Source organism: Scyliorhinus torazame, chromosome 21 (assembly GCF_047496885.1).
Source record: "Scyliorhinus torazame isolate Kashiwa2021f chromosome 21, sScyTor2.1, whole genome shotgun sequence".
Classification (NCBI taxonomy): domain Eukaryota; kingdom Metazoa; phylum Chordata; class Chondrichthyes; order Carcharhiniformes; family Scyliorhinidae; genus Scyliorhinus; species Scyliorhinus torazame.
The window spans coordinates 48,302,616-48,446,794 of record NC_092727.1 but is presented as its reverse complement, the minus strand read 5'-3'; the positions used below and the strand labels follow the sequence as shown (position 1 = coordinate 48,446,794).

General features: G+C 48.6%; 1 protein-coding gene across 1 annotated transcript; it reads right to left on the bottom strand.

Annotated features, from left to right (window-relative positions):
- Positions 1-43,377: 43,377 nt before the first annotated feature.
- Positions 43,378-135,184, bottom strand: stt3a (STT3 oligosaccharyltransferase complex catalytic subunit A). Its single transcript, XM_072486765.1, has 18 exons — positions 135,057-135,184; positions 126,127-126,250; positions 117,519-117,579; positions 115,068-115,189; positions 113,697-113,842; positions 107,882-107,972; positions 100,908-101,014; positions 88,044-88,208; positions 86,891-87,071; positions 84,447-84,602; positions 77,027-77,118; positions 72,854-73,009; positions 63,791-63,979; positions 62,053-62,169; positions 58,140-58,242; positions 54,669-54,857; positions 50,451-50,566; positions 43,378-43,674 (listed from the first exon to the last, which is right to left on the bottom strand). The coding sequence occupies exons 2-18, from the start codon at positions 126,212-126,214 to the stop codon at positions 43,636-43,638; spliced, it is 2,118 nt and encodes a 705-aa protein (XP_072342866.1). The 5' UTR covers positions 126,215-126,250; positions 135,057-135,184; the 3' UTR covers positions 43,378-43,635.
- Between the last annotated feature and the right edge of the window lie 8,995 nt (positions 135,185-144,179).

The following is a 144,179-nucleotide window of genomic DNA, read 5'->3' as shown; positions in this document are numbered from 1 at the left end:
CCAGGGCTTCCAGCCTTTCGATACAGGTGCGTCTCCTGGAGCATGACTGTAGCGCCTCATGCGTCTCCGTTTTTACCACCAGGCCCTGTATCTCATGCTCGTTTTCGGCTGCCTTTGCCTTCACTCCACGGAGCCCTATCGCCTGGACCTTTTGTGTTTCCTTCAGCCCATTGATTGCCAATAACATCGGCGCCAGCACCTCCTTCTTTAGTTCCTCCACACACCGTCGGAGAAATTCCTGCTGGTCCGGGCCCCATGTCGCCTGGCCTCCATCCGCCGCCATCTTGCTTCTTCCTTCTCTTCTCTGCCGCTTCTCCAAAGGATCCTTCGCAATCTGGCCACTGCCACTGGTCTTTTCCATACACACCCGGGGGGGCACCTTCCTTCGTCACCCCACACTGGGTTTGGTCTGAAAAAAGTTCCGTTGGGGCTCCCGAAAAGAGCCAAAAGTCCGTTAGAACGGGAGCTGCCGAAACGTGCGGCTTAGCAGTGCATTGCCGCAACCGGAAGTGAGCCTGATACAATTTAAGGTCATTCACAGAACGCATATGACGGGGGCGAGGCTGAGCAGGTTCTTTGGGGTGGAGGACAGATGTGGGAGGTGCTCAGGAAGCCCGGCGAACCATGCCCATATGTACTGGTCGTGCCCGGTACTGGATGGGTTCTGGAGGGGAGTTGCGAGAACAGTATCTAAGGTGGTGAAAGTCCAGGTCAAGCCAAGCTGGGGGCTAGCACTATTTGGAGTGGCGGACGAGCCGGGGAGTGCAGGAGGTGAAAGAGGCCGGCATTCTGGCCTTTGCGTCCCTGGTAGCCCGGCGAAGGATCTTGTTAATGTGGAAAGATGCGAAGCCCCCCAGTGTGGAACCCTGGATAAATGGCATGGCAGGGTTTATCAAGTTGGAGAGGATAAAGTTTGCCTTGAGAGGGTCTGTGCAGGAGTTCTCCAGGTGGTGGCAACCGTTCCTAGACTATCTCGCGGAGCGTTAGATGAAGTTCGGTCGACAGCAGCAGCAACCAGGGGGGGGGGGGGGGGGAGATCTATTTCGGGGGGGGGGGGGGGGGGGGGGGGAGAAGGGGGGGGGGGGAAGGTTTTTTTTTCTGGGGGGCACTTGAGCAAGAAAATACATCAATGATCCGGAAAGTTGATATGTACGGGAGGACTCCAATGTACCAAGTTCTGTATTATATTGATTTGTCATGTTTATGTCTTGCTATGCGAGTTTTCCTTTCCTTTTGTTACGGGGGGGGGTTTGTATGGTTGAAAATTTTGTTGAAAAAAAAAAGAAGATACCAGATCCACTGTTCCAGTAATTCACAGTTTAGATAACGACAGGCAATTGTACCTGAACAGAGCCCTGTTCAATGTAAAGCTGGTGGATAGCAGCAGGCTGTTGCCTGGAGTTCCTCTTTTGGAGGTCAAACAGCGACTCGGGGTAACTTCCAAAGGCTTTGTAATTAAAGAAAATCAAATAGCTCATAGAAGAATCACGACAGCGCAGAAAGAGACCATTTAGATCATCGAGTCTGCACTGACTTTCTGAAAGAGCCCCATGTCCTCACCCTGTCCCAGTAACCCCACCTAACCTTTTTGGACACTAAGGGCAATTTAGCATGGCCAATCCACCGAACTTGCACATCTTTGGACTGTGGGAGGAAACTGGAGCACCCGGAGGAAACCCACGCAGGCACGGGGAGAAAGTGCAATCTCCACACAGTCACCCGAGGCCAGAATTGAGCCCGGGTCCCTGTGAAGCAGCAGTGTTAGCCACTGTATCACCATGCCACCACCACTGTATCACCATGCCACCACCACTGTATCACCATGCCACCACCACTGTATCACCATGCCACCACCACTGTATCACCATGCCACCACCACTGTATCACCATGCCACCACCACTGTATCACCATGCCACCACCACTGTATCACCATGCCACCACCACTGTATCACCATGCCACCACCACTGTATCACCATGCCACCACCACTGTATCACCATGCCACCACCACTGTGCCACCATGCCGCCTCAAGTCTCGGTCATGTGATACTGGTTTCAGGTTGACTACAATGGGATGATTTTAAACAATAAAACAGACAACAAGAACGTCACCTAGAAATACACTTAACTACCTTAATGGCTTTACACCATGGGCGAGATTCTCTGTCCCACCAGCCCCGTCTGTCGGCGCGGCGCGCCCCCGCCGGTAACGGGATTCTCCATTCCTGCAGCCGGCCATTGGTGTTTCCCATTGCGGCCACCCCACGCCATCGGGCGACCTGCGGGCATGTGTACTCTGCCAGCGAAGCGGGGAATCCGGCCGACAGAGAATCCCGCAGGCTATCTTTAAATTTACCCAGTTTCAAATCCCTTTCTTTTCCTACCTTCAGAGCTAAACCTCCCCAAACAACATCCCATAGGTTTTAAAACTATAGGCAAAATCCAGCAAGAGCTATCATACCAGGTCCTTATATCTTTAGGGGTTGATTCCAACTTAGCATCAAACAACTGGCTTTTTAAACAGGTTTTGTTTTCACCAAGCACACTTTGTTGGGAGTTGACAGGATGATGGTTGTGGTTGTTGGAGGTCAATCATCTCAGCTCCAGGACATCACTGTTGGTGTTCCTCAAGGTAGTGTTCCAGGTCCAGCCATCTTCAACTGCTTCATCAATGACCTCCCATCCATCATAAGACATAGGAACAGAATGAGGCCACTCAGCCCATCGAGTCTGCTCTGACTTTCAATCGTGGCTGATATTTTCTCATCCCCATTCTCCTGCCTTCTCTCCATAACCCCTGATCCCCTTATTGATCAAGAACCTATCTATCTCTGTCTTAAAGACACTCAGTGATTTGGCCTCCATAGTCTTCTGCAGCAAAGAGTTCCACAGATTCACCACCCCCTGGCTGAAGAAATTCCTCCTCATCTCTGTTTTAATGAATCGTCCCTTTAAGGTCATAAGGTCAGAAGTGGGGATGTTCACTTCCGGTGGCGGCCATAGAGTGAGTGGTCGCACATTTGGTGGCTCCTGTTCGAGGTGGAATTGTTTGGTCCTTTTCACTCAATATAGGGGGTGTTTGCTTGTGCAAAGTGCTTGTGCAACAGTGAGGGATAGAAATTCTCCCCTGTTTGGGCCTGTTTATGGCTTATCAAATGAGGAGTGTAACGAGCAAGGGGCAGCAATCTGGCCGGGAGGACTTCTGAAATGTGACAGAGGGAAAGGTGGTGAAGAGCTCTGAACACCAAGTTCCAACAGCAGCGGCAAGAGGCCTCGGAGGACCCGGCTAAGGTGGCGGAAAGGTGGTGAAGCAAAGGCTGGAGGCACAGAGCTCCACCCTCTAGAAAGTAGAGGAAGTGGTGGTGGATCATGAGGCCCAGTTGACCTCGTTGGAAGCAGAGATTGTGTGCCGAGCGGAGGGCCTGTGCTTGTGGAATTGCGGGTAAGGGGTGGTGGGGGTAAAGGGGTCGGACGTTGGTGTGGGCCACCATGCTAGCAGGTAGGCTAGTTAACAGGAGTGAAGTGGGGGTTCGATCCGTGAGAGGAGTAGGGTGGGGTGGGTTGGTTTTCTTTTTCTTTGTTTATTTGGGGGGGGGGGTGGAGTGCAGTGGGGGGAGGAAATGCTGACGTGCATGGAGTTGGTGTGGCACAATTGATTAAGGGGAGATTACAGCCAACATCTAGGGGGGGCCCCGAGGGTGGATGAGGCGTAGATCTGGGGGAGCTGGTAAAAGAGAGGCTATGGCTGAATGGAGAATGTGCAAACTCCACACGGAGAGTAATCCAGAGCCAGGATCGAACCTGGAACCTCGGCGCCGTGAGGCAGCAGTGCTAACCACTGCGCCACCGTGTTGCCTAGGGGTGGCAATGTTGATCAATAAGAGGGTGGCTTTTGAGGAAGGGAGTATAGCGACAGACCCTGCGGGTAGATTTGTGATGGTGAATGGGAGGTTGGAGGGGACGCCTGTGGTGCTGGTGTATGTAAATGCTCAAATTGGGACGATGTAGAGGCGGGTTTTGGCAAATTTCCCAGAGCTGGACATGCACCGGCTGATTATGGGGGGAAACTTTAATACTTTGCTGAACCCTAGGTTGGACCAGTCATGTCTCAAGTCCCTGAAGGTGTCGGCCATGGCAAAGGACGCATGGGAGGGGCAGACCTGTGGCGGTTTGAGAGGCTGGTGGCGAAGGAATTTTCATACTTCTGGCACATTCAATCGGTGTACTCCCGGATTCATTTCTTTATCCTGGACAAGGTGCTGTTGGTGGGATGGATGTATCGGAGTATTTGGCGATCATGGTGTCTAACCATGCCCACATTGGGTGGAATTGCGGGCGTCCAACAGCCACAGCGAAGGTTAGATGTGGGGTTATTGGTGAATAAGGAGGTTTGCGTAAAGATAGGGGTGGCTATCCAGAACTATATGGAGCAGAATAAGATGGGGAAGGTCTCTGCCTCCACCTTGTGGGAGACGCTGAAGGCAGTGGTAAGGGCACACAAAGAGAAGGGTGGGGTGGGCTGAGAGGTTGAGGTTGGTGGAGGCAATTCTGACAGTTGACCAGGTACTTGGCGGTGCCTGAGAAGGCGCTGTTTAAGGAGAGACAAGCTCCAGGTGGAGTTTAGACTTCTGTCCATGGGAAAAGCGGTGAGGCAATTGCGCAGGGCCAGAGGGGCAGTATATGAACATGTGGGGAAAGCCAGCAGCATACTTACGCATCAGCTGAGGAGGTGATGCACGATCAATTGCACAGAGATGAGAGTTGAATACAACTGAGGCTTTATACTCTAAGATGTGTGGCCTCCTACAGCAGCCAGCGAAATGACTGCTGCATAGGGAGCACACATATTTATACTCTGCCTACTGGGCGGAGCCAGCAGGCAGGGACTACCCCGTACCTGTAGTACAGGGCCTTACTACACATGTCCTAGTATATACAACAGTGGTGATTACCACAGGAGGCAGGTGGCGGCAAAGGAAATTGGGAGGATGAGAGATGGTGGGGGTATGGTGGTAACAGATGTGAATGGGGTGTTTGAGGTTTTTTACCGGAAATTGTGTAGCTTGGAGACTCCGGTGGGGGATGAGGGTATGAGGCAATTTTTGGATGGGCTGGAGTTCCAGAGGGTGGCGGAGGTGAAGGTGCAGGGATTTGGGGCCCCGATCGGACGAAGGAAGATAATGGATTATGTGGGGTCGATGCAGACAGTGAAGGCCCCGGGTCTGGATGGGTTCCCAGCCGAGTTCTACAAGAGGTCCGCGTTGGAGCTGGGGCCCTTGCTGGTTGAGATGTATAAGGAGCCGGTGGAGAGGGGGACAGCTCCTCCCACGGTGTCTCAGGGCCTCGATATCGCTCATTTTAAAGAAAGACAAGGACCCGGAGAAGTGTGGGCCGTACCGCTCGAATTTTGCTGTTGAATGTTTTTAAAAAAAAATATATATTTTATTCAACTTTTTCGGCCAAACAAAACAGTACAAAGGTTTTTCCCCTTTTTACAACAGCAAAACAATATAAATAACCGTGACCGTATTTTAACAAATAAATAAATAATATATAAACTAAATGGCAACTGCCATAACAAAAATAATAGCTCTCCCAAATAATAAAATCAGCAATTCAATATACATAACCAAGTACAAATATCTTTACAAAAACACCCCTGAGGACCCACCTGAGCCCTCCCTGCCCCCTCCCCCCACCACCCCCCCCCCCCCTGGGTTGCTGCTGTTACCTTCCCATTTCCTTTATCGTTCTGCGAGGTAGTTAATGAACGGTTGCCACCGCCTGGTGAACCCCTGAGCCGAACCCCTTAGTGCAAACTTTATCCGTTCCAGTTTTATAAACCCTGCCATGTCGTTTATCCAGGTCTCCACGCCCGGAGGCTTGGCTTCCTTCCACATAAGCAGTATCCTTCGCCGGGCTACTAGGGACGCAAAGGCCAAAACATCAGCCTCTCTTGCCTCCTGCACTCCCAGCTCTTCTGCAACCCCGAATATAGCCAGCCCCCAGCCTGGCTCGACCCGGACCCCCACCACCTTTGAAAGCACATTCGCCACCTCCACCCAGAATCCCTGCAGTGCCGGGCATGACCAAAACATGTGGGTGTGGTTTGCTGGGCTTCTCGAGCATCTCCCACATCTATCCTCTACCCCAAAAAATTTACTGAGCCTTGCTCCGGTCATATGTGCCCTGTGCAAAACCTTATATTATATCAGGCTAAGCCTGGCGCACGAGGACGAAGAGTTTACCCTACGTAGGGCATCTGCCCACAGCCCCTCTTCAATCTCTTCCCCCAGCTCTTCCTCCGATTTTCCCTTCAGCTCATCCACCATGTTCTCCCCCTCGTCTCTCATTTCCCTGTATATATCTGACACCCTACCATCCCCCACCCAGGTCCCTGAGATCACTCTATCCTGAATCTCCTGCGTCGGGAGCTGCGGGAATTCCATCACCTGTTGCCTCGCAAAAGACCTCAGTTGCATGTATCGAAATTCATTCCCTTGGGGCAACCCATATTTTTCCGTCAGCGCTCCCAGACTCGCAAACGTCCCGTCCAAGAACAGATCCCTCAGTTGCACAATCCCAGCTCTCTGCCATGCTCCAAATCCCCCATCTATTCTCCCCGGGACAAACCTATGGTTATTTCTTATCGGGGACCGCACCGAGGCTCCCGTCATTCCCCTATGCCGTCTCCACTGCCCCCAAATTTTCAGTGTTGCCACCACCACTGGACTTGTGGTGTATTTCTTCGGGGAGAACGGCAGCGGTGCCGTCACCAGTGCTTGTAGGCTGGTTCCTTTGCAGGACGCCATCTCCAATCTCTTCCACGCGGCTCCCTCCCCTTCTCCCATCCACTTACACACCATTGAAATATTGGCGGCCCAATAGTACTCACTTAAGCTCGGTAGTGCCAGTCCCCCCCTCTCCCTGCTACGCTGCAAGAACCCCCTCCTCACTCTCGGGGTCTTCCCAGCCCACACAAAACTCATGACGCTTTTCTCGATCTTCTTGAAAAAAGCCTTCGTGACCATCACCGGGAGGCACTGAAACACAAAAAGGAATCTCGGGAGGACTACCATTTTGACCGCCTGCACCCTCCCCACCAGTGACAGGGGCACCATGTCCCATCTCTTAAAATTCTCCTCCATCTGTTCCACCAATCGTGTTAAATTAAGCCTATGTAAGGTTCCCCAACTCCTGGCTATCTGGATCCCCAAGTACCGGAAATCCCTTGTTACCCTCCTCAGCGGTAAATCCTCTATTCCCCTGCTCTGCTCCCCCGGATGTACCACAACAACTCACTCTTCCCCATGTTCAATTTGTACCCCGAGAATTCCCCAAACTCCCCGAGCGTCTACATTATCTCAGGTGTCCCCTCCACCGGGTCCGCAACATACAGCAATAAATCATCTGCATACAATGATACCCGGTGTTCTTCTCCTCCCCTGAGTACTCCCCTCCACTTCCTGGAGCCCCTCAGTGCTATGGCCAGGGGCTCAATTACCAATGCAAACAGTAACGGAGACAGGGGACACCCCTGCCTCGTCCCTCTATAAAGACGGAAGTAGTCAGACCTCTGCCTGTTCGTGATCACACTTGCCACCGGGGCACTATATAGCAGCTGTACCCATCCAATGAACCCTTCACCAAAACCAAATCTCCTCAACACTTCCCACAGGTAGTCCCACTCCACCCTGTCAAATGCTTTCTCGGCATCCATCGCCACCACTATCTCCGCGTCCCCCTCTGGTGGGGGCATCATCATCACCCCTAGTAGCCTCCGTATGTTCGTGTTCAGCTGTCTCCCCTTAACGAACCCAGTTTGATCCTCATGGACCACCCCCGGGACACAATCCTCTATCCTCGTCGCCATTACCTTGGCCAGGAGCTTAGCATCTACATTCAAAAGGGAAATGGGCCTGTAGGACCCACACTGCAGCGGGTCTTTATCCTTCTTCAAAAGTAACGATATTGTCACCTCCGACATAGTCGGGGGCAACTTCCCCCTTTCCCTGGCCTCATTAAAGGTTCTCGTCAAAAGTGGGGCCAGTAGGTCTATATATTTCCTATAAAATTCCACTGGGAACCCATCCGGTCCCGGGGCCTACCCCGCCTGCATGCTCCCAATCCCCTTTACCACCTCCTCCACATCAATCTGTGCTCCCAGTCCCGCCCTCTCCTGCTCCTCCACCTTCGGGAATTCCAGCTGATCCAGGAAATGCATCATTCCCTCCTTCCCTTCCGGGGGCTGAGCCTTATACAACCTCTCATAGAATGTCTTAAACACCCCATTCACTCTCTCCGCTCCCCGTTCCATCTCTCCCTCCTCATCCCTCACCCCACTTCGCTGTTGAATGTTGATTTGAAGCTGTTGGTGAAGGTACTGGCGATGCAGATAGAGTATTGTGTGCCAGGGGTGATAGGTGAGGAGTAGATGGGCTTTGTGAAGGGGCGGCAGCTGTCGACGAATGTCCAGAGGTTACTGAATGTAATTATGATGCCCTCGGAGGGCCAAGAAGAGCAAGTGGTCATAGTGAAGGATGCGAAGAAAGCTTTCAATCGGGTTGAGTGGGTGTACTGATTCGAGGTGCTGGGGCGGTTTGGGTTTGGGTCAGGGTTTGTGGACTAGGTTTGGCTGTTCTTTAAGGTGCCTCAAGTGAGTGTTCAGACTAGTAAGGTTAGCTTGGAGTATTTTGGGTTACATTCGGGGACGAGACAGGGGTGGCTGCTCTCCTGCTGCTCTTTGCCCCAACGAATGAGCTGCTGGAAATGGTACTTAGGGTCTCAAGGGAGTGGACGGGTATTGAGCTGGAGGGGGGCAGGGGGGGCACTGGAGCACTGAGATTCTCTGGATGCAGATGACCCAAAATCGTATATTTCAGACCCGGTCGGGAGCTTCGACAGGATCATGCGGATTTTGGGGAAGTTTGGCCTCTTTTTGGGGTATAAGCCCAAAATGGAGAAAAGTGAGATATTCCCAATTAATGCCCGGGGACAGGGGAGGAGTTTGGGGGGGGGGTGTTATAACCTGCCTACTTACCATTGGCTGGGGACTAATGACTATCCCACAATCCTGTGGGAGTATGAGCTTCCCCAATGAGGGGGGCGGAGAAACCATTAGTAAACTCCGAGTATAAATAAAGCTGGCCAGTTCAGGAACCAGCAGGAAGGAGTATGTAGCAAGGGAAGTTACTGCTACTGTTATGTATATATGTTATAGTAAATAAATGTTCTTACTTTGTATCCTTTAAACTCGGGCTGGATTCTTCGTGGCCCTCACAAAACTGGCAACGAAGGTTAAAGTGAATAGCTGTCTACACTGCTGAAGCCACCTCCCTGGATTTTTGTTGGATACAGGTTGGAAGTTGTTTTCTATTATACCATGCCTCTGTACGGACGTTTGGATGTTTTTGATGCTGCGCTGGAAAGCTGGAACCAGTACACACAACGGATGTGTTACTATTTCCGGGCAAACAATATCACTGAAAACGAGCGCCAGGTGGTCATATTGCTCACCGCCTGCGGCCCGCATACGTTTGGGGTGATTAGGAGCCTTACGTACCCAGCTGCGCCGGACACCAAAACGTTTGATGAACTTGTGAATATAGTGGGGCAACATTTTAACCCAACCCCGTCCACGATAGTCCAGCGTTACCGGTTTAATACCGCTGAGAGGACCCCTGGAGAATCCCTTGCCGATTTTCTATCCAGGCTGCGCAGGATTGCGGAGTACTGTGACTATGGTGAGACCTTGTCAGAAATGTTACGCGACCGTTTGGTTTGCGGTATTAACAATGCGGCCACCCAGAGAAAGTTGTTAGCGGAGCCAACATTGACTTTTCAACAGGCCATTCAAATAGTATTGTCCCGAGAGAGCGCAGAGCGAGGAGTACAGGAGCTACAGGGAATGGAAGTGCATGCCTTGGGGCGCAACCCCTTCCGTCCGAAAACGTCCCCCCGCACTCCTGCGGTACCCTGGGCGAGGCCAGTGGCCGTCGGACATTCCTCCACGAAGGGAGCCTTCTCCAGAGCCAATGGATGAGGAGCCATGTCCGTGTCTGACTTGTAGGCGCCGACCCCGTCGTGGACGGCGGTCCTGGGGGCGCCGTCGTTCCGACCGAAACTGGGACCAGCCCAGGGGCCGTAACTGGGACCAGCCCAGAGGCCGTACCTTCCATGTGGATGAACCTGCGGCGACTACTCCTGAGGACGTGGAGACGGAGGATGACGGCCTGCAGCTGCATTGTGTGGCAGCTCCCCGTGTGGCCCCCATTAAGGTGACAGTACGGGTCAATGGCCACCCGCTTGAGATGGAGTTGGATACTGGCGCAGCGGTCTCCGTGATCGCCCAGAGGACATTCGACCACATCAAGCAGGGTATACAGACCCTTACATTAACCGACTCACAGGCCAGGTTGGCCACCTACACGGGGGAACCACTGGACATTGCAGGAACTACAATGACCCCTGTTGTCTATGGACGCCAGGAGGGGCGTTTCCCACTTATCGTGGTGCGCGGCCATGGGCCCAGCCTGTTGGGTCGGGACTGGTTGCGCCATTTGCGGTTGCAATGGCAGCACATCCTCCAAACAGTTTCTGAAGGGTTGACTGAGGTGCTAGGACAATATCCAGATGTATTCCAGCCTGGTTTGGGGAAAATAAAAGGGGCCGTAGCCCGTATCCAAGCCGAACCAGGAGCCACGCCGCGCTATTTCTGGGCGCGCCCAGTGCCTTATGCCTTGCTTGAGAAGGTAGAAGGGGAGCTCTCTCGTTTGGAGAGTTTGGGTATTATCAGGCCCGTCCGTTTTGCTGACTGGGCAGCACCAATTGTACCTGTAATGAAGCCAGATGCCACAGTTCGCTTGTGTGGCGACTATAAAGTTACAGTGAATACGGTTTCCCGACTCGACCGATATCCAATGCCTCGCATAGAGGATCTCTACGCGAAACTTGCAGGTGGACTCTCGTTCACAAAATTAGATATGAGTCACGCCTACCTGCAGTTGGAGCTGGACCCTGCCTCCTGACCATATGTAACGATTAATACACACCGGGGCCTGTATGAATATACACGGTTGCCCTTTGGAGTATCCTCTGCCTGCGCAATTTTTCAACGTATTATGGAGGGCATTTTGAGAGGTTTACCACGTGTGGCTGTCTACCTAGATGACGTTTTGATTACAGGGACGTCGGAGCAGGAACATTTGGAAAATCCGGAGGCTGTCCTTAGACGCCTTTCGGAGGCTGGAGTCCGTTTACGTCGCACAAAGTGCGTATTTCAGGCAAAGGAAGTAGTCTACCTAGGTTATCGGGTGGACCACGAAGGTCTGCACCCCGTCGCAGAGAAGGTGCGCGCAATTCAACATGCCCCCGCCCCGACTGACACTTCGTATCTTCGTTCTTTTCACGGTCTCGTAAACTATTACGGGAAGTTCCTCCCCAATCTGGCAACTACGCTGGCCCCTTTGCACCTTCTGCTAAAGAAAAATCACACCTGGGTTTGGGGTCAGCCGCAAGAAACCGCTTTCCGGCGGGTAAAGCAACAATTGTCGTCATCTGGGTTACTAACCCACTATGATCCTGGAAAGCATTTGCTCGTCACGTGATGCATCCCCGTATGGTATTGGGGCCGTCCTGTCCCACAAGATGGAGAATGGGGCCGAACGACCGATAGCTTTCGCCTCCCGCACATTGACTGCAGCGGAGAAAAAGTACGCGCAGATCGAGAAGGAGGGCCTGGCAGTGGTTTTTGCGGTGAAACGCTTCCACCAGTACGTGTACGGCCGCCATTTCACTATCGTGACTGATCATAAGCCCCTGCTGGGACTTTTCAGAGAGGATAAGCCAATACCGCCCATTGCTTCTGCACGGATCCAGCGCTGGGCTTTGTTGCTTGCTGCATACGAGTATTCTCTGGAGCACAAACCAGGTACGCAGATCGCAAATGCCGACGCACTGAGCCGATTGCCTTTATCGACCGGCCCCATGTCGACCCCCACAACCGGTGAGGTGGTTGCAACCCTAAATTTTATGGACACCTTGCCTGTCACGGCATCACAGATCCGTGAGAGGACCCAGACGGAGCCAGTCCAGTCAAAGGATCGGCACATAGTCCTGTATGGTGGGCAGCATAGACAGCTCCCAGGTGAGTTGCGGGCATTTTCCTCCAAGCTGTCAGAATTCAGCGTGGAAGACGGCATCCTCTTGTGGGGGACGCGTGTGATTGTCCCGGAAAAAGGCCAGGAGCTGATACTATCAGACTTGCACAATGGGCATCCAGGCGTGACCAAAATGAAAATGTTGGCCCGGAGTTATGTCTGGTGGCCAGGCCTCGACACCGACATTGAGAAGGTGGCCCAAATCTGCTCCATTTGCCAGGAGCATCAGAAGCTTCCGCCGGCCGCGCCCCTACATCACTGGGAATGGCCAGGGCGGCCTTGGGCACGCTTGCATGCAGATTTCGCAGGCCCTTTTCAAGGATCCATGTTCCTGCTACTAATTGACGCCCAGTCCAAATGGCTAGAGGTGCATAAGATGCAGGGGACAACGTCCTGCGCAACAATTGAAAAGATGCGTTTATTGTTTAGTACGCATGGCCTCCCCGAGGTGCTGGTCACGGATAACGGCACTCCATTCACGAGTGAGGAGTTTGCGAGGTTCACAAAGATGAACGGCATCCGCCATATCCGCACTGCCTCTTACCACCCGGCTTCAAATGGGTTGGCAGAGCGCGCAGTGCAGACATTCAAAAGAGGCGTAAAGAAGCAGTCTTCCGGATCAATGGACACGAGACTGGCTCGCTTTTTGTTTACGTACAGGACCACCCCCCATGCAGTGACTGGGGTAGCTCCCGCAGAACTCCTAATGGGCCAGAGACTTCGCACCCGCCTTAGTATGGTTTTCCCGGACATTGGCGCAAAAGTACGCCGCACACAAGAACGGCAGGGACAGGGATTTTCTCGGCATCGGCCGATTCGGCAGTTTGCGCCCGATGACCCAGTGTTCGTTCGGAATTTTGCTGGTGGTGCCCAATGGGTTCCTGGTGTAATCTTTCGCCAAACGGGCCCTATATCTTACCAGGTGCAAGCCCAGGGTCGTCTCCAGCGAAAACATGTAGACCACGTTCGGTCCAGAAGACCATCCCCTCAAAAGATTCCCCGCCCCCGGAGCTCATTTCAACAGCCGCAGAGACCAGAGACAAGGGAAGGTAGTCCTCACAATCTTCCACTGGTGCCTCACTCGAAGCCTGCGCAGGTCGTTACGGGACCGAATGGAGATAGAGACGCTGACATGACGGAGGCAGCAGACGCTGACTCCGAGATGGAGACACAGGATGCATCAGAGGGGGGATCCTTGGGTCCACGGGCCGTGGATGTACAACCGTTGCACCGTTCATCACGGAAGCGCCGGTCTCCGTCTCGTTACACGCCGCCTGATCCAGCGCTGCGTGCAAATGGTGTCCGGCCTGCGGCCAAACGAGTCCGATGCCCTCCTTCGCCAGGGTCTTCGGTGGATTGGGGGGGACGGATGTTATAACCTGCCTACTTACCATTGGCTGGGGAATAATGACTATCCCACAATCCTGTGGGAGTATGAGCTTCCCCAATGAGGGGGGCGGAGAAACCATTAGTAAACTCCGAGTATAAATAAAGCTGGCCAGTTCAGGAACCAGCAGGAAGGAGTATGTAGCAAGGGAAGTTACTGCTACTGTTATGTAGATATGTTATAGTAAATAAATGTTATTACTTTGTATCCTTAAAACTCGGGCTGGATTCTTCGTGGCCCTTACAAAAGTGGGGCTGCTGCTTTGGCTGGTAGGGGTGAGTTTCCGTTATCTCGGGATACAAGTGGTCCAGCTGCATAAGTTAAATTTGGCGCGGTTGGTGGAGAGAATGAAGACCATAATACATAGGAACAGAATTAGGCCACTTGGCCCATCGAGTCTGCTCCGCCATTCAATCATGGCTGATATTTTTATCATCTCCATTCTCCTGCCTTCTCCCCATAACCCCTGATCCCCTTATTAATCAAGAATCTATCTACCTCTGACTTAAAGACACTCAGTGATTTGGCCTCCACCGCCTTCTGCGGCAAAGAGTTCCACAGATTCACCACCCTCTTGCTGAAGAAATTCCTCCTCATCTCTGTTTTAAAGGATCATCCCTTTACTCTGAGATGGTGTCCTCTGGTTCTAGTTTTTCCTACAAGTGGAAACATCCTCTCCACGTCCACTCTATCCTGGCTTCGCAGTATCTTGTACGTTTCAATAAGATTCCCTCTCATCCTTCTAAACTCCAACAAGTACAGACCCAGAGTCCTCAACTATTCCTCATACGACAAGCTCTTCATTCCAAGGATCATTCTTGTGAACCTCCTCGTGACCCTTTCCAAGGCCAGCACATCCTTCCTTAGATATGGGGCCCAAAACTGCTCACAATACTCCAAATGGGGTCTGACCAGAGCCGTATACAGCCTCAGAAGTACATCCCTGGTCTTGTATTCTGAAGGTAGACTTTAAGAGGTGGGATGTGCTGCCATGGTTTGGCTGGTCGGGTCCAGGCGATAAAATGACGGTGTTGCCAAAGTTTTTGTTTGCATTTCAGAACTTCCTGGTCTTTGTGCCTGAATCGTTTTTGGGAAGGTTAATGGGGTGATTTTGAGGTTTGTGTGGGTGGGTAAGGCTCCGTGAGCTGGAAGGGATCGGCGGGGGGCAGGGGTGGGAGGGGTTAGCGTTGCCGAACTTACAAAACTATTATTGGGCAGCAAACATTGCAATGATTAAGAAAGGAGGAGCGGTCAGTGTGGGGAGGATGGAGGAGGCCTTGTGTAAAGGGACCAGTTTAAGGGCACTATTGCTGGCCCCACTTCCATTCTCACTGGCCAGATACTCCACAAGCCCAGTGGTGGTATCAGCATTGAGGGGGTGGAACCAGTGCCCGCCGCATTTTAGAATGGAAGGCATGTCGCTGTGGGCGCCGATTTGCGACAATCATAGGTTTTCCCCGGCAGGGTTGGATGTGAGGATCTGGGGGCTGGTGGAAGGTGGAAATAGAAAATTTTAGGGATTTGTTTGTTGGAGGGGATTTTGCAGATTGGAGGAACTGGAGGGGACAGATCAGTTGCCAAAGAGGAATGGGTTCACATATCTGCAAGTTAGGGACATTATGAGGAAGGAAGTGGCTCCTTTTCTGGTACTGCCACCCCCGGAGCTTCAGGACAATCTCCTGTCTGAGGAGGAAATAGGCGAGGACAGGGTCTCGGATATATCTGAGGAGCTGTTGAAGAGAGAGAGAGAGCCCGGGTAGAGGAGATTAGGCCTAAGTAGGAGGAAGTGCTGGGACTTTGGAGGCTGGAGTATGGAGTGAGGCTTTGTGGAGAATTAATGAGGCCTTGTCGTGTGCAAGACTAAGTCCCAACCAGTTTAAAATGGTACACAGGGCCCACATGACAGTGTCCAGGATGAGATGGTTCTTTCCGGGGTGGAGGATAGGTGTGGGCGGTGTACGGGGAGGCCGGCGAACCATGTCCATATGTTTTGGGCATGTCCGAGTTGGGGGGGGTCTGGAAAGGATTTGTAGATATGGGGTGGGATCCACCCATTCGGCGGCAGAGTTTCACAATGGCGTGAACAGGTTGCTGGGAGTACCGATTCTGGCCCCTACAGGGGCTGGAGCGGTTCACGCCTCTCCAGCCTCCCGCGCATGCGCAGTGGCGCCGACGCAGGTGTTCAGGGGTTGGCTCGGAAGAAAATAGGCCCGGGGAGCGAGAGGCCGGCCCACCGATCGGTGGGCCACGATCGCGGGCCAGGCCCCATCGGAGGCCCCCCCTCCCCCGGGGTCAGAGCCCCCCTCCCGCCCTGTGGTAAACCACTGTTACTGTATTATATATATTGTTTGATGTCTCTGCTGGCTCCGCCTGTGACTCCTCCCCTCAGGCTCTATATAAAGGTGGCCGACCTCTGGCGCTGCCCCAGTTCAGGATCAGTTGCCAGCAGGTTCTCGTTTAGCTTATTAAAGCCACAGTTTTGTTTCACAACTCGCCTTTGTTATAATTGATGGCACATCAATTTAATAAGCTAAACGATTAAGATGGATGCATCAATCAAGCCTGATCGCCTGGAACTGGACCCCCAAACAGCCGACGCCACTGCGACATTCGAGCACTGGCTAAGCTGCTTCGAAGCTTATCTCGAATCTGCCGCCGACGCCGTCGCCGACATCCACAAGCTTCGAGTCCTCAACGCCCGGGTAAGCCCGCAGGTTTTCCTCCTTATCAGGGACGCTGCCTCGTACACGGAGGCGATAATGCTGCTGAAGGGACAGTATGTAAAGGCAGTAAATGAGGTGTACGCTAGGCATCTCCTTGCCACGAGGCGTCAACGCCCCAGAGAATCGCAGGCCGAATTCCTGCGCGCCTTGTGGGTATTCGGCTGGAACTGTAGTTGTCAGGCGGTATCAGCTGTCCAACACGCGGAGCTGCTGATCAGGGACGCCTATGTCGCTGGCATAAAATCTAACTACACCTACCAGTGCCTGCTAGAAGGGGGGGGTACACTCGACTTCCCAGAGACAGTGCAGCTCTCGAATTCACTGGAAGTGGCCTTCCATAACATGGACGCCTTCATCTGCGACCACGCAGCACCCTCGTGGATGTCGTGGGCGCCGCCATCACCCGCCCGGGTGCGTCGCAAGCCTGTGCCATGCACCAGTCCGCCAACTCCGGAGGCCCGAGATGCTACTTCTGTGGCCAGGGTAAGCACCCCAGACAACGCTGCCCAGCACGGAGCGCGATCTGCAACGGGTGCGGAAAGAAGGGCTACTTCGCCAAAGTCTGCCAGGCCCGATCTGTTCCTAAAGTTTCCAGACCCAGCAGCAGCAGCGCTGCGTGTTGCCTGTCGGGACTGTCCCCATCTACCACGTCATCCGCCACGTGTGACCTGTGAGGGCCGCCATCTTCGATGCCACCCGCCACGTGCGACCCGTGAGGGCCACCATCTTCGATGCCACCCGCCACGTGCGACCCATGGGGCCCCCTATCCACCACGTCATCCGCCACGTGCGACCCGTGGGGGCCGCCATCTTCGATGCCACCCGCCACGTGCGACCCGTGGGGGCCACCATCTTCGATGCCACCCGCCATGTGCGACCCGTGGGGGCCGCCATCTTCGACGCCACCCGCCACGTGCGAGCCGTGGGGGCCACCATCTTCGAATCACCCCGCCGCCTCCCGGAACCCCTGCTCACCCAGTCGTATGCTGGCCTCCGCTACTCTCGACCAGCCAACCCACCTTCCAAAGCTCGCCTCCATCACCCTCGACCAGTCTCGACCTCATCACCTCACTAAATCCATGATGGCCGTCCGGATCAACGGGCACGAGACGACCTGCCTCTTCGACTCCGGGAGCACGGCCAGCTTCATCCACCCAGATACGGTAAGGCGCTGCTCCCTCCCAATTTTACCCGCGACCCAGAAACTCTCCCTGGCTTCCGGATCACATTCCGTGGCGATTTGGGGGTACAGTGTCACAACCCTTTCGGTACAGGGCTTAGAGTACACTAATTTCAAGCTCTACGTCCTCCCTCATCTCTGCGCTGCCCTATTGCTGGATTTTGATTTTCAGTGCCACCTCTGAAGCCTTACCTTGAGGTTCGGTGGACCCCTGCCTCCCTTCACTGTCTGCAGCATTGTGACCTAACCCTAACCCTAACCCTCGCTCCACCCTCGCTCTTCGCTAACCTCACCCCGGACTGTAAGCCCATCGCCACTAGGAGCAGACGATACAGTGCCCAGGACAAGGTCTTTATCAGGTCAGAGGTCCAGCGACTCCTGCGGTAAGGGATCGTAGATGCCAGCACTAGCCCCTGGAGAGCCCAAGTGGTGGTCGTCAAGACTGGGGAGAAGCACCGGATGGTCATCGACTACAGTCAGACGATCAACCAGTACACGCAGCTCGATGCGTACCCCCTCCCCTGCATATCTGACACGGTCAATCAGATTGCGCAGTATCGAGTCTTCTCCACTATTGACTTGAAGTCCGCGTACCACCAGCTCCCTATCCGCCCGGAGCACCGTCAATACACTGCCTTCAAGGCAGATGGCCGCCTCTACCACTTCCTCAGCGTCCCCTTCGGCGTCACCAATGGGATCTCGGTCTTCCAATGGGAGATGGACGGAATGGTTGACCAGTACAGGCTGTGGGCCACGTTCCCGTATCTGGATAATGTCACCATCTGCGGCCATGACCAGCAGGACCATGACGCTAACCTCCAACATTTCCTCCACACCGCCAAGCTCCTTAACCTGACAATAAGGAGAAATGCGTTTTCCGCACAACCAGCCGAGCCATCCTTGGCTACGTCGTGGAAAATGGAGTCCGAGGGCCCGACCCCGACAGCATGCGCCCTCTCCTGGAAATTCCACTCCCTCCACTGCCCCAAGGCCCTGAAGAGGTGCCTGGGGTTATTTTCCTATTATGCCCAGTGGGTCCCCAATTATGTGGACAAGGCCCACCCACTCATTAAATCCACCATTTTTCCCCTGACGGCTGAGGCCCGCCTGGCCTTCAACCACATCAAAACAGATATTGCCGACTTCCGGGTGCGGCGATGACCAGCTGAGTCGCACGTTTCGGCAGCTCCCTGTGAAACGGACTTTTGGGCTCTTGATAGGAGCCCCAACGGCAATTTTAACGGCTGAAAACACCGTGCGGTAAACCAGAAGGGTGTTCCCCCTGGACACGGATGGAAAAAGGAGAGGAAAGTGGCCGGATTGCAGCGGATCCTTTGGAACAACGGCAAGGAAGGCAAGCAGAAACCAAGATGGCGTCGGAAGGTGGCAGTTTCATATGGGGCCCTGAACAACAAGAGTTTTTGAAACGCTGCGTGGAGGAGATAAAAAAGGAAATGAAGAAAGAGTTGTTGGCCCCGATATTACAGGCGATTGAAGGGCTGAAAGAGGAACAAAAGACCCAGGAGCAGGAGCTTCGGGTCGTGAAGGCGAAAGCAGCAGAGAATGAAAACGACATACAGGGCCTGGTGGTGAAGTCGGAGATACAGGAGGCACACCAGAAACGATCTGTGGAGAGGTTGGAGGCACTGGAAAATAACGCAAGGAGGAACAACTTGAGGATTCTTGGCCTTCCTGAAGGTGTGGAGGGGGCGGACGTCGGGGCATATGTGAGCACGATGCTGCACTCGTTAATGGGAGTGGAGGCCCCGACGGGTCCGTTGGAGGTGGAGGGAGCATACCGAGTTATGGTGCGAGGACCGAGAGCAGGAGAAGCTCCCAGAGCCATAGTGGTGAGATTTCTCCGTTTTAAGGATAGAGAAATGGTCCTTAGATGGGCGAAGAAAACTCGGTGTAGTAAATGGGAGAACGCGGTGATCCGCGTCTATCAAGATTGGAGTGCGGAGGTGGCGAGAAGGAGGGCGAGCTTTAATCGGGCCAAAGCGGTACTTCACAAAAAAAAGATAAAGTTTGGAATGCTGCAACCGGCAAGACTGTGGGTCACATATCAAGGGAGGCACCACTACTTTGAGACGGCGGATGAAGCGTGGACTTTTATTGTAGAAGAAAAATTGGAATGATTGGACTACGAAAATGAACGTTTGGACAAAGTGGTGGGACGAGTGGGGGGGGGGGGGGCGAAGAGGGATTGTATGATTAATCCTGCGGTATGGTAACTTTTCTTTCTCCCACAGGTGGTGATGGGGGGAGGTGGGGAGGGAGAGGAGATGGGGCGTTGGCCATGGGAGGCGGGGCCGAGGGAGAGGCGCGGGCTTGGTTCCCGCGCTATGATAATTATGGCGGGAATAGAGAAGCAGGAAGGAGGGGGCGCCGCAGGGGGCGAGCCGTGATCACGGGGGGAAGCCGAGGTCAGCCAGAGTTTGCTGACTTCTGGGAGCAACATGGGGGGAGTAATTACGCTAGCGGGGGGTCTAGCGGGGGGGGGGAGGGGGGAATTACTGGGTTGCTGCTGCTGGGGAAAGGGGGGAGTGGGTGCGGGAAAGGATGGGCGGGGGGGCACCGTCTGGGAGAAATACAGCCGCGTGGGAACTGGGCGAGAAGCTGGAAAAAGATGATGGCTAACCGGCAAGGGGGGGGGGGGGGGGTGGGAAGCCCCCCAACTCGGCTGATCACGTGGAACGTGAGGGGGCTTAACGGGCCGATAAAGAGGGCACGAGTACTCGCACGCCTTAAGAAACTTAAAGCAGATGTGGTCATGTTACAGGAAACGCACCTGAAACTGATAGATCAGGTTAGGTTGCGCAAAGGATGGGTAGGGCAGGTGTTCCATTCGGGGCTGGATGCGAAAAACAGGGGGGTGGCTATATTAGTGGGGAAGCGGGTAATGTTCGAGGCAAAGACTATAGTGGCGGATAACGGGGGCAGATACGTGATGGTGAGTGGCAAATTACAGGGAGAGATGGTGGTGTTGGTAAACGTGTATGCCCCGAATTGGGACGATGCCAATTTTATGAGGCGAATGCTAGGACGCATCCCAGACCTAGAGACCGGAAAGCTGATAATGGGGGGAGACTTTAACACGGTGTTGGAACCAAGGCTGGATAGGTCGAAGTCCAGGACTGGTAGGAGGCCGGCAGCAGCCAAGGTGCTTAAGGATTTTATGGAGCAGATGGGAGGGGTGGACCCGTGGAGATTCAGTAGACCTAGGAGTAAGGAGTTCTCGTTTTTCTCCTATGTCCATAAAGTCTATTCACGCATAGACTTTTTTGTGTTGGGTAGGGCATTGATCCCGAGGGTGAGGGGAACGGAATATACGGCTATAGCCATTTCGGATCATGCCCCACACTGGGTAGACTTGGAGATAGGGGAGGAAACAAGAGGGCGTCCACCCTGGAGAATGGATATGGGACTAATGGCGGATGAGGGGGTGTGCTTAAGGGTGAGGGGATGCATTGAAAAGTACTTGGAACTCAATGACAATGGGGAGGTTCAGGTGGGAGTGGTCTGGGAGGCGTTGAAGGCGGTGGTTAGGGGGGAGCTGATATCAATAAGGACACATAAAGGGAAGCAGGAGAGTAAGGAACGGGAGCGGTTGTTGCAAGAACTTTTGAGGGTGGACAGACAGTATGCGGAAGCACCGGAGGAGGGACTGTATAGGGAAAGGCAAAGGCTGCATGTGGAATTTGACTTGCTGACCACAGGCACTGCAGAGGCACAATGGAGGAAGGCGCAGGGTGTACAGTATGAATATGGAGAGAAGGCGAGCAGATTGCTGGCACACCAATTGAGGAAAAGGGGAGCAGCGAGGGAAATAGGGGGGGTGAGAGACGAAGATGGAGAGACGGAGCGGGGAGCGGAGAGAGTGAATGAAGTGTTTAAGACATTTTATAAAAAATTGTATGAAGCTCAACCCCCGGATGGGAGGGAGAGAATGATGGAGTTTTTGGATCGGCTGGAAATTCCCAAGGTGGAAGAGCAGGAAAGGATGGGATTGGGAGCACAGATCACGGTAGAAGAAGTGGTGAAAGGAATTAGGAACATGCAGACGGGAAAGGCCCCGGGACCGGACGGATTCCCAGTTGAATTTTACAGAAAATATTTGGACTTGCTCGCCCCGCTACTGACGAGGACCTTCAACGAGGCAAAGGAAAGGGGACAACTGCCCCCGACTATGTCAGAAGCAACGATATCGCTTCTTTTAAAGAAGGAAAAGGATCCGCTACAATGCGGGTCCTACAGACCAATCTCCCTCCTCAATGTAGATGCCAAGATCTTGGCCAAGGTAATGGCAATGAGAATAGAGGAATGTGTCCCGGGGGTGGTTCATGAGGACCAAACTGGGTTTGTGAAGGGGAGACAACTGAACACGAACATACGGAGGTTGTTAGGGGTAATGATGATGGCCCCACCAGAGGGTGAAACGGAGATAGTAGTGGCGATGGATGCCGAGAAAGCATTTGATAGAGTGGAGTGGGATTATCTGTGGGAGGTGTTGAGGAGATTTGGGTTCGGAGAGGGGTATGTTAGATGGGTGCAGCTGTTGTATAGGGCCCCAGTGGCGAGTGTGGTCACGAATGGACGGGGATCGGCATATTTTCGGCTCCATAGAGGGACAAGGCAGGGATGTCCTCTGTCCCCATTACTGTTTGCACTGGCGATTGAGCCCCTGGCGATAGCGCTGAGAGGTTCCAAGGGATAGAGGGGAATACTTAGGGGAGGAGAAGAACACCGGGTATCTTTATATGCGGATGATCTGCTACTATATGTGGCGGATCCAGCGGAGGGGATGCCAGAAATAATGCGGATACTTGGGGAGTTTGGGGATTTTTCAGGGTATAAATTGAACATGGGAAAGAGTGAGCTGTTTGTGGTGCATCCAGGGGAGCAGAGTAGAGAAATAGAAGACCTACCGTTGAGGAAGGTAACAAGAGACTTTCGTTACCTGGGGATCCAGATAGCTAAGAATTGGGGCACATTGCACAGGCTAAATTTGACGCGGTTGGTGGAACAGATGGAGGAAGATTTCAAGAGATGGGACATGGTAGCATTGTCAATGGCCGGGAGGGTGCAGGCAGTTAAGATGTTGGTCCTCCCGAGATTCCTTTTTGTGTTTCAGTGTCTCCCGGTGGTGATCACGAAGGCTTTTTTCAAAAGGATAGAAAAGAGTATTATGGGTTTTGTTTGGGCCGGGAAGACTCCGAGAGTGAGGAAGGGATTCTTACAGCGTAGTAGGGATAGGGGGGGGCTGGCACTACCGAGCCTAAGTGAGTATTATTGGGCCGCTAATATTTCAATGGTGAGTAAGTGGATGGGAGAGGAGGAAGGAGCGGCGTGGAAGAGATTAGAGAGGGCGTCCTGTAGGGGGACCAGCCTGCAGGCTATGGTGACAGCCCCATTGCCGTTCTCACCAAGGAACTATACCACGAGTCCGGTGGTGGTAGCTACACTGAAGATTTGGGGACAGTGGAGACGACATAGGGGAAAGACCGGAGCACTGGGGGGGTCCCCGATAAGAAACAACCATAGGTTTGCCCCGGGGGGAATGGATGGGGGATATGGAATGTGGCAAAGAGCAGGTATAACGCAATTGAAAGATCTATTTGTGGATGGGAAGTTTGCGAGTCTGGGAGCGCTGACCGAGAAATATGGGTTGCCCCAAGGGAATGCATTCAGGTACATGCAATTGAGGGCTTTTGCGAGGCAGCAGGTGAGGGAATTCCCGCAGCTCCCGACACAAGAGGTGCAGGACAGAGTCATCTCAAAGAAATGGGTGGGGGACGGTAAGGTGTCGGATATATATAGGGAAATGAGAGACGAAGGGGAGACTATGATGGACGAACTAAAAGGGAAATGGGAAGAAGAGCTAGGGGAGGAGATTGAGGAGGGGATGTGGGCAGATGCCCTAAACAGGGTAAACTCGTCGTCCTCGTGCGCCAGGCTAAGCCTGATTCAGTTTAAGGTATTACACAGGGCACATATGACTGGAACACGGCTCAGTAAATTTTTTGGGGTGGAGGATAGGTGTGCGAGGTGCTCGAGAAGCCCAGCGAATCATACCCATATGTTTTGGTCATGCCCGGCACTACAGGGGTTTTGGATGGGGGTGACAAAGGTGCTTTCGAAAGTAGTAGGAGTCCGGGTCGAACCAAGCTGGGGGTTGGCTATATTTGGGGTTGCACAAGAGCCGGGAGTGCAGGAGGCGAAAGAGGCCGATGTTTTGGCCTTTGCGTCCCTAGTAGCCCGGCGCAGAATATTGCTAATGTGGAAAGAAGCCAAGCCCCCGGGGGTGGAGACCTGGATAAATGATATGGCGGGGTTCATAAAGTTAGAGCGGATTAAGTTCGTCCTAAGGGGGTCGGCTCAAGGGTTTACTAGGCGGTGGCAACCGTTCGTCGAATATCTTGCGGAAAGATAGATAGGGGAGAACAAAGAAGGCAGCAGCAGCAGCCCAGGACTTGGGGGGTGGGGGGTGGGGGGTGTGGCCTGAGACAAGGCAGTTGCCAATTAGGGCTAGTTTTTATTTTTTGTTATTTAATATTTATTTATTTGTTGTTGTTTTCTTTTGTTCTTGTTTAAATAAAAAAGGTCATTATTATCTGTATTGTTACAATGTTGTGTAAAGGATGCACAATGTACTGTGTTGGTTGACCAAAAATTTTCAATAAAATATTATTTAAAAAAAAACAGATATTGCCAAAGCCACGATGCACGCAGTAGACGAGTCCATCCCGTTCCAGGTGGAGAGCGATGCGTCTGACTTTGCTCTGGCCGCTACCCTCAACCAGGTGGGCAGGCCCGTGGCTTTCTTCTCCCGTACCCTCCAGGCCTCCGAAATTCGACACTCCTCCGTCGAAAAGGAAACCCAGGCCATTGTGGAAGCTGTGCGTCATTGGAGGCATTACCTGGTCGGCAGGTGATTCACTCTCCTCACTGACCAATGGTCAGTTGCCTTCATGTTTAACAACACACAGCGGGGCAAGATCAAGAATGAAAATATCCTGAGGTGGAGGATCGAATTCTCCACCTATAATTATGATATCTTGTATTGACCTGGGAAGCTCAATGAGCCCCCAGATACCCTATCCCGCGGTTCATGTGCCAGTGCACAAGTAGACGGACTTCGGGCCCTCCACAATGATCTCTTTCACCTGGGGGGTCACCCGTTTTTTTCATTTTATCAAGGCCCGCAACCCGCCTTACTCCATCGAGGAGGTCAGGACCATGACTAGGGACTGCCAGGTCTGCGCGGAGTGAAAACCGCACTTCTATCGGCCGGATAGAGCACACCTGGTAAAGACTTCCCGCCCCGTTGAACACCTCAGCATCGATTTCAAAGGGTCCATCCCCTCCTCTGACCGTAATGTGTACTTTCTGAACATTATTGATGAGTACTCACGTTTCCCTTTCGCCATACCATGCCCTGACATGACCTCGGCCACAGTCATCAAGGCCCTGCACGGCCTCTTCACCTTGTTCGGTTTCCCCACTTACATCCATAGCGATCGGGGTTCCTCCTTCATGAGTGATGAGCTGCGTCAGTTCCTGCTTAGCAAGGGCATCGCCTCAATCAGGACTACCAGCTACAACCCCAGGGAAACGGACAGGTGGAGAGGGAGAACACGACGGCCTGGAAGGCCGTCCTTCTTGCCCTATGGTCTAGATGTCTCCCGTTGGCAGGAGGTCCTTCCCGATGCGCTCCATTCCAACCGGTCGCTCCTGTGTACCGCCACCAATGCGACACCTCATGAGAGAATGTTTGTCTTATAAGACCATAAGACCATAAGACATAGGAGTGGAAGTAAGGCCATTCGGCCCATCGAGTCCATTGAATGGCCCCACCATTCAATCATGGCTGATTTCAACTCCATTTACCCGCTCTCTCTCCATAGCCCTTAATTCCTCGAGAAATCAAGAATTTATCAACTTCTGTCTTTAAGACACTCAACGTCCCGGCCTCCACCGCCCTCTGTGGCAATGAATTCCACAGACCCACCACTCTCTGGCTGAAGAAATTTCTCCTCATCTCTGTTCTAAAGTGACTCCCTTTCATTCTAAGGCTGTGCCCCCGGGTCCTAGTCTCCCCTGCTAATGGAAACAAGTTCCCTACATCCACCCTATCTAAGCCATTCATTATCTTGTAAGTTTCTATTAGATCTCCCCTCAACCTCCTAAACTCAAGTCTGGTCTTCCCCAGGAAGTCCACCTCAGGGGTCTCGCTCCCAACCTGGCTGACGGTTCTAGGACCCGTCCTCCTCCAGAAGCGTGCGAGGAGTCACAAGTTGGATCTCCTGGTCGAACGGGACCTTCTCCTCCATGCTAACCCCCAATATGTCTACGTGGCACACCATGACGTGCGGGAGGACACAGTCTCCCTTCGGGACTTGGCACCCGCAAGTTCCCCAGCGACCATCATCACTACCCCTGACTCTACACTGTCTCCCTCCATTGCTACTCACGACTCTACACCGTCTCCCTCCGTTGCTACTTATCCGGAAGACGACACGCTCCTGGATACGCAGGCCTCAACACTTCATCCGACACCAGTGTCCTCACCACAGCCGGAACTGACGCGATCACAACGGAAGGTCAAAGCCCCCGACAGACTCCATCTCTAATTCAACCCGTCCACTTCACCCCCGCCGGACTCTTTTTTAACAGGGGGTGAATGTGGTGAACCCACTGTATTATATTGTACATACTGTTCTTACTTATTGTACTTACTGTTCTTACTGTTTGTTACATGTCTGGGTTTGTCCCTGCTGGCTCCTCCCCTCGGGCTCAAGTAAAAAGGTCGCTAACCTCCAGCCCTGCCCTCATTCTGGGACCGGCTGCCAGCGGGTGTCTTTTGCTGATTAAAGCCACAGTTTACTCTTCCGACTCGTCTGTCGTCATTGATGGTTCATCAGGTTAAAAGTTTAAAATGGGGGGGGTGGGGGGGACAGGTGCCGGTGTGGCAGTGGGTAGAGCGGGTGGGGGGGGAGAGTTTTGGGGGTTGTGTAAGGATGTTGTAGCTGTTTGTTCTTGCTGGGTTGGTTTTTGTATTTTCTTCTTCGTTATGTATTTATTTGAAAATGCCTCCAATAAAATATTTTTCGAAAAATAAGTGGGGATGTTTGGAGATGACTCCACAATGTTCCTTGCCATTCGCGTCTCCTCAGACAAGCAGTCCATGTCCAAATGCAGCAAGTCCTGGACAATATTCAAGCCCGAGGTAACCACTGGTTTACAGTTTTGCTGGGCTTATCCACATATCGAAACACAAGGACTGGGATTCTCCATTGCAGGCCATCCTTGCTACCCGTGAGCAAGGACGGAGAATTTGGCGCTCAGCCAAATCTCCCTTTCAGTGCAGCGGGACCGGAGACAAATGGCTCGATTCTGCCCCACTCTGCCTGCCGCAAGGACGCCACGGGCGAGCCGCGGAAAATGGAGAACTCCATTGACCTCGGGTGGGATTCTCCGCTTGCCGGGCGGACGCGGCCGGAGAATGCCGCGCAAAAAATCCCCCCTGAGTTCTACCAACTCAGCCAACCTGCCTACTACAGTTTCCGTTTTTAAATAGTTTGTTCTTTTAAACAAGCAACCAACAGAACACATTCCCATTTCCCAGATTTCCTTGTTTTTCATTTTATCACAATTTCCTAACAATGGTTACTGCACAAGAAGGAGACCATTCATTCCGATTCTAGTTTTGTGTAGGAGCTGAACCCAAAATCTTCTGTACTACATGACCCCCACCATCCTTTTTTTCAATCAGGCATACGACGGTGGACTAGTGGTAATGTTGTTAGGCTAGTAATCCAGAGGCCCAGGCTAATGTCTTCGGGACAAGGGTTCAAATCCCACCACTGCAACTTGTGAATTTGAAATCAATCAATTGGAAAAGCTAGTCTCAGTAATGGTGTTGATTGTTGTAAAAACCCATCTTGTGCGCTAATGCCCCTTTAGGGAAGGAAATCTGTTGTCCTGGTCTGGCCTCCAACAATGTGGTTGACTCTCAACTGTCCCCTGAAATGGTGTCATTTGGTTCAAGGGCAACTCGGGATGTGCCTTGGCAGTGATGCCCAAAACGCATGAGAAAATAAGTAACAAAAAGACTACTCTGAGCAGTGCTGCATTATCAGTGGTGCTGTTGTTCAGATGAAATGTTAAGCTTGTACAATTGGAAGGTAATGTTTTCTGGTCACCATCCAAAGTTCTCCTGATGTCTCATCCACAAACACCACCGGAAATGGATCGTACCTTTTCTGCTTGCGAGATCTTGCTCTGTGCCATGAATTGAGCGCAAAGGGGTTCAGGATATCCCAAGGATGTGAATGGCACTATACGAACGCAAATTCTAGCTGACAACTCATTGAAGGACTGCTCAAGATCCACAAGAAACAAGTGAAAATTAATATAAAATTATATTTTATTTTAATTACCTTAAAGAAGAATAAGTCTTGGGTGGCATGGTGACGCAGTGGTTCGCAGTGCTGCCTCACGGCGCTGAGGACCCGGGTTCGACCCCGCCCCGGGTCACTGTCTGTGTGGAGTTTGCACATTCTCCCCGTGCCTGCGTGGGTCTCACCCAAAGATGTGCAGGGTGGGTCGATTGGCCAGACTAAATTGCCCCTTGATTGGAAAAAAAGAATTGTGTACTCTAAATTTATTTTAAAAAAGAAGGATAGGGCAGCATGGTTAGCACTGCTGGCTCATGGTGGCGAGGTCCCAGGCTCGATCCCGGCTCTGGGTCACTATCCATGTGGAGTTTGCACATTCTCCCTGTGTTTGCGTGGGTTCCGCCCCCACAACCCAAAGATGTGCAGGCTAGGTGGATTGGCCACGCTAAATTGCCCTTTGGAAAAAAACAATTGACTACGGAGGAGCTGTTGTCAAGTGACACTTAAACCTGAAACACGCCTTCAGTGTTTCCCTCCCTAACCCCTCCTCTAACCAAATAAAAAAAACGCGGTAAAGATCAAGAGGAAGGCTCGAGGGCAGGTAGAAGTAGAACGAAGTTGAACCGTGACGTCACAGCCTGCAGGTAAGGGATTGGCTGGTGACTGGTAAGTAGTTTTTCTTTTATTTTCCCTCAGGTGTTATCGTGCGGGGCGCAGAGGTTGCTGAGAAGGGGAGTAAATTTTTTTAAAATCTTACTGTAGTTTCCAGCTGAATCCGGTCAGAGTGAAGACAGAGTGACTGCTGGGTAAGTAGTAAAGATTTAAATTGTTTGCGCAGGACAATAATAGCTGATTGCTGTTTTTGTGTGGGGCGCAGTGGTTGCTGGTTAAGTGTTTTATTTTTACCTGTATTTAAGTTGGGCAGTTTCTAAACCCTAGACACTACACTTGTAGTGTTTCCCCCACCCTTCCACCTCCTTTAACCTAAGGGGTAGAGTGAATAACAGGTAAGCGCTTTCTTTTTTTTATCTAGAGGGGATGGCAGGGAAGGTAGTGCAATGTTCCTCCTGCAGAATGTTTGAGGTGAGGGACGCCGTCATTGTCCCTGCTGATCTCATCTGTGGGAAGTGCACCCATCTCCAGCTCCTCAGAAACCGCGTTAGGGAACTGGAGCTGGAGCTGGATGAACTTCGGATTATTCGGGAGGCAGAGGTGGTCATAGATAGAAGCTTCAGGGATGTAGTTACTCCGAAGAATAAAGATAGATGGGGGACGGTGAGAGGGGTTGGGAGGAAGCAGTCAGTACAGGGATCCCCTGTGGTCGTTCCCCTTAGTAACAAGTATACTGCTTTGGATACAGATGCGGGGGGGAATTACCATGGGTAAGCCATGGGGTACAGGTCTCTGGCACAGAGTCTGTCCCTGTTGCTCAGGAGGGAAGGGGGGAGAGGAGTAGAGCATTAGTCATTGGAGACTCCATAGTTAGGGGGATAGATAGGAGATTCTGTGGGAATGAGAGAGACTCGCGGTTGGTGTGTTGCCTCCCAGGTGCCAGGGTCCGTGATGTCTCGGATCGTGTTTTCGGGATTCTTAAGGGGGAGGGGGAGCAGCCCCAAGTCGTGGTCCACATAGGTACCAACGACATAGGTAGGAAAAGGGATAGGGATGTAAGGCAGGAATTCAGGGAGCTAGGGTGGAAACTTAGATCTAGGACAAACAGAGTCATTATCTCTGGGTTGTTACCCGTGCCACGTGATAGCGAGGCGAGGAATAGGGAGAGAGAGGAGTTGAACACGTTGCTACAGGGGTGGTGCAGGAGGGAGGGTTTCAGATTTCTGGATAATTGGGGCTCATTCTGGGGTCGGTGGGACCTCTACAAATGGGATGGTCTACACCTGGACCAGAGGGGTACCAATATCCTGGGGGGGAAATTTGCTAATGCTCTTCGGAAGGGTTTAAATGAGTTCAGCAGGGGCATGGGAACCTGAATTGTAGCTACAGTATACAGGATGTTGAGAGTAGTGAGGTCATGAGTAAGGTTTCAAAGTTGCAGGAGTGTACCGGCAGGCAGGAAGGTGGTTTAAAGTGTGTCTTCTTCAATGCCAGGAGCATCCGGAATATGGTGGGTGAACTTGCGGCATGGTTTGGTACCTGGGACTTCGATGTTGTGGCCATTTCGGAGACATGGATAGAGCAGGGACAGGAATGGTTGTTGCAGGTGCTGGGGTTTAGATATTTCAGTAAGCTCAGGGAAGGTGGTAAAAGAGGGGGAGGGGTGTCATTGTTAGTCAAGGACAGTATTACGGTGGCAGAAAGGACGTTTGATGAGGACTCACTACTGAGGTAGAATGGGCTGAGCTTAGAAACAGGAAAGGAGAGGTCACCCTGTTAGGGGTTTTCTATAAGCCTCCGAAAAGTTCTAGAGATGTAGAGGAAAGGATTGCAAAGATGATTCTGGATAGGAGCGAAAGCAACAGGGTAGTCGTTATGGGGGATTTTAATTTTCCAAATATTGACTGGAAACGCTAGTTCGAGTACTTTAGATGGGTCTGTTTTTGTCCAATGTGTGCAGGAGGGTTTCCTGACACAGTATGTAGATAGGCCAATGAGAGGCGAGGCCACATTGGATTTGGTACTGGGTAATGAACCAGGACAGGTGTTAGATTTGGAGGTAGGTGAGCACTTTGGTGATAGTGACCACAATTCGATTACGTTTACTTTAGTGATGGAAAGGGATAGGTATATACCGCAGGGCAAGAGTTATATCTGGGGGAAAGGCAATTATGATGCGATGAGGCAAGAATTAGGATGCATCGGATGGAGAGGAAAACTGCAGGGGATGGGCACAATGGAAATGTGGAGCTTGTTCAAGGAACAGCTACTGCGTGTCCTTGACAAGTATGTACCTGTCAGGCAGGGAGCACGTGGTCGAGCAAGGGAACTGTGGTTTACTAAGGCAGTCGAAACACTTGTCAAGAGGAAGAAGGAGGCTTATGTAAAGATGAGACATGAAGGTTCAGTTTGGGCGCTCGAGAGTTACAAGTTAGCTAGGAAGGACCTAAAGAGAGAACTAAGAAGAGCCAGGAGGGGACATGAGAAGTCTTTGGCAGGTAGGATCAAGGATAACCCTAAAGCTTTCTATAGATATGTCAGGAATAAGAGAATGACTAGGGTAAGAGTAGGGCCAGTCAAGGACAGTAGTGGGAAGTTGTGCGTGGAGTCCGAGGAGATAGGAGAGGTGCTAAATGAATATTCTTCGTCAGTATTCACACAGGAAAAAGACAATGTTGTCGAGGAGAATACTGAGATTCAGGCTACTAGACTAGAAGGGCTGGAGGTTCATAAGGAGGAGGTGTTAGCAATTCTGGAAAGTGTGAAAATAGATAAGTCTCCTGGGCCGGATGGGATTTATCCTAGGATTCTCTGGGAAGCTAGGGAGGAGATTGCTGAGCCTTTGGCTTTGATCTTTAAGTCATCTTTGTCTGCAGGAATAGTGCCAGAAGACTGGAGGATAGCAATATTGTCCCTTTGTTCAAGAAGGGGAGTAGAGACAACCCCGGTAACTATAGACCAGTGAGCTTTACTTCTGTTGTGGGCAAAGTCTTGGAAAGGTTTATAAGAGATAGGGTGTATTATCATCTGGAAAGGAATAATTTGATTAGAGATAGTCAACACGGTTTTGTGAAGGGTAGGTCGTGCCTCACAAACCTTATTGAGTTCTTTGAGAAGGTGACCAAACAGGTGGATGAGGGTAAAGCAGTTGATGTGGTGTATATAGATTTCAGTAAAGCATTTGATAAGGTTCCCCACTGCAGAAAATACGGAGGCATGGGATTCGGGGTGATTTAGCAGTTTGGATCAGAAATTGGCTAGCTGGAAGAAGACAAAGGGTGGTGGTTGATGGGAAATGTTCAGACTGGAGTCCAGTTACTAATGGTGTACCACAAGGATCTGTTTTGGGGCCACTGCTGTTTGTCATTTTTATAAATGACCTGGAGGAGAGCGTAGAAGGATGGGTGAGTAAATTTGCAGATGACACTAAAGTCGGTGGAGTTGTGGACGGTGCGGAAGGATGTTACAAGTTACAGAGGGACATAGATAAGATGCAGTGCTGGGCTGAGAGGTGGCAAATGGAGTTTAATGCAGAAAAGTGTGAAGTGATTCATTTTGGAAGGAATAACAGGAAGACAGAGTGCTGGGCTAATGGTAAGATTCTTGGTAGTGTGGATGAGCAGAGAGATCTTGGTGTCCATGTACATAGATCCCTGAAAGTTGTCACCCAGGTTGAGAGGGTTGTTAAGAAGGCGTACGGTGTGTTAGCTTTTCTTGGTAGAGGGATTAAGTTTCGGAGCCATGAGGTCATGTTGCAGCTGTACAAAACTCTGGTGTGGTCGCATTTGGAGTATTGCGTGCAATTCTGGTCGCCGCATTATAGGAAGGATGTGGAAGCATTGGAAAGGGTGCAGAGGAGATTTACCAGAATGTTGCCTGGTATGGAGGGAAGATCTTATGAGGGAAGGCTCGGGGACTTGAGGCTGTTTTCGTTAGAGAGAAGAAGGTTAAGAGGTGACTTAATTGAGGCATACAAGATGATCAGAGGATTAGATAGGGTGGACAGTGAGAGCCTTTTTCCTCGGATGGTGATGTCCAGCACGAGGGGACATAGCTTTAAATTGAGGGGAGATAGATATAGGACAGATGTCAGAGGTAGGTTCTTTACACAGAGAGTAGTAAGGGTGTGGAATGCCCTGCCCGCAACAGTAGTGGACTCGCCAACACTAAGGGCATTCAAATGGTCATTGGATAGACATATGGACGATAAGGGAATAGTGCAGATGGGCTTTAGAGTGGTTTCACAGGTCGGCGCAACATTGAGGGCCGAAGGGCCTGTACTGCGCTGTAATGTTTTATGTTCAATGTACTTTAAATTTATTTTTAAAAAGGATTAGGTCACATTACAGTCACCGTTAAATGGTAACTTTTTAAAACAAGTTTGAAGCAGCATTTCTTCGAACAGCATAAAAGTGGTTTTTTGACAAAGGCAGCATTTAAGTTGCATAAAATGTTCGTAACTTGACCCTGCAGATGCATCCTGCCAGTTTCCTGTAGCATTCAGTTCTGACTTCATTTTGTCGTGGCTGTGCCAAGATTCTGATGACGCAGCCAGCGAGAGAGAGAGAGAGCTGGAAGCACGGCAGAGGAGGATTGTGGGGCATAGTTGAAGTGAGTTCATTGCCTGACTTCACCAGGGTGAAGGGAGTTCATTCCCTCAGTCGAACCCGGCACAGCACCGCTGAGCGCTTCTGTCACTCGCAGCAGGGGAGGTCGAGCGAGTTCAAGAGGAAGTGCTGCATTCTGGGGAACGGGTTCCTTGAGTGCAACCACTTGTCAGAAGGGGGTGAAGTGAGTTCATCTCGTTTTACTGAGATGCTGTTCGCTGAGCCAGGCCAGAGAAAGCCAAGCAGAGCTGGTGAAATTGGCAGGGAACCGGCAACGGAATTTGACACTACGCACAGCCCCCGACTGCAAAACAATTTTGAGAGTGTTACACAAAATACGTCAGCAAACGTTGCCTGAACATTTCATTTACATTTTTACACTAAGATCAACTGATCTTTAATCTTCTTAATAGATACTTCACAATCTGAGTGGCTGATTGATCCTTTCCCTGAGTGAGCCCAGCATTGGTGAACTTTACCCAGTGACAGAAACCTTACTACAGTGGATTTACCGCCACGTCTCAACAACGAAAACTTGCATTTATTTAATGCCTTTAACATAATAAAATATTCCAGGATGCTTCACCGGGACATTGTGAAAGTTTGACAAGTCACAGAAGGAGATATTTAGACAGGTGGCGGGGTTGATTTTAGCACGGTAGCACTGTGGTTAGCACCGTCGCTTCACTACTCCAGGGACCCAGGTTTAATTCACGGCTTGAGTCACTGTCTATGCGGAGTCTGCACGTTCTCCCCGTGACTGCGTAGGTTTCCTCCGGGTGCTCCAGTTTCCTCCCACAAGTCCCGAAAGACGTGCTGTTAGGTGAATTGAACGTTCTGAATTCTCCCTCAGTGTAGCCGAACAGGCGCCGGAATGTGTCGACTAGGGGATTTTCACAGTAACTTCATTGCAGTGTTAATGTAAGCCCACTTGTGACACTAGTAAAGATTATTATTAAAAGGGGAGAGATGCAGAGAGGCTGTAGAGGGAATTGCGGAGCATAGGGCGTGGTTTAAGACAATAGTGGAGCGACTAAAGTTAGGCATGCTCATAATAATAATTATCTTTATTGTCACAAGTGTAGTGTTGTAGCGGGCACGTGTTTCCATCTGGTTGTCGGTGGGGTTTACTCTGCATTTGGTCAATCCTGTATCTGACAGAGCGCTGTAGTGGGATCTTTCACTTCTATCTGACACAATCCTGTCAAAGATAAAACTTTTCCAATGGTAATACCGACATACGTAACTTATTCACATCATGGGCGGCACTGTGGTGCAGTGCTTAGCACTGCTGCCTCACGGCGCTGAGGACCCGGGTTTGATCCCAGCCCCGGGTCACTGTCCGTGTGGAGTTTGCACATTCTCTCCGTGTCTGTGTGGGTCTCATTCCCACAGCTCAAAAGATGTGCAGGGTAGGTGAATTGGCCACGCTAAATTGCCCCTTAATTGGAAAAAAATTGAATTGGGTACTTTTTAATTTAAAAAACTGTTCCACCTCCTTAGGTCCTGCACAAGAAAAACATGAGGAGCCAAGATCGTAAACGGCACATCTCCTCACTTACAAGAAAAATGGACACAGGAGTGGCATAACAGTGATTGGCTTTTCCTTGCTGCTGCTTACCATCCATTTAAAATGAGTTAATTCCCTCGCTCCACCCCCTGACACTCTCACACTATCCGGAGGGTCACTGAGTTTATGAGGATCCACACTGCATTCTGGGATGAGTTCGGCTGGTTCACCTAGTGCAGCTGACAGCAGGGGAGAAAGTGAATTGAGTTCATGCTCCATCTGACACACAAGTCATGGATATTAGAATGTGGGCTGTGAATGAGAGGCAGGAACAAGAATCCCCCTGACTTCCTCGTAATGACAAAAACAGTTTATGGCTGAGCGCTGTAGGCTCTTAGGTTCGGAGTACGACACCGTAACTGATATTTAAAGCAGAGAGTTGTTAAAGAATGTTGAACATACCACAAACACAAAGCGGATCTTATTCTGATTAGTACTCTCCACTAATAGGCATGTTTGTATTTTCTCAAGATAATAAATGATCAAAATAGTCATTTTGAACCTCTCGTTAAATCTTGTCTGGTGACTGTATATGGGTCACTTGATTCCGGATTGACAGCTGAGAATTACCCAGCAAGGCTTTTCTATAAATTAATTCTAAAGGAGTGAGTGCTGCTGGAAAGACGATCATTTATGAGCTGTCTGCAATGGATAAAATAGTGGTTCGCCTTGTGCTTACTGAGTGGATAAACATCAAAGCACCAACCACACAAAAAACACTTGGGTTCATTTATTATGGATTTGATAGCGGTATTACACAGTTGGAGGACTTGAACACACATTGGAATTGGGAACTTTGTGGGAACAAACCAGAGGCTAAGTCTGAATCACACGATACATTACATCATTTCCCCTTTAGCGATGTAGACAGAAAGCATAACCGTAATCACTGAAAGGTGTATCACATCATCAGATCACTTAAAGGTGTACCACAACAATGGTGAGCCGTCCTCTTGAACTGCTGTTTGTGGTGAAGGTAGGCCCACAAAGTGGTTAGGCAGACAGGCCATCCCAGATAGATACTTTCTACACGCCAAGAGTCTCATCCCATCCGCACGCTGCCCTCGAGGTGACCGTGGTGGGCAAGAAACGGTTGTCCACCTCCTCATGGAATATGCCTTTGCAAAGAAGGTGTGGAGAGAGATGAGATAGTTTTTGTCGAGATTTGTCCCGAGCTGCTCCATGATGCAGGACTCTGTGCTCAATGGTCTATTCCCGGGGGGGGGGGGGGGGGACACACACCAAGACAAACACCTGGAGGATCATCAACTCAGTGAAATACACTCTTTGGTCTGCCTGAAGCCTGTTGGTCTTCCAGCACAAAGAGTCATCCCTGATTGAGTGTTGCAGATGGGCACATTCCAAAGCCCAGGTCTACGAGGGATCCAATCACTGCCACGCAAAAATGCCAGTTTGACACCTTGGCAGTGCCAGACTGGTACCCTGGCAGTGCTCCCGTCAGCTGGCAGTGCCACCTTGGTGTGCCAGGTTGGCACCTTGTGGCACTGCCAGGGTGCCAGTGTCAGGGTGTTCAGATGACACTAGCAGTGCCAGGGTACACCTTGCCCAAGGGCATGCACCTGTTGGCCTTTGATCCACTGGGTGCTGTTTCGTCTGGTCCCCGTTTGTGGAGACCTGCACAGAACGGCGCTCTCCCAAGGTCTCCAAGGCGAAGGGGATGGATCCCAATCAGGGAACTGTATGTTAAAGTGAGACTAGCTGTCTCGTTCTAATATGCAGATGTGCCAAAAAGTGACCACCCACAATGGGCGGGCTTCACATCGCAATGTCTCGCAAACTCGCATTAGATCATGTGAGGCGTGGCGAGCTGGGTAGATCCCAAGAGCGGGTCTCCTGTCACTTACCAACCACGTTGCACCACGGCATGCTACTTTTTGGGCACAGTGTGGCCAATAGATTGCGCCCTTTATGTCTGCTAAAGCTGAGATTAAGGCGTTAAGAGCTAGGCAGGCTGTGATGTCACTCATGTGAGGGTCTGGTTTTTAGTTTCATTTTCAGCCCTGCCCTGTGGCTGTTGTTTTCAGTTTCATTTTGAGAGTTCTGCTCTGGGTTCTGAGGAAATGAGGTGTGTTTCTGAGTCTGACTTCTGAAAGATTCTCTCCCAAGGACTTTGTGAATAAATCTGTAAGCCACTGAGTGTTAACTTTATTAATAATTGCCATTGACCTGTGTGTGTGAATTTTGCTTTAATGAAAGTTTAGAAGTAGATAGGAAAGCTAAAGGACCTTTATTTTTTTTAGAACTGCTTAACTGTTAATTGAAAAGCCATTTTTCTTGGATGTTAATGGGATGAATCCTGTGTTTCTTTTTTAAATTTAGAGTACCCAATTATTTTTTTTCCAATTAAGGGGCAATTTAGCGTGGCCAATCCACCTAACCTGCACATCTTTGGGTTGTGGGGGTGAAACCCACGGAGACACGGGGAGAACGTGCAAACTCCACACCGACAGTGACCCAGAGCCGGCATTTGAACCCGGGTCCTCAGCGCCGTAGTCCCAATGCTATAACCACTGCGCCACGTGCTGCCTCCCCGGATGAATCCCGTGTTAATAATAAAGTCTGTTTTAATATAAAACATCCCTATTTGTCAGTGGGATCACGCCTGGAGCGAAGTATCATTTCCTCATAGTTTACAAATTGAAAAATTGTTGGGGTCTCGTCTGGTTTCCTCATATAAATTGGGGTCTGGTCCAGGTACCGTCGCAAGTTCACACTGTACATAATGTGATTACAGTACACAAGTGATGGAGGAAGTGGACGATTCGTCTAGTGGATGAAGTGAGTTCTTTGCTCTGAATGGTGAAAGGCTGAGAATGGTTATTGTTCCGACGACTCTGGTAGGGGTAGCTATGATGTTAGCACTTTTGTCTCTGATTCAGAAGGTGTGGGTTCAAGTCCCTCTCCAGGAACCTGAGCATAAAATCCAGGATGACAGTCTGGTGCAGTGTCGTGGGAGTGTAGCATGATTTTAAAAAAATATGTTTCTAAAAAAATTCACAATAATTATTACAAACCAGAAAAGAATAAAAAAGAAAAAGAATAAAAAACGCCACAATCAAATATAAAGGGGAAACACACAACCCATAATTAACTTAAATATTAAACCTAACCTAAAGCCACTAACAACTGGTGGTGACCGACTCCTTAAAAAAGGAAATAAATAGTTGCCATCTTAGATAGAACCTCTCTGCCGACCCCCTGATGGTGAATTTGACCTTCTCCAAATACAGAAATGACATCAAGTCGCCCAACCAAGGAGAGGCACTGGGCAGAGTGAGAGACCTCCAACCAAGCAATAGTCTTCAGGCTATCAGCGAAGCAAAGGCGACAACATCCGCATCTACACCAGACTGAGTCACCGGCAAATCCAACACCCCAAATATGGCCACCAGTGGACACGGGTCCAAATCCACTTGGGAGTATCTCCAACATAGTGTGAAAGAATGAAGCCCAGAAACCTACGAGCTTGGGGCAGGACCAGAACATATGCATGTGGGTAGCTGAGCCAAGAGAACAGTGATCACCCCTATTCTCAACCTTTGGGAAAAACCCACTCATCCTTGCTGTGGTAAAGTGCATCCTGTACAGGACCTTAAACGGAATCAGGCTCAGCTGGGCACATGATGAAGTGGAGTTAACCCTGTGAAGGGACTCACTCCAGGCCCCACAGTAAGAATGGGGCCAATTCACTTTTCCATTCTGCCCTCACACCTCTTAGCAGAGCGGAATCCGATGAAATTTAAAAATACCAAAACCGGCTGCAGGAGGGCAGCTGGAATTTATCAGCGAATGCCCAAGAACTGGCAAACATCCCATCAATAAACAAGTCCCCGAGCCGATCCAGGCCCTTCACGTCCCAAGATTCAAATGTTGGGTCCAATCCAGATGGTAGGAAAAGGTGATTGTTGCAAATAGGGGCTAGTGAAGAAAGGGAAAGAGCTTAAAATGCTGTCAAAACTGTTTCCAAATCCTAACCCCCCTCGTCTTCATGTCCAGACCCGAATGGAACACCTGCCCCACCCATCCTTTCCCCTATTTGGTCATTATCATATACTGTTTGTATGACCTTGCTGTGGGCAATTTTGCTCTTGTATTTCCTATGTTGCAACAGTGATGACACTTCAAAAACATTTCTGATAAGAGACACGCAGTCAAAGCTTATTGTCTTGCATTCATCAGGACAAATGCAATAATGCCAAATTTCAAAGTATGGTGGTGTGCCCCTTGTAGGGATTGGAATTATCAGGTCACATGACCCATCAGGCCAATGGGGGGGGTTGCTTGACAGTTGGAGTCCGCTGTAGCCACCTAAGTTGGCCAACTCCCGATTTAAAATGGCGAACGGCAAAGGCTGAAGGGAAATTCAGCCAACAGTCAGAAACCAGCAGGTGCAGGTTTGCTGTGTATTAAAACTCTGCAAAAGCCCAGACAGCATCGATACCAGCGACCATCAGCATAATAATGTAGCAGCTATCTACATACTAATGCGCAATCCCGGGGTGCAATTGAAACATTTGGGATAAACAAAGCAAAGCCAGACTCCCCGGCGCCAGCAGGAGCCAACACAAGAGAGGTTAACGGACACCTCAAGACCGCCCATCGATCAGGGAACCGCTCCAGTATTGGAGAAATCGAACCAAACAATTGGAACAATGTTCAATCACATAGAACTAGATACAGGGTCCGCCCCGAAAGGCAGGAAGCCCCTGGGGACTATAAAGTTATGCCCCCAAGTTCAACTCGCTCTCTTTTTCCTGCCCGGGTCACCCAGCAACACGAACCAACCTTGACCGTGACCGGTGCAGTGACCGCCGAAAGACCGTAAGTCTTAATTCAACGCTCGCTACGAGATAGGCGCTCCTAGCTACCAATCCGTACCAACTTCGAATCCCGCAGACTCAGAACCCGAACGAAAGGCCATTTGTTCCCCTGACCTGGTGGGCCAGTCCTAAGTTGAGTTATGGGTCTGTTAGTTGTAGAAGTAGCTTCGACGTAGAATTTGTGCATGAGTAGCGATTACAGTGTATAATAAATGTGCTTTGATTCGAATCTTACTAATCGGTGTATTGTGTTATTGATCATTACTTGGACTTGAACCTCGTGGCGGTATCATAAAGATGCCTGGTGACTCGAGAGCAAAGGTAATAAAACAGAGCAATTGAACCAACCGAAAAGTTAGCAACACCGCGAGACGTTGAGTTAACAAACTTTCTTATCTTGGTCCTATGTATCCAGTTGGTTGTTACCAAATAAACCTCTTGTTAATTTACCTGCCATGTTGGTTAAGAATCACAGACAACCAGTTTAAGATTAACAATGGAACTCACAATGGGGCCCACTTTAAACTTGCTGAAAGCTACATTCATATACAGGAACCTGCCCTCTGCAAGCAAAAGGAATATGCCCAGACATTAAATAAACCCAAGCTGATAGGTGAGTTAGTTACAAAATTGTAACAATGCCACTGGACTAGTCCTCCCGTTTGAGAATTTTGACTAATTAAAAAAAAATCTGTAAATAAATCAGTAAAGTGACAAATTAGCTACTGGATTACTGTAAAGATTGGTCAGTGAGAATGCTATTGGCAGACAAATTGTTGGAAATATGCCCCTCTTTGCTTTTTCTCCCAACTTCATTAATGTATATTAGAAATCTGGGTCAGGGGTTTCACCCCCACAACCCAAAGATGTGCAGTGTAGGTGGATTGGCCACGCTAAATTGTCCCTTAATGGGAAAAATGCATTGGGTACTCTAAATTTATTTTAGAAAGAGAAAAGAAATCTGGGCCAGAATATTCTGTTCCAGAGTTTAGGTTCAGTGGGTGAGGGAATGGGAGTGATTTCTTCTGTAGTTGTAGGACAGCTGGCCATGCACGATCTTGTGTCTATTTGGCGGTACAGAGCAATTAGACACAAACACACCATGCCCCAGCCTGGTTACTGGCAGAGACTGCCTCTTCTTTTGTTCGTAGATTCTTTTTCTTCTTTGTCTCAAGTGCAGCTGAAATGTTCCTGCATGGTGGCTGCTTGAACGACCAGGTGTCTTCCATCCCAACCCTGCTGCTCCTCCAATCATGGACTCGGTCTCTGGAAGAGCAGCAAAAAATGGGAAAGCCAAGGAAGAGGGAAAGAAATGAGAGAACATGCAGCAGTGACCAAAGCAGACGGCAAGGGCTTGAAAGGTGGGGGGGGGGGGGAAGAGAGAGAGAAAGCGAGAAGACAGGTGGAAAAGTGAGGGAGGGGTGGGTGGGAAAGAGAGTGGGCCGGGGGCAAGGGAGAGATGGGCAGAGAGAGGGTAAAAGGGAGCGAGGTGGGGAAAGAGGGGGAAAAAGAGAGGGTGCAAGAGGAGAAAAGAGAGATGAAAAGAGGGGGGGGGGGGGGAGAGGGGAAGACATGCGGAGTCTGCACATTCTCCCAGTGTCTTGTGTGGGTTTCCTCCGGGTGCTCCACTTTCTTCCCACAAGTCCCAGAAGACATGCTTGTTAGGTGAATTGGACATTCTGAATTCTCCCTCAGTGTACCTGAAGAGGCGCCGGAATGTGGCAACGAGGGGATTTTCACAGTAACTTCATTGCAGTGTTAATGTAAGCCTACTTGCGACACTAATAAAGATAATTTATTATTAAGAGAGAGGGGTGAAAGAGGGGAGGGAAGAGAAGGGGGAATGAGAGGTGGGAAGTAGAGCGGGAGATAGGGGACAGAGGAGAGGGGAGGAGGGAAGAGAGACAGCGAGGGGAAGGTAGAAGGGAGAGAAAGAAGAGGAAGAGAAAGAGGGAAGGGATAGAGAGATAGGTGAGGGGAGATAGGTGAGGTGTAGCCACCTGAGTTGGCCACTTCCCGACTTAAAATGGAGAACCGCAAAGGCTGAAGGGAAATTCAGCCAACACAGGCAAAGACTAGCAAATACATAATTCATGTGTATTGGAACCTGTAAGGAACCAGACAGCACTGAAACCAGCAGCCATCTGCATAGTAATGCAGCAGCCATCTACATAATAATGAGCAATTCCAAGGCACAATGGCAACAGTTAAGGTGAATAAAGCCAAGCCAGACTCTTCGGCGCCAGCAGGAGCCAAGACAAAGGGAGGCCAACGGACATTTAGGGAACGCCCAACGATTAGGGAACAACTCCAGTATTGGAGAAAGCGATCCAAGTGATCGGAACGAAGGGCGGGAAGTCCCTGGGGACTATAAAGTAAAGCCCCCAAGTTCAAATCGTCCTTCTTTGGCAGGGTCACTCAGCAACTTGAACCAACCCTTGACAATGACCTGCCTCGCTGCCTCCAACCAAGTCTCAAGTCAACGCTCGCTACGAGATAGGCGCTCCTTGCTACAAGTCCATACCAGCTTTTGAATCCTGCAGACTCAGGACCTGAACGAAAGGCCATTTGTTCCCCTGACCTGGTGGGCCAGTCCGAAGCTAAGTATAGGCCTTTTAGTGATAGAAATAGCCTAGAAAGTAGAGTTTATGCATGAGTAGTGATTTACTGTGTATAATAAATGTGCTTTGATTTGAATCTTACTAATTGGTGTGTTGAGGTATTGATCATTACTTGAACTTGAACCTCGTGGCGGTATCATAAAGATACCTGGCGACTCAGAGCGAAGGTTAAACAGATAGAACAAATTACGATTTAAGAGCCAACCAAAAGTTAGCAACAGAGGTGAGGGGGGGGGGGGGGGGGGGGGGGGGGGGGGGGGGGAGGCGGCGACAGTAAGAGAACGATGGAGAGGTGAAGGTGGAAGAAAGGGAGGGGGAAGGGGAGAGAGAGAGAGAGAGAGGTAACAGAGGGGAAGCTGAGAGAGGAGGCGACAGAGGAAGAGAAGGAAGAGGGGGAGAGAGGTGAAGGTGGAAGAAAGGGAGAGGGGGAAGAGAGAGCGAAAGTGAGAGCGATAGAGACGGGAGAAACACATTTACTTGGACAGCTATACTAGTTTTAAAGACTCAAATTTCTTTATCCAACAGGAAATTGAAGCTCTTAACCTGAACTGAAAACATTTCCCTGAAGCTAATCCAAAGTTTCTGCTCGTAATGAACAAGAGACTGATTTAATTGCCAAACATTACACATTTCCTGTTGTAAAACCAAAGTTTAAAAAAGCAAAATAAGATTATTAAAGAATAACTCTGTGTAATTGCATTGCTCCATGTATAGCAGTGAGTCAGAGATGGGGGGCCTCAAGCTTGATCTCTGTTAATGCAGGCAACTATGATGTGGGTGGTATTAGCAATGTTACATCCCTGGGTGGAGTTAGCGGACAGACCAAGGATTTAAAAAATAGAATGATACAAACAGGAGTGGGCCAATTTGGTTACTGTGCCTGTGGCAGTTCCATAGTGGGGAAACTTGGTGTCTGATTCAGTGACCCTCCACAGGTGAGGACGGGATCAATCTTAGTTGTGATGCCCTCTGTGGCCAAATAGGTTATGGTTATTCACTAAATACACATGAAAAATGACCACTTGAGCGCAGATAATACCAATTAAGTTATGCCAGTGAATTAGAAGCTTTGGGTGGGGCAGGAGAAGGGAAGATATCTTGTAAGAAGTCTTACAACACAGGTTGAAGTCCAACAGGTTTGTTTCGATGTCACTAGCTTTCGGAGCGCTACTCCTTTTGATAAGAGGAGGACATTAGAATCCACACCCCTCAGAACCAAGCTTCATACAGTGCATCACAGCCACCTTTGAAAGAGAATCACACCAGTCCACATCACTCTTCGGTGTCCATTTGAACCCTTTATTTGACCAGGGTAGAACATTAAGCCCAGCATAATAATGTTTTGGTCACTTGCCACGAATCATTCATCAACCAGTTGGACATTTCAGACAGATTGCCGCAGATAGGACGCAACATGTAAACAAACTCCCGTCAGCTCTTCCTTTATTCCCAAACTAGTGTATATAAAAAAAATACAGCTCTTCTTCACAGGACAAGGCCTCAGTACTGCTATCAATCGTAGCTGCTGTGTGTCTTTTACGTTCTTGAGAGCCCTCGGTTATCCAAATCTTTCACCTGTAGAGAGACGACAGAATGTGGAAGAGTTCTGAATGCTAGTCAATCTTTAACGTTTAACAAAAAAACCCAGTTCAGTTCCACAGAAGATGAAGTGGACAAATCTCAAATACGGAACTGGACGGTTAACTTAATAGGAGTAGACACTGCCCATCGAGTCTTTTCACAAACCTCTCAGCGGAGAAATTTCTCTAATTTCAACCCTAAACGCTCTGCCCCTTACCCAGAGACTATGTCAGGAGATTTCATCGCCCGGGTAACAATCTCTCAGCAGCTGTATGCCTCAATGCGATCACATCACACTCTCTGGAGTTTGGAATTCAAGGAATCCTCACTTAAAGTTGTGTTCGCGTTTCTGAAAATTGCGGCTAAGTGAAACTGGCGGTTGTCCGAAAGGAATCCATGTCAAAACCGGAGTTCGATTCCTTCGGACGTTTCTAGCCCTGAAAATTTGATGGAAACTGTAGTTGAAGCACTACACCACACATGTGCAAGCAATGTATCAGAAATAACTTGCAAAATAAAATATATTACCAAATATAATATACAAAACAATATTTTAAAAATGCATTCACTGACAATACAGCACTTTTAGCTTGACCAGGCTCCATCCTGTGGCTTGAATCGGCCAGTACAGGTAGCTAGCCGTTCCTGTCTCAGCCCTACCTGCACCAAACAACTCTGCCATTAGATGGAGGCGTTCAGAGCAAGTTCAGAATGGGAGACGGAAGGAATACTGGGAGGCAAGGGTGGCAGCTGAGGGAAAGAGCGATGACGGAGGTCGAGGGCAGAGGCACTGCGCGAAAGGTCCTGTACACGGGCAGGGAACAGAAGATGAAGTCTGTAGCAAACTACATTAAGTGAAACATATGTTAAATGGGTCAAGGTTAAGCAGGGACTTACTAGATAAGCCCAAATTATCCAGCCTTTCATTATTTTTTCCCCCCAATTAAGGGGCAATTTAACGTGGACAATCCACCTACCCTGCACATCTTTGGGCTTTGGGGGCGAGACCCAGCAGACACAGAAGAATGTGCAAACTCCACATGGACAGTGGCCCAGGGCCGGGATCAATCCCGGGTCCTCGATGCCCCGAGGCAACAGTGCTAACCACTGCATCAGCGTGCCGCCCTTAGCTTCTCATCACAGGACAACATTTTCATCCCCAATCTGGTGACCTTTTGCTGAACCATAACCAATGGAGTATATCCTTCCTTCAAGATGGAGACCAAAACTGCCCAGTGTTCCAGATGTGGTCTCAACAAAGCCCCTTACAATTGCAGCTAGACTTCTTTATTCCTGCATTCCAATCCCCTTGCAATAAAAACTAATCATAGAATCACAGAATCCCTACAGTGCAGAAGGAGGCCATTCGACCTCATCGAGTCTGCACCGACCACTCAAAAGAGCACCCTACCTAGGTCCACTCCCCGTAACCTAACCTGCACATCTTTGGACATGAAGGGGAAATTTAGCATGGCTAATCCACTTAATCCGCACGTTTAGATTGTGGGAGAAAACCTACGTAGAACGTACTAAAGCCACACAGTCACCCAAGGCCAGAATTGAACTGGGGTCCCTGGCGCTGTGAGGCAGCAATGCTAAACATTGTGCCAGTATGCCTTTGTCTTCCTAATACCTTCATTCCTTGCATGAGCACATACAAGTCCCTCTGAACATCAATATTCAAAAGTTTCACACCTTTTAAAAAAATGCTGCTTTTCTATTCCTACATGCTTCCTTACATTCTACTACTCCACCTGCCAGTTTGTTACCGATTCACTTGACCTGCCCATCTCTTTGCAGCCTCTGTGTCCTCCTCACATCTTACATCTCCACCTGCATCATGTGTATTCCCACTTTATGTTCTCTGCAAACTTGGATCATATTACTTGAAGTCTGTTTGTTCAAGTCATATAGATTGTAAATAGCTGAGGGCCCAACCCTTGCGACACTTCACTAGTCACAGCCTGCCAACATGAAGATGCCCTGTCTATCCCGACTCTTTACTTCCTGTTCATTAGCCAATCCATGCTAATATATCACTCCCAACACCATGCGCCCTTATCTTGCCTATTAACCTTTAATGCAGAACCTTATTGAATACATTTTGGAAATCTGAGGATACAGTACCTACTGGTTCCCCTTTATCTATGCTACTAGTTACATCCTGAAAAAACTCTAATATGTCAAACATGATTTCCCCTTTGTAACATCAGATTGACTTTGTATGATTTTATAAGTGCTTTATTGGACTTACTTAATAACAGATTCCATCATTTTCCCGATGACTAATGTCGGGTTAACTGGCCTGTAATTCCCCGTTTGGGAGAATGGAGTTCCATTTGCTCACCTCCCATCAGCTTGGACTATTCTAATATCTAGGGAGTTTTGGAAAATCACAGCTAGTTCATCCATTATCTGTGGCTACCCCCTTTAGAACCGTAGGAAGTGGGGCACATGGTCCTGGGGATTTTGTCAGATTTTAGCTGCATGTGTTGCTCCAGTACTTTTACTCTGCTGATACTTAACTCTAATCTACTCAATCTTGTCAGCACCTAAGTTACCTTTTCATGCTCTGTGAATTGTCTCTTCTACTGTGGAGATAGACAAAATAATTGTTGAATAGCTCTACCAATTCCCCATTGATAATTGCTGCTTTAACGGCCTCTGAGGGACCAATATTTATTTTAGCTGTCTTTGTACCTTTGTATGGAACAACAAATATTCATCAATTTTGCTTCCAATTTCTATCCCTCTCTCACCTTTACATGGTCCATTTCCGGCACACCTCCTTCCCATACTTCTCTGTTTCCATTTCTAAAGGTAGATTGCCCATCAATATTCATTACAAGCCCACCGACTCCCACAGCTACCTCGACTACACCTCCTCACACTCTGCTTCCTGTTTTGCTGTCTCCCAGTTTCTCGGTCTCTGCATCATCTGTTCTGATGGCGCTCTCTTCCACAATGGTGCATCTGACATGTCTTCCTCTTTCCTCAACCGTGCCCAACCCCATTTCCTGCACTTCTACCCTTGCTCCCTTCCCGGAGCCACAGTAGGGTTCCAATTGTCCTCATTTGCCACTCCACAGCTATTTTCCCCAACTCCAACATGTTGCCACCACAAAACACATCTTCCCCTCATTCCACCACCACCATCCGGCCCCCCTCCCCTCCAGAGACTGTTCCCCCTGTGCGACTCTGGTCTACTCCTCTATCACCCCCAATCCCTCACCCCCTTCGCACAGCGCCTTCCCAGGAGGTGTAACCCGGTTACCTCCTCCTCCTTCGCTGTCCAAGGTCCCAAACGATCCTTCCAGGCGAAGCAGTGATTTACTTGCACTTCTTTCAATTTAGTCCAATGTATTTGTTGCTCACAATGTGGTCTCCTCTACACAGGGGAGTCCTAATGTAGACTCGATGACCACTTTGCAGAACACATTCACAGCCTGTAAGCGAGAATCTGACCTTCTGGTCACTTGCCAGTTCAATTCACCATATCTTGCTCCCATGCTCACATTTCTGTCCTTGGCCTGCTGCAATGTTCCAAAGAAGCCCATTGCAAGCTGGCAGAACAGAACCTCATCTTCGGATTGGGCATTTTACAGTCCCTAATGGATCAAAGAAGGAATTCATAAGAAACTTTACCCAGAAAGCAGAACTTGCTACAAATGGTCAGGTGAATAGTACAAATGCTTTTAAGTGGGAGCTATGTATGTACATGAGGAGAAAGGAATAAGACATGCTGAAAGGGTGAGAGGAGGCTCTCATTGAGCACAAACACTGGACTAACTTGTTGAACATAATGGCCTGATTATGTGCCATGAATTTATTTGTAATTATCTTTTTAATCCATCCAAGTTTGGACTATACTTGAAGAGGACATTCTGAGCTGCATAACACTGGGCATGAAGTATTCATCATTCATGGCTGGTGACAGCGATGGAAAGAGCATGAAATGTTAGACGCAGAGTACTTAAAGCGCTACAGTGTACTGGTCAAGTTTGATTCTTTCAACTGAATGATCCCCATCTTAAAGAACTCAGCTATTCAGATAGACTAAAGGACATGGTACTGTTTACTTTAGAGCTTGTCATGTGAGAGTCCCTTTAAGAAAAGTGTGTCTTCTCAAGGAGCTGCAGTGATGTCATTGTGTGGGTGGAGCTGAGCTGTGTCTCTGCTTTTTACTTTCGTTTTGAGCTGGAAGCTGTTTTTGGCTGTGTTTTAGTTTCGCTTTCAGTTGGAGAGCTGCATTCAAACCAAGCAGATGTATGTTTGGTCTCTCTCTCTGCATGCTAAAGAATGTCTCCAGATCACTTGATGATTTCCAAGTAAAACCTGTTTATGTAAGGAATGCAAACCTACTGTCTTTGTTAAAAAGTGTTTTAGCTTATGGATGTTAGGGAAGTTACTAAAGGTTACCTATAGAGGACTGTATCTTTTGGCAGGTTATCAGGGTTGGTAGTTGATAAGATGTTTACGGTGTATTTATAAAATGTTAATTGGATTAATAGAATAAACATTAGTAGCACGGTGGTGCAGTGGGTTAGCCCTGCTGCCTCACGGCGGCAAGGTCCCAGGTTCGATCCCGGCTCTGGGTCACTGTCCGCGTGGAGTTTGCACATTCTCCCTGTGTTTGCGTGGGTTTCTCCCCCACAACCCAAAAGATGTGCAGGCTAGGTGAATTGGCCACGCTAAATTCCCCCTTAATTGGAAAAAATAATTGGGTACTCTAAAATTTAAAAAATATATATAAAAGAAGAATAAACATTGGTTTTGTTTAAAAATACTTTTAGGATCTCTGTTACATCACACCTGGATAGTTGGCCCTTGTGCTCCCCATAACCAAAATCCATTAAATGTTGTGGGTCAGGGAACTCCATGATATACTTTGGTGTTCTCTAAACCCTGGCCCATAATAAGCTTCATAGATTTAATGAAATGAAATTGCTTATTGTCACAAGTAGGCTTCAATGAAGTAACTGTGAAAATCCCCTAGTAGCCACATTCTGACGCCTGTTCGGGGAGGCTGATACGGGAATTGAACCGTGCTGGTCTGCCTTGGTCTGCTTTAGAAGCCAGCGATTTAGCCCAGTGTGCTAAACCAGTCTCTAAGAGGTCAAAACCGAGGATGCTGTAAATATTCCAGTGTCTGTGACGAGAGAAACAGAGTTCACGTTTCAGGTTGATGACCTTTCATCAGTATTTCCAGTCTTTTCTCTTTTTGTTTCAAATTTCCGGCATCCGTAGTATTTTGCTTTTTGTAATAGATTTTGAGATGACTACAAAATCATGAAAATGAAGGAAAATAATGAAACTGCTAGTGTCCTATTGATAGATTATTCCAGTTCAACAGACTGGGGAAGCCTAGAAGACAATGTGGAAACGGACTGGATGTCAGGCATTCTTCTCACAGGGTGTAGTGAGCCTCTGGAGTGCAGTGTCGAGGGGTGAGTTAAGTCCTGACTTTCTGCCTTCACGAGAGGGATGGACTGATTGTTAACTGGGGCAGAAATCACATTGTATAAAAGGCAAGTGTCTTTATAGATAACACTTGGGCAATGCGGTTACCCGAGGGGGTCGGAGAGGAATTTTCCAAAATAATAATAATCGCTTATTGTCACAAGTAGGCTTCAATGAAGTTACTGTGAAAAGCCCCGAGTCGCCACATTCTGGCGCCTGTTTGGGGAGGCCAGTACAAGAATTGAACCCGCGCTGTTGGCCTGGTTCTGCATTACAAGCCAGCTGTTTAGCCCACTGTGCTAAACCAGCCCCTATGCCCCTTTAAAGGATGAGGGTATTTTTGCCTCCCAAGAGATTACATGACTCATGGAAGTGTGGGGAGGGAGGGAATGCTTCGTCATGAAGCTCGAGCCACCGTGGACTAGCTGCACTTCTTCTGCCTGCAAACTCCATATGTCTATCCCCATAAACCCAGCAACAGGAGAACACAGATGCAACATTGCACGAGGATCACTGCACCCCACTTCTACCACCCCTGGGCAAAATGTTTTGCGTATAATTGACAATTATATTTTGAAAGCATTTAGTGATCTGTTTGGCAACACCACGCCAGACTGAAGACATTGCCCTCAAACAGTCATCACAAGGTGATACCTACCTGCTTGAAACATGTAAACTCATCTAGCATTGGATTGTTTACAGCTAGATTAAAAAACTGATACGAGACTGCTTTTGGAAGGATACACCCTTAGAAGAAGCTACTAAGCCAGTAGAAGTACAAAAAAGTCAGTAACCCATAAATGTTTGAGCATGCTGTATTTGAAAAGTAATCCTCCTGTACAAAATTAAACTGGGATTATATTCGCACAGCGGCCAAAAGTTCTCTTGCATTGCAGTCTATCGCTCATCGTTGTCAGCAGGCCCTGTAACTGTGGACGGCACTGCACCCAACTTGCCCTCATTTTGACATCCACCTACACAGACTTCCCTGCAGGAGCTGCAGAACAGCTACAATGAGGGGAAACTCTGGAAGATTTCACATTCACACTTGGAAGATTATAGCCTCAGGGCCTTGAGCAAGATGAGTGAATTCAGCAGAGACTAGGAACTGAACCTGGTGATGCCTGGGAAGTGGTGATATGGTGCTGCTTGGCAGACTGGCTTAACCCACTTGGCTGCTGTTACGCTCTCTATTTTACTGAAGATGCCAAATCCTACAAGCTGAAACCACCAGAACGGTCAGTGAGGCCACCTTGCAACAAGACAGTCATTGCAGTCCAACGTAGTATACAGTTGTTTTCAGCACTTACCTTGTATATACGGACCAGCCAGTGTTCGGTGGTGTAAGCCTCTTCTAGGACATCAAGCTCAAAGTCTTTGTTACCAATCTCAGCATTCCTTACTCTATCATATCCAGGCGGGCGTTCTGTGGGGAAAGACAGTGGCACCGTTAATATAATCTTGTTAACTCTTTCCTCTACTCATTCCTTGGTTAAGACTATATGCAATGCCAGTCCCAAGTTATCATTCAGGGGCATAGAGCAACCAACATAGTATGAAACCAAAATATCAGAATGATGCATCTTTGGGGTTGTTTGGAGTGGGTTACAAGGCAAGAAAGAGGGGCTCCTCGGAGGGGAGATTGTGGGCACATTGAGTAAAGTACAGGGAGATAACATTTATAGCTGAACACTTGATCTTACTTGGACATACTTGATAAGGTTGTGTTAAGGCAATTTAACATTGCCTCTTATCTGTACCTGACATTGGCTTTATTGAATTAGCGCTCTGCATTATCAGACCAAAAATCCTGTGGAAGTGAATGCTAAAAGTGGAGAAATATTTAATTCCCAAAACTGACAGATGAGGTTTTTATCCTGATGGTCTGTATGTATCACTTTAAAGTTATGGGAATTATTTGTTTTATTCATTCAGGGGATATAGACATCGCAGGCTGGGCCAGAATTTATTACTCGCCTGAGGGAAATTAACAGTCAACCACATTGCCGTGGATCTGGGGTCACTTGGAGGCCATAAGACCATAAGACATAGGAGCGGAAGGCCATTCGGCCCATCGAGTCCACTCCACCATTCAATCATGGCTGATTTCAACTCCATTTACCCGCTCTCTCTCCATAGCCCTCAATTCCTCGAGAAATCAAGAATTTATCAACTTCTGTCTTAAAGACACTCAACGTCCCGGCCTCCACCACCCTCTGTGGCAATGAATTCCACAGACCCACCACTCTCTGGCTGAAGAAATTTCTCCTCATCTCTGTTCTAAAGTGACTCCCTTTTATTCTAAGGCTGTGCTCCCGGGTCCTAGTCTCCCCTGCTAATGGAAACAACTTCCCTACATCCACCCTATCTAAGCCATTCATTATCTTGTAAGTTTCTATTAGATCTCCCCTCAACCTCCTAAACTTCAATGAATATAATCCCAGGATCCTCAGACGTTCATCGTATGTTAGGCCTACCATTCCTGGGATCATCCGTGTGAATCTCCGCTGGACCCGCTCCAGTGCCAGTATGTCCTTCCTGAGGTGTGGGGCCCAAAAATGCTCACAATATTCTAAATGGGGCCTAACTAGTGCTTTATAAAGCTTCAGAAGTCCATCCCTGCTTTTATATTCCAAGCCTCTTGAGATAAATGACAACATTGCATTTGCTTTCTTAATTACGGACTCAACCTGCAAGTTTACCTTTAGAGAATCCTGGACTGGGACTCCCAAGTCCCTTTGCACTTCAGCATTATGAATTTTGTCACCGTTTAGAAAATAGTCCATGCCTCTATTCTTTTTTCTAAAGTGCAAGACCTCGCACTTGCCCACGTTGAATTTCATCAGCCATTTCTTGGACCACTCTCCTAAACTGTCTAAATCTTTCTGCAGCCTCCCTCAATATTTGAGCCTCCTCAATACTACCTGCACCATCACCTATCTTTGTATCATCGGCAAACTTAGCCAGAATGCCCCCAGTCCCGTCATCTAGATCGTTAATATATAAAGAGAACAGCTGTGGCCCCAACACTGAACCCTGCGGGACACCACTCGTCACCGGTTGCCATTCCGAAAAAGAACCTTTTATCCCAACTCTCTGCCTTCTGCCTGACAGCCAATCGTCAATCCATGTTAGTACCTTGCCTCGAATACCATGGGCCCTTATTTTACTCAGCAGTCTCCCGTGAGGCACCTTATCAAAGGCCTTTTGTAAGTCAAGATAGATAACATCCTTTGGCTCTCCTTGGTCTAACCTATTTGTTATCTCTTCAACGTAAGAACGGCAGATTTCCTTCCCTAAAAGGACATTAGTGAATCAGATGTTTTTTTTTTAAACAATCGCGAATAGTTTCATGGTCTTCATTACTTATAATTCCAGATTTTTATTGAATTCAAACTCCACCGTCTGCCGTGGTGGGATTCAAACTCGGGTCCCCAGAGCACTATCCAGGGATTCTGGATTGCTAGTCCAATGACATTGCCACGAAGCCACTGCCTCCAATAATCTTTTTATATATATACACACACGTATATAAATTTAGAGTACCCAATTATTTCTTTCAATTAAGGGGCAATTTAACACGGCCAATCCGCCTATCCTGCACATCTTTGGGTTGTGGGGGTGAAACCCACTCAGACACAGGGAGAACGTGCAAACCTCACACGGACAGTGACCCAGGGCCGGGATTCGAACGCAGGTCCTCAGCGCCGTAGGCAGCAATGCTAACCACTGTGCCACCGTGCTGCCCTGCCTCCAATAATCTTAAGAGTAAAATGAAAACAATTCCTTAGGAGGCAATAATGACTGCGTCCAGATATGATCATCTGGGAATTCATTAAACTTTGGATTCAGACTTGATGAAGTGATCTGTTCTTCGAAAGAGAAGGGCATTTTCTGTGCTTTACAGCAGGAGCAAGCTGCTGGGGATTAAAGCTGGAATAGAACAGCGATTCTGAATGCACTATGTGATCCGAGTGAACTTGCGTTTCAGCCCCAATCCCCTTTACTTCCATGTTACAAAGCACTGCTCATTCACTGAGTAATGGAGGAATCTGGAGCCGGTTTTTCCTTCAAAGGTTTATTCACAAAACCCAAAGACACAGGCACAGACTCCCTTTCCTCTCCCACCTGACCGGTTCTTGTAGATACTTCAGGATAACGCCCTAACTTTCCCCCATTAGTAACAGTTACTCGCACTTACAACTCGAGCATACATTCCAATGACAGGGTTGCAACATTTAATATTCCAGGCTTCCCTATTATTAGCAGGTTTCAGGATTACATCCAGGTCCACTGGTTATTTTCACCTCAATACATTTCATGGTAAGTGGAGTGCTTACCTGGGAAAGAACAGTTGAATTTTCAATCCTGCACTGAACCCAGTCAGTTTAAAAGCCCAGTGTGGGTATGAATCTCCCCTTTCAACATCTTTTGGAATACATTTACAGCTCCACCGTAGCATATTAAGGGCACAATTCTTCATATCCATGTGTGTGCGCAAAATGATGTTGAGTGACGATCAGCAATGGGTAACTCATTTTAGGATGTGCCAGTTTTTAGAATGTTATATATACATTGTGCCTGGGTGCTCCACCCTCCAACATCCTCAACACGCACTGATCATTGATACTAAATGATGTGTTCAATGCAGGTGTCAAAGCATTGACTCTGCTAAAGAAAAAACAAGACCACTTCCTCTTCCATGGGAGTCTCACTCCTATTTGCAGATGTCAGTCTAGATCAGTGAGCATCTCTGTCACCTCCAGGTCAAAGTCGCAGGTTCAATCATCATTCAACAGACTTAAGCACAGAATCTAAGATGACACTCCAGCTCAGCACTGAGGGAGTGCTGCCCTGTTGGAAGTGTGGTCTTTAGTACAGGACATTAAACCAAGGTCTGACTGTCCTCTCGGGTGGATGTCAAAAAAAATCTCACAACACTATTTTGAAGCAGCAGCAAATTCATCCCGGTGCTGAAGCCAAAATGTATCCCTCAACTGCCATCACTAAAACAGATTATCTCATTGCTTTTGGGATCTTGCTGTGTGTAAACTGGTTGGGGTATTCCAAAGTCACAATAGTGACTACACCTGAGCAGTTTTTTAAAAATGGCTGCAAAGATGGCAGGCATGCAGAGAACTATATAAACACAAGCCTTTCTCCCTTGAGACATGGAATCAAGGCCCCTACTCCTGATTCAAGTTGCGATTCCACTATGATGGCAATGCTGTTTTTTTATTAAGTCATTGTGGGCTTCGCTGGTTAGGCCAGCATTTCTTGCCCAAATTTAATTGCCCTCGAGAAGATGAGTGGTATGCTGCTTTCTTGACCTGCTGCAGGCAGGTACACCCACAGTGCTGTTAGGGAGGGTGTTCCAGGAGTTTAACCCAGTGACAGCCGGTACATTTCTAAGTCAGGATAGTGAGTAGCTTGGAGGGAAACCTGCAGGTGGTGGTGTGAACTCTGCACTGATGCTACAGTTAAACCACGTCAACGCACATTAAAGGACACACATCTTTGGCACTCACTTGCTTCGGTGTAGACTTGGCCAAAACGATAGTAACACATTTTGTACATCATACAGTTGAGCAGGACTGGGGAGCCCTCCCTGTCGACGCGGAACTCTCCTGTCGGGGTGTAGTAATCATGCTCCTTGATGTGTCTGCCCGTGTCCGTGCTTCCCCCGATTCTCACCATCCACAAGAACTTGTTTATATCTAAAGAAAAAAAAAAGATAAATGAAACAGATGGGCGGCACAGCGGTTAGCACTGCTGTCCCACAGCGTCTAGGACCCAGATTCTGGCCTTGGGTCACTGTTTGTGTGAAGTTTGTACATTCTCCCCGTGTCTGCAAGGGTTTCCACCGGGTGCTCCAGTTTCCTCCCATTATCCAAAAATGCGCAGGTTAGGTGGATTGGCCATGCTAAATTGCCCCTTAGAGTCCAGGAATGTGCAGGTTAGGGTATGGGGAGATAGAGCGGGGTGGCATGGGTACAGTGCTCATTCGAAGGGTCAGTGCAGACTCGATGGGCCGAATGGCCTCCTTTTGCACTTTAGGGATTCTATGAAGTTTAAAAATAAAAGGTCTGTCTTGTATCATGTTGGATTCCTTGAATTCCACAGCCCACTAGAAAAATGGAAGTGTTTGAAGCTAACTTGGAATTCATATATTTAGAACTCCAAAATTTAAATTTCTATTGTTGATGCCTGGCTCAAGCTAAGTGCAAAGCTGTGTATAATCTCATTTATTCTTCACTTCCTTTCTTTTTCCAACACTATACAGGCAAGTGGGAGGGGCTTGCCTTTCTGGACAAGTGGACCAAGATTGTAAGAATTACAATGGATTTGAGACTGTATCGTTTTGGCATTTAAAACACTGGTGAGTAATCAAGGATCGATGACTGTACCCATTCTGCCGATTAATCCCTTTTACTAGTTACTTCTGCCTCCTAATAGCTATCAAGAGCTACAGCATGACAAAGAGAAAACTGGAAAAGGCAGAGTATTATATGAGAAAAGGGAAAGGATTAGAATAAGATGCTCCAGGTGGGGAGCTAGCACTGGCACAAAGGCCTCCTTTTCTGCTCTTTTAGTAATGATTGAGTGTCAAATGGGGCTTCCATATAACAATGCATTTATAAATCCAGGTTTTTATTATTTTTTATAATTCATGCAGTAAAGTCAACCTTCTGAAACAAAACTATTATGCACTTAAACGGCACAAGAGATTAATTCACTCCCCGTGTAATACTGAGGCAATCTGGAACAAGCACTTGCCTACAAAATAGAGAGCACATTTCAAAAACAATTCAGTAATTTGGGACCACCCCAAGATGAGGTACCAACGAGAAGTGCTTTACATATAAAGTTCCTTCCTCCTTTACAATGGTTCCTTCCCCAACCCGTGCATCCCAGTTCCTTCCCCAACCTGTGCTGAGTCCATTAACTTTAACCTGATCAATAGTTGGGCAGCACGGTGGTACAGTGGCGAGCACTGCTGCCTTCCAGTGCCAGGGACACGGGTTCAATTCCGGCCTTGGGTGACTGTCTGGGTGAAGTTTGCACATTCTCCTCGTCTGCTTGGGTTTTCTCCGGATGCTCCGGTTTCCTCCAAATGTCCAAAGATGTGCAGGTTTGGTGGATTGGCCATTCTAAATTGCCCCTTAGTAGCCAAAAGGTTAGGTGGGGTTATGAGGTAATGGGGATAGGGCGGAGAGTTAGGACTAGGTATGGTGCTCTTTTGAAGGTCAGTGCAGACCCGATGGGCTGAATGACCTCCTTCTGCACTGTAGGGATTCTAAATAAATTCTAAAAATTACAATTGACTACATTATTGCTAAAGAGGGGATAAAAGTAGCCGATTTCCTATTCCTGATTCAACCGATCTTCCTGAAATATGGACATCAAGTAAGGATGGGGCTACAACATCCCTCTTTGGTTAGAAAGTCGACAAAAGCCCACTGCCTGGCTTAATACAAAATAGAGGGTCCAGGACTCCCAGAACGTTCAGTGTTAACCGTGATTAAACATCAGCTGTAATTTTGAAGAGGGACCTCCATTAGCAAGCATTCATTTCTAGACCCCCAGACCGAATGATCTCAGTTGAGGTTTTCGCAGCTCATGATACTAAGAGAAATACAGCAGCATTGGCTAACTAACAAGCAACAGAGTCAGGATAACTCGATCATTTTAAGGTTGGCAAGCTGTAGCAAGTGGGGTGCCTCAGAGATCAGTGATGACTCAACTATTTACAATCAAAATCAATGACCTGGATGAAAGAACACTGCTGATGATACAAATACAAGTAGGAAAGCAAGTTGGGAGGAGGACATAAAGTCTCTAAGGGGTACTGGATAGGTTAAGCAAGTGGGCAAAAAGAGCAGAAAAGCAAAATATTATTTAATTGGAGAGACTACAGAACGTGGCGTAACTGAGGGGTCTGGATTTCCTCATGCATAAGTCACAAAGCATGCCGTTACAACAAGCAATTAGGAAGACAAGTGGAATGTTGGCCTTTATTGGAAGTTCGCTGGAGCATAAACATAGAAAAGTCTTGTTACAACTGTACGGTGTTGTGAGACCACACATAGCTACTTTTCACTGTACCTCGGTACATGTGACGATAAATCAAATCCAATCCAAGTGTATGGTGTACTTTTATGGTCTTATTGGAATATTTGCATTATAGGCAGTTCAGAGAAGGTTCACGAGTTTCATTCCTGGAATGAAGGGATTACCTTGAGGAAAGGTTAAGCAGCTTGGGCATATACTCTTCGGAGTTAAAAAAAAAAGAGATGATCTGATTGAAACATAAGGTTTTGAGGGGGTGGGGATAGGCGGTTGGCAGGGTAGATGCCGAGAGGATTCCTCATGGTGTGATCTAGAACCGGGGCCACAGTTTCAAATAAGATGTTGCCCATTTAAGTCAGAGATGAGGAGGAATTTCTTCGCACATACGGTCATCAGTTTTTGGAATTGTCTCACTGAGAGAGCAGTGGAAGCTAGGTCATTGAATACATTCAAGTCAGATTTTTGATCTATCGGAGAGTCCAGAATTATGGGAGGCAGGAAAGTGGAGTTAAGGCCACATCTCAACGGCGGCATGGTGGCGCAGTGGTTAGCACTGTTGCCTCACGGCGCCAAGGATCTGGGTGCAATCCGGGCCCTGGGGCACTGTCCATGTGGAGTTTGCACATTCTCCCCGTGTCGGCGTGGGTCTCACCCCAACAACCCAAAAAGACGTGCAAGGTAGGTGGATTGGCCACACTAAATTGCCCCTTAATTGGAAAAAAGCAATTGGATACTCTAAATTTATATTTAAAAACAAAAACGGCCACATCTCAGATCAGCCACAATCTGATTGAATGGTGGAAAGGCAGGGGGAGCCTGATGCCCTGCTCCTGCTATTTATGTTCTTATGCTTTCAGAGTGTGAAGTCGGCATCTGTGTAATTATTTAAGCACTTAATCATGGAATGTAGAAACACAAAGATACTTTACCGTCAGAGGAATATCCTGTGAGACCTCCAAAAATGACCAGTACGTAGCTAACATCCAGCTCTCTCATGATCTCGTAGGCCTTCTCCTCTGGAGAAGCCATTGCCTAGTAGTGGATAAATAAACTCAGTGTTAATGACATTTGGATGGAATATCAATAAACCTTTCACTAATTCTGTCTGCCCTTCTCTGGCCAGAATTCTTTAAAAAAAATATTTTTTGTTCTCCTTTCTCACATTTTCTCCCAAATTTACACCCAACAATAAACAATAATCAGTAACGAATTTAATTTCAATCCACATATCAATAACACCGATCCTATCCTCTCACCAAACCCCAGACATTAGCCCCACGTTAACATAAACAAATGACAAAAAGGAATCAGAAATCACCCATAGTCACCATTAACACATACAGCCCCCCCCCCTCAATGTTCGATGTGATCCAATTCTCGAATGTGCATAATGAATAAAGCCCATGAATTGTAGAACCCCTCCATCCTTCCCCTCAGTTCAAATTTGACCTTTTCATGTCTGGCCAGAATTTTACTCCACACTTCTACACCTTGTGAGAGAATATGTACATCTTCTAATATCGTGTCTTCAGAGGTTATGCGATTGGGATATTAGATAAATGATGTTTTCTTTTGCTGAGTTTTTATTAATGCATGTCATCAGGCTTGCATGAAATGAATTTACACTGTGGCTCACCACTGCTCTGGATGGTCATGCAATTTCCAATTAAATAGCATCTTTAACACTGGGGACAATGGACACTTCAGCAACAGTGAGAAGAGTCAGGAGAGGTGATTGAAGGCGGGGTGCTTTATGGAAGCTTTTGACGAGTATAAGAGTTAGAACAATGTAGTAGATTTAAGAATGTACTGACTGGAGAAAAGATTACAGGTCTGGGGCCAACTCTGGTCTTGCATCTGCAATGTAATACAGCAGCAAGACACTCCAAGGTGCTTCAGGTGGGAGATAGGGACTGAAAGGTAGACAATTCAAGATAGTCTGCTGAAAGCTTGCTTTTTTCAGGGAGGGATGGAGCAAAGCAAAGGGGTGCAAGGAGAGAGGTCCAGAGGGTGGGATCAGGAAAACTCTGTCATTGTGAGAAGCACTCAGAAGGGAAGACACGTAGAAGTGCAAAGACAGAGGTCTGAATGGTGTGAGTGGAGATAAAGTGGTACTGGTGGTTGTGAGGCTGGAGTGGAATGGGATGAGGCTGTGCAAGAGTTTGTAAATAAGGTTAACGATATTGAAACCACTGGGTTGAGACAGAGCCAGTGGAAGCTAGTGAGAACAGGGTGGCAGGCAACTGACTCGGACAGGATAAGATATGAACGGCAGACTTTTTAAGAAGAGTTTCTTTTTATTTTTCTTAATTTAAAAAAGAATTTAGAGTGCCCAATTATTTTTTTCCAATTAAGGGGCAATTCATAGTGGCCAATCTACCCACACTTCACATCTTTGGGTTGTGGTGGCGAAACCCACGCAAACACGGGGAGAATGTTCAAATTCCACATGGACAGTGACCCAGAGTCGGGATTTAACCTGGGACCTCAGCGCTGTGAGGCAGCAGTGCTAACCACTGCGCCGACATGCTGCCCAAGTTTTTAGACGAGTTAAGCTTGGATGCCAGTGAGTTGGAAAGATTCAATTTGGGGATCTGGTTACATCAATGGAATAGCCAAGCCCTGCAAAAACAGTATCCAGCTTACTCCATCGTTACAATGCAAACGCCAATAAAGAGCTGAACATTCGAATGAATGAGTGCACGTTAAAGCACCACCCATCTCCAACATACTTTGTAGTGACATTAGATGGGACACTGACCTGCCGGGGATATCTAAAAACTGCAGGCAAGGTCAAACTAACCGTCACGCGCGTGCACACGATACGCACACACTTCATGCTGATCTATGGTACAACTCCCATCAAGAAGGCAGATTTAGAAAAACCCTCGCACACAGGACTTCAACGCAAATTCCACCGGGACAAATGAATGGAATCATTGGACATGATAAATAAGTACCTGATCTCAAACCCAACCCAACACAAGGAGAGTGTGGTCCACCTATAACAGGTTCAGGACCGGCCACAGCCCCTGCTTAGCCAACTTAAACAGGTGGGGCATTAGTGCCAGCCCCTATGTGCCTGTGGGAGAGAGCAAACTATGCACCACATCATAGAAGAAATCCCAATCCACAGACTCAGCGGAGGCCTATCAGTACTCAACACAGCAGGTCCGGAAAAAACGATTGGCTTAGAGATTTTGAATTCGCGAAATAAATAAATGGAATAGGGCAAGGTAGGGATAGGAAAATGCAACGTTAGAGAGGGAAACCTAGGAGTTTACATAGTTTTCCAAGAACATCAATTTCACTGAACCACAGAACCTAATAGAAATTTTCAAGGGGTAAGATTATTTTAGATACATGTCAAATGTTTCAGCTTCACCATCAGTTCTGGTTAATTTGTCAAATAAAAATCGGAAATATGGCAATACAGTAAAATATTCCGCATCTTCTGGCTTTTCAGGCATTGAAAGGCCGGAGAATCAAATGCAGAATCTTGCATTTACTAGTTGTGAGACTTCTGCATGAGTGGCAGATTTATGCAGCATCTTTCACTATCTATGGACCCACCTAAAGCATTTACAGCCTGTTGCAATGTAGGAAATGTGGCAGCTAAAAACCCCCCCACAATTTTCACACCTAAATGAATGACTAAATTGTCCATTTCAGGTGTGGGTTGAGGAATAAATGTTGACAAGATTGCCAGGGAGAACTAACCTGCTCTTCTTCAAATAGTGCCGTGCACTCTCACATCACCACCAGAGGGGGCAAACGTTCAATAATTCAACTGGAAGACAGCAGCTCCAACAATGTAGCACTCCCTTAATGCTTAACTCGAGTGCAAACCTTGATTAAGCCCTCGAGCCTAGAGGAGAATTTGAGGCCACAGCCTCCTGACTCAAGGGCAAGAACGCCACTTCCCAGACATGCCATTTTGGGCCAAGGGTACTGGGTGGCTTTAGGTAAAAAAATGCTCAGCAGGTCACACAGCTCCTGTGAAGAGACGTGCTGAAGGTGGAAGGAAGGAAAGGTGAAATGACAAATAGGAAGATGGTGTAAGGGAAAAGGAAGCTTGCAGACAGAATGGCGATGTCTGCAAAGTGGTTTAGGCTTCTCAGAGAGGCAGTGCAGTGTTGATGGGCTTCCTCAGCACTATAAACATTGTGATGTAGTGGACACTGCGTCGTGAGAAGCATGATCCCATCCGCTGAATTTATAGGTTGGTGGGTGGAAGTGGCCACAGGTAATCCTAATCCTTGTTCTGGGTGGGAGGGGAAAAAGTGAGAGCCGAGGTGCGGGGACTGGGATGAACATTGTTGATGTCCTGTCAATTGGGATGCAGGGCAATCTTCAGAAATGTTGGAAGGTAGGGGTGGCACGGTGGTTAGCACTACTGCCTCACGGCACCAAGGACCCGGGTTTGGTCCCGGCCCTGGGTCGCTGTCCGTGTGGAGCTTGCACATTCTCCCTGTGTCTGTGTGGGTCTCAACCCCACACCCCAAAAGATGTGCGGGGTAGGTGGATTGGCCGCGCTAAATTGTCTTTTAATTGGAAAAATAAATGAAAAACGCAATTAGAGGCAAAACTAACGGTTGGAGGACGTAGGACACCATGAATGGGTTGGATGCTCTTTTCATTTCAGCTCGAGAGTGAGACTTAGTGTTGCATCGCTCACTCAGGACGAGGAGGAAAAATGCATCACTATCAGACAAATTGTGAAAGTCCAGACGTTTCACACAATCTGAAACTTGGCCTCAACAATATGCTTTTCATAGTCTCTCGTCAGTGGATGCATGATGTGGTTTCTGCTATACAACTATATTTGCTGAAGATACGTACCTGCCCAACTCTGGAGATGTGAGTGTTATTCCAGGTGTTATTGTCCACTAGGATGGTTCGATTGGCCATTGCTGTTATTTGATAGCCGTAATCCCACCATGACATCACCTTGGCATCCTGAAAACAGGCAGGGTCAATTTAACACAAGGCAGCACTGAAGGGAAATGGACTATTCCATTAACTCTCTTCACCAGCTTTCCTGAAGCAGCACAAGATCGATCATAGTAGAAACATGAACATGTAAACAATAATGGATAGGAAAATACCCACTGGTCCGTCCAGCCTGTTTCACACAACTGCAATAGTCTATTGCATGACATAGACATGCCCTACTCCAACTGGAGCTGTTTTATGCTCTGGGAAATAGAGGAAATAAAATCTGGAAAATTCTGACCAGAATGAAATAAAAAGCTCTTTTAAAAATGTCTTGTTTTGTGTTCTACATGATAAGGCTATGTTCTATGTTTTTTTCATGTATAGAATGATCTGTCTGGACAATACTTTTCACTGTACTTTGGTACACATGACAATAAACCCAATCCATATTTATCCTTTAAGAATATTGATTTTTAAACATCCTGGCAGGTTTCATGGTACCGGATCATTCATTCCCAGATTCATTGAATTCAGTTTCATACCTTTCCCAAGGGGGGGATCTGAACTGATAACCTCTGGGTTACGAGTCCAACACTATAATCACTGGACTACTGCACACTTGTGATCTGTTGTTTTTAAATTACGAAAGTAAACAGGGAATGGGTATTTCTAAATACTGACTCTGTATCCCTTGTCAGTGATATCACAGGAAGAGTAATGGGGAAGTTAGAATAAACATTTCACAGACTGAAACATGAAATGGTTTTGCAAAAATATCTGGCATTAAACACTACTATTCAAAGAACTCAAGCTTGGCAGATACAAATTAGATAAAGTACTAGTCCATGAACTTGTAAAAGAGGGTGAATTGTTCTTCATTCCTACACTACAACATACAAGTTACATTTTACCCAAAGCACCATTCTGTTAAACGGGAGGGGGTTCAAAGGCAGCAGGCATTTGAAAGGCAAAAGGCTGTCACAATTCATTAAGCCTCAGCCCCAGAGGAAACTCTGTTGCATTTGCTGGTTCTGGAAGCATCATCGCCCACTGATGTGTTGGGTATGCCGGGTCTGCGAGGACTGCGTTCAATGCAGCAGTGAGAGAGACAGGCTTCCAACACTGGAAGAAATGCAACTCAATTTTATTGAACTCTTAACTATCATACATACTTTAACTGTGGGTTGACACTATGCTGACTTGATTGGAGACCTGAGGCTAACCTGACCAGACTATCTTATTACCACATGGTGTATGTTCTAGTTGCTGTTCACAGGCTCTGACTGTCTCAGAGGCTGGATCCCGAGAGAGTGGGAAAACTAGTGCCCTCTGGCTTTATAGTGGTCGTGTCCTGTCTGGTGATTAGCTGCTGTGTTCTGTGTTCACTGGTCATCCTGTGTGTCAATCACTGCCTGTCTGTGCACCATCATACATCTGTGTGTATATTATGACACCCACAGCACCTAGTACACAAAGACTTCAGATTTGTTTTGTGAAAGCATGAAATACCAAGCAACCTACCTGTCACACAGACAAAACATAAATGGTTTTCACTCTTTCATTCTGCTGTTTCCCCTGCTTCACACCAGCAGAGATGTGCTTTCTGACTTCTGCGAAGTCCAGCTGATCGGCATGCCCTTACCTCTGGGGTGTTGTGCCTGAGCCAGTAGTAAGCCTCCCTGAAGTCGTCAAAGATGATCCTGCTACCATCCCCTCCACGAGCAGACAGCACAATGGAGGGAGAGGAGTATGCCTCGCTGGTCACCCAGGTGGAATGGAATGTGTAGGTGATCAGAAAGAAGGTCATCACAAGCACCATTCCACTCGCTACCTAAATGAGAACAGATAACATTGTGAGCTGGGACAACATGATACTTCCCCAGAACAAAAAGCAACAAACCGTAGATGCTGGAAATCTGAAATAAAAACAGAAAGTGCTGGAAATACTCAGCAGGTCAGGCAGCATCTGTAGAAAGGAAAAACAGAGTTAACATTGCAGGTTGATGAACTTCCAGCAGAATCTTTCATCAGGGAAATGTTTTAAGCGAGTGAAAAGGATTGGAGGCAGGAGGTGTGTGAGATAAAGAACAAAAGGTGTCTGATAAGGTGGAGGGAAGGAAAGATTAAATGACAAAAAGGCTCATGATTCAAGAGTAAAAGGAGTGGTAATGGGACAAGTAAATAGCAAAAGGTGTGTCGAGAGGATGGATACAGGATCATGTAAAGCTGTCGCTTGAAAGTAAAAATGCAAGGAGGGAAATAAAAGAGGAAAAATAAATCAAAGCAGGAACTTCTGAATCACTGCCAATCTGCACACTTCCATTTTCTCCCTTGTCCCCTATAGGCGCTATAAATGAAGTATTGCCCAATAGGTGTCGACAGCTCAGCTTTACCACCTTCAATAGCCGTTCTTCATAGGCAGTCATAAATATTCATTGTTGGCAAGTTGCTTAATCACAGGAGACATCTCAGCCAATACACACATGCACTTTCCAGAAATGAGGGCAGGAGTCCTGGCTGGTTGTTCCCTCTCTGACTCAGGGATAAGAACATAAGAACTAGGAGGAGTAGGTAATTCAGCCCCTTGAGCCTGGTCCACTATTCAATATGATCATGGCTCATCTCATCTCAGCCGCTACTCCACTTTCCTGCCCGTTCTCCATAACCTTTCAACCCATTACCAATTAAAAACCTGTCAATCTCCTCCTTAAATTTACTAAACCAGCACCCCCACACTGGGGTACAGCAGGATATAAAATGGTTGGAGTCTTGGGCGGAGAAATGGCAGATGGAGTTTAATCCAGACAAGTGTGAGGTAATGCACTTTGGGAGGTCCAATGCATGTAAGAATTACACAATAAATGCTAGAACTCTTGGGAGTACTGACAGGCAGAGAGATCTGGTCGTGCATGTCCACTAATCAATGAAAGTGGCAACGCATGTGGATAAGGTGGTCAAGGCGGCATATGGCATGCTGGTGGCCTTCATCGGTCGGGGCATGAATATAAAAATTGGCAAGTCATGTTGCAGCTGTACAGGACCTTAGTTATGCCTCATTTGGAATATTGTGTACAATTCTGGTCGCCACACTACCAGAAGGCTTTGGAGAGGGTACAGAAGCGGTTTACTAAGATGATGCCTGGTATGGAGCGCATTAGCTATGAGGAGAGGTTAGATAAACTCAGTCTGTTCTCACTGGAACGACGGAGATTGAGAGGTCTACAAGGTTGTGAGTGGCATGGACAGAGTGGATAGTCAGATGCTCTTTCCTAGGGTAGGAGAGTCAAGTACTAGGGTACATAGATTCAAAGTGCATGGGGAAAAGTTTAGAACAGATGAGCGAGGCAAGTTTTTTTTAATATACAGAGTGGTAAACATATGGAACGCGCTGCCTGGGGAGGTAATGGGAGCAGGTACGATAGTGGCATTTAAGAGACATCCAGACAAATATATGAATAGGGTGGGAATGGAAGGATACGGACTCCGTAAGTGCAGACAGTTTTAGTTTAGGCAGGTAGCATGGTCGGCGCAGGCTTGGAGGGCCGAAGGGCCTGTTCCTGTGCTGTATTGTTCTTTGTAGTGAATTCCACAGATTCATGACTCTTTGAGAGAAGTAATTTCTCTTGATCTCTGTTTTAAATCTGCTACCCCTTATCCTAAAACTATAACCTCTCGTTCTAGATTGCTCCACAAGAGGAAATATCCCCTCTACGTCTACTTTGTCAATACCTTTTATCATTGTATATACCTCAATTAGATCTCCTCTCATTCTTCTAAACTTGAGGGAGTATCGGCCTAAACTGTTCAATCTCTCTTCATAAGACAAACCCCTCAGCTCTGGAATCAATCTAGTGAACCTCCTCTGAACTGCCTCGAGGGCAACAACTCAAATAAAGGGATCAAAACTGTACACAGTACGCTGGGTACGGTCTATCAATGCCTTGTACAGTTGCTGTACAGGGACGCAGTTGTCAATTACCGTGGCTTCAGACTGTACCTGTTCCAAACCCATGAAGCAAAGGAGAAGTTGCACTGATGTGGAACAGGTGACAGCAGAGCTGCACAGTAACTGATCCAGGAGAAGAACAAAGCAAATTGTTTTGGTCACTTTGTCTACTGCGAACTGGAAAATATTATTGCAAGAAAATTCTGCACTCGTGTTCTTGGGAACATGACAATGGTTATGTAACTAAACTGCACCAGTATCAGAGTCATAAAGTTTTGCAACACAAAAAGAGGTCCATCGTGTCTGTGTCGGCCATCAAGCACCTATCTATTCAAATCCCATTTTCTTTTTTTTATAAATTTAGAGAATCTAATTCATTTTTTTCCAATTAAGGGGCAATTTAGCGTGGCCAGTTCACCGACCCTGTACATCTTTGGGTTCTGGGGGGGAAACACACGCAAACACGGGGAGAATGTGCAACAAATCCCATTTTTCAGCACTTGGTCCGTAGCCATGTGCACTATGGAGTTTCAAATGCTCATCTAAATAATTCTTAAATGTTGTGAGGGTTCCCATCTCTACCACCCTTTCAGAGAGCGGGTTCCAGATTCCCAACACCCTCTGGGTGAAAAGGTTTTTCCTTAAATACCCTCTAAATCACCTGCCCCTAACCGTAAACCTATGCCCCCTGATTATGATCCCCTCTCCTAAAACCATTACAGACTGAAAGCAAAGACTTCCACTGGAGACCCAGATTGAAGAAAAATCTAACTGGAAGACATTGATTTGAAACAGAGACTTTTAGCATCTTACTTTTCATAGAATAGAATAGAATATACAGTGCAGAAGGAGGCCATTCGGCCCATCGAGTCTGCACCGGCTCTTGGAAAGAGCACCCTAACCAAGGTCCACACCTCCACCCGATCCCCATAACCCAGTAACCCCACCCAACACTAAGGGCAATTTAGCATGGCCAATCCACCTAACCTGCACATCTTTGGACTGTGGGAGGAAACCGGAGCACCCGGAGGAAACCCACGCACAATGGGGAGGATGTGCAGACTCCGCACAGACAGTGACCCAAGCCAGAATCAAACCTGGGACCCTGGAGCTGTGAAGCAATTGTGCTATCCACAATTTAGTATTATTTTTTATACACTCCCCATTTCCCTCTGTGTTTGTCTTGTGCGGAGAGGGTGGGTTGAGTTAAAGGGGGCGGGGTGGTTAGAAATTAGATAGTAGCTAACTAGTTGTATTTGTTGCCTGCTTAATTATAGTTATTGAAGTTAATTGTGTTTAAAGTTACTAACTTGGTGACTAGTTACTGGGCAGCCAAAGCCAAAAGACTTTGGGTATTTTGTTTAAATTAAGAGTTAACTTCAATTGTGTTGCGACTCCAGGTCAAGTGAGGCTGCAATTGACTACACACTAGCCCACTACAAACAGCAAGGGACCCAGCACCGAACACCACTGGAAACACGCTTCCAGTAACAAAAACAACCTCCTACCACTAAGCTAATTTTGAATCCAATTTGTCAAGTTGCACTGCAAAGGGCTCTTACCGTCTTGACCAGTCTTCCATGCGGAACCTTGTCAAAAGCCTCACTAAAGTCCATGTAGACTACAATGACTGCCCTCATCTACACATTGAGTCACTGCCTCGAAAAATTCTATCTAATTTGTTAGACATGAACGCCCCCTGACAAAGCCATGCTGACTATCCTTGATTAAACCTCCTCTCCAAGAGGAGATGAATTCTGTCCCTCAGAACTTTTTCCAATAATTTCTCTACCACTGATGTTAGACATACTGGCCAGTAATGACCATTTTTTAACCTTACTTCCTTTCTTGAATAACGGAACATTAGCTGCCTTACAGTCCTCTGGCACCTCTCGTGGCCAGAGATTATTTGAAAATTAGCGCCAGAGCCCCTGAAATCTCCTGCATTGCCTCCAGAAGTCTAGGATACAGAATTTACAGAACAGGAGGAGGCCATTCGGCCCATCGAGTCTGCACCTACCATTGGAAAAAGCACGCTATCCCCATAACTCCACCTAAACTTTTGGACATTAAGCGGCAATTTAGCATGGTCAATCCACCTGGGTCCCTGGAGCTGTGAGGCAGCAGTGCTGCCCATACATCTTATCTGGGCCTGGGGATTTATCCACTTTTAAGCCTGTTAGAATCGCTAACACCTCCTCGCTCTCTCAATGCGAATCTGTTCAATATCAGAGTCTCCCTCCCTACTTTCTATACCGACAGCATCCTTCTCATGGTGAACACAGATGCAAAAAAACCCATCTAAAATCTCGCCCATGTCTTCCAGTTCTACAGATTGCCACTTTGGTCCCTAATGCGCCGTACTCAGTTGCTGGTTACCCAATATACTCACAAAACACCTTGGGAATTACTTTCATTTTGCCTGCCAGTGTTTTTGTCATGCCCCCTCTTTGCTCTCCTAATTTCTTTTTCAAGTACTGCTCTGCACTTTCTATACTCCTCTGGGGCTTCCACTGTTTTGAGTCCCCTGGATCGGTCATAAGCCTCCCTTTTTTTCCTTGTCCAATCCTGTATATCCCTTGACATCCAGAGTTCTCTAGACTTGTTGCTCCTATTCTTTACTTTCACAAGAACATGTTGATCCTGGTCTCTCTCCGTTTCCTTTTTGAATGACTCCCACTGTTCTGATGTGCATTTTCCTGCAAGTGGCTGCTTTCATTCCATTTTGGCCAGATCCTGGGGGCGATTCTCCGAGCCCTGCGCCGGGCCGGACAATCAGAGCAACCGAACCACGGCGCCGGCGCGCGATTCCCCCGAGGTGCGGAGAATCGCCGCCATTCGCGCCTGCCGCTGGAAACGGCGGGGCCGGCGGTTCTCCGGCCCAGATGGGCCGAGCGGCCACTCCGACACAACAGAGTCCCGCCGGCGCCTTTCACCCCTGGTCGCTGCCGGCGGGAACTCTGCGGGAACGCTCGGGGGGCGGGGGCTCCTTCACCGGGGGTGGCCTCTGAAGGGGTTTGGCCCGCGATCGGGGCCCACCGATCGGCGGGCCGGCCTCTCTGTCGGCAGGCCTCCTTTCCTCCGCCGGCAATGTTATAGCCATGCGCCATTATTGTGCACGGCAGCCTGGGGGAGGACGGCCACTGCGCATGCGCTAGTTGGTGCCTGCACAACTGCGCATGCGCGGGACCCAAGGCGCCGCATCTTTTACGCGGCGGCAGGTCTCCGATGCCCACGCCGAGGCACCGCCCCCGCAAAACGTGCCACGCCCCTGGCAGCCCCACGGAGGCCCCAGAATAGGGGTCTGGGTACGGGTGCACTCCGGTTTTTACTCTGGCGTCGACACTTAAGACTCCCGTTGGGAGAATCCTGCCCCGTCTTATCCTATTAAAATCGGCTTCTACCAATTCAGAAACTTTACTTCCAGTCCATCTTTATCCTTTTTCATAACTATCTTAAATCTTACCGAGTTATGGTCATTATTACCAAGATGCGCCCCGACCGATACTTCCACAACCTGCTCGGCTTCATTCCCTAAAATTATTAGGTCCAGTACCGCCCCCTCTCTTGTAGGATTCTGTGTATTGGTTCAAAAAGCTGTCCTCGATACACTTTAAGAATTCAACCCCCTCTAAGCCTTACACACTTTGGCTACTCCAATTAGTATGGGGAAATTGAAAAGTCTATTGATATTACTCTATTATTTCTACAGTTCTCTGAGATTTGCCTGGCTGTTTGGGGGCCTATAGTACATGCCCAGCAAAGTGATTGCCCCCTTTTTGTTTTAAGTTCTATCCATATGGCCTCAACTGAGGAGCTTGTTAAAATATCATCCCTCCTTACTCAAGTTCCATACTCATGAGTACGTCCTCAACCGGGACCTTGGATTCATGTCGCATTACATTCACCCCCCCACATCTGGCCTGGACTTGCGGAATCCTACCAACTGTCCTGGCTTGAGACAATTCACACCTCTTTAACCTGCGATTACCCCTCTCTCTGGATCTGTAAAGACTTAATTACCTGCAAATGCTCGCCTTCAAAGCATTGTCTTGCATCTTTGACTTTGTCTATATATATGTTTCTGGAACATACCTCTTCATTCACCTGAGGAAGGAGCAGTGCTCCGAAAGCTAGTGATTTGAAACAAACCTGTTGGACTTTAATCTGGTGTTGTAAGACTTCTTACTGTGCTCCTTACTGCAGTAATTGATTCCTTGGTCAATAATGCAACACCACCTCCTCTTTTACACTCCCTGGTCTCACCTGAAGATTCTATAGCCTGGATTATTGAGCTGTCAGTATTGCCCTATCCTGAACCATTTCTCTGATGGCAACAATATCATCGCCCAATGTAATAATCAACACCCTCAGTTCATTGGTCTTACCCAGAAGACTCTTTGCATTAAAATAAATGCCATCCGGCTTTGCCATATTCACTTGTACCTCAACATGTCTATCTTTGCGCTGTCTTCCAGACTGACATGGGTTTTCTTCTATATTTGGCTGTGCATCATCCCCTACTGCGCCTCCATTCCTGGGGAGGCACAATGGTTAACACTGCTGCCTCACAGAGCTTGGGAACCAGGTTCAAATCTGGCCTTGGCTGACTGTGTGTGGAGTTTTCACTTTCTCAGTGTCTGCGTGGGTTTCCTTTGAATGCTCTGGTTTCCACCCACAGTCCAAAGATGCGTAGTTTAGGCGTATTGGCAACGCTAAATTGCCCCTTAGTGTCCAAAGGTTAGGTGGGGTTGCGGGGGGAGTGGGCCTAGGTGGGAGGCTCTTTCGGAAGGTCAGTGCAGACCCGATGGGCAATTTTCTGTACTGTACAGATTGTGTGTACCCATCCACCCGCCAAATTAGTTTTCTCTTTAAAAAAAAATGCTGCAGGTGTTGATTAATGGTAATTGAGCACTCAGCTCCAGAATGCCCATTGAAACGAGTGGGCATCACTTGGGTTTGGAGGACAGCAACTCTAGTAATGCACAAAGCTTAGTACTACTCTTGAATACAGTTAAATGTGCTGTAAGGCTCACACTCACTGACCCAGATCCACAATTACAGAGGACTGACCAAGCTAATTGCCTGGATGGTGCAAGCTTGAAGTGTTAAAAAGACTTTCTGGAATTTATAACAATCTTTCACTAAATTCTATTTGTCGTATTTGGTACCTTGTTACATTAAAAGCCAACCATCAAATTCTTTGTTACACATATCATCTGAGTCATCTAAATCATGCTGGCACTGTGTTCAGGAAGACGAGTATGGATCTGGCAAAGCAGTTTCTTGCACTTCATTACATCATCACCATTCTACTAATTTTAATTGTTAAAAAATTTAGAGTGCCCAATTATTTTTTTCCAATTAAGGGGCAATTTTAGCGTGGCCAATCCACCTACCCTGCACATCTTTGGGTTGTGGGGACGAAACCCACGCAAACACGGGGAGAATATGCAAACTCCACACGGCCAGTGACCCAGAGCCCGGTCGAACATGGGACCTCGGCGCCGTGAGGCAACAGGGCTAACCCACTGCGCCACCGTGCTGCCCTTCACCAATCTAATAATGTACTCATACTTGCAGTTTAGGCTTTCAGGTTGGTGCTTCATTCCCTCAATGCTTCAACTCACCAAGACTCCTTCGACAGCACCTTCCAAACCCATGGCGTCTGCCACCTAGAGTGACAAGGGCAGCAGACATGTGGGAACACCACCACCTGGAGGTTCCCCTCCAAGCCACTCAGCACCTTGACTTGGAAATATACCACTGTTCCTTCACTGTCGCTGGGTCAAAATCCTGGAACCCCTCCCTAACAGCACTCTGTGTGTATCTACACCACAAGGACTACAGTGAAGGCAGCTCGCCACCTTCTCTAGGGCAATTAAATGCTGGCCGAGCCACTTCCAGGTGAAATAATTGTTTTGGGTTACAGCTATCTCTGCTGCTGCCATGGATTGTGCTTTTCTGGGGCTCGGTTCAGATTAATAATGATACAGTGCCTCCCTGTGGTCTCCCATTTCTTCTGGAAGGTCTAGCTGATGCAAGAACATAAGCACTAACAGCACCTTAGTGCCACATCTAACTGCGAGCCTTCATGGAGTAAACTGACCAGGGAAGGGAATTGTCACCACGTGATATCCAGAGCGACCAAGCGGGAGTTGGAAGTACTTTTCTTGTAGGCTGGAGGGCAGATACAAATACTATTACTGCTATCCTGCTCGATACCAGCCAACTCAGTATTGAGGTTTTGAACTAAGTACGCTTCTGATCAGTACGGTCCAGTGCAGTTAGCAACTGAATGATGCGGGTACCATTAAGGAGTTTTGCGAGTCACAACTAGCTATATTGCTCAAGTAGCTACCCTTAATGTGTGAGCCAAGACAGGGAAGACCATAGGACATCATTATTCACTCTATCCTCAACCCATGGCTCAATCTACAGTACACAGCGCAACCCGCTGCCACCCTCACCCAAAATCAACTCTCCACTAGTTATCGTTTGACGGCAATCTGCAGCGAAAAACATGGCTGAATTTCCATGTCACAGTCTGCAGGCATCAACGCCAGCCAGTTGCAATGCTCCACCCTACTGCCTTGGCCAAGATCAGGTAACTCAGTGCAACCTTGGAACACGGTTTAGCAGACAATGCTTCACCCACTCGGTCATCAGAACAGTTTCTTAGTGTGACTTTAACAACACAGTTAGTGCAGCAAATGGCTCACAACCCACAGGGTGGGTGAGTCCGAGAGAGGGTCATACCTCATTCTTAATCGGATAAGTGGAATCCTGCTGCTTTTTTAACTTCTTATCTGGACGGCTGATATCCAAATTCTTTATATAAGTTGACAGCACCTGAGAAACACCGATTCCAGAGAGTATACACATCACTGGGGCCAGGACCAGCATAAGCCGAACCTGTGGAGGCAAGAGAAGCATGCAAATGAAAAACAGAGATAAAAGATTGGCTGATACATTTTCCCAGAACACTTATTCTTGGATCTGAATCCAAGATTGTTATGATGAGGATGCAGTTATGTCCTGTGTAGATTGTTAGGATACTGGACCAGACGCTAACATTTATTAGGATACCAGACAAGAACCCCCAAAAATATTTTTAAATTTGTAAAACTGTGAGGAAAGGATACTTCACCCCAGGAGTAATGCCTCTGACCAATAGGTACCTTTTTATGTTGGAAAAAAACTTTAATTTAACACATAATTAACCACATTAACATCAAAGAAAATAGCTTTAGAATTATCAGGTAAACAGTTCTTAAAACACAAGGAAAAACTTAAAACTTACTATCTGTACATGCTACTAACTCCAATTAAGCATTCCAACACAGTTTAACTGCCACTTATAAATAAAGTTAACAAACAGATTACTTGCTTCGCTGTGTAGAGACATTTGGAGAGAGATCCCCTTTCAGGAGCAGAACTAGTACACTTCTGCTCAACTTCGCGGCATTTGGCACAACTGCTGTTCAATTTAAAATCCTGTATCAAACTGTAAAGCTACAGACCTAGCTCCTCCCATTAATTACATCATCTTTATCCCACAAAGTTCCATGACCTGCCTAGCTAGGACTAGACACCATTCTACCATAAATTATCTACTCTCCAGGAAATCTCCAGCAATCATAACAATGTTCCATTAGCCCTCTATATGTAAACAAGTAAATGGTTGGAAACTATGGTTACTTCACTTTTACAACTTCTTAATTACAGCTTTAGCACACACAGAGTCTGGATATCGTAACTTAGGTTCTTTAATAATATCACTGAAACAAATATATACCTTAACCCGTTTAAAAATCTGGCTGCAACAGATATAGAATATAATGGGGTGAATTCTCGGCCTCGCCAGCCACGTGTTCCTCGGCAGCGCGCAGTCATCGGCAGCATGATTCTCCATTCCCACCACCGGCCAATGTGATTTCTTATTGTGGCCATCCCACGCCGCTGGGAAACTTGTGGATGGGGGTGTGCTGCCAATGTAATGGAGATTCCTGCCGGTGGAGAATTCACCCCAATATAGAAATATATATATTTATTTCTATATACACACGTACACTATGTGCCATTAGGGTAGGGCTGGATAGTCTAATTAAGTAAGAGGAACATTTGGCACCAAGACAGTAGTTTCTATTCAATGTACTCCCTCACTTTACAGAATAAATCAGACACACCCAGAATTTTATTCTGTAAACGGAGGTGAATAGAAACAAGGAGCATCTTAAGTCCTTCCCCATTAGTCTGATTCGGTGAGATTGCTGCCACAATATTTCAAAGTATCGCCACTGGTGTGGGTTGCTACTGAGGATGAAGCAGAGTGCTGCTGTATTCCAGGATGCCGCCTATTTGCTGGAGAATCAGATTGTATGTCCTCGGCTGTTTTCAAAAAGATCCTTTGGACAAAATGTAAATGAGATTTAAAAAATATATATTTCACAGGATGTGAGCATCACTGCCCAGGCCAGCAATTTGTTGCCTTCTTCCCCTTAAGATGACGGTGAGCTGCCTTCTTGAACCACTACAATCCATGTGGTGTAGGTTCACCCACTCACCCTCTGCGTGATGTTGGGTGGTCCACCTGGTTTAATTCCTTTTTGATTCTGTAGTGGTTTGGAACAACTGAGAATCTTGCTGGGCCATTTCTGAGAATTGTTAAGAGTCAATTACATTGTTGTGGGTCTGACGTCACACATGGGCCAGGCCAGGTAAGGACAGCAGCTTTCCTTCCTTAATAAAGGATGCTACTAAAGCAGATGGACTTTTATGACAAACCGATGATGGTTTCTGGTCACCATTAGTGGGACTTTTAATTCCAGATTTATTAATTAATTGAACTTAAATCCCACTAGCTGCAGTGGGGGGGATTTGAACTAGTGTCCAAGAGCATGAGCCTGGGCCTCTGGATCACAAGCCCAGTGACATCACCACCACGCTATTGCCTGCCTTCCTAAATGTTTAAAGGCATAGAGCAGAGAGAGACTTGGCTGATGGCGCTGCTTGGAAGAAAACCAGTAGTTTCATAGGAATGTCAAACAAAATTCTTTAAAGTGTCCAATTCATTTTTTTTACAATTAAGGGGCAATTTAGTGTGCCCAATCCACCTACCCTGCACATCTTTGGGTTGTGGGGGCGAAACTCACGCAAACACGGGGGGATGTGCAAACTCCACAGACAGTGACCCAAAGCTGGGATCGAACCTGGGACCTCGGCACAGTAAGGCAGCAGTGCTAACGTCAAATAAAATTTTGATGAAGCAATAATTTTACTTTGTTCAAAGATGGAAAGAGGGCCAAAGTGTGCCCCTCTAAACATCGCTGCACTGTGAAATATTCCATGTGAATGCTTTTTTGACACCAAAATCCAGCTCTGCATAATTGCTCTCTAACAATGCACTCTAAATTGCAAAAGGTGCATACACAGATGAATTTGGAGCAGAAATGCATTTCCGACAATAAGTAGACATTTCAGCCAAATAGAGGCACACACTACATTTTACTTGCACCTCATGGGGCTGGTTTAGCACAGTGGGCTAAATAGCTTGCTTGTAATGCAGAACAATGCCAGCAGCGCGGGTTCAATTCCCGTACCGGTCCCCCCCGAACAGGCGCCGGAATGTGACGACTAGGCGCTTTTCACAGTAACTTCATTGAAGCCTACTTGTGACAAGAAGCGATTACTATTAAAAGACAAATGTGGCAGTGTAAGTTTCAGTGCACAATGTGACTGACTGCTTTGAAGTGTAACGTTGAGTTAATCACCGCAAGTAACAGATAAATAAGTAAGAGGAACGGGAGTGAATATTGGAAGATGTCAGAGAAATCCCTACCCATGGAACCCACAGCAGAGTTTTGTTTTGCCTTCACCCCTTCTCTTTAGAAAACTAAATGAATCTGCACAAAACACATCACAGGATTGAAAGAACTGCCCTTTTCAAAGCGGTTCATGAAAGCCTTGTTTTAACTTCATCTTTTAAAGTGTTTACCAAACACACAACACATCAGGGATTTACCATCTCATTAGTTAAGAAAACAGAACCAACTGGGAAAACAAGGGCCTCAGCGGATAGCGTGAGATGACACGGTGGCACAGTGGTTAGCACTGTTGCCTCACAGCACCAGGGACTCAGGTTCAATTCCGATCTTGGGTCACTTTGAGTTTGCACATTCTCCCCATGTCTGCGTGAATTTCCTCCGGGTACTCCAATTTCCTTCCACTGTCCAAAGATTTCATAGAATTTACAGTGCCATTCGGCCCATTGAGTCTGCCTGGCCCCACGCCTCCGCCCTATCCCCTTTATCCCGTAACCCCATCTAACCATTTTGGGCATAAGGGCAATTTAGAATGGCCAATCCACCTAACCTGCACATCTTTGGACTGTGGGAGAAAACCGGAGCACCCGGAGGAAACCGGGTGTGGATTAGGTGGATTGACCATGCTAAATTGCCTCTTAATGTCCAGGGATGTGCAGGTTAGGTTATGGGGATAGGGTGGGGTGGACAGGGGAGTGTAAATGTGTAGCTCATTCGAAGGGTTGGTGCAGACATGGTGGGCTGAATGGCCTCCTTCCACACTGTATGGGTTCTATGGCTGTGAAGAATTGTTGGGCTTCATTGACATGCTGATCAATATAGTATAGAAGGAGGAAATGCTCTTAAATCATGTGCTGTTTCAATGTTATGCAGTACACCATGTGTAATCAGAGAATCCACCACTTCAGACTGCTTCATAAGTGGCAAATTCTGCAGTTACCAGAACATGTGGTAACAGCATCTTGCTGATTATTTATTTTTTGGTAAAGTGCTTAATTAGAGGGCAGGAACTTCAATCTGGATTCAGGTGCCTCAGTTCGTAGTGCAAACGTTTCACCAATGAATCTCACTGGCAACACTGCACAGCATGGCTCAGAAACATTCTTACCATCACAGCCGAGAAGTACATGCTGGTGACTCCGTACATGATGATGAAAATCCTAGCATCCGACAAGTTGTTGAAACAATAGTACAAACCAACTGCAGGAGGAAAGCACAAGAAAATATTGCAGTCAGACACAAACTAAGCCACCCAACATTTCCAAACTGCTGCTAAGTTGCAGATAGATGCTACTACTTACACAGAAAATCAGAAAGAAACAGAAGATAATTAAAATACCAAATTCCATCACCTCAAGATGACCCAAAGTGCATCGTAGCCATTAAAGTAATCCAGATGTCTGGCCAGTAATCCCGAGAACACCGGACCAAATCACACCATGACAGCCTTAGAATTTGAAATCCGTTCAAAAAAAATCTGTAAATAAAAGCAGCATGTCTAAAAGTGTTCCCCCCCACCCATGATGTCGGTGTCTTTAAAACCAACAGGCGTACAAATCTATTTTGAGGAATGGAACAAGTTACTTTGCTCAATTTGGCCTCCATGTAACTCTAATCCCACGACTATGGGTTTGACTTTAAAAAAAAAAAAAAATTTTATTGAAAATTTTTGGTCAACCAACACAGTACATTGTGCATCCTTTACACAATATTATAACAACACAAATAACAATTACCTATTTTATAAACAAAAAATGAATAAATAATAAATAACAAAAATGAAAACTAACCCTAATTGGCAACTGCCTTATCACAAGTAACACTCTCCAAAAATATAATTTAACAGTCCAATATATAATTATCTGTAGCAACGACCTATACATATTATACACTATATATTAACAACCCTGAGAGTCCTTCTGGTTCCTCCTCCCCCCCCCTCCCCCCGATCCTGGGCTGCTGCTGCTGCCTTCTTTTTTCCATTCCATCTATCTTTCTGCGAGGTATTCGACGAACGGTTGCCACCGCCTGGTGAACCCTTGAGCCGACCCCCTTAGAACGAACGTAATACGCTCTAGCTTTATAAACCCTGCCATGTCATTTATCCAGGTCTCCACCCCCGGGGGCTTGGCTTCTTTCCACATTAGCAATATCCTGCGCCGGGCTACTAGGGACGCAAAGGTCAAAACATCGGCCTCTCTCGCCTCCTGCACTCCCGGCTCTTGTGCAACCCCAAATATAGCCAACCCCCAGCTTGGTTCGACCCGGACCCCCACTACTTTTGAAAGCACCTTTGTCACTCCCATCCAAAACCCCTGTAGTGCCGGGCATGACCAAAACATATGGGTATGATTCGCTGGGCTTCTCGAGCACCTCGCACACCTATCCTCCACCCCAAAAATTTACTGAGCCGTGCTCCAGTCATATGCGCCCTGTGTAATACCTTAAACTGAAGCACACGAGGACGACGAGTTTACCCTGCTTAGGGCATCTGCCCACAGCCCCTCCTCGATCTCCTCCCCCAGCTCTTCTTCCCATTTCCCTTTTAGTTCATCTACCATAGTCTCCCCTTCGTCCCTCATTTCCCTATATATATCTGACACCTTACCATCCCCCACCCATGTCTTTGAGATCACTCTGTCCTGCACCTCTTGTGTCGGGAGCTGCGGGAATTCCCTCACCTGTTGCCTCGCAAAAGCCCTCAGTTGCATATACCTGAATGCATTCCCTTGGGGCAACCCATATTTCTCGGTCAGCGCTCCCAGACCAGCGAACTTCCCATCCGCAAACAGATCTTTCAGTTGCGTTATTCCTGCTCTTTGCCACATTCCATATCCCCCATCCATTCCCCCCGGGGCAAACCTATGGTTGTTTCTTATCGGGGACCCCCCCCAAGGCTCCAGTCTTTCCCCTATGCCGTCTCCACTGTCCCCAAATCTTCAGTGTAGCCACCACCACCGGGCTTGTGGTGTAGTTCCTCGGTGAGAACGGCAATGGGGCTGTCACCACAGCCTGTAGGCTAGTCCCCCTACAGGACGCCCTCTCTAATCTCTTCCACGCCGCTCCCTCCTCCTCTCCCATCCACTTACTCACCATTGAAATATTAGCGGCCCAATAATACTCACTTAGGCTCGGTAGTGCCAGCCCCCCCCCCTATCCCTGCTACGCTGTAAGAATCCCTTCCTCACTCGCGGGGTCTTCCCAGCCCACACAAAACCCATGATGCTCTTTTCAATCCTTTTAAAAAAAGCCTTCGTGATCACCACCGGGAGGCACTGAAACACAAAGAGGAATCTCGGGAGGACCACCATCTTAACCGCCTGCACCCTCCCTGCCAGTGACAGGGATACCATATCCCATCTCTTGGAATCCTCCTCCATTTGTTCCACCAACCGCGTTAAATTTAACCTATGCAATGTGCCCCAATTCTTGGCTATCTGGATCCCCAGGTAACGAAAGTCCCTTGTTACCTTCCTCAACTGTAGGTCCTCTATTTCTCTACTCTGCTCCCCTGGATGCACCACAAACAACTCACTTTTCCCCATGTTCAATTTATACCCTGAAAAATCCCCAAACTCCCCAAGTATCCGCATTATTTCTGGCATCCCCTCCGCCGGGTCTGCCACATATAGTAACAAATCGTCCGCATACAAAGATACCCGGTGTTCTTCTCCTCCTCTTAAGTACTCCCCTCCACTTCTTGGAACCCCTCAACGCTATCGCCAGGGGCTCAATCGCCAGTGCAAACAATAATGGGGACAGAGGGCATCCCTGCCTTGTCCCTCTATGGAGCCGAAAATATGCAGATCCCCGTCCATTCGTGACCACGCTCGCCATCGGGGCCCTATACAACAGCTGCACCCATCTAACATACCCCTCTCCAAAACCAAATCTCCTCAACACCTCCCACAAATAATCCCACTCCACTCTATCAAATGCTTTCTCGGCATCCATCGCCACTACTATCTCCGTTTCCCCCTCTGGTGGAGGCATCATCATTACCCCTAACAGCCTCCGTATATTCGTGTTCAGCTGTCTCCCCTTCACAAACCCAGTTTGGTCCTCGTGGACCACCCCTGGGACACATTCCTCTATTCTCATTGCCATTACCTTGGCCAGGATCTTGGCATCTACATATAGGAGGGAAATAGGTCTATAGGACCCGCATTGTAGCGGGTCCTTTTCCTTCTTTAAGAGAAGCGATATCGTTGCTTCAGACATAGTCGGGGGGGCAGTTGTCCCCTTTCCTTTGCCTCATTAAAGGTCCTCGTCAATACCGGGGCGAGCAAGTCCACATATTTTCTATAGAATTCGACTGGGAATCCATCCGGTCCCAGGGCCTTTCCCGCCTGCATGCTCCTAATTCCTTTCACCACTTCTTCTACCTCGATCTGTGCTCCCAGTCCCACCCTTTCCTGCTCTTCCACCTTGGGAAATTCCAGCCGATCCAAAAAGCCCATCATTCTCTCCCTCCCATCTGGGGGTTGAGCTTCATATAATTTTTTATAAAATGTCTTGAACACTCCATTCAGTCTCTCCGCTCCATCTCTCCTTCCTCATCCCTCACTCCCCCTATTTCCCTCGCTGCTCCCCTTTCCTCAATTGGTGTGCCAGCAACCTGCTCGCCTTCTCCCCATTTTCGTACTGTACACCCTGTGCCTTCCTCCATTGCGCCTCTGCAGTGCCCGTAGTCAGCAAGTAAAATTCTACATGTAGCCTTTGCCTTTCCCTGTACAGTCCCTCCTCCGGTGCTTCCGCATATTGTCTGTCCACCCTCAAAAGTTCTTGCAGCAACTGCTCCCGTTCCTTACTCTCCTGCTTCCCTTTATGTGCCCTTATTGATATCAGCTCCCCTTTAACCACCGACTTCAGCGCCTCCCAGACCACTCCCACCTGGACCTCCCCATTATCATTGAGTTCCAAGTACTTTTCAATGCACCCCCTCACCCTTAGACACATCCCCTCATCTGCCATTAGTCCCATGTCCATTCTCCAGGGTGGGCGCCCTCCTGTTTCCTCCCCTATCTCCAAGTCTACCCAGTGTGGAGCGTGATCCGAAATGGCTATAGCCGTATACTCCGTTCCCCTCACCTTCGGGATCAACGCCCTTCCCAGCACAAAAAAGTCTATTCGCGAGTAGACTTTATGGACATAGGAGAAAAACGAGAACTCCTTACTCCTAGGTCTGCTAAATCTCCACGGGTCTACACCTCCCATCTGCTCCATAAAATCTTTAAGTACCTTGGCTGCTGCCGGCCTCCTTCCAGTCCTGGACTTCGACCTATCCAGCCCTGGTTCCAACACCGTATTAAAATCTCCCCCCATTATCAGCTTTCCCATCTCTAGGTCCGGAATGCGTCCTAGCATCCGCCTCATAAAATTGGCATCATCCCAGTTCGGGGCATATACGTTTACCAAAACCACCGTCTCCCCCTGTAGTTTGCCACTCACCATCACGTATCTGCCCCCGTTATCCGCCACTATAGTCTTTGCCTCGAACATTACCCGCTTCCCCACTAATATAGCCACCCCCCTGTTTTTCGCATCTAGCCCCAAATGGAACACCTGCCCCACCCATCCTTTGCGTAGCCTAACCTGGTCTATCAGTTTCAGGTGCGTTTCCTGTAACATAACCACATCTGCCTTAAGTTTCTTAAGGTGTGCGAGTACCCGTGCCCTCTTTATCGGCCCGTTCAGCCCTCTCACGTTCCACGTGATCAGCCGGGTTGGGGGGCTTCCTACCCCCACCCCCTTGTCGATTAGCCATCCCCTTTTTCCAGCTCCTCACCCGGTTCCCACGCAGCTGTATCTCCCCCAGGCGGTGCCCCCCTGCCCATCCCCTCCCATCCCAGCTCCCCCCTCTCCCCAGCAGCAGCAACCCAGTAATTCTCCCCCCCCCCCCCGCTAGCGTAATTACTCCCCCCATGTTGCTCCCAGAAGTCAGCAAACTCTGGCCGACCTCGGCTCGCACCGTGCGACGCCCCCTCCTTCCTGCTTCTCTATTCCCGCCATGATTATCATAGCGCGGGAACCAAGCCTGCGCTTCTCCCTTGGCCCCGCCCCCAATGGCCAACGCCCCATCTCCTCCACCTCCCCTCCTCCCCCATCACCACCTGTGGAAGAGAGAAAAGTTACCACATCGCAGGATTAGTACATAAAACTCCTCTTTCCCCCCTTTTTAACCCCCCTCTTCGCCCCCCACATTCGCCCCACCACTTTGTTCAAACGTTCTTTTTAATAACCCGCTCATTCCAGTTTTCCTTCCACAATAAAAGTCCACGCTTCATCCGCCGTCTCAAAGTAGTGGTGCCTCCCTCGATATGTGACCCACAGTCTTGCCGGTTGCAGCATTCCAAATTTTATCTTCTTTTTATGAAGCACCGCCTTGGCCCGGTTAAAACTCGCCCTCCTTCTCGCCACCTCCGCACTCCAGTCTTGATAAACGCGGATCACTGCGTTCTCCCATTTACTGCTCCGAGTTTTCTTTGCCCATCTAAGGACCATTTCTCTATCCTTAAAACGGAGGAATCTCACCACTATGGCTCTGGGAATTTCTCCTGCTCTCGGTCCTCGCGCCATCACTCGGTATGCTCCCTCCACCTCCAACGGACCCGCCGGGGCCTCCGCTCCCATTAACGAGTGCAGCATCGTGCTCACGTATGCCCCGACGTCCGCTCCCTCCGCACCTTCAGGAAGACCAAGAATCCTCAGGTTCCTCCTCCTTGCGTTGTTCTCCAGTGCCTCCAACCTTTCCACACATCGTTTCTGATGTGCCTCATGCATCTCCATCTTCACCACCAGGCCCTGTATGTCGTCCTCATTCTCGGCTGCCTATGCCTTCACGACCCGAAGCTCCCGCTCCTGGGTCTTTTGTTCCTCCTTTAGCCCTTCGATCGCCTGTAGTATCGGGGCCAACAGCTCTTTCTTCTTTTCCTTTTTCAGCTCTTCCACACAGCATTTCAAGAACTCCTGGTGTTCAGGGCCCCATGTTAAACTGCCACCTTCCGACGCCATCTTGGTTTTTGCTTGCCTTCCTTGCCGCTGTTCTAAAGGATCCACTGCAATCCGGCCACTTTCTCCTCCTTTTTTCATCCGTATCCAGGGGGGATTCCCTTCTGGTTTACCGCAGTGTTTTTAGCTGTCAAAATTGCCGTTGGGGCTCCTATCAAGAGCCCTAAGGTCCGTTTCACCGGGAGCTGCCGAAACGTGCGACTCAGCTGGTCATCGCCGCACCCAGAAGTCCGGGTTTGACTTTTAATTAGTGGCTGAAGTGGTTCAGTGAGCAACTCAGCTATAACAAACCGAAACCCAAGAAATGAGGAAGCGAATGTTTTGATAATAATGGAAGTATGCAAAGTGTACTTCCACCTTTAGGTGGAAAAATGCACAGCAATTTCTCCAGTAATTATGACAGTACAGTGCCTTGAATTTGGGTGTCCAAAAACCAGAGTTGTCTGAAAACTGGACATTTTTTGTGTGGCCATGAATTGAGTAAAATGAAAAGAACGTATCAGGACAATTTGTCGGCCACTCCATTGGCAGTGGTAGGGCGTCCGATTAGTTACCTGTTTCGACGCTTGAACGCCATTCTATTCCTATGCTACAAGCGACCTCTGACCCCATTCTGCTTGGCCTCCAAGCCACCTGAAATCTGGCAAGATTTCCGCCCCAAGGTTGTCAATTTTGAGACGCTGCACTTGTACTACTTTAGTCTTTAAGTCTGGAACATAGTTACAGGAACTGACAATTTAGTCCCTTGACTCAAAAGGCCAATTACTGACCTGGTCAGAAAATGGACTGAGTGGCAGGAGACAGAAAATAAGAATATGGGCAGGTATTAATTTTTAGGATGTGTCTAGTGGTGGCCCACAAAGATCTGTGTTAATTCATTTTACTTATTAATGACTTGGATGGTGAAATAGAAAGGCACATATCCAAATTTACCGACAGCACCAAGATAGGTGGCATTGTAAGCACCATGGATGAAAGAATAGCGTTATAGAAAGATATTGAGCAGAATTTAACTCACTCCTGCTGGTGGGTTTGTAGGGGTGGGGGTGAGTGTAACATTTCTTGAATGCCCTTGCCGCTGGGTTCCTGCCCACCCTGACTGCTTTGCAATCTGACACTTGAATGGGTGAGTGGGGCCTAGGCTGGCCTACCCACACCCCATTTGAAGCCATTAAGTGGCCAATTTATTGACCACTTAAAGAGCCATTTTCCACTCAGCCTAAATTTTCAGGCTGGCCCAAAAATAAACCGGGTTCAGGACTCAGGCATGAGGTGGTGGGGAGTTGGGTGCCACCATCAGCAGCCTCCTTCTAACATCTGAATATCTTAATCTCCAACAAACACTGTTAAAGAATAATCATTCCTCTTAAATACCTCGTTTGAAAAGGTCTTTGCTAAACATGGTCTGTTAACAGCTCAGGAAAGCTTTCAGATGGCATGTTGCACAAATCCACATGCCTAATGCAGGTTGAGTGTGTACGTGCATTGCTTCCTCATTCCCTTGTAAACACGCTTACCTGGAAACATGAAGACGAGGAGCTGCAGGTCAAAGTAATATGACGACCAAGTGGTGGGCTGATGTTCAGAGACCGAGGCAATGATGGGAATGTTGTTCTTTGCATAAGAAGGGTCCAGTAAAGAGTAAAAACGGCCAGTCCATGGGGAAATCTTGCCTGCAATTAAATCACACCTAGTTATATTCAGAAAACAGAACAAGTATATTAGCTGCCACAATCTGTTGATTCATCGTGAATACAATATAAAACAGCCTTCTTTTTTCAAATCAGAGGTCTGAGTCAGGAGGAAAGGTTATTGAAGCAAAGGTTACTCAACCTTAAGGAGAAACAACAATGAGGGGCCCGACAAGTGGTAGACACATTCGCAGCTAGCTTAGAAAAAGGCAAATCGAGGTAGAACACTACTTTAAATTCAACCCAAAGCAGGACAAGATGGTACAGGGCTAAAGCAGGGCTAATGTTAGCGTGATAACATTGACTTCTGGTAGTATTCACAAGCAGTTGTAGTTTGATGGAGGTCCTTGGGAGCTATTTCAGGATAGGCCATCCTATGGCCATCTCCATCTGCACCTATCTTATGAGCAAACAGTATTCTTAGTATTTCACAGTGAAAGCAGCCAGTATGCCAATCCAGGAAGGAATACTGGGAAAGTTAATAATCCATAAGTAACAGGGAGAACACTGTACAGGAAGCTTATTAAGGAAACAGAGGAATAGGTTACACAATCTTCAGGAAATACTTGACCACGATCATGGAATATGGCAGTTATAAACGATAATAGAGAAATCGATTTTCCTGCTAGAACACAGACAATCAACCAAAAACGATAGGGAGTACGTTAATCTTCCCCCTCAGTTTGTACACAAGCAGGAATCAGCACCCAGAAACATCTGCAGAGGTGGAGAAGGTCAACAATATGGACTGAACTGGCTGTGATTAAATTCTATGTCATTCTATGCAACATACAGCAGGAGAAACGTCTGATCACAACACAAGACCACTGAATGAAAAGCATTGCCCCACAGGGGAGGAAATCTACTGTCCTCAACTGGTCTGGCCGACATGTGACTCTAGATCCACAACAATGTGATTGCCTCTTAAAGCATTAACTGCTGGCCTTACCAGCGGCACTCGTATCCCAAGAACATAGAACAATACAGCGCAGTACAGGCCCTTCGGCCCACGATGTTGCACCGAAACAAAAGCCATCTAACCTACACTATGCCATTATCATCCATATGTTTATCCAATAAACTTTTAAATGCCCTCAAAGTTGGCGAGTTCACTACTGTAGCAGGTAGGGCATTCCACGGCCTCACTACTCTTTGCGTAAAGAACCTACCTCTGACCTCTGTCCTATATCTATTACCCCTCAGTTTAAAGTTATGTCCCCTCGTGCCAGCCATTTCCATCCGCGGGAGAAGGCTCTCACTGTCCACCCTATCTAATCCCCTGATCATTTTGTATGCCTCTATTAAGTCTCCTCTTAACCTTCTTCTCTCCAACGAAAACAACCTCAAGTCCATCAGCCTTTCCTCATAAGATTTTCCCTCCATACCAGGCAACATCCTGGTAAACCTCCTCTGCACCCGCTCCAAAGCCTCCATGTCCTTCCTATAATGCGGTGACCAGAACTGTACGCAATACTCCAAATGCGGCCGTACCAGAGTTCTGTACAGCTGCAACATGACCTCCTGACTCCGGAACTCAATCCCTCTACCAATAAAGGCCAACACTCCATAGGCCTTCTTCACAACCCTATCAACCTGGGTGGCAACTTTCAGGGATCTATGTACATGGACACCTAGATCCCTCTGCTCATCCACACTTTCAAGAACTTTACCATTAGCCAAATATTCCGCATTCCTGTTATTCCTTCCAAAGTGAATCACCTCACACTTCTCTACATTAAATTCCATTTGCCACCTCTCAGCCCAGCTCTGCAGCTTATCTATATCCCTCTGTAACCTGCTACATCCTTCCACATTATCGACAACACCACCGACTTTAGTATCGTCTGCAAATTTACTCACCCACCCTTCTGCGCCTTCCTCTAGGTCATTGATAAAAATGACAAACAGCAACGGCCCCAGAACAGATCCTTGTGGTACTCCATTCTGAACATTTCCCATCAACCACCACCCTCTGTCTTCTTTCAGCTAGCCAATTTCTGATCCACATCTCTAAATCACCCTCAATCCCCAGCCTCCGTATTTTCTGCAATAGAACGAAGAACAAAGAAATTTCAGATCATCAGTGATCTCACACACACCCCTCTTTTCTCTGGTATTAGGTAGTGCTTCTGCTGTCGTTAGGATGAGATAAAATGGACCACTCTTCTGGCTGTGAGTGGAGGTGATTGATTTGGAGAGCGGCAGGGTTAGGGAGGGGGCAGTAATGAAGAGGAAGAGGTAATAGAACAAAACAAGCAGTAACATGGTACCTGTCAGCATCAGCACTGTTCCTGCAGACAGAACCACCAACCCCACCAGGGAGATGACACTTTTGAAAAGGATCTCAAACTGTTGCGGGTTTAACTTGCTGCGTAAATAGTCAACAAACGCATGGATTTGGCACAGACCAAAAATGCCCAGAGCAGCCATGTGCTCTGAAGACTGGACAGGCTGAGGGGTGAAAGAAAACCAGGTAATTAAAATACTTCATCGTACGACCCAGATTGCTCACAGGGCATTAAGTATTCCGTATCCAAACATTATAATATTATGGTTTATTTTGAAAAAAGGAATAATTTATTGACATGCACAATATAAGAGATGAAATTAAATCAAATCAGTGTAACAAATATTGGAGCCTATGTACCAGGATCCAGCTAACTTGTTAAAACCTAAATGATAGAGAACAATGAATTCCGACTTACTTGACCGGAAACTGCTGCATAAATGCTTCAGGTAAGGGGTCACTGCATCTGCTGCTTACTAAAATGGGCAGTCTGGTCTGAAACTGACTGCATCTACTTTGCAAAAGGATTTCAGTTCCCAGTTGTTTAAGGGACTTGACAGGGTAATGACAGAGAAACAACTTCTTCTGGTGGAACAATCCAGAACACAAGGTTTTACGGTTAAGAGTCTTGTCATTTAGATGTGAAATCAGGAAGTACTTTTTAACCACACAAAAGATAGTGGAAATCTGGAATTCGCTCTCTCAGCAGGTTGTGGGTGCTGGGAGTTAATTGAATGTTTTCAATATGGGAGGGTGATAGCTTTTTTTAATGGAAGAGAATTTAAAGATATGGACCAAGGCATTCAGAGCTGAGGTACAGGTCAGCCATTATCTAAGTTAACAGTCGACATGATAAAGGAGCTGAATAGTCTGCACCTGTTCCTGCCTGAGGCTGAACATAAAAACTTAAAAGGGATAATTGTAAGATATAGTTATATGTCAGCAGGCTGGACATTATAGCCTTGCCCCACACTGTGCTATACAGTCTTGTAAAAAGGGCCTCCTCCATTAAGATCTGGCTTGGTCTGATGTCCTCATCACCTCGACTCATACATGTTGAGGGGCTGCCAACACATGTGGGACTGTACAGCAGCACAATCCAGAGGACAGGAGAGAAAGCAAATAGCTTTAGACACCTGGAATCCCACAAAGGAGATCTGCATTGAGAGGATGGTTCCAAGGCTGTACACCGTGCAGTATGCAACATAGATCCGGTGGGAAAATCGGCCAGTCAGCATAAGGACGAGTACGTGAAGAGGGATCAGATTAATCAGAAACACGTAACCACCCCATGATGAAACCTGAAAGGAATAAAACGCATTATCAATTGAATGCTAATATTAATAATAAATGCATTGATATGAAATATCATTATTTTAACAAGGGCATGTATCCATTTAAACAAGTCAGAAAATGGGGTTTTTCTATATGCCAGCTGCCTTTGTTCGGCCAGGTGATAGTGATTGTGTGTTTGGGTGGCGCTGTCAAAGGAGCCTCGGAAAGTGCATCTGCGTTGGTGGTGGAAGGAGTGAATGTTTCAGTGGTGGATGGGGTATCAATCAGTCAAGCTGCTTTGTCCTGGATGGTGTAGAGCTCAGAGCGTTGATGAGCTGCACTCATCCAGAAAAATGGAGAGTATTCCAGCACACTTCTGACTTGTGTTTTCTGGATGGTGAAAAGGCTTTAGGAAGTCAGGAGAGGGGTTACTCACCACTGAATTCCCAGCCTGACATGCTCTTGCATTCACAGTATTTGTGTGACTGGCCAAGTTAAGATTTGATCAGAGATCCAGATGTTGGTGTTGGGGGAATTCGACGACAGTAATGTCACTGGAAATATCTCTCAAGCCCATGCCTGAAGTATTGCCGCATGCTGGCACGGATTGTCTCAGTACCTGAGAAGTTGCGAATGGAACTGAACACTGTGCACTCATTAGTAAACACCCCCAATTCTGGCCTTACGATGGAGGGAAGGTCAATGATACAGCAGCTAACAATGCTCGCGCCTAGGACACCTCGCTGGGTAATTCCTGCATTGATTTCCGGAGTTGGGCTGATTGGTCTCCAACAATCTACAATCTTCCTTTGTTTCAGCAAGTGGAAACTTTCCCCCCCACCTATTCCCATTGCCTTTAATTGCCAGGGCTCCTTGATACTACACACAGTTCAGCGCTGTCTTGATGTCAAGAGTAGTCACTTTCACTTCACATCTGGTATTCAGCAACTTGGCCACATTTGGACCAAAGCTGCAATGAGTTCTGGAGCGAAGTAGTTCTGGCGAATCCAATCTAAGCAACGAGGTTACAAGGGAATACGTACCATTTGATAGTATTGTTGCAAGACCATCTGTCACTTCTCTGATGGGATGGGAAATTGTCAAATTAGGTTAGTCCTGGGTTTTGTGTGTAGGACATAGTGGTAAATTTTCCATTGTTAGGTAGATACCAGTGTTTCCTCTGCAGCACAAGTATACTACCACCAGGCACATGTTCCCAAATTTGCGCAATAAACGTTTGTGGCTCATTTCAGATCACTCAAGTACCAGGAGAGAATCTAACCATTCCTCCATGACATTCAATGGCATTGTCAGTGCTAAATCCTTCACTAACACTACCAGGCAGTTACCAGTGATTAGAAACTGAACTGGGCCAGCCATATAAATACTGTGGCTACAAGAAGCAGGTCAGAGGCTAGGAATTCTGAAATGAGTAACTCACCTCCCGATTGCCCAAAATACTGGTCATCATCGAAAATGCACAAGCCGAGAGTATGATGGAATACTCTCCACTTGCCTGAATGAGTGCAGCTCCAACACCCAAGAAACTTGACACAGGACAAAGCAGCCTGCTTGATTGGCACGCCATCCACCACCACTGACATTTGCTCCTCCCACCACCAACATACAGTTGTCATGTGAGAGTACATTTAAGAAATGGATGTTTATAAATGGGTGTGTATATAAATATCTGTAGTGAGAGTACCTTTAAGAAATGGGTGTTTACCACTGCAGCGATGTCAGAGTGGGTGGAGCTGGGCTGTCTGTCAGCTTTTTGCTTTTGTTTTTGAGCAGGCTGCAGGGTGTGTTTTACTTTCGTTTTCAGTGTGGGAGCTGAAGCCAGACCAAGCAGGTGTACTGCTGTTCTCTCTGCCATCAAAAGACTATCTCTGGATCATTTGGTGAATTCAGAATTATAAATATTCTCAGTAGTGAAGTTAAGCCTGATGTCTTTTTGTTTTGAAGGTTTTTTTACATCTTATGGATGTTAAAAGGACAGCTTAATCATTACTTAGTGTTGCATTCTTTGGGGGTTGTATTTGAATTGATAGTTGCGAAGATGTTCACTGTATATTCCAAAAAGGTTAAAGAGTTCATAGAATAAACATGGTTTTGCTTTAAAAATTACTTTTCCATATCTGCTGTACCCCACCTGTAGAGTGGACCGTGTGCTCCCCATCCACAATCTAGTAAAAGTTGTGGGTCAGGTATACTCCATGATACACTTTGGGGTTCTCTAAACCCTGGCTCATAACACAGTGCAACAGTGCGTGTGATCTAAAACAGTGCTTTTCAAACTTTCTTTCCCAGCACCCACTTTTACCAACCAGCCGACCATCGTGACACTCAATTTTTGCTTTCCTTTAGGCAACAGGTGAATCCGTTTGGTTGTCAGGATCTCACTCCAAACAGGTTCACAGGAGAAAGAGGCTAATGTGCATATAAATTGCTGGTTCCTTTGTATTGTCGTCATCTTTTTGAGGATGTAAAATCCAACCTTGCACAAGTAGGTTGTTGTGAAGGGCAATAGCAACAAAATGGTTATTTTAGTCAGCACTGTATATTTCTGACAGCCTCATGGAATTGTGGCGCTGTTTTTAATGTGCTGTCTCAGGTGAAATGCAGAAGAACAGTCTCTTCACTTGGAGTCAGCTGTAAGTTAATAACTGACCTTGGGAAATAATTTTTCACCCACCTCTTCTCTTTCAAAATCTGAAACTTCTCTGGAAGCAGCGACAAAAACTGTTGATCAGGGCAGCCAGATGAGACTGAATAAGGCTTGCCAGTCTATTGACATCCCTTACTAACACGGTTTTCTTTGATGTGTCACAGCAATGTAGGGAACATGTTTTGGCTCACACTTGCCAAACTTCCAATGACTTTTGGAAAGCTTCAGTTACTTCACAATGCCGAAAACAATCATCCTTCCCATGCAATGAGGTTCAGTTTGTTTAGAATTGAAAAGATGTCTGCAAGTTAAGACATAGTTAGCGCCCAAGTTTCAGCACCGAATGAATCAGCCAGAGGGGATGGTTTCTCAAGGAGGAAAGAGTGGATTTTAAATTTCAGTTCGTAAACTGTGACAAACATCCGACCCCCTGATAGCCAACGTAGCTCCATGTGGAACAAGAATTGTGCGTGCTCAGCCCCTGAATCGGAACACAGAGCCTCAAAAAGCCTGGTATTGAGTGCGCTGCGTTTAATTAAATTTGCATCTTTCACAATTCCTTTCAACACCACTTCAAGATCAGATGGAGTTCCTTTCGATTCCAATGCCTCACGGTGAATAAAACAATGATTCCAAACAATGTCCTGACCAGCATGCCTCCCAGTCATGTTGGCTGCCCATCGCTTGTATTCCTCTGCAATTTTCCAACCCGCAGTCCAGCCCACATTTTCCAACCATGTTAACTATTCAATGCTTCAAAAATCTCTGCGCCAGTCGTGTTGGTTGGTAATGTCAGGCAGCACAGCAAATCCTCAACAAATACTTTGTGCCAAACATACCTAACCTAAACTAGCAAGGTTGCACAATCTGAAACGTCTGTGCTTTCATCCTGTTGTATTGAGAACTCCTTTGCTGACTTTAAACGAGAAATAAGCTAGGCTTCTAAATTCGCAGCAATATCACAAATTCAGCAAGCCACTGCTTTATCACTAAGGGGGACGCATTTTAGTTTTTCAACTGACCTCTCATCTCGGGCCGTACGAGCCATGTCTAATGCTGCAGGGAGAACTGATCTCTCTGGTACAGTGGGGCATTTTCTCTTTAGCTACACAGTAAGCTGCCAAAAAAGTCAAGAGGCTTGTCCTCAAACTCATCGTTATACTGCTTTGTTCCTGATTTCAGTTTCTTCTTAGTAGGCTGGTCATCAGAGGCCCTAGGGTTCGGAATACAGCTCACACCAGCACTGCTTTGTTCTGATGTGGACTCTCCTGAACAGCTCACACTAGCACTGCTGTGCCCTGCCGTGGATTCTCCCGAGTAGCTCTCGCCAGCAGATTCAGTTGTGAGATTCTGGCCTGTTTGTGCCTCTGGCCCTGTCTTCCTTATAACAAAATGATCCATCTTCAGTTCTTCACAGTCCTGTTGCCTTACTTGCTCGCAGCTAGAAAATGGAGGAATCTCTCCTCTGTGATTTGGGGCCAAATGTATGGATGCACAGGGCATGTGTAGTCAGTGTACCTGTCGAGCATGCAACCTACTCTCTGCTGCCACTTCTGGCGGGAAGACAGCATCGCTCGTATTTAAAAGCCAGTTGCGGCGACTTCCGGTTGCGGCTATGCTGAGCTAAGTCGCACGTTCGGCAGCTCCCGCCAGAAATTGACTTTTGGGCTCTTTTTAGGGGCCCCAGTGGCATTTGTTCGACTGTTCCCAGTGTGGGAAGGTGACAGTACGATTTCCCCGGCACTGTATGGATTGGACCAGGAGTGGAGTGGTGAAAAAAGTAATTCTGGTGCAGCGAAAAGTGCGAGGGATGAAAGCCAAGATGGCGGCGGGTGGAGACCAGTCAGCGTGGGCGCAAGAGCAGCAGGAGTTTCTCAAGCGCTGCTTCACGGAATTGAAAGCAGAGCTGCAGGAGCCGATGAAGGCTTCGATCAAGCTGGTCGAGACCCAGAAGGCCCAAGGGGCGGCGATCCAGGAGGTGCGGCAGAAGGCCTCGGAGAATGAGGACGAGATATTGGGCCTGGCGGTGAAGGTGGAGGCACACGAGGCGCTGCATAAGAAATGGCAGGAGAAGTTAGAGGACATGGAGAATCGGTCGAAGAGGAAGAATCTGCGGATTCCGGGTCTCCCGGAGGGAGTGGAGGGGTCGGATGCTGGTGCAAATGTGGTCACGATGCTGAACATGTTGATGGGCGCGGGTGCCTGCCCGAGGCCCCTGCAGCTGGATGGGGCCCACCGAGTCCTGGCGAGGAGGCCCAATATTGGCGGGCGGTATTGGTGCGGTTCCACCGCTTGGTGGACAGGGAGTGTGTCCTAAGATGGGCAAAAAAGGAGCGGAGCAGCAGGTGGGAGAATGCAGAGGTCCGTATATACCAGGACTGGAACGCGGAGGTGGCCAAGAAGAGGGCCGGGTACAATCGGGCTAAGGCGGTTCTGCATCGGAAGGGGGTGAAATTCGGGATGCTGCAGCCGGCGCGACTGTGGGTCACGTTTAAGGACCGGCACCATTACTTTGAGTCGCCGGAGGAGGCGTGGACCTTTATTCAGGCCAAAAGGTTGGACACGGACTGAGGGTCGGTTGTGAGGGGAGGTCGCGGGGGGCTACTGTGGTTACTGTGCTTTGGGGGATGTTCTGTTCTGTATTGTTTCTGTATTGGGGAAAGAGAGAGACTACCACACTGGGGGGTCGATGGAGTGGCGGGGTCAGCAGACTTACGGGAGTGCTATGGGGGGAGCAACGCAGCTAGGGGGGGAACCGGGTTGCTGCTGCATTGGCCAAAGGGGAGCTGGAGCTCGGAGAGAGAGTCGGGGCGGGGGTCTGCCGCTGGGGGAAATGGAGAGTGCGGGAGGCGCGGGCACGTGGTTGGCCTAGAAAAAGGAATGGCTAATCGGCGGGGGGGGGGCCTGAACGGGCCGGTCAAGAGGGCCCGTGTGTTCGCGCACCTGAAGGGACTGAAGGCAGATGTGGTTATGCTCCAGGAGACACATTTGAGGGTGGCAGATCAGGTTAGGCTGAGAAAGGGGTGGGGAGGGCAGGTTTTCCAATCAGGGTTGGACACAAAAAACCGAGGGGTGGCGATTTTGGTGGGGAGGCAGGTGTCGTTTGAGGCGCTGAACATCGTGGCAGACAATGGAGGTAGGTATGTGATGGTGAGTGGTAAGCTGCAGGGGATATTAGTGAATGTATATGCTCCGAATTGGGACGAAGCCGGACTTATGCGGAGCATGTTGGGCCGGATTCCGGACCTGGAGGCAGGGAGCTTGATAATGGAGGGGGGGGGGGGAGAAGAGAGAGAAGAGACGGACTTCAACACAGTACTGGATCCAGCATTGGACCGCTCCAGGTCCAGGACGGGTAAGAGGCCGGCGGCGGCCAAGGTGCTGAGGGGGTTTATGGACCAGATAGGAGTGGACCCATGGAGGTTTGTCAGGCCGGGGGCCAGGGAATTTTCTTTCTTTTCCCACGTACATAAAGCCTACTCCCGGATAGGCTCCTTCGTTTTGAGTAGGGCAATAATCCCGAGGGTGGAGGACACGGAGTATTCGGCCATAGCCATCTCAGACCATGCCCCTCATTGGGTGGAGCTGGAGCTAGGGGAGAGGGACCAGCGCCCGCTGTGGCGCCTGGATGTGGGCTTGCTGGCGGATGAGTTGGTGAGCGGGCGGATCCGGGGGTGCATTGAAAGCTATCTAGAGGCTAACGATAATAGGGAGGTGCAGGTGGTCTGGGAGGCGCTGAAGGCGGTGATTAGGGGTGAGCTAATCTCCACTAGGGCCCACAAGGAGAAGAAGGAGAGGAGAGAGAGGGAGAGATTGGTGGGGGAGATTTTAAGGGTGGATAGGAGGTATGCAGAGGTCCCCGAGGAGGGACTACTCAAGGAGCAACGAAGCCTCCAGGCCGAGTTCGACCTGTTGACCACCAAGAAGGCAGAGGTGCAGTGGAGAAAAGCGCAAGGGGCGGTGTACAAGTACGGGGAGAAGGCTAGCCGGATGTTGGCACACCAGCTTCGGAAGCGGGAGGCAGCGAAGGAGATTGGGGGAGTTAGGGATAAAGGGGGGAGCACGGTGCGGAGTGCGGTGGGAATAAATGGTGTAGTTAGAGACTTTTATGAGGGGCTGTATAGGTTTGAGCCCCCGACGGAGGGGGGGGGGGGGGGGGGATGCATCGATTTTTGGATCGACTGAGGCTCCCGAAGGTGGAGGAGGAGCAGGTGGCTGGGCTTGGGGCACCGGTAGGGCTGGAGGAGCTGACTTAGGGGCTGGGGGGTATGCAGGCGGGGAAGGCACCAGAGCCAGATGGGTTCCCGGTGGAATTTTACCGGAAGTACATGGACCTGCTGGGCCCTCTATTAGTGAGGACTTTCAATGAGGCGAGGGAGAGGGGGGCCCTACCCCCGACGATGTCCAGGGTGCTGATCTCGAAGCGGGACAAGGACCCATTACAGTGTGGGTCGTATAGGCCAATCTCTCTCCTCAACGTGGACCCAAAGCTGCTGGCGAAGTTGTTGGCTATCAGAATTGAGGACTGTGTCCCGGGGGTGATTCACGAGGACCAGACGGGTTTTGTTAAGGGAAGGCAGCTGAATACCAATGTGCGGAGGCTCCTTAACGTAATCATGATGCTTGCAGTGGAGGGGGAAGCGGAGATAGTGGCGGTGATGGACGCGGAGAAGGCCTTCGATAGGGTGGAGTGGGGGTACCTCTGGGAAGTGTTGAGGAGGTTTGGGTTGGGGGAGGGGTTCATTAGTTGGGTTAGGCTACTTTACGAAGCCCCGGTGGCGAGTGTGGCCACGAATCGGAGGAGGTCGGAACACTTTTGGCTGTACTGGGGGACGAGGCAGGGGTGCCCCCTAAGCCACTTGCTATTTGCATTGGCAATTGAGCCTTTGGCTATGGCTCAAAGGGAGTCCTGGAACTGGAGGGGGCTGGTCGGGGGGGAGGGGAGGGGAGGAACACCGGGTTTCGTTGTATGCCGATGACCTGTTACTGTATGTGGCGGACCCAGTGTGGGGGGGGGGGGGGGATGCCGGAGGTGATGCAGATACTCAGGGAGTTTGGGGACTTTTCCGGGTATAAGCTCAACGTGGGGAAGAGTGAGCTCTTTGTGGTACACCCAGGGGACCAGGGAAGGGGATAGACGAGCTTCCACTGAAGAGGGCGGAAAGGAGTTTTCAGTACCTGGGGATCCACGTGGCCAGGAGCTGAGGGGCCCTACACAAGCTCAACTTGACGAGGCTGGTGGAGCAGATGGAGGAGGAGTTTAAAAGGTGGGATATGCTGCTACTCTCCCTGGCGGGTAGGGTACAGTCGGTGAAGATGACGGTGCTCCCGAGGTTCCTTTTTATATTCCAGTGTCTCCCCATCCTGATCCCCAAGGCCTTTTTTAAGCGGGTCAGTAGGAGCATCATGGGATTCGTGTGGGCGAAAAAGGCCCCGAGGGTGAGAAGGGTTTTGGAGCGGAGTAGGGACAGAGGAGGGTTAGCGTTACCTAATTTGTGTGGGTATTACTCGGCTGCCAATGAGGGTTCCTAAGCTGACACAGGGCAGGAATTAGAAGGATGGGGCCCTGTTTTTAGATGGGACGTTTGCGAGCCTTGGGGCGCTGGAGGAAAAATTCAGGCTTCTCCCCGGAAATGTCTTCAGGTACATGCAGGTAAGGGTGTTTGTAAGACGGCAGGTGAGGGAGTTCCCTTTACTTCCAGCACTCGGTATCCAGGATAGGGTGCTCTCGGGGGTGTGGGTTGGAGAGGGCAGGGTCTCGGCGATCTACCAGGAGATGCAGGAGGAGGAGGAGACCTCAGTGGAGGAGCTAAAGGGTAAATGGGAGGAAGAGCCTGGGGAGGAGATAGACGAGGGTACGTGGGCGGACGCCCTGGGTAGGGTTAATTCTTCCTCCTCTTGCGTTAGGCTTAGCCTGATACAATTTAAATTCTTCACAGAGCGCATATGACATGGGCGAGGCTGAGCAGGTTCTTTGGGGTGGAAGACAGGTGTGGGAGGTGCTCGGGGAGCCCAGCAAATCACACCCACATGTTCTGGGCGTGCCCGGCGCTGGATGGGTTCTGGAGGGGTATTGCGAGGACGATGTCTAAGGTGGTGAACACGCGGGTTAAGCCGAGCTGGGGGTTAGCACTATTTGGGGTATCGGACGAGCTCGGAGTGCAGGAGGCGAAAGAGGCCGGTATTCAGGCCTTTGCGTCCCTGGTAGCCCGGCGGAAGATTCTGCTACAGTGGAAGGATGCGAGGCCCCCCGAGTGTGGAAGCCTGGATCAGCGACATCGCAGGGTTCATTAAATTGGAGAGGGTAAAATTTGCCCTGAGAGGGTCTGTGCAAGGGTTCTTCAGGCGGTGGCAACCGTTCCTAGGCTTTCTAGCGGAGCGTTAGGAGGTGGTCAGCAGCAGCAGCAACCCAGAGGGGGTTTGTGTTTTCTACTGTGTTTATTATTGCTTAACGGGGGGGGTTTGTATATTGGGGGAATTCGTGATGTAGTTGCAAGATGTTTATTTATGTGTTATTTGTTTTTCTTTTTTCTGTAAGGGGGGGTTTGTTGAAAATATGTAAAAATTTGAATAAAAATATTTCTTAAAAAAAAGCCAGTTGCGGCCAGCATTCTCAACTTAAAAGCCAGCAAAGGCAGCATGGTGGCGCAGTGGATAGCACTGCTGCCTCATGACGCGAGGTCCCAGGATCGATCCCGGCTCTGGGTCACTGCCCGTGTGTAGTTTGCACATTCTCCCCGTGTTTGCATGGGTTTCGCCCCCACAACCCAAAGATGTGCAGGGTAGGTGGATTGGCCACATTAAAATTGCCCCTTAATTGGAAAAAATGAATTGGGTACTCTAAATTTATCAAGTAAACCTTAAAAAGCCAGCCCTGTCTGGCATACTGAAAAGCCGATCGCAACAGATTGCTCTGCGCCCCTCCTGATACCTGCCTGTGACCCACCCGTGGATCACGACCCGCAGTTTGAAAAATCCTGATCTACAAGATGCACTGCAGCAACTCACCAAGGCTCCTTCTACAGCACCTTTCAAACCCTCTGCTACCCGAGAGGACGAAAGCAGCATGGGAACGCAACCGCCTGCAGTTTCCCCTCCAAGCCACTCACCATCCTGACTTGGAACTACATTGTTGCTTCTTCACCATCACTGGGTCAAAATCCTGGAACTCCCTCCCCAACAGCACCTGCACCACATGGACTGCAGTGGTGCAATAAGATAACTCACCAGCATATTGTCAAAAGCTATTAGGGATGGGCAATAATTGCTGGCTTAGCCAACAACACCCATATCTCATGAAACAAATAAAAATAAAAACTTTAAGTGAATATGCTTTTCAAAATCTAAATACACCACATTCACAGTTCCTTCATCATCTATCCTGCAAGTTTGAACCTTAAAAGCTGTAACTGATTTGTCAAACATGGATTATATGATTAGGCAATGTGCTTTGTTTGTGCCTCCCTAATAATATTCTATCACTTTCCCACTACTGATGTCAAGCTCACAGGCCCATAATTCCCTGCTTTCTATTTCTTAAATAGGAGGGTTATGTTTGCTATCTTCTAATCCACGTTCTAGAATCTAGGAAATTCTAGAAAATCAAAACCAATGCACCTGTTATTTCTGTAGCTACCTATTAAAATTCAATGATGTGGATCATCAGGTCCAGGGAATTGGTCAACTTTTAGTCCTATTAATTTTTCCAGCACTATCTCTTTGCTAATAACAATATCCCGAAGTCAATTTCCACTATTTTTAGATTGTTTTTAGTGTCTTCTACTGTGAAAACAGATGCAGGTATTTGCCTAATGTCTCCGTCATTTTCCCATTCACCGTTATCATTTCAATTGTCTCTGCCTCGAAGGTATCCACATTAACAAAATCCTTCCTTTTTTCATACCTACAGAAACTTTTACAACCTGTTTTTCAAATGTCTTGAAATGAAATGAAAATCACTTATTGTCACAAGTAGGCTTCAAATGAAGTTACTGTGAAAAGCCCCTAGTTGCCACATTCCAGCGCCTGTTCGGGGAAGCAGTTACGGGAATCGAACCGTGCTGCTGGCCTGCCTTCAAAGCCAGCGATTTAGTCTTTAGCTAGTTTACCCTATTCTCTATCAATTTCTTGGTCAGCCTTTTTTGAATTCTAAAACTTGTCCATTTCTCAGGATTTAATCTTATACTATTTAGAACTTCTCTTATTAACCTCCATTTGACCATTTCCCCACAGTCTTTTAATTATTTAAAGGGAATGTATGTTATTTATGGATAAATTCACTTTAAATATTCATCATTATTTACTGTCAAATCCTTTGATCTAATTTCCCCAACTTAGCTTGGTCAACTTGCCCCTCATACCTATATAGTTTGCTTTATTCAGATTTAAGACTGCAGTTTTGAACACTCAAATTCAACATAAAATTCTATCATATTATGATCATTATCCCCTAGAGGCTCCTTTCCAACAAGGTAATTAAGTAATATTTTCTCATTGTACAATACTAGATCTAAAATAACACATTTCTTATTTGCTTCCTCGCCATACTGACTTTAAAAAATTCCATAAACTCATCATCTGTATTGTTACTGGACATAACGTTTGTACAATGCTATGATCACATGGGTCACAGGACCGCTAATTACTTTTGACAATAAGAAAAAAAATATTAAACATGAAAAAACTGGATAATAGAATACCAATTTACTCCCCCCTTAGCTCAACAATTACACACATTTTCACACGGATTGCAAAGTACATCTTAAACTACAATGGTCTCAACACACAAAGTCCCTTAAAAAATAATTTTTTAATTAAAAAAAAAAGAGTACCCAATTATGTTTTTCCAATTAAGGTCCAATTTAGCGTGGCCAATCCACCTAACCTGCGCATCTTTGGGTTGTGGAGGCGAAACCCCAAGCAGGCACGGGGAGAATGTGCAAACTCCACACGGACAGTGACCCAGGGCCGGGATTCGAACCTGGGTCCTCAGCGCCGCAGTCCCAGTGCTAACTACTGCGCCACATGCCACCCTCACAAAGTCCCTTTTAAGCACACAAGATGACGGTCGTAAGACACACTCCTCTCTGAACCCAAGTAATGTCTGAGGATTTCTTCAAATCCTCCCAAATGATTCTTATATCACGATCCACCTTCTCTCCGGCTTCCACACGAGATTTAAAATTCCGCTTTCAAATCGTGCTTTCTCTCTGCTGTTCCATCCAGGTTTCACTTTCAAGTTTTACACCTCTCCCTTCAGGTTACTTTTGCCTTAAAGGTTTTTACACAAACTCTTGAGGTCCAGCCACCGATTTACACAATTATTTCAAATTATGTCTCCCAAACTGTAGTAATTTTTCACAAATCTTAGTTGCAGTCTTTCTGGCCTCTCATAATCCAATGCTTTTTCAACACGCCGTGACTTTACTGTACAGTAATCTGTTCTGTTTCCCAGTTTCCTCTGTTCCGTTAACTCGACTTCCAGTAAACATCTCTTAATTTCTCTAGTTTCCTGAACTAGCTGGACTTTAGGTTTCCAGCATCTGTTTTCTTAACCATCACTCCAATAGTGTATGGCTTAACTTCGAGCAAGGTCTTTGAAAACCAACTGCTTCAACATAGTTGTGAAAGCTCCCTTTACTCTCACTACCGTTCTCCAACTGCCAACACATTCAGCTAAAACTAAAACTTAAAAGCTTTATCCTTACAATGGCCTCCAGTTGCTCAGCAATCCCTGCTAGTTCTGTTTATTCTTCACGCCGTAACCCTCTCTAAGCACAATAGAATCACAATGGGATTTGAAACCAATACATATACCTTTGTCCAGCACAAATCTAGCTATAGGGTTTTATCCTTCGAGACACAGAAACATTAAATTAACCCACTTAAAACTACCCTTTATTTCTAATGTTTACCAATATAAATATAAATCCCTTAAAAATACTTTTGTTCTCCTAACAACAATCTACATGAAAATTATCATTCCCTGTGATTACTGTAGTATCCTGGTTACATGCATCTCTAATTTCATGATTTATGTGCTAAAATGAGTACTTACCATGTAGAAGTAGGCCAGTGCACACATAGCAGACCAGTAGATGGAGCCAGACTTTACCGACTTAATCCACAAGTAGTATGTGAGCAACATGCAGAAGATAGCAATACCTGCACAGATGCACAGCAAATGTTACCAAAACAAAAGGCAGCAAACTAATCAACAAATAACAAAGGAAATCACTTCCATCCAACTTATTGTCACCATTCTTTTTTCAGAAAATGATTATCCCAGGTCACCTCGAGGATTCAGTCAAGCACTCGGCAATCAATAAGCTTGAGGTTCCAGTGGTCTGGAACGGAACCTTATGATACTTATGAAGGCATTTCTATACCCAGATGAGATATAATCCAGACTGAAACTCCAGCAGAATACTGAGAAGGGCAGTCCTCTAAATGGGAAGTTAAACCAAAGCTATGTCTGTCTGTTTTGGTGATTCAGACAGTTATTGAAACGCCCATGACACTAAGCAGAGAGCTGTGTCAATGTCCCGGCTAACTTTGTTAACTCAAACATCACCATGCAAGAAAACAAACAGTACCGATTCTTTTGTAGCTTTCTGGAGAATGTCCGCAAATCACATTCCCTGGAACCTAAAGTAAGCTGTGGGCATTTATATTACAACTAGAGGGTTGGAACTGGCTTCCACTACAATTTTAAAGTGAACGCAGCCTGAATCTGGAGTCAGTGAACCAACTTAACTCTGCAGCAAAACAGAATGGAAGAACCTGAAAGAGGAGGATTCACCCCAGCTTGTCACCAGTTTGGGCTTTCAAATATGTAATGAGTTTATTGCCAGTACAAAAGTAAAACCAGCTTTCACAGTGACTTAGCATAACTTAAGAGCATTTTAACATAGATTAATGCTTTAAAATACAATTATTTAGACAACAAAAATGTGCATGCATATAGAGCAGTTAGCATTTCAAGGTGTTTCACAGGAATGTTACCAAACGAGACTTCCGGGTGCGGCGATGACCAGCTAAGTCGCACGTTTCGGCAGCTCCTGGTGGAACGGACTTTTGGGCTCTTAATAGGAGTCCCATCGGCAATTTTAACGGCAAATAACACTGTGCGGTAATCCAGAAGGGAATCCCCCCTGGACACGGATGTAAAAAAGAGAGGAAAGTAGCCGGATTGCGGTGGATCCTCAAGAGCAGCGGCCAGGAAGGCAGGCACAAAGCAAGATGGCATCGGAAGGAGGCAGTTTAATATGGGGCCCTGACCAACAAGAGTTCCTGCGGCGTTGCGTAGATGAACTCAAAAAGGAGATGAAGACGGAGCTGTTGGCCCCGATATTACAAGCGATTGAGGGGCTAAAGGAGGAGCAAAAGACCCAGGAACAGGAGCTTTGGGTCGTGAAAGCAAAGGCTGCTGAAAATGAGGACGACATACAGGGCCTGGTGGTGAAAACGGAGATCCACGAGGCACAACACAAAAGATGTGTGGAAAGGCTGGAGGTGCTGGAGAACAATGCGAGGAGGAAGAACTTAAGGATTTTTGGTCTTCCCGAAGGTGCAGAAGGGGCGGACGTCGGGGCATATGTGAGCACGATGCTGCATTCGTTAATGGGATCGGAGGCCCCGACGAATCCGCTGGAGGTGGAGGGAGCCTATCGGGTTATGGCGCGAAGACCGAGGGCTGGAGAAATTCCTCGAGCAATAGTTGTGAGATTTCTCCGATACAAGGACAGAGAGATGGCCCTCAGATGGGCCAAGAAAACTCGGAAAAGTAGGTGGGAGAATGCGGTGATCCGCGTGTATCAAGATTGGAGTGCGGAGGTGGCGTGAAGGAGGGCAAGCTTTAATCGGGCCAAGGCGGTGTTGCATAAAAGGGTCAAATTCGGAATGTTGCAACCGGCAAGACTGTGGGTCACACATCAAGGGAAACACCACTATTTCGAAACGGCAGACGAGGCGTGGACATTTATTGTCGAGGAGAAGCTGGAGTGAGTGGGCCAGAAAAAGAACGTTTGGGACAAAAGTGGGGGGGTGAATTTGTGGGATGAAGGAGGGAAAAGAGGACTTCCCAGGTTGTTAACCTGCGACCCTGTAACTTCTCTCTCTTCCCCATGTCGTGGGGGAGGGGGTGAGGGAGGGTGAGGAGCTGTGGGCGCCGGCCATTGGGGGCGGGGCCAAAAGGGGAAGCGCGGTGCCGCCTGGGGGGGATACAGCTACGTGGGAACCGGGTGAGGAGCTGGATTGAAAAAGGAAATGGCTAGTCGTCAAGGGGGGGGGGGGGGGGGGGGTAAAGAGCCCCCCAACCCGGTTGATCACGTGGAATGTGAGAGGGCTGAACGGGCCGATTAAGAGGGCACGGGTACTCGCACACCTAAAGAAACTTAAGGCAGATGTGGTTATGCTTCTGGAGACGCATCTGAAGCTGACAGACCAGGTTAGACTTCGCAAAGGATGGGTGGGGCAGGTGTTTCATTCGGGGCTAGATGCAAAAAACAGGGGGGTGGCCATACTAGTGGGGAAGCGGGTAATGTTTGAGGCAAAGACTATAGTGGCGGATAGTGGGGGCAGATACGTAATGGTGAGTGGCAAACTGCAAGGGGGGGCGGTGGTATTAGTGAACGTGTATGCCCCGAACTGGGATGATGCCAATTTTATGAGGCGTATGTTAGGCCGAATCCCGGACCTAGAAGTGGGGAAGTTGGTAATGGGTGGAGACTTTAATACGGCGCTGGACCCAGGGCTGGACAGATCGAGGTCCAGGACTGGAAGGAGGCCGGCTGCAGCTAGGGTGCTTAAGGATTTTATGGTGCAGATGGGAGGAGTAGATCCCTGGAGATTTAGTAGACCTAGGAGTAAGGAGTTTTCGCTTTTCTCCTATGTACATAAAGTATTTTCACAAATAGATTTTTTTGTTTTGGGAAGGGCACTGACCCCAAAGGTGACGGGGACGGAGTACACGGCTATAGCCATCTCGGATCATGCTCCACACTGGGTGGACCTGAAGATAGGGGAAGAAAAACAACAGCTTCCACCCTGGAGAATGGACATGGGATTATTGGCAGATGAGGGGGTGTGTTTAAGGGTGAGGGGGTGTATTGAAAGGTACTTGGAACTTAATGATAATGGGGAGGTACAGGTGGGAGTGGTCTGGGAGGCACTGAAGGCAGTGGTTAGAGGGGAGCTGATATCTATTAGGGCACATAAAGGAAAGCAGGAGGGTAGGGAAAGGGAGCGGTTGTTGAAAGAACTTCTGAGGGTGGACAGACAATACGCGGAGGCACCGGAGGAGGGACTATACAGGGAAAGGCAAAGGCTACATGTAGAATTTGACTTGTTGACTACGGGTAAGGCAGAGGCACAATGGAGGAAGGCACAGGGTGTACAGTACGAATATGGGGAGAAGGCGAGTAGGTTGTTGGCCCACCAACTGAGGAAAAGGGGAGCAGCGAGGGAGATGAGGAGGGAGAGATGGAGCGGGGAGTGGAGAGAGTGAATGGAGTGTTCAAGGCATTTTATGAAAGATTATACGAAGCGCAGCCCCCGGACGGGAAGGAGAGAATGTTGTGCTTTCTGGATCAGCTGGAATTTCCTAAGGTGGAGGAACAGGAGAGAGTGGCGCTGGGAGCACAGATTGAGACGGAGGAAGTAGTGAAAGGGATTGGAAGCATGCAGGCGGGGAAGGCCCCGGGACCAGACGGATTCCCAGTTGAAATCTATAAGAAATATTTGGACTTGCTGGCCCCGCTACTGATGAGAACCTTTAATGAGGCGAGTGAAAGGGGGCAGCTGCCCCCGACTATGTCAGAGGCAACGATATCGCTCCTCCTAAAGAAGGAAAAAGACCCGCTGCAATGCGGGTCATACAGGCCCATTTCCCTCCTGAATGTGGATGCTAATATTCTGGCCAAGGTAATGACAATGAGGATAGAGGATTGTGTCCCGGGGGTGGTCCATGAGGACCAAACTGGGTTTGTGAAGGGGAGACAGCTAAATACAAATATACGGAGGCTGCTAGGGGTAATGATGATGCCCCCACCAGAGGGGGAAGCGGAGATAGTGGTGGCGATGGATGCCGAGAAAGCATTTGATAGAGTGGAGCGGGATTATTTGTGGGAGGTGTTGAGGAGATTTGGCTTTGGGGACGGGTATATCAGGTGGGTACAGTTGCTGTATAGGGCCCCGATGGCGAGCGTGGTCACGAATGGACGGGGGTCTGACTATTTTCGGCTCCATAGAGGGACGAGGCAGGGATGTCCTCTGTCCCCGTTAACGTTTGCATTGGCGATTGAACCCCTGACCATGGCACTGAGGGATTCCAGGAAGTGGAGGGGAGTACTTATGGGGGGAGAAGAACACCGGGTATCTCTGTATGCGGATGATTTGTTGCTATATGTGGCGGACCCGGCGGAGGGGATGCCAGAGATAATGCGGATACTTGGGGAGTTTGGGGATTTTTCAGGGTATAAACTGAACATGGGGAAAAGTGAGTTATTTGTGGTGCATCCGGGGGAGCAGAGCAGAGAGATAGAGGATTTACCGTTGAGGAAGGTAACAAGGGACTTCCGGTACCTGGGGATCCAGATAGCCAGGAATTGGGGTACATTACATAGGCTTAATTTAACACGGTTGGTGCAACAGATGGAGGAGGATTTCAAGAGATGGGACATGGCGTCCCTGTCATTGGCAGGTAGGGTGCAGGCGGTTAAAATGGTGGTCCTCCCGAGATTCCTTTTTGTGTTCCAGTGCCTCCCGGTGGTGATCACAAAGGCTTTTTTCAAAAGAATTGAGAAGAGCATTATGAGTTTTGTGTGGGCTGGGAAGACCCTGAGAGTGAGGCGGGGATTCTTGCAGCGTAGTAGGGACAGGGGGGGGGGCTGGCACTACCGAGCCTAAGTGAGTACTACTGGGCCGCCAATGTTTCAATGGTGTGTAAGTGGATGGGAGAAGGTGAGGGAGCTGCGTGGAAGAGATTGAAGAGGGCGTCCTGCAGGGGGACTAGCCTGCAAGCAATGGTGACGGCGCCGTTGCCGTTCTCACCAAAGAAATACACCACAAGGTGGTGGCTACATTGAAAATTTGGGGGCAGTGGAGACGGCATAGGGGAGGGACGGGAGCTTCGGTGCGGTCCCCGATAAGAAACAATCATAGGTTCGTTCCGGGGAGAATGGATGGGGGATTTGGAACATGGCAAAGAGCTGGGGTAGTACAATTAAGAAATCTATTTGTAGATGGGACGTTTGCGAGTCTGGGAGCGCTGACGGAGAAATATGGGTTGCCCCAAGGGAATGCATTTCGGTATATGCAATTGAGGGCTTTTGCGAGGCAACAGGTGAGGGAATTCCCGCAGCTCCCGACGCAGGAAGTGCAGGATAGAGTGATCTCAGAGACATGGGTGGAGAACGGCAAGGTGGCGGACATATACAGGGAGATGAGGGACGAGGGGGAGATCATGGTAGATGAGCTGAAAGGGAAATGGGAAGAAGAACTGGGGGAGGAGATTGAGGAGGGGCTGTGGGCTGATGCCCTACGTAGGGTAAACCCATCGCCCTCGTGTGCCAGGCTAAGCCTGATACAATTTAAGGTGCTACACAGGGCGCATATGACTGGAGCACGGCTTAGTAAATTTTCTCGGGTAGAGGATAGGTGTGCAAGATGCTCGAGGGGCCCAGCGAATCACACCCACATGTTTTGGTCATGCCCGGCACTACAGGGGTTCTGGGTGGGGGTGGCAAAGGTGCTTTCGAAGGTGGTGGGGGTCCGGGTCGAACCAAGCTGGGGGTTGGCTATATTTGGGGTTGCAGAAGAGCTGGAAGTGCAGGAGGCGAGAGAGACTGACGTGTTGGCCTTTGCGTCCCTTGTAGCCTGGCGCAGGATATTGTTAATGTGGAAGGAAGCCAAACCCCCGGGTGTGGAGACCTGGATAAACGATATGGCAGGGTTCATAAAGTTAGAACTGATTAAGTTCGTGTTAAGGGGTTCGGCTCAGGGGTTCACCAGGCGGTGGCAACCGTTCGTCGACTACCTCACGGAAAGATAGAGGGAATGGAAAAGTAGTAGATAACAGCAGCAACCCAGGGGGGAGGGGGGGGGGGGGGGAGGAGGAATCGGACGGACTCTCAGGGATGTTATTGTATATGTATAGGTATTTGGTATAGGTAATTGTACATTGGATTGTATTTTTGGAGAGTATTTATTTGGACAAGGCAGTTGCCATTTAGTTTTTGTTTTTGTTTATATATTACTTATTTATTTGTTTAAAACTGGCCACGGTTATTTATAGTGCCATATTGTTGTGTAAAAGAAACACTACGTATTGTTATGTTTGGCCAAAAAAACTTGAATAAAATATAATTTTTTAAAAAAGGAATGTTACCAAACAAAACTTGACATAAATTTGATATCGGTTTAGGTGCTAATCTCATTTTAAAGGGCTCTGTTTCATGCATTTATAACATTATTCATGAACTCTTAGTCCGGCAATCGCTAAAATTAAGACATCTTGGGAGCAGGACTTAAATACGGAGCTTTCTGGCAGTCTGTGCAGTCAATTCTTTTCAAGAGTGCACTCTCCATTGCTGTGTATTAGACACTGCCATCTTCAATCTAATGTTCTTCATTGAGCCAATCTTTCCAGAGCTAGACTTGTTAAGATGTGTGTATATGTCACACACACATATATGTATACACATATACATTACATACAGACAGAGAGGGTAGTTAGAAAATGGGGCGGGGGCTTGGCAATCAGATATAGATAGCCAGCTATATTTTTTGTCGCCACTGAGTTTGAATAATTCTGTCTATTCCTCTTCATTTTTTCCTTTGTCTCTTTTTCCACCCCCTTATTCTTCTCACTTTTAGCAAGTCTGTATTTTATGATGTGCCTTTTTGTATCTTTTGTAAAACCTATTAAGTCTGAAAAAAGAATGCCATTTGCATTACTGAAATAGCTGCAGCTACAGAAGACTAATTAAGTTGATTTATCCAACACAAAGGATGCTAGGGTTGGGTACTCACCTTCATTATCATAGGAGCCAGCTACAGAACGAGAGATATAACCAGGGACGACAGCAATCATGGCAGCAGCTAACAAGCCTGCGCCAGCATCCTGAAACAGAACGTTAACATTATCACAAGCATCACAGACAGGGAATTATTTAAAAATAAACAGTTGCCAAATGTTCAAAATACGAACATACTAAATTGTAGGGTGTTCAGCCCCTCAAGCCTGCCCTGCCATTCAATAAAATCATGGCTGACCTGTTTGTATTTTGTGTTCTAAATCCCCATCTACTCCCAATAACCTTTGATTCCATTACCTAACAAGAATCGATCGACCTCTGCCATAAAATTATTCAACGACCCTCCTTCCACTGCCTTCTGAGGCAGAGTCCCAAAGTCTCACAGCCTTACGAGAAAGGAACATCTGCTCATTTCTGTCCTAAAAGGGGTGACTCCTAATGTTTAAAACAATGTCTCCTCGTTCTGGACTCACCCACAAGAGGAAACATCGGACGGAATTCTCCCATCTGGGGGACTGAGGTCCCGTGGTAGGGGGCGGGAACGTGGAGTGTTTCCCGCTGTGGAGGCCAGTGAAAAAACACGCAAAATCATCCTGCCCTGACCTCGTTAATTATGCAACTGCCCTGCCCGCCCGCCCCACCCCCCCCCCCCGCACCCCCCCCCCCCCCCCCCCCCCCCCCCCCCCACCACCCCCCCCCCCCCCCCCCCCCCCCCCGGCGCACACACTGTTGTGATGTTCCGGGTCCAAGGTTGCCAGTAGCCTCCTTCCTGAACTCCGGAAGCAGCCCCACGCATTGTTCAGGTGAGTCTCAACATCTGCACACCTTGTTGCTCCAGACATGTTTCGCACTGATGTGTAAGTCTGCTGGTGTCGCAGAGAATCAGGTGTGGTTGGTTGGGCCTTAATCTGCGTCCCATTATCGAGACGCAAATGAGTTATCACCAGGCTCCAGTGGTTTCCCTGATCCGTCATGGAGGGCACCAGAACATAGGACATACAGTGCAGAAGGAGGCCATTCGGCCCATTGAGTCTGCACCGACCCACTTAAGTCCTCACTTCCACCTTATACCCGTAACACAATAACCCCACCTAACAATGCCATTGATTAGTCAACATGGACAATTTATCATAGGCAATCCACCTAATCTGCATGTCTTTGGACTGTGGGAAGAAACCGGAGCACCCGGAGGAAACCCACGCAGACACGGGGAGAACGTGCAGACTCCGCACAGACAGTGACCCAGCTGGGAATCGATCCTGGGACCCTGGCGTTGTGAAGCCACAGTGCTATCCACTTGTGCTACCGTGCTGCGAGTGGAAGATCCTGCTGTAAATTCACATCAAAGTAAAACCGAATTTTGGGCCTCCCTCCAAATCCTTCTCACCAGCGGGGGCTTGGGAGAATTCCGCCCATCCTTTCCATGCCCACCTTGTCATGACCATTCAGGATCTTTTAAACTTCAAATCAAGTCACCCCTCACTCTTCTAAACTCCAGTGGAAACAAGCCCAGTTTGTCTAACCTTTCCTCATAAACCAACCCGCTCATCCATGAACATAATTTGAACCCAAAATCAGAGCTTTATGGGCAGTGATAGGGTGCCAATTTACTCTCAGGTTGGGTTTTATTTCAGTTGTGAAAATGTAGGATCACAAATCACCTTTGATGAAACAATGCTGAGGTTTTCATCATAGAGACAGGTCAAACAATGTACATTGTGCTGATCAGCTCATATTACGGCCTCTGTGATAGTGGCTCCCCATTTCAGTTGCAGCTCCAATATAAAAGAGCCTGTAGTCAGTGAAGCAAAAAACCTCCTGGAGCTGGCCTTTTAAACACTTGTCGAAAAAACACTTAGGTCACCAATGGTAAAATGCATGTAAATCAATTCTTTTTTTTCCCTTTAAAAGAATACCCAATTCTATTTTTTTTCCAATTAAGGGGCAATTTATTGTGGCCAATACACCTACTCTGCACATCTTTTTGGGTTGTCGGGATGAGACCCACTCAGACACAGGGAGAACGTGCAAACTCCACATAGACTGTGACCCAGGGCTGGGATTGAACCGTGTCCTAACCACTGCGCTACCGTATGTAATCAATTCTGATTGCACTGCCTACCACTGCCTTCTTTTTTAAAAAAATATGTTTTATTGAATTTTTTTTCCCAAACAACAATTTTTCCCCTCTTACAAAGCAAACGCAACAATAACAATACAGAAATTTTTAACAATACACAAGTAACAAAACCCCTTTATCTTTGACCTGACCTAAACTAAACTAACCCCCCCCCCCCCCGGGTTGCTGCTGCTGGTCATCTGTCTTCCCTCTAACGTTCCCCTAGGTAGTCGAGAAATGGCTGCCACCGCCTGGTGAACCCTTGAGCCGATCCTCTCAGGGCAAACTTTATCTGCTCCAGTTTAATGAACCCCGCCATATCATTTACCCAGGCCTCCAGTCCGGGGGGTTTCGCCTCTTTCCACATGAGTAGGATCCTGCGCCGGGCTACTAGGGACGCAAAGGCCACAACGTCGGCCTCTTTCGCCTCCTGCACTCCCGACTCTTCCGCAACTCCAAATAGAGCTAACCCCCAGCCTGGTTTGACCCGGGCCTTCACCACCAGCGAAATCACTCCAGTCACTCCCTTCCAATACCCTTCCAGTGCCGGGCACGTCCAAAACATATGTGCGTGGTTTGCCGGGCTCCCGCCACACCTCCCACATTTGTCCTCCACTCCAAAGAACCTGCTCAATCTTGCTCCCGTTATGTGTGCTCTATGTAGCACCTTAAATTGAATCAGGCTAAGCCTGGCGCATGAGGAAGAGGAATTTACCCTGCTTAGGGGCATCAGCCCACATACCCTCCTCTATCTCCTCCCCTAGTTCTTCTTCCCACTTTCCTTTTAGTTCGCCCCACCGACTCCTCCCCCTCTTCCCTCATCTCTCGGTAAATCTCTGACACCTTGCCCTCTCCGACCCACACCCCTGAAAGCACCCTGTCCTGTATCCCCTGTGTCGGGAGCAACAGAAATTCCTCACCTGTTGTCTAGTAAACGCCCTCACCTGCATATATCTCAAGAAATTTCCCCGGGGGCAACTTATACTTTTTCTCCAATGCTCCCAAGCTCGCAAAAGTCCCATCTATAAATAAATCTCCCACCCTCCTAATTCCCAACTGGTACCAGCTCCGAAATCCTCCATCCATTCTTCCTGGGGCGAACCTATGGTTGTTCCTGATTGGGGACCCCACCAGGGCTCCCCGCACCCCTCTCTGTCGCCTCCACTGTCCCCAGATATTCAATGTTGCCGCCACCACCGGGTTCGTGGTAAACCTTTTAGGTGAGATCGGTAGCGGCGCCGTCACCAGCGCCTCTAAACTCGTCCCTTTATAGGACTTTCTCTCCAGTCTTTTCCACGTCGCTCCCTCACCCTCCATCATCCATTTACGTATCATTGCCACATTGGCGGCCCAATAGTAATCGCCCAAGTTCGGTAGTGCCAATCTTCCTCTGTCCCTACTACGCTGAAGGAGCCCCCTCCTTACTCTCGGAACTTTCCCTGCCCACACGAAGCTCGTGATGCTCCTGTCTATTTTATTAAAAAAGGTCTTGGTGATTAGTATAGGGAGACATTGAAATACAAATAAGAACCTCGGGAGGACCATCATCTTAATTGCTTGCACCCTGCCCGCCAGCGATAGAGGCTGCATGTCCCACCTCTTGAAGTCCTCCTCCATTTGTTCTACCAACCGTGTCAGATTAAGTCTGTGCAAGGTTCCCCAGCTCCTAGCGATCTGAATCCCCAGGTATCGGAAGTTTCTTTCCATTTTCCTTAGAGGCAAGCCTTCTATCTCTCTACTCTGGTCCCCTGGATGTATCACAAATAATTCACTCTTCCCCATGTTTAGCCTATACCCCGAGAAATCCCCGAACCCCCTCAAAATTCGCATAACCTCTATCATCCCCCCCGCTGGGTCCGACACGTATAACAATAGGTCATCCGCGTATAACGAGACTCGGTGTTCTTCTCCCCCTCTAATCACCCCTCTCCATTTCCTGGAGTCTCTCAACGCCATGGCCAGAGGTTCAATTGCCAACGCGAACAACAATGGAGACAGCGGGCATCCCTGTCTTGTTCCCCTATATAGTCGGAAATACTCCGATCTATGTCGACCTGTAACTACGCTTGCCGTTGGAGCCCCATAAAGAAGTCTAACCCAGCTAATAAACCCGTTCCCAAACCCAAACCTCCTTAACACTTCCCATAAATGCTCCCACTCCACCCTATCAAATGCCTTCTCTGCGTCCATTGCCGCCACTATCTCTGCCTCCCCCTCTACTGGGGGCATCATTATCACCCCTAATAGTCGTCGCACGTTAACATTCAGTTGTCTCCCTTTTACGAACCCTGTCTGGTCTTCGTGCACCACCACCGGGACACAGTCCTCTATCCTCGATGCCAGTACCTTTGCCAACAATTTGGCGTCCACGTTCAATAATGAAATGGGTCTATAGGACCCGCACTGCAACGGATCTTTATCCCTCTTCAAAATTAACGATATCGTCGCCTCCGACATCGTCGGGGGTAGAGTCCCCCCTTCCCTGGCCTCATTGAACGTCCTCGCCATCAACGGGGCCAACAAGTCCACATATTTTCTGTAATACTCCACCGGGAACCCGTCTGGTCCTGGGGCCTTCCCTGCTTGCATGCTTCCCAGTCCCCTTAATAACCTCGTCCACCCCAATCGGTGCCCCCAGGCCTACCACCCCCCGCTCCTCCACTTTCGGGAACCTCAATTGGTCCAGGAACTGCCGCATCCCCTCCTCTCCCTCTGGGGTTTGAGACCTATACAGTTCCTCATAGAAGGTCTTGAACACCTCATTTATCTTTCCTGCCCTTCGCACCGTGTCTCCCCTTTCGTCTCTAATTCCTCCTATCTCCCTCGCTGCTGCCCTCTTTCGCAATTGATGAGCCAACAGGCGACTAGCCTTTTCCCCATATTCATACCTCCTCCCCTGTGCCTTCCTCCACAGTACCTCCGCCTTTCTGGTGGTCAGAAGGTCAAATTCCGTCTGGAGTCGTCTCCTCTCCCTGTACAATTCCTCCTCCGGGGTCTCTGCAAATTCCCTATCCACCCTTAAAATCTCCCCCAGTAATCTTTCCCTTTCCTTGGCCTCTGTTTTCCTTTTGTGGGCCCCAATGGAGATCAGCTCTCCTCTGTACCACTTCCTTCTTGACACCATGAGGCAAAATGTTCAACCTGCCCCACAACTGGTTAACACCACAATTAATCATCTAGAAAAGGAAAGTGCAATGCAAATGAGCTAAAAGGAAACGAAAACAGGAGAGAAACAGAGTTATTTTAAAATAAATTTAGAGTACCCAATTCATTTTTTCCAATTAAGGGGTAATTTAGCGTGGCCAATCCACCTACCCTGCACATCTTTGGGTTGTGGGGACGAAACCCATGCAAACACGGGGAGAATGTGCAAACTCCACACAGACAGGGACCCCGAGCCGGGATCGAACCTGGGACCTCGGCGCCGCGAGGCAACAGGGCTAACCCACTGCACCACCGTGCTGCCCTGAAAGAAACAGAGTTAGCGTTCAACTTGTTAGGCAGAACTGAGGAAGCATCACGGACCAGAAACATTAACTCCATTTCTCTTTCTAGCATTATCCATTTTTCCTTTAGTTTTCCAACATCTAACATTCCAGTTGCAAAAGCTGGCCAGCAGCAGTTTGAATGGGTCTCAGTACTCCATTGGTGTGCAGTTCCTGGTTCATGGTGAACACTGTTCATTACCTACCTTCAATTCCTTTGTTAAGTGATAAGTGACAATTGTGGTGAAAGATGAGAAGAGGGGAGCCAGGAACACACAGACATTCCTGATGTCGACTGCGATGTGGAAGAAGTGCAGCACGTGGTAAAGAGCAGCAGAAGTTATCATAAGACCTGGAAATAAATAATTGACTTATGCAGGCTTCTCTCAAACAAATAATGAAAATATCGGCATTATCATCCAAAAAAGCCCTCTGCTACACAATTGGCACAGGCAGTATTGCACATCCGTTTCAAACTCATGGCAGTTCAGGTTACGCTGCAGTAACAATTCCCAGTGCATGAATGCAATACAAAGAGAATAAAATATTTAAAGATGTGGGCTATTTCCTGGCTGATTGGACTGTGTACCCTGTACTATACTGGCTGTGTACATGCAACAAGGTTGGGGAATAGTTTGTTCAAAACAACCAATTTCCTCAACTCACTCAGCAAAGGTGTCTACCTGGTAAATTAGTTTCTGGCTCCACCCTGGAATATAATTGATTTTAACCCTAACACCATCATCAAGTTCAGGCTTTGTTCAATCTCCCATGTTTTCCCAACAAACTCTAATATCACAGTAATAAAGCTACTCAGGACTAGTACTGTTATAGCATTACCACCACCAATAAAGCTATTTCATAAACTTGATTCTGCTCCCCTCTCCTTCCTCCCACCTCTCGTTTCCCAATCTCTCTCATTCTAATTCCCATTCTAAACCTTCTTTCAGGAAAAAAAACACAATTTACTTGCATTTCTCGGCTTCCTCCCTTCAGGTTCCACTGCGTACTGAAGGCAAAATCTATCATTTACATTTTTTAATTAAAAATTTTTTTTTTTTTTTTTTAAAAACAGTACCCAATTCTTTTTTTTTCCCTATTAAGTGGCTATTTAGCATGGCCAATCCATCTACTCTGCACATCTTTTTGTGTTGTGGGGGTGAGACCCACGCAGAAACTGGGAGAATGTACAAACTGCACTCGGTCAGTGGCCTAGGGCTGGGATCGAACCCCGGGTCCACGCGCCGTAAGGAGGCAGTGCTAACCACTGCACCGCCGTGCAGCCCCAGGCAAGATCTATCATTAAAAATTTAACAACCGATTTCCCCCAATGAAAATCCTGAGGTTACAAGGGACGCATAAGTTTAAAGATCGACGGGACTGCTTCAGATAATTTGTGACTCTGTTTCCAAGCTTCAAGCCAGAAGATGCTGCTACTACTGGGTGAACCTCCAAAGTTTTACTGGATAACACAGCCATGGCACTCAATAGGTGTATCAAATAAAACTAAACATCTACACTGACATATTAAATAAGTCAGTAATATGACTGCTTGGGAGTACTAAAACTATACTGACCTGGGTAGATTGTTCCTCCAATAATCCTGCCTAGTGGATACCAGGCTCGATCATCAAACCAGTTATGGAACTTGTAGAAACCCTCTTCAGTGAGGAAACGAGTGGTCCGGTAATTAAAGTACCTACGGGTGTTTTGAAGCATCAGATGGGAAATTACACAGAAAATTCCTCAATACTTCTAAATATTTACACATTTCAAAAATATAGAAAAACCTCCCAAGACTGTAGCAGTTCCAGAAGGCAACTTATGCAGACAATAAATGCTGATCATGCCAGTGACATCCACATCGCAAGGATAAGACAAAAAATCATTACAGGTATAATCTAACAAAAATGGGCTCCAAAACAAAGATACCTTAAAGCTAATCCAGTGTTGGATTGAGGTGTGCTTTAAGGGACTCATAAGAAGTTGCAATAGGTATTCTCTATGATAATCTTTTGCATCCGTCAGTAAATTGTGATAGGAAACCAACTACCCATCAATCATATCCCACCTGAAAAAATTGGACTAGGATAAGAAACCACTGCATTCATACAGAATAACTGTATTATGTCAGTTAAGTGGGGAGATTTTAGTCCTTAGAGCAGTGAAGGAGTGAAGAGTTAACAGAGAAATTACGTGAGTTTAACAGTCGGCTTAGAGTAATTGTTTGCACCGGCAGCAGGACACGTCACAGATTTAAGATAATTGGCAAAGAAGCAGAGGGAAATTGAGAAATACATTTTACTGAGTGAGTTACGATGATCGGGAATGCACTGGGTGTTGGAAGCAAATTCCACAGTGACTTACAAAGGAGGACAAATTAGCATGGAGCAGCGCAGCAAGACTAATTGATTATGTTCTTCCAAAGAGGTGGCATAGCATGATGGGCTAAACATGGTCCTCCTGTGCTGTCTGATTCTATGGCACTCAATCAAATATGTTTGTGTCTGAGCTGGTATGAATAACCTACTGAAGCCCTTCTCCCCTTCGTGCATTACTTTCACAAAACACATTCCAAACGTTGCATAATCCTGTTATGTAGTTGCAAAGATTATGCAATACTGCAATGAAGATCCAACTCTCATTGAAAATAACCCTGAACCATCAAGTTTGGCTGCTTATGATTTCCAGATGCTGGTTTTTCCAAATTAATCCCCCTGCCCCAATTCCACCAATGACCTGAATTATTCGCCAAAAGAAAGGACAGGTGACTTTGATCACCACCGTCTAAATTTTTTTTGAAAGCTCAATTGGTGGAAATGCAAACAATAAATTCTGCGGTACACACAAGAACAGACAAGGGACAGGAGCAGGAACAGACCTGGTAGCCCACTGAGCCTGCTTCATCATTCAACATGATCCTGGCTTAACTCGAGCTTCTGCACCACTTTCCTGCCCGCTCCCCATATCCCTGGATTTCCCAAGACAACAAAAGTCTGTTTATTCCACCCTTAAGCATATTCAACAACGAAACATCCACAACTCTCTGGGGTAGACAATTCCAAAGGTTCACGACCCTTTGGAAGTAATTTCTCCTCATCTCAGTCCTAAATTATCACTCCCTTATCCTGAGACTCTGCCCCTTTGTTTTAGATTCCCCAGCCAGGGGAGTCAACCACTCAGTGTTTACCATGTCAACCCCCTGCAGAATCCTGGATGCTACAATGTGATTGCCACTCATTCTTCTAAACCCCAGAGAATATGGACCCAATTTACTCAGCCTCTAAATTAAAGGACAGTCCTCTCATCCCAGAGATCAGTCTAGTGAACCTTCCCTGCACTGCCTCCAATACAAGTATATCCTAAAGCTGCACCAGGGTTCCAGTTGTGGTCTCAACAAAGCCCTGCACAATTGTACCCTGACTACTTTAGTCTTGTATACCAATCTCCTTGTATTTGCCTTCCTAATTGCTTGCTGTATCTGTACAATCACAAACAAGTCTCTATGAACAGCAACAATTGCAAGTTTCACACCTTTAAAAAATATTCTTCTTTTCTAACCTTACAACCACGCAAAAATGTTTACACATCCCACATTAAAGTCCACGCAGCATCTTTCTGCCCACTCACTTACCCTGACTATATCTCTTTGCAACCCATGCCCTCCTCATAGCTTACTCTCTATTTCTGGCGTCAACTTGTGTCTGCTACTGAAGGCAGACATAAAATATTTGTTCAATGTCTCTGTCGTATCCTCATTCCCCATGATGATTTTCCCCATCTCTGCTTCTGGGGGACTAACGTCTACTTTAGCTACTCTCTTCCTTTTCATATACTTACAAAAACTCTTCCAATCTGTTTTTATATTTCTGGCTAGTTTACCCTCCTATTTCATCCCCTTTTTATCAACTCAATAAGTTTGCTAGGTGCAAAACTAAAATACCTTAAAAGTGCATTAACTGAAGACTACCAAATCGTGATGTATTTTGGTACATAAAAAAGCAAAAGGACTTTGCAACAGTACTTACGGATCAAACTCATGGATCACGCTCTCAAACCTCAATACAGAAAACAATCTGGTGGAAAATGCTGAGGAACAAAGCACAAAATTTGTATAACAATTAAATCCTGTTCACTGCTTTCTTTTAATATCTTAACACTAACCCCAAACACAAGTATTCAAATATATAACACAAATCAAAGATTGAAGTTACCTTCAATTGAACATATATAACACAAATCAAAGATTGAACAACTTCATCGCTGGCATCCGATAACCAGTCACCAGTTTAAATTGCTGTAAAATTCCTCCTGTCCATTATATCAACTGGTGGGTTGGGGCTGACAGCTTTAAGTAATAGTCTCACTGAACTGCAGTCCTGACCTGGACTTTTAATGTTTTTCGATTGCGTTTAGTTAAATGGTTGTGGGTTGAGCAGAAGCTCAGAGGGTGCATAATTTGAAAGTAATGAGAGATGGCCACGCATAAACGCAGTCTTCATACTTTTTGGCTTTCAGTGGGTAAAAACGTTGGGGGCAAAAATAGAGGAAATTAGGCAGCACGATGGCGCAGTGGGTTAGCCCTGCAGCCTCACGGCGCCGAGGTCCCAGGTTCGATCCCGGCTCTGGGTCACTGTCCGTGTGGAGTTCACACATTCACCCCGTGTTTGTGTGGGTTTCGCTCCCACAACCCAAACATGTGCAAGCTAGGTGTATTGGCCATGCTAAATTGCCCCTTAATTGGAAAAAATTAATTGGGTACACTAAATTTTAAAAAAAAGAAGAGAGGAAATTTAAGGAAAAGGAATGAATAGAAGATGCAATGGCTCCATTCTCAGGTTAATACAGATTATGTTTAGAGCACACATCTACTCCTTTAACAGTTGCAGTAGAAAAAAAGAGCTATCTAGGCACACCTCATAGATGGAATAGCAATATATGACCAGAGAACACTGTTCAAATTGACTATTTAACAAGATATATCTGGCTGCCCTGCTAATTTGTTTTATTATTTTTTGGGATATGGAAAGCGCTGACAAAGTTAGTGTTTTTATCCATTCATAGCTGCAATTGAGATGGAGGGCTACTTTCTTGAATTATTGCAGTCCACGATGCTCCCAGTGGTATGAAGGTAGGGAGTCCTGGATTTTTACCCACCAATGACGAAGAAATGGTGATATATACCAAAGTCAGGATGATGTTCGGTTTAACGAATACACAAATCTACAATTGTCACAGCATGAAAGATAGTCACCACAAAATCCAATGAGGAAGTCAGAAGAAACTGCTTTATCACAAGAGTGGCAAGAACATGGAATTTGCCACCACAGGAAGTGGTTGAAACGACTAGATACATTAAAAGGGAAGGTGGACAAGGGGTGAGGGTGGAGGGAATGGCGTGGGGGGGGGGGGGGGGGGGGGGGGGGGTCTGTGGACGGCACGGTAGCACAGTATTTAGCACTGTTGCTTCACTGCACCAGGGACCTGAGTTTGATTCCCGACTTGGGTCACTGTCTGTGTGGAGTCTGCATTTTCTCCGTGTGTTTCCTCCGGGTGCTCCGGTTTCCTCCCACAAGTCCCGAAAGACATGCTCGTTAGGTGAATTGGACATTCTAAATTCTCCCTCAGCGTACCCGAACAGGCACTGTAGTGTGGCGACTAGGATTTTCACAGTGACTTCATTGCAGTGTAAGCCTAGTTGTGACACTAATAAAGATTATGAAAGCTTTAGAGGAGATAAGATTGGAGGTGGCTTGAATGGAGCATAAACACTGGTCAGAATAGGCTATCGGTAAGGTAATGTTGTCATAGTCCCAGGTGACAATAGGCTGCTTTCCCCTTTGAGGGGGAGAGAGACCTGACTGGTGGTAATTTAACCTGAATTTCACCACACCTCAGGCGAGGGGCAAGGTTGGGGCCTTCATGAATAACCTAGGCTATATGAATAATAGGTCATATGGTCTGTTCCTGTGCTGTGCATGATAACTGGCAAGCACAAACAATAGAAGAGTGAGCCCTAACACATTGGCCAACTCAGTGCGGTATACAAATGGGCACAAGGGTGGTTTAATCAAATTTCTAGTATCCTGCACAACGTTTCAAATTGGCACCAAGCCACTCCTTAGCCACTGTACAGAAAGTGTGATGCTGGATGGCAGCGACATATTAGGAAAAATTAACATTTCAGGGCCAGAAGCATAATTCTCTCAGTCACAGATAAAGCCTAAACTGGTATCTATATAGGCAACTACATTACTTAAAAAAACAATTTCAAGTTGCAAACGAGTTAAACAAAAAACAATTTGCCGTGATTGTTACTCTCGCAACTCAAGATCTGTTCAGGTACCTGGAGCACAGCCCACGAAAGCTGAATGAGGTATGGTGGCAGTGCCTGAAATAAATACCAGATCAGAAAGAGCCTCCAACCACAGTTTAGGGAATACAATATGAACTAGCACCATCAATCCTTGGTAGAAATTATAGACGTGTTCACCACCAAAGCTCTTCCATGGAGAATGTGTTTTTAATTGTGACATTCTCTGCATGAAGAGTTCCTGTTCACAGGGAGGAGCTCCTTCCTGTGGGGAACCACCGATGTGCATGACCACTCCTAGGCCTTCACAGAAGCACAGTTCTAACGCAGTGTCATTGAAGGCCAGAGAGTGGGATACCTGCCTACCCTCTCAGCCAGTGGAGAATATGGGGCCAGTTTTATCAAGTAGAAGCGCAACATATGATGGTTTACGAGTGAATGGAAACATCAGCCATTTATTGAAAATTAAAGACTGCTCCTTGAAAGGAATTGGCACACTTGCTCTGCTTGTAGCATCATAAACCTGATGCTTTACTTCACAATTTTAACGTTGCATTTTAACTGAGAAGTTAACAGGTTTTGACTCCTGCACTTTCATTAGTGGAAGCTGCATGAAGGAGGTTGGGGGCAGGGTTAAACCAGCAACATATCTTTACTTCCTGCTCCTGTCAGCCCCAGACCTGAACTTAATAGGAGCAGGAATAGGCAATTTGGCCCTTTGAGCAAACTATGCCTTTCAATACAATCATGGATGATCTTCTATTTCAACCCTCAGCCTCCCATTCCATCCCCAAATCCCTTAGTTCCTTTAACTATCTCTCTCTTGAATATCTTGATTGAGTGCCCACAGCTCTCTGCAGCAGAGAATTCCAAAATTCACGTACCTCAAGAGTGAAGACATGTCTTCTCATGTCAGTCCCTTATCCTGCTTCCCCCCACCCTATCCCCGTAACCCTGCATTTTGGGAGGAAGCCAGAGCACCCAGAGAAAATCCACGCACACACGGGGAGAACGTGCAAATTCCAGACAGACACCCAAGGACGGAATTGAACCCGGGTATTTGGTTCGATGAGGCAACAGTGCTAACTACTCTATCCCCGTGCCACCTCTTTCAGTAGAGACCAAAATTGTACACAATACGCCTGGTGTGATGTCACCACGGCTCTGGAAGATTGCTGCAAGACATATTCATGCTCGTGTTCCAATCCCTTCAGAATAAAGGCCAATATATAATTTGCTTTCAAAATTGTTTGCTGTACTTGCATGTTAACGTTTGTGTAATATCCTCTCTTTTGTGGCACCCTATCAAATACGCTTTGAAAATACAAATACACAACATTCACCAGTGTGTGTGTGTGCAAGGATACCCACATCCCATTTGAATTCCAGAATTTCTCAGTCTCCCACCATTCAAAACATTATTTTGCTTTTCTACTCTTTCTTTCAGATTGGATGACTCCACATTTTCCCACATTATATTCCACTTTCTATCTTGTCAACTTATTTCCCCTGTCCATATTCCTCTGCAAACTCTGCATGTGTTCCTCAGTTTAGTTGAATTTTCATGCATTTCACTTATTCCCACATTTAAATCATTGATATAGATTATAGAGATCCAGAGCAGTGGTTAGCACTGCTGCCTCACGGCACCAGATCCCGGCTCTGGGCCACTGTCCGTGTGGAGTTTGCACATTCTCCCCGTGTTTGGGTGGGTTTTGCTCCCACAACCCAAAGAGTGCAGGGTAGGTGGATTGGCCACGCTAAATTGTCCCTTAATTGGAAAAAAATCAATTGGGTACTCTAAATTTATTTTTAAAAGTATATATTATTCCCAATTCTATGAGCCCTAATTTTGTGTAATATCCTCTTTTTTGGGGCACCCTATCAAATACATTTTGAAAATCCAAATACACAACATTCACCAGTTTCCCCTCATCTACCCTGCTAGGTAAAACCTCAAGAAACACAACAGATTTGTCAAACGCAACCCTCTTTCAAAAATTAGAGACTCTACATATTCATTGCATGTTTGGTATTTGGTCACCAAAAATAGAATCTCACGTTTTCTCTACTATAGGTGTCAGACTGTTTTATAGTTTCCTGCTTTCTCTGCTCTTCCTTTTTTGAAGAGCGAGGTTACATCTGTTACCTTCCAATCCATATGGATTGTGCCAGAATCCAATAAATTCTAAATGATCAAAACCAATGTATCCACTATCTCTGTAGCCATCTCTTCAAACCCCGGAGGGTGGCTGGCCATCAGGTCCGGAGGATATGTTGAATTTAAACACTCCAGTACTATTTAATTGCTACTAATAAAGTTCTTCATTTTCACTAGACCCTTGGTTCGCCACTGATTTTTGTTATCTTTCAGCATAAAGATAGCTACAAAGTATTTCTTCAGTGTGTTCACCAATTCCATATTGTCCAATTTACTCTTTTTGGCCTCTATTCTTAAGGGACTCATGTTTGCTTTCATTAAAGTCTTCCTCCTGAATATTCCTCCTATCAATCCGATTTTATGTATCTTGCTAACTTATTCTTGGATTCTATTTTCTCTATCAATTTCTTGGTCATCTTTTTGTTGGACTTGGAAATCCTCCCAATCCTTAGACATACAATTCGTCTGTCAACATTGTAAGACTTTTCCTTTAACCTGATACCATTGATGGCATCTTAGCTAAATGATTGGAAGGGCTGACTGAATGGACTGGCGGTGTTTTTACTCGCTTCAGTGGTAAATTGGATGATGCCAAGTCCTAGAAGGGAACAGGTGTGTGGAGAAAAATAACTTGACATGGCAGACGCCAGCGACCTTTGAATGAAAATTTCCGCAAGCAGAAGTTTTAAGCATCTTTTAACAATTTTGTTTTAGTGTGAACATACATGACTGCAGCATTGGTGTGAAGCTGCTTCACTCCTTGCTGATACTTGCAGCTTTAGGTCGCACATAGCCTAAATCCGGAGTTCAACCCGAAACCGAAGCAATGCAGAGCAAACTTTCACAGGATGAAGAATCCCACTCCTGCCTCTTTTTGAGTCAGGTAGCACCTTGAACACCCAATATACAGGACAAGCTTAGAGTCAGTACAAAACTGGTAAAGTTTTATATCAAGGCAAACATGTAGTGAAATTACACTCGCAGAAACCTGCATGAAAATTATAAGAATCTTTTCAGTAAAGTCATACACAGATTACATTTAACAAAAGATTTTACTGTAGAAATTCCAGAGCCATTGGAAAAGGGCCAGGCCCATAGTGACAAAATAGAGTAAACATGTTCCCACAAAGAAAACCGGCTGGGATGGCCAAATCCAGAGCTCCGGATGTCAAGGGGCTTACAAGGTGAGATAAGGTCAAAAACAAAAAGCTTATGTCAGACACGGAGAACTCAATACGGCTGAAAGCCGATGAGTATAGAAAGTGGAGGGGTGAAATAAGGAAAGAAAAGGGAGGGCATGAAAAGAATATTGGCAAGTAAAATCCAGGAAAACTAGATGTTTTAGCAATACATTTAAGAGCAAGAGGGTAACAAAGGAAAAGTTAGGCTCATAGAAGACCAAATAGGTAACCTACATGTCGAGGTGGAAGATATTGATATGATTCCTTAAAAAAAAAAATTTAGATTGCCCAATTATTTTTTTTCAATTAAGGGGCAATTTAGCGGCCAATCCACTTAACCTGCACATCTTTGGGTTGTGGTGGTGAAACCCATGCAGACATGGGGAGAGTGCGCAAATGCCACACGGTGACCCAGGGCTGGGATTCGAACCAGAGTCCTCAGCGGCATAGTCCCAGTGCTAATCACTGCGCCACGTGCCGCCCCATTGATATGGTTCCTAATGATGTCTTCACAAAAGTGGAGAATGATGCACATACTGCAGTTAAGGAGGAGTGTGAAGTGTTGAATGTAATAAGCATAAGGAGATGGGAAGTATTAATGGGATGAGCATCTTTGAAAGTAGATAAAAGTAGATAAATAACCAGGGCCAGGTGAAATGGTCCCCAGGCTGATAAAAGCCGCCAGGGTGGAAATAGTGCAGGTGTGACCATCTCTTTACAACCATCACTGGATACAGATGTGGTGCCGGAAGATTGGTGGTCTACTAACATCATACCTTTGCTTAAAAAGGAAATGACAGGGCAGCACGGTAGCATTGTGGATAGCACAATTGCTTCACAGCTCCAGGGTCCCAGGTTCGATTCCGGCTTGGGTCACTGTCTGTGCGGAGTCTGCACATCCTCCCCGTGTGTGCGTGGGTTTCCTCCGGGTGCTCCGGTTTCCTCCCACAGTCCAAAGATGTGCAGGTTAGGTGGATTGGCCATGATAAATTGCCCTTAGTGTCCAAAATTGCCCTTAGTGTTGGGTGGGGTTACTGGGTTACGGGGATAGGGTGGATGGTGTTGACCTTGGGTAGGGTGCTCTTTCCAAGAGCCGGTGCAGACTCGATGGGCCGATTGGCCTCTTTCTGCACTGTAAATTCTGTACTGTAAATTCTATGTAAATGTATGTAAGACCAAATAATTACAAAGCAGTCAGTCTAACCTCAATAGTGGATAAATTATTGGAATCGATTCTGAGAACCAGGATAAGCTGTCACTTAGAAATGCATGGATTAATCAACAATAGTCAGTATGAATTTAAGGGAAGATAGTGTCTGACTAAGTTGATGGAAGGAGGATTGATGAAGGCAGGGCAGTTAATATGGTTTATGGATTTTAGCAAGGCTTTTGACAGGGTGCACATAACAGACCAGTTAAAGAAAATAGAAGCCCATGTACCCAGCTTGTTACATTCCCCTGATTCCAAAATTAGCTCAGTGGCAGCAAACAAAGGGTAATTGCTGATGGGTGTTTTTGCGACTGGAAGGCTGGGGTTCCGCAGGGCTCAGTATTAGGCCCCCTGCTTTTTGTGGTATATATTAAGGAGGTGAGTGGGGTGCATGACCAAGAAGTTTGCAAATGACACAAAAATTGGCTGCGTGGCAGATAATGAGGAGCATAGCTGTAGACTGCAGTTATATATCAATGGACTAGTCAGGTGTGCAGGAAATGGCAAATGGAATTCAACCAAGCGTGAGGTGATGCATAAGGGGAGGTCAAACAAGGCAAAGGAAAACACAATAAATGGGAGAATACTGGGAGGTGCAGAGGGAGTGCGGAACCTTGGAATGAATGCCCACAGATCCTGAAAGATTGCTGGACAGGTTGTTAAGGTGCATAAGGCGGTATCCGGAATCATTTCAATTATTAGCCGAGGTATAGAATAAAAGAGCAGGGAGATTATGCTGGAATTGTAGAAATCATTAGTTAGGCCACAACTATTTTGAAAATAATCTTTATTGTCACAAGTACGCTCACATTAACACTGCAATGAAGTTATTGTGAAAAGCCCCAAGTTGACACATTCCTGTTCGAGTACACGGGAGAATTCAGAATATCCAATTCACTTAACAACACGTCTTTCGGGACTTGTGTGAGGAAACCCGCGCAGACACAGGGAGAAGGTGCAGACTCCACACAGACAGTGACCCAAGCTGTGAATCGAACCTGGGACTCTGGAGCTGTGAAGCAACAGTGCTACCCACTGTGCTGCCCATGAGAGGGGTGTCCATTTCTGACCACACCATTACAGAAAAGATGTAATTGCACTAGAGAAGGTACAGAGGATATTTATAAGGATGTTGCCAGGACTGGAAAATCACAGCTATGAGGAAAGATTGATAGGTAGGGGTTATTCTCCTTGGAGCAGAGCAAGCTGAAGGGTCAAAATTGTGAGGGGCCCGAATAGAGTGGATGGATACATTAGTTGAGAGGTCAGTGACTAGGGGCATAGATTTAAAGAGATTGGTAGAAAGATAAGAGGGGAGGTGAGCAAAATGTTTTTCACCCAGAAGGTTGTGGAGGTTTGAAACTCAGGAGGTAGAAACCCTCAACTCATTTAAAAGGCGTTGGGGTATGTAGCTCAACTGCTGTAACCTGTAGGGTTGCAGGCCAAATACTGGAAATTGAGATTAGACTGGGTGGCTTGTTTATCAGTTGGCAGAAACACAATGGGCCAAACGGCCTCTGTGTTGTAAATTATCTATGATTCCAAGACCACTTAAAGCCACAGGGAGAGGAGGAAAAGCCAGGAAAGAAGTGGAAACAAGCTTGGATTTTAAAAGAAGGAAAGATGGGGAGACATATTTTTCACAGCTTCTAGGTCTGAGGAATGATGGACAGTCGGAGAGGATTTAACAGGGATGGATACTAAACTGTAGGGGTACAAGTTGTGCTTTTAGCCTTACGATATAATAAGCTAAGCCCCATTCAAAACTTACAGAGCACTGCTGCCATGGACAGAATGAGCAGCTTCAGCAGGGTGTCCTGTTTCTCATAGGACAACCGCAGGAATCCCAACTTCGTCATCTTTGGCCTGGTGTTTGCAGCTGACAAACCATTAACCTGGAATATAGAATATAATTGTAATAATTATACAAGCACCAGAGTTATTCAAGGCTAGCAAGAAATACACCATGATCAAAATTACATCAGGTATTAGAGGGATAAGACATTTTCTTTGTGTGGATTTCTGATTTCCCCCCAGGTTGAACAAGCTGAAGGAATACGCTCACTTGGGGCACCCCCATGAAGGAGGGCAGACTCAGTAAAGCTCCCTCCATTGTTCTCAATCTTCTCTTAAACCTAGTAGCCTGTGCTACTGCAGCACAGAGATTTCCATTTCCCACTCCAATCACAGTCTATGGCCTCTGAACCGAGAATCCTAACCGGTGTTAAAAGTTCAGATACGCGTCGAAATATTGCTGATGCACAAATTCATTTCTACAAGACTGCCTTCTTTCACTGTGGCATTGCCCATCTCTTACCCGGGAGAGAAATAGTCCGTATTTCCAGAGATGGGAAGTCCGTTAAGCCACTGCAGCTGTCCTCTATTTCTTCAATTTAACTCAAAATGTGTATGATGCAAATAACTAGAAAAGGTTTGTTTTTTCTCACGTGTAACAGGAATTACTCACATGAACTGACATCCAGGTTTGATGCCAATAGGCCATGCTGAGATTTTCACAAGTCAGGACTGAACACTTCCAGTGATGGACAACAAACCTCGTAGTGTAAAGATCAAGGAACAAAAAAAAAAACTACCAATTCTCTGAGGATTCCATTTCACATTCGAAGTGTAGATTAGTTCAGAGTGAAGTCAAGACATTCCATTCGAAGATATTGCTTGCAAGGTGAACGAACATGCATCAGCTTATCTGCATTATATTTTTCAATTTCTGTCCACCCGAGCAAAGACTAAAAATACATCAAGGTTTCGGCTTTCAGCCAAGGTGATAAGCAGCCAGGTAACCTCAGCCAATGTCATATAGCAATGAATACTTTGTAGATGTCTTTGAAGTCTGACTGTCATTTACAAGGCAAAAGTCAGGAGTGTGATGGAATGCTCCCCAACACCACTCAAGAAGCTCAACAACATTCAGAACAAAGTAGCATATTTGATGGGGAACCATCCATCACTTAAACATTCACTCCCTCCACCACCAGTTCACCACAGCAGCAGAGTGTACCATATACAAGATGCACTTAAGCAACTGGAAAAGGCTCCTTCAACATCACTTTTCAAACCCGGACCTCTACCAACTAGAATAAAGGCATCAGGCACAGAAACACCACCACCAGGTTCCCCTCCTGACTTGGAACTATATTATAGAGCCATTATTCCTTCACTGTCACTGATCAAAATCCTGGAACTCCCACTCTAACAGCAGTGCGGGTGTTCCGACATCACATGAACTGCAAACGGTTCAAGGCGGTGTCTCACCACCACCTTCTCAAGTGCAATTAGGGATGGCTAATAAATGTTGGGCTGGATATCGACGCCACACATCCCTGGAATGAACCAAAAGACAAAATATTCTAGCCCGCTCTTCTTGAACTAAATGAGGATGACTCGTCCACTCCTGAGGAAAAGCAGTGTTGTTGGAGATCCTTCAAATGAGACAAGAGTGAGGTTTTATACGCTTGCTGAGCTGGACATAATAATCCAATGGCACGATTCAAAGCAAAGGTGAAACTTATTCTAACATTCCCCTCTGAATCTACCAACAAGATTTGTTCATCTCAATGCTGTCTTGTAACTTTGTCGATGCAGAATGACCATTCTATTTTCCTGTTCTACTGTCACCACATATCAAAAAAAAATCCAAAGTTTGAAGGCTTGCATGTTTTGATAATTCAAGTAATTTCTTGAAATTTTTATTGGATACGTTTCTTGAACAATATGTTAGAAGAAACAGAACATACAAAAGACAAAAAAAAACCAAGCTGCTTGCAATTAGCACTTTTGCATGTGTCAAGACTGTTTGTTAACCAGTCAAGGGAAAATCGACAGGAATTGCATTGGGTGGACTAGTCCGAACACTAAAGATGGGATAATAAGGAGAAACGCATGAAGTGTGGTTATTTAAAAAATTGCAGAAGAGAAAGTGAAATTATCCAACATATTTCTGCAACAAATACCGAGCAGGTCAACATCCTTTTTGTAAAAACTGTTCACGGAATGAGTGTCACTGGAATGGCCAGTATCTCTTGCCCATTGCCACATGTCCTCCAGAAGGCAATGATCAGCCATAATGGACTAATGTTTCCAAACAAGTTTTGATCAGGATTTATTTCTTACTAAGAATTCTGGGACTTGATATAAAGATAAAGTCCAAAGATCCACGACTGCCAGCACTCCGGATTACTTTTTAAAAAATAGGTAGAGTCCTGAATAACTAGTAATGTTTGTCAACTGTTCTGGGGAAAAAGCACCCAAATGAGAGAGATTTTACTGGTTTCCCCCCTCCCCACAGCTCATTCCCTGCTCAGTGTACAATGCCTAAAGGTTAGGAAGAGACTTGCAATTATATGGCACTTCTCATGACGTCAAGAATATCTCAAAATGGTTTATAGCCAAGAAGTGCTTTTTAGGTATCTTCACAGCTTTAATGAGTAGTCACTTTGTGCATGGCAAGCTCCCATAAACAGCGAGGAGCTGTGAAGGCTGGATAATCTGTTTTAGTGGTGTTGGAGGACAAATCAGGAATGGTGGACAATTTCCTTGCTCTTCTTTTAAGTGCCACAGGATCTTTTAATTCTACCCAGAGTCAGAGTTTTAAGGCATAGAAAGAGGTCTTTGGCCTATACCGTCTTCCCCGGTCATCAAGCACCTATTTATTCTAATCCCATTTTCCAGCACTTGGTCCGTAGCCGTGTATGCTATGGTGTTTCAAGTGCTCATCTAAATGCTTCTTAAATGTTGCGAGGGTTTCCGCCTCTACCAGCCTTTCAATAGTTCCAGATTCCCACCACCCTCTGGGTGAAAACTTTTTGCCTCAAATCCCCTCTAATCTCCTGAACTTCATCTTAAATCTATGCCCCCCTGGTTGTTGACCCATCTAAGGGGAAAAGTTTCTTCTTATCTCCCCTATGTCTCTCAATTTTGTACACCTGAAACATATTCCCCCTCAGCCTTCTCTCTCAATGGAAAACACCAACCTCGCCAGCCTCTCTTTATAGCTGAAATGCTCCAGCCCAGGCAACATCCTGGTAAATCTTCTCCGCACCCATTAATCACATCCTTCCTATAATGTGGATTCCAGAACTGCACACACTATTCCAGCTGTGACCTACTGAGCATTTTATTCAGCTTCATCATAACCTCCCTGATCTGGCAAACAGTCTTTGTATAACTTTTCATCTAAGACAGCGTCTCTAAGATGGTAGGTTCTTTCTCGGTATTGCAGTGCAGAGTCAGCCTGAATTTGTACTCAAGTTGGAGTGAAACATCCACCCATTGGAGTGGGGTTTGAACCCACAAGCTTCAATTAAGAGTGAGGGGAGAGAGCGGGCGAGGGGGGGGGGATAGAGAGCGGGCGAGGGGGGGGAGAGAGAGAGGGGGGGAGGGGGGTGGGGGAAAAAGCGGGCGAGGGGGGGGGAAGAGAGCGGGCGAGGGGGGGGAGAAGAGAGCGGGCGAGGGGGGGGAGAAGAGAGCGGGCGAGGGGGGGGGAGAAGAGAGCGGGCGAGGGGGGGGGAGAGCGGGCGAGGGGGAAGAGAGCGGGCGAGGGGGAAGAGAGCGGGCGAGGGGGAAGAGAGCGGGCGAGGGGGAAGAGAGCGGGCGAGGGGGAAGAGAGCGGGCGAGGGGGAAGAGAGCGGGCGAGGGGGAAGAGAGCGGGCGAGGGGGAAGAGAGCGGGCGAGGGGGAAGAGAGCGGGCGAGGGGGAAGAGAGCGGGCGAGGGGGAAGAGAGCGGGCGAGGGGGAAGAGAGCGGGCGAGGGGGAAGAGAGCGGGCGAGGGGGAAGAGAGCGGGCGAGGGGGAAGAGAGCGGGCGAGGGGGAAGAGAGCGGGCGAGGGGGAAGAGAGCGGGCGAGGGGGAAGAGAGCGGGCGAGGGGGGAAGAGAGCGGGCGAGGGGGAAGAGAGCGGGCGAGGGGGAAGAGAGCGGGCGAGGGGGAAGAGAGCGGGCGAGGGGGAAGAGAGCGGGCGAGGGGGAAGAGAGCGGGCGAGGGGGAAGAGAGCGGGCGAGGGGGAAGAGAGCGGGCGAGGGGGAAGAGAGCGGGCGAGGGGGAAGAGAGCGGGCGAGGGGGAAGAGAGCGGGCGAGGGGGAAGAGAGCGGGCGAGGGGGAAGAGAGCGGGCGAGGGGGAAGAGAGCGGGCGAGGGGGAAGAGAGCGGGCGAGGGGGAAGAGAGCGGGCGAGGGGGAAGAGAGCGGGCGAGGGGGAAGAGAGCGGGCGAGGGGGAAGAGAGCGGGCGAGGGGGAAGAGAGCGGGCGAGGGGGAAGAGAGCGGGCGAGGGGGAAGAGAGCGGGCGAGGGGGAAGAGAGCGGGCGAGGGGGAAGAGAGCGGGCGAGGGGGAAGAGAGCGGGCGAGGGAGAAGAGAGCGGGCGAGGGGGAAGAGAGCGGGCGAGGGGGAAGAGAGCGGGCGAGGGGGAAGAGAGCGGGCGAGGGGGAAGAGAGCGGGCGAGGGGGAAGAGAGCGGGCGAGGGGGAAGAGAGCGGGCGAGGGGGAAGAGAGCGGGCGAGGGGGAAGAGAGCGGGCGAGGGGGAAGAGAGCGGGCGAGGGGGAAGAGAGCGGGCGAGGGGGAAGAGAGCGGGCGAGGGGGAAGAGAGCGGGCGAGGGGGAAGAGAGCGGGCGAGGGGGAAGAGAGCGGGCGAGGGGGAAGAGAGCGGGCGAGGGGGAAGAGAGCGGGCGAGGGGGAAGCGAGCGGGCGAGGGGGAAGCGAGCGGGGAAGCGAGCGGGCAAGCGAGCGGGCAAGCGAGCGGGCAAGCGAGCGGGCAAGGGGGAAGCGAGCGGGCAAGGGGGAAGCGAGCGGGCAAGGGGGAAGCGAGCGGGCAAGGGGGAAGCGAGCGGGCAAGGGGGAAGCGAGCGGGCAAGGGGGAAGCGAGCGGGCAAGGGGGAAGCGAGCGGGCAAGGGGGAAGCGAGCGGGCAAGGGGGAAGCGAGCGGGCAAGGGGGAAGCGAGCGGGCAAGGGGGAAGCGAGCGGGCAAGGGGGAAGCGAGCGGGCAAGGGGGAAGCGAGCGGGCAAGGGGGAAGCGAGCGGGCAAGGGGGAAGCGAGCGGGCAAGGGGGAAGCGAGCGGGCAAGGGGGAAGCGAGCGGGCAAGGGGGAAGCGAGCGGGCAAGGGGGAAGCGAGCGGGCAAGGGGGAAGCGAGCGGGCAAGGGGGAAGCGAGCGGGCAAGGGGGAAGCGAGCGGGCAAGGGGGAAGCGAGCGGGGGCAAGGGGGAAGCGAGCGGGCAAGGGGGAAGCGAGCGGGCAAGGGGGAAGCGAGCGGGCAAGGGGGAAGCGAGCGGGCAAGGGGGGAAGCGAGCGGGCAAGGGGGAAGCGAGCGGGCAAGGGGGAAGCGAGCGGGCAAGGGGGAAGCGAGCGGGCAAGGGGGAAGCGAGCGGGCAAGGGGGAAGCGAGCGGGCAAGGGGGAAGCGAGCGGGCAAGGGGGAAGCGAGCGGGCAAGGGGGAAGCGAGCGGGCAAGGGGGAAGCGAGCGGGCAAGGGGGAAGCGAGCGGGCAAGGGGGAAGCGAGCGGGCAAGGGGGAAGCGAGCGGGCAAGGGGGAAGCGAGCGGGCAAGGGGGAAGCGAGCGGGCAAGGGGGAAGCGAGCGGGCAAGGGGGAAGCGAGCGGGCAAGGGGGAAGCGAGCGGGCAAGGGGGAAGCGAGCGGGCAAGGGGGAAGCGAGCGGGCAAGGGGGAAGCGAGCGGGCAAGGGGGAAGCGAGCGGGCAAGGGGGAAGCGAGCGGGCAAGGGGGAAGCGAGCGGGCAAGGGGGAAGCGAGCGGGCAAGGGGGAAGCGAGCGGGCAAGGGGGAAGAGAGCGGGCAAGGGGGAAGAGAGCGGGCAAGGGGGAAGAGAGCGGGCAAGGGGGAAGAGAGCGGGCAAGGGGGAAGAGAGCGGGCAAGGGGGAAGAGAGCGGGCAAGGGGGAAGAGAGCGGGCAAGGGGGAAGAGAGCGGGCAAGGGGGAAGAGAGCGGGCAAGGGGGAAGAGAGCGGGCAAGGGGGAAGAGAGCGGGCAAGGGGGAAGAGAGCGGGCAAGGGGGAAGAGAGCGGGCAAGGGGGAAGAGAGCGGGCAAGGGGGAAGAGAGCGGGCAAGCGAGCGGGCAAGCGAGCGGGCAAGCGGCAAGCGAGCGGGCAAGCGAGCGGGCAAGCGAGCGGGGCAAGCGAGCGGGGAAGCGAGCGGGGAAGCGAGCGGGGAAGCGAGCGGGGAAGCGAGCGGAGGGAAGCGAGCGGGCAAGGGGGAAGCGAGCGGGCAAGGGGGAAGCGAGCGGGCAAGGGGGAAGCGAGCGGGCAAGGGGGAAGCGAGCGGGCAAGGGGGAAGCGAGCGGGCAAGGGGGAAGCGAGCGGGCAAGGGGGAAGCGAGCGGGCAAGGGGGAAGAGAGCGGGCAAGGGGGAAGAGAGCGGGCAAGGGGGAAGAGAGCGGGCAAGGGGGAAGAGAGCGGGCAAGGGGGAAGAGAGCGGGCAAGGGGGAAGAGAGCGGGCAAGGGGGAAGAGAGCGGGCAAGGGGGAAGAGAGCGGGCAAGGGGGAAGAGAGCGGGCAAGGGGGAAGAGAGCGGGCAAGGGGGAAGAGAGCGGGCAAGGGGGAAGAGAGCGGGCAAGGGGGAAGAGAGCGGGCAAGGGGGAAGAGAGCGGGCAAGGGGGAAGAGAGCGGGCAAGGGGGAAGAGAGCGGGCAAGGGGGAAGAGAGCGGGCAAGGGGGAAGAGAGCGGGCAAGGGGGAAGAGAGCGGGCAAGGGGGAAGAGAGCGGGCAAGGGGGAAGAGAGCGGGCAAGGGGGAAGAGAGCGGGCAAGGGGGAAGAGAGCGGGCAAGGGGAAGAGAGCGGGCAAGGGGGAAGAGAGCGGGCAAGGGGGAAGAGAGCGGGCAAGGGGGAAGAGAGCGGGCAAGGGGGAAGAGAGCGGGCAAGGGGGAAGAGAGCGGGCAAGGGGGAAGAGAGCGGGCAAGGGGAAGAGAGCGGCAAGGGAAGAGAGCGGGCAAGGGGGAAGAGAGCGGGCAAGGGGGAAGAGAGCGGGCAAGGGGAAGAGAGCGGGCAAGGGGGAAGAGAGCGGGCAAGGGGGAAGAGAGCGGGCAAGGGGGAAGAGAGCGGGCAAGGGGGAAGAGAGCGGGCAAGGGGGAAGAGAGCGGGCAAGGGGGAAGAGAGCGGGCAAGGGGGAAGAGAGCGGGCAAGGGGGAAGAGAGCGGGCAAGGGGGGAAGAGAGCGGGCAAGGGGGAAGAGAGCGGGCAAGGGGGAAGAGAGCGGGCAAGGGGAAGAGAGCGGGCAAGGGGGAAGAGAGCGGGCAAGGGGGAAGCGAGCGGGCAAGGGGGAAGCGAGCGGGCAAGGGGGAAGCGAGCGGGCAAGGGGGAAGCGAGCGGGCAAGGGGGAAGCGAGCGGGCAAGGGGGAAGCGAGCGGGCAAGGGGGAAGCGAGCGGGCAAGGGGGAAGCGAGCGGGCAAGGGGGAAGCGAGCGGGCAAGGGGGAAGCGAGCGGGCAAGGGGGAAGCGAGCGGGCAAGGGGGAAGCGAGCGGGCAAGGGGGAAGCGAGCGGGCAAGGGGGGAAGCGAGCGGGCAAGGGGGAAGCGAGCGGGCAAGGGGGAAGCGAGCGGGCAAGGGGGAAGCGAGCGGGCAAGGGGGAAGCGAGCGGGCAAGGGGGAAGCGAGCGGGCAAGGGGGAAGCGAGCGGGCAAGGGGGAAGCGAGCGGGCAAGGGGGAAGCGAGCGGGCAAGGGGGAAGCGAGCGGGCAAGGGGGAAGCGAGCGGGCAAGGGGGAAGCGAGCGGGCAAGGGGGAAGCGAGCGGGCAAGGGGGAAGCGAGCGGGCAAGGGGGAAGCGAGCGGGCAAGGGGGAAGCGAGCGGGCAAGGGGGAAGCGAGCGGGCAAGGGGGAAGCGAGCGGGCAAGGGGGAAGAGAGCGGGCAAGGGGGAAGAGAGCGGGCAAGGGGGAAGAGAGCGGGCAAGGGGGAAGAGAGCGGGCAAGGGGGAAGAGAGCGGGCAAGGGGGAAGAGAGCGGGCAAGGGGGAAGAGAGCGGGCAAGGGGGAAGAGAGCGGGCAAGGGGGAAGAGAGCGGGCAAGGGGAAGAGAGCGGGCAAGGGGGAAGAGAGCGGGCAAGGGGGAAGAGAGCGGGCAAGGGGGAAGAGAGCGGGCAAGGGGGAAGAGAGCGGGCAAGGGGGAAGAGAGCGGGCAAGGGGGAAGAGAGCGGGCAAGGGGGAAGAGAGCGGGCAAGGGGGAAGAGAGCGGGCAAGGGGGAAGAGAGCGGGCAAGGGGGAAGAGAGCGGGCAAGGGGGAAGAGAGCGGGCAAGGGGGGAAGAGAGCGGGCAAGGGGGGAAGAGAGCGGGCAAGGGGGAAGAGGGGCGAGGGGGAAGAGAGCGGGCAAGGGGGAAGAGAGCGGGCAAGGGGGAAGAGAGCGGGCAAGGGGGAAGAGAGCGGGCAAGGGGGAAGAGAGCGGGCAAGGGGGAAGAGAGCGGGCAAGGGGAAGAGAGCGGGCAAGGGGGAAGAGAGCGGGCAAGGGGGAAGAGAGCGGGCAAGGGGGAAGAGAGCGGGCAAGGGGGGGAAGAGAGCGGGCAAGGGGGAAGAGAGCGGGCAAGGGGGAAGAGAGCGGGCAAGGGGGAAGAGAGCGGGCAAGGGGGAAGAGAGCGGGCAAGGGGGAAGCGAGCGGGCAAGGGGGGGGGGAGAGAGAACGCGAGCAAAGGGCGGGGGGGGAGAGAGCAGTTAAGAGGGCCTGGTGAAGGAGTGTCTGCCCCGGACGCCCTCTCCTCTCCGCCGCACTTTACCTGAGGAAGGGCGCTCACTCCATCCGAAAGCCACCTCCGAGCACACGTCTGCGAAACCTACCCTGAGAGCGGAAGCGGCCTCCCCTCAGCCACTGGGGGACTCGAGCTCCCGAGCCCCGCCTGCTGATTGGCCCCTCCAGCTGTCAGTCACCGGCCGCCGTTTCCGGCATCAAGCTCGGTTGAGCGCGCAAAGCGGACGTGTCATTCCCGCGGGAACGCGCACTAGCCGCGTCCACTCCCCGGCACTGAGGAGTCTCCGATCAGGCAAGAGGGGCTGTGGACAGCACTGCCTGATGGGATCGAGGAGGGTTCAAGCAGGGCACCTGTCAATCAAAGGCTCAGGTGCAGTGCCTGAGGGCGCAACAGAGACTTCTGGACATATCGAGGAAAGAGAATAGCAATAGGTAAACTTACCAACCCTCCAGGATTCACCTGGAGTCTTCCGGAATTGAGGATCGCTCTCCAAGACGGTGCTGTGTGGAACCCTGAAAACAATCATTTTCTTTTCTTCAGACATAAAAGTATTAAAAATTGGGGCGGGGAAAGGTTGTTTGGCTCAGTCATTGAGTCCACTATGATTTGCCATTGTTGAATTGGACTGAGAACATGCTTTTAAAAAATATATATTTTATTGAAAAAAAATTTCTAAACAACATTTTTCCCTCTTACAAAACAAACGAAACAATAATAAAGCAGAAATTTTTAAAAATACACAAGTTACAAAATCCCATTATCTATTGACCTAAACTAAACTAAACCCTTCACCCCCCCCCCCCCCCCCCCCTTCCCCTGGGCTGCTGCTGCTGGTCATCTGTCTCCCCTCTAACGTTCCCCTAGGTAGTCGAGAAATGGCTGCTACCTCCTGGTGAAACCCTTGAGCCGATCCTCTCAGGGCAAACTTTATCTGCTCCAGTTTAATAAACCCCGCCATATCATTTACCCAGGCCTCCAGTCCGGGGGGGTTTCGCCTCTTTCCACATGAGTAGGATCCTGCGCCGGGCTACTAGGGACGCAAAGGCCACGACATCGGCCTCTTTCGCCTCCTGCACTCCCGGCTCTTCCGCAACTCCAAATAGAGCTAACCCCCAGCTTGGTTTGACCCGGGCCTTCACCACCTGCGAAATCACTCCCGTCACTCCCTTCCAATACCCTTCCAGTGCCGGGCACGCCCAAAACATATGTGCGTGGTTTGCCGGGCTCCCGCCACACCTCCCACATTTGTCCTCCACTCCAAAGAACCTGCTCAATCTTGCCCCCGTTATGTGTGCTCTATGTAGCACCTTAAATTGAATCAGGCTAAGCCTGGCACATGAGGAAGAGGAGTTTACCCTGCTTAGGGCATCAGCCCACATACCCTCCTCTATCTCCTCCCCTAATTCTTCTTCCACTTTCCCTTTAGTTCGCCCACCGACTCCTCCCCCTCTTCTCTCATCTCTCTGTAAATCTCTGACACCTTGCCCCTCTCCGACCCACACCCCTGAAAGCACCCTGTCCTGTATCCCCTGTGTCGAGAGCAACGGAAATTCCCTCACCTGTTGTCTAGTAAACGCCCTCACCTGCATATATCTCAAGAAATTTCCCCGGGGTAACTTATACTTTTCCTCCAATGCTCCCAAGCTCGCAAAAGTCCCATCTATAAATAAATCTCCCACCTTCCTAATTCCCAACTGGTACCAGCTCTGAAATCCTCCATCCATTCTTCCTGGGGCGAACCTATGGTTGTTCCTGATAGGGGACCCCACCAGGGCTCCCCGCACCCCTCTCTGTCGCCTCACTGTCCCCATATGTTCAGTGTTGCCGCCACCACCGGGTTTGTGGTATACTTTTTAGGTGAGAACGGTAGGGGCGCCGTCACCAGCGCCATGGCCAGAGGTTCAATTGCCAACGCAAACAACAATGGAGACAGCGGGCATCCCTGTCTTGTTCCCCTATATAATCGGAAATACTCCGATCTATGTCGACCTGTAATACGCTTGCCGTTGGTGCCCCATAAAGAAGTCTATCCCAGCTAATAAACCCGTTCCCAAACCCAAACCTCCCTTAACACTTCCCATAAATACTCCCACTCCACCCTATCAAATGCCTTCTCTGCGTCCATTGCCGCCACTATCTCTGCCTCCCCCTCCACTGGGGGGCATCATTATCACCCCTAATAGTCGGTTGCATGTTAACATTCAGTTGTCTCCCTTTTACGAACCCTGTCTGGTCTTCGTGCACCACCCCCGTGGACACAGTCCTCTATCCTCGATGCCAGTACCTTTGCCAGCAATTTGGCGTCCACGTTCAATAGTGAATAGGTCTATAGGACCCGCACTGCAACGGATCTTTGTCCCTCTTCAAAATTAACGATATCGTCGCCTCCGACATCGTCGGGGGTAGAGTCCCCCTTCCCTGGCCTCATTGAACGTCCTCGCCATCAACGGGGCCAACAAGTCCACATATTTTCTGTAATATTCCACCGGGAACCCGTCTGGCCCGGGGCCTTCCCTGCTTGCATGCTTCCCAGTCCCTTAATAACCTCGTCCACCTCAATCGGCGCCCCAGGCCCGCCACCACCTGCTCCTCCACTTTCGGGAACCTCAATTGGTCCAGGAACTGCCGCATCCCCTCCTCTCCCTCTGCGGGTTGAGACCTATACAGTTCCTCATAGAAGATCTTAAACACCTCATTTATCTTTCCTGCCCTTCGCACCGTGTCTCCCCTTTCGTCCCTAATTCCTCCTATCTCCCTCGCTGCTGCCCTCTTTCGCAGTTGGTGCGCCAACAGGCGACTAGCCTTTTCCCCATATTCATACCTCCTCCCCTGTGCCTTCCTCCAGAGTACCTCCGCCTTTCTGTGGTGGTCAGAAGGTCAAACTCCGTCTGGAGTCGTCTCCTCTCCCTGTACAACTCCTCCTCCGGGGTCTCTGCAAATTCCCTGTCCACCCTTAAAATCTCCCCCAGTAATCTTTCCCTTTCCTTGGCCTCTGTTTTCCTTTTGTGGGCCCCAATAGAGATCAGCTCTCCTCTGACCACTGCTTTTAGTGCTTCCCAGACCACTCCCACAGGGACCTCGCCGTCGTCATTGACCTCCAGGTATCTCTCAATACACCCCCGCACTCTTGCACACACTCCCTCATCCGCCATCAGTCCCACATCTAATCGCCAGAGTGTTCTCTGCTCCCTGTCCTCTCCTACTTTCAGGTCCACCCAATGTGGGGCATGATCCGAAACCGCTATGGCTGAGTACTCAGCTTCTTCCACCCTAGAGATCAACGACCTTCCCAAAACAAAAAAATCTATCCGGGAGTACACTTTATGGACATGGGAGAAGAAGGAATACTCCCTAGCCCTAGGTCTAAGAAATCGCCATGGATCCACTCCCCCCATTTGGTCCATAAACCCCTTAAGTACCTTGGCCGCTGCCGGCCTTCTTCCGGTCCTTGAGCTGGATCTATCTAGCCCCGGGTTCCAGCACCGTATTAAAGTCCCCTCCTAAAATCAAGTTTCCCTCCTCCAGGTCCTGTATACGCCCCAGCATCCGTCTCATGAATCCCGCGTCATCCCAATTTGGGGCATACACATTAACCAACACGACCTCCATTCCCTCCAGCCTACCACTCACCATTACATATCTACCTCCGCTATCTGCTACGATGTTCTTTGCTTCAAATGCTACCCGTTTCCCCACCAAAATGGCCACCCCTCTGTTCTTTGTGTCCAGTCCTGAGTGGAACACCTGTCCCACCCATCCTTTCCTTAGCCTAACTTGGTCCGCCACCTTTAGGTGCGTCTCTTGGAGCATAACCACGTCTGCCCTTAGTCCTTTCAAATGCTGCGAGCGCTTGGGCCCTTTTTATCGGTCCGTTCAGGCCTCTCACGTTCCACGTGATCAGCCTCACTAGGGGGCTACCTGTCCTCCTCCCCGTGTCGACTAGCCATTACCTTCTCTAGGCCAGTCCCATATCCCGCCTCCGTGCTCCCGCTCGCTCCCCCAGCGTCGCACACCATCCCGCCCACCCACTCTTTAGCCATTTCCTTTTGGATTTCCGCAGCAGCAACCCAGTTGTCCCCCCCCCCCCCCCCCCCCCCCGCTAGATCCCTATCTAGCTTGATTGCTCCCCCATATCACTTCCGTAAGTCAGCTGACTTTAACTGACCCCGGCTACTCCTGCTCATTCCTCGACCCCCCCCGTGTGGGGGAACTCCCACCCGCCTTGCGCCTGTCTTCCCGCCTTATTCTTTCTGGCGCGGGAACATCCCTTTATACCTGACCCGCCTCTTATGGCGCAGCTCCCTTTCCATCCCCTCCCCTTCCCCATTCTCCGACTATGTCCCGTCTTTCCCCCCTCACCAGCGCCCCACATTTCCCCAATGTCTCCCCCCCTTCCCTGTTTACTTCTCAATTAACTTCCACCATAACATTAACAAAAACAATAACAATAACAATTCCCTGCAGCATCAGTCCCTCAGTTCCGGTCCTATTTCTCTTCTTTGATGAAGGACCCATGCTTCCTCCGCCGTCTCGAAATAGTAGTGTCTCTCCTGATACGTGACCCATAGTCTTGCCGGCTGCAGCATCCCAAACTTCACCTTCCTTTTATGCAACACCTCTTTGGCTCGGTTGAAGCTCGCCCTCCTTCTCGCCACCTCCGCACTCCAATCCTGGTATATCCGTACCACAGCATTCTCCCATCTGCTACTTCGCACCTTTTTAGCCCCATCTCAGACTCTTCTCTGTCCTTAAGGCGGTAAAATTGCACGATTATCACCCTCGGTGGTTCTCCCGCTTTTGGTCTTCTAGCTGGGATCCGATTTGCCCACTCCACCTCCATGGGGCCCGCAGCGGCCTCAGCACCCATCAGTGAGCTCAGCATCTTACTTGCGTACGCTCCACAGTCCACTCCTTCCCACACCCTCAGGGAGACCTAGTATCCTAAGGTTCTTCCTTCGCGCTCCGTTTTCAAGGGCCGCGATCCTTTCAGCACACTTTTTATGAAGTGCCTCATGCGTCTGAGTCTTAACCGCCAGGCCCAGGACCTCGTCCTCAATATCTGACACCTTCTGCTCCACCACGCGGAGCTCAGTCTCCTTGAGCCCCTCAATTGCCTGTAGCATCGGGGTCAGCACCTCCCTCTTCAGCAGCTCCACGCACCGTCTCACGATTTCATCCTGCTCAGGCCCCCATGTCGCCTGCGCTTTCTCCGCCGCCATTTTGTTTTTCTCTCCCCTCTGACCTTTTGGTCGATGATTCCTCAGGCTGCAGCCGCCGCCGCCGTTTTTTTCTTCCTTCTTTGGGGGGGGGGGGGACTCCCTTCCCACACACCCCACACCGGGTCGCGTAGTCGAAAAATTCCCCGTTGGGGCTCTTAAAAGAGCCCGAAGGTCCGTCGGAGCTGGAGCCGCCGAAGCGTGCGGCTAGCTCGGCATCACCGCAACCGGAAGTCGACTGAGAACATGCTTAATAAGGAAGTTCTCCAGGACAGATTTCTGAAATTCGAGCCCTCCTTTAATTTTTGGTTTAACCTTATCCCGATTAATTTGAGGAAGGCAAATTTCGCAGAAATTGGAAGGAAACTTGGCTGAGGTGGACTGGCTAGCACTACTCGAAGATAAATGAGTGGAAAATCAGTGGGAAGTGTTACAACATATTCCGGGGCGGCACAGTGCCAGGGACCCAGGCTCGATTCCAATGTCAGGTGACTGTTTGGAGTTTGCACATTCGTCCCATATCTGCGTGGGTTTCTTCCGGGTGCTTCGGTTTCCTCCCACAGTCCAAAGGTGTGCAGGTTAGGTACATTACCTATGCTAAATTGCCCCCAGGTGGTGTTACGGGGATAGAGGTTTGGGCCTAGGCGAGATGCTCTTTCAGAGGGCTAGTGCAGACATGATGGGCTGAATGGCCTCCTTCTGCACTGTTGAGATTTTATTAGTGTCATAAGTAGGCTTTCATAATGCTGCAATGAAGTTACTGTGAAAATCCCCTGTCGCCGCACTCTGGCACCGGTTCGGTTACACTGAGGGAGAATTCAGAATGTCCAATTCACCTAACAAGCACGTCTTTGAGGACTTGTGGGAGGAGACCGGAGCACTCGGAGGAAACTCACACAGGGAGAAGGTGCAGACAGTGACCCAAGCTGGGAATCAAACGCAGGTCCCTGGCGTTGTGAAGCAACAGTGCTAACCACCGAGCTACCATGCCGCTTGATTTTATGACTCTTTTTCACTTTTCCAGTTCCAAAGAGGGGTCATATTGGACCCTATTTCTCTACCCACAAATGCTGCCAGATCTGATGAGTTTTTCCAATGTTTTAATTTCAGATCTCCAGAATTTTGCTTTTGTTTTGGGTAATGAACCTTTTTGCTTTCTAATTGGTAGGGGGAGGTGGTACGCCACAAGGGTGGATGCGTTGGCCAAATATGGCTGGAGTATGAGGGTAAAGTCATGTGAAGAAATCTCTAGGACCACATTTAATTACAGTTGACAACCCTGGCAGTGGCATTGAACATCTGAAAAGGGTTGAAATTCGATTTTCCTGGATTCTGTCTCAGAATCCTCCAAATACTGCCAGATTCTGTGGATGGGATTTCCCATTCCCCTGGGGTGTGTTTTCCAGCAGTGTGTCGTTGGCCAATGGCAAGATCTTCCGCTCCCGTCGATATCTTTAAAATCCCACCCTGCATCTCAAATGGTAGAATCATAGAATTCCTACAGTGCAGAAGGAGGCCATTTGGCCCATTGAGTCTGCACCAACCCTCTGAAAGAGCATCGTACCGAGGCCCACTCCCCCTCCACACATATTTGGACACTAAGGGGTAATTTTAGCATGACCAATCCACCTAATCTGCACATCTTTGGACTGTGGGAGGAAACTGGAGCACCCGGAGAAAACCCATGCTGACATGGGGAGAAAGTGCAAACTCCACACAGCTACCCAAGGTCGGAAATCAACCTGGGTCCCTGGCGCTATGAGGCAGCAGTGCTAACCACTGTGCCACCGTGCTGCCCACTTAGCATTGTGGATAGCACAATTGCTTCACAGCTCCAGGGTCGCAGGTTCGATTCCGGCTTGAGTCACTGTCTGTGCGGAGTCTGCACGTCCTCCCAGTGTGTGCGTGGGTTTCCTCCGTGTGCTCCGGTTTCCTCCCACAGTCCAAAGATGTGCAGGTTAGGTGGATTGGCCATGATAAATTGCCCTTAGTGTCCAAAATTACCCTTAGTGTTGGGTGGGGTTACTGGGATAGGGTGGAGGTGTTGACCTTGGGTAGGGTGCTCTCTCCAGGAGCCGGTGCGGACTCGATGGGCCGAATGGCCTCCTGCACTGTAAATTCTATGATAATCTATGAAAGCCACCAACCAGTTGGATTTCAGGACCTACCTCTCCAATTCCCACACCACCCCCAACATAAACACTTGGGATTATTTTCTCATCCCTAAATTGCCCCCATTGTTCCCACATTAAACATTGAGCACAATTGAAAGGTACTTCATTGACTGTAAAGCACTTTGGGACATTTTAAATTTATGAAAGATACTATTGAAATGCAAGTTTTTCTTTCAAACTCACTGAACATCTTCAATGTTCCCAGATTCCAGAACCTTCCCCAATTTTCCCAAGGTCATTCCTAGAACCCTTTGTGCTCTCACCGAGTGCTACCAGACTCTGGGAACTCTCCCTCAGAGTGCGGTTTGTTTGTGAAACCGTACCCAGTTCTGTCAGACCCCACCCTCAATTTTCCAGTGCTCCCAGAGCTGCCACAAGAGTCAGATTCCCTGGTGTAAATACTTGACACAATATCCTGTTCTTATGAAATTATCATAACTATCGCCATCACTTACCATTTTGTTGTGTATATCATTCCTTTGCTTACACCCTGCAACATTTATTCAATCACTTTGTTGATAACATCCCTATTTTTATAAGACATTGTATGGGTTCGATTCCCGGCTTGGGTCACTGTCTATGCGGAGTCTGCACATTCTCCCCATGTAGCATGGAAGATCTGTTGATAGATATAAAACTACGCACTGCTGCCGAGGTCCCAGGTTTGATCCCGGTACGTGTGGAGTTTGCACATTCTCCCCGTGTTTGCGTGGGTTTCATTGAATCATAGAATTAACAGTGCAGAAGGAGGCCATTCAGCCCATCGAGTCTGCACCGGCTCTTGGAAAGAGCACCCTACCAAAGGTCAACACCTCCACCCTATCCCCATAACCCAGTAACCCCACCCAACACTAAGGGCAATTTTGGACACGAAGGGCAATTTAACATGGCCAATCCACCTAACCTGCACATCTTTGGACTGTGGGAGGAAACCGGAGCACCCGGAGGAAACCCACGCACACACGGGGAGGATGTGCAGACTCCGCACAGACAGTGACCCAAGCCGGAATCAAACCTGGGACCCTGGAGCTGTGAAGCAATTGTGCTATCCACAATGCTACCGTGCTGCCCGTTTCGCCCCTGCAACCCAAAGTATGAGGGTAAAGTCATGTGAAGAAATCTATAGGACCACATTTAATCACAGTTGACAACCCTGGCAGTGGCACTGAACATTCTGAAAAGGGTTGAAATTCAATATTCCTGGATTCTGTCTCAGAATCCTCCAAATGGGTTGGGTGGGGTTGCTGAGTTACAGGTGTGGGGCGGAGTTGTGGGCTTCAGTAGGGTGCTCTTTCCAAGGGCTGGTGCGGACTCGATGGGCCGAATTGCCTCCTTCTGCACTGTAAATTCTATGTTCTATGTGCAGAGTAGCTAAATTGCCCCTTAATTGGGAAAAATTAATTGGGTACTCTAAAATTTAAAAAAAGATATAAAACTACAAGTGCTGGAATTGTGCAACAAAAAATGTTTGGCAGTTGTGAAAGGTAGGTGAAGCTTTCAAGTGGGAATTGTGTTCTGAATTGTTAAACTCAGTGACTTGACTCTTTCAAATGCCAATGGACCTGTTGCAATTGCAGAATTTTTCAATGTTTCATAGATTATCATAGAATTTACAGTGCAGAAGGAGGCCATTCGGCCCATCGAGTCTGCACCGGCTCTTGGAAAGAGCACCCTACCCAAGGTCAACACCTCCACCCTATCCCCATAACCTAGTCACCCCACCCAACACTAAGGGCAATTTTGGACACTAAGGGCAATTT

Excerpts from the sequence above, each read along its gene's own strand:
- stt3a (XM_072486765.1), bottom strand. The coding sequence starts at position 126,214 with ATGACGAAGTTGGGATTCCTGCGGTTGTCCTATGAGAAACAGGACACC. Across the intron at positions 101,015-107,881 it reads TGGCTCCTATGATAATGAAG|GTATTGCTATCTTCTGCATG; the intron begins GTGAGTACCCAA and ends GCATCTGTGCAG. Across the intron at positions 62,170-63,790 it reads TCAGGCACAACACCCCAGAG|GATGCCAAGGTGATGTCATG; the intron begins GTAAGGGCATGC and ends GCCTGTTTTCAG.